This window comes from Cinclus cinclus, chromosome 3, assembly GCF_963662255.1.
Source record: "Cinclus cinclus chromosome 3, bCinCin1.1, whole genome shotgun sequence".
Classification (NCBI taxonomy): domain Eukaryota; kingdom Metazoa; phylum Chordata; class Aves; order Passeriformes; family Cinclidae; genus Cinclus; species Cinclus cinclus.
Window position 1 is genome coordinate 9,773,155 of NC_085048.1, and position 142,943 is coordinate 9,916,097.

At 41.1% G+C, this 142,943-nt stretch overlaps 4 protein-coding genes and 2 long non-coding RNA genes across 10 annotated transcripts; 5 read left to right on the top strand and 1 right to left on the bottom strand.

Annotated features, from left to right (window-relative positions):
• The first annotated feature begins 23,663 nt into the window (after positions 1 to 23,663).
• LOC134041601 (uncharacterized) lies at positions 23,664 to 28,044 on the top strand. The gene is made up of 3 exons (XR_009933030.1): positions 23,664 to 23,775; positions 25,254 to 25,383; positions 25,846 to 28,044. It is a non-coding gene; the product is annotated as an uncharacterized LOC134041601 (long non-coding RNA).
• Positions 28,045 to 33,508: 5,464 nt separating this feature from the next.
• Positions 33,509 to 36,038, bottom strand: LOC134041602 (uncharacterized). Its single transcript, XR_009933031.1, has 2 exons — positions 34,754 to 36,038; positions 33,509 to 33,791 (listed from the first exon to the last, which is right to left on the bottom strand). It is a non-coding gene; the product is annotated as an uncharacterized LOC134041602 (long non-coding RNA).
• A 246-nt stretch (positions 36,039 to 36,284) lies between these two features.
• On the top strand, positions 36,285 to 49,688 carry LAPTM4A (lysosomal protein transmembrane 4 alpha). Of its 4 annotated transcripts, none has more exons than XM_062489682.1 (7): positions 36,285 to 36,474; positions 43,145 to 43,265; positions 45,372 to 45,448; positions 45,545 to 45,667; positions 46,840 to 46,935; positions 48,281 to 48,379; positions 48,899 to 49,688. In XM_062489682.1, the coding sequence occupies exons 1-7, from the start codon at positions 36,376 to 36,378 to the stop codon at positions 48,971 to 48,973; spliced, it is 690 nt and encodes a 229-aa protein (XP_062345666.1). In that variant the 5' UTR covers positions 36,285 to 36,375; the 3' UTR covers positions 48,974 to 49,688. The 4 variants fall into 4 exon arrangements, with proteins under 4 accessions (XP_062345666.1, XP_062345667.1, XP_062345669.1 ...); XM_062489683.1 differs by lacking the exon at positions 36,285 to 36,474 and adding an exon at positions 38,244 to 38,308; XM_062489685.1 differs by lacking the exon at positions 36,285 to 36,474 and adding an exon at positions 38,311 to 38,332.
• Positions 49,689 to 51,969: 2,281 nt separating this feature from the next.
• On the top strand, positions 51,970 to 66,492 carry MATN3 (matrilin 3). The gene is made up of 8 exons (XM_062488452.1): positions 51,970 to 52,093; positions 54,192 to 54,761; positions 57,412 to 57,534; positions 57,970 to 58,092; positions 58,625 to 58,747; positions 60,599 to 60,721; positions 64,340 to 64,447; positions 66,232 to 66,492. The coding sequence occupies exons 1-8, from the start codon at positions 51,970 to 51,972 to the stop codon at positions 66,285 to 66,287; spliced, it is 1,350 nt and encodes a 449-aa protein (XP_062344436.1). The 3' UTR covers positions 66,288 to 66,492.
• Positions 66,493 to 71,299: 4,807 nt separating this feature from the next.
• WDR35 (WD repeat domain 35) lies at positions 71,300 to 112,250 on the top strand. Of its 2 annotated transcripts, XM_062488454.1 has the most exons (28): positions 71,300 to 71,339; positions 71,872 to 71,989; positions 72,801 to 72,872; positions 74,213 to 74,305; positions 75,376 to 75,504; positions 75,728 to 75,861; positions 77,403 to 77,568; positions 77,665 to 77,810; positions 79,791 to 79,916; positions 82,403 to 82,588; positions 83,138 to 83,170; positions 85,260 to 85,320; positions 93,844 to 93,988; positions 95,271 to 95,340; positions 96,082 to 96,135; positions 97,916 to 98,025; positions 99,497 to 99,707; positions 100,264 to 100,344; positions 100,470 to 100,606; positions 102,419 to 102,622; positions 104,433 to 104,579; positions 105,639 to 105,771; positions 106,419 to 106,529; positions 107,638 to 107,802; positions 108,781 to 108,921; positions 109,696 to 109,852; positions 110,464 to 110,704; positions 111,636 to 112,250. In XM_062488454.1, the coding sequence occupies exons 1-28, from the start codon at positions 71,316 to 71,318 to the stop codon at positions 111,784 to 111,786; spliced, it is 3,546 nt and encodes a 1,181-aa protein (XP_062344438.1). In that variant the 5' UTR covers positions 71,300 to 71,315; the 3' UTR covers positions 111,787 to 112,250. The 2 variants fall into 2 exon arrangements, with proteins under 2 accessions (XP_062344438.1, XP_062344437.1); XM_062488453.1 differs by lacking the exon at positions 83,138 to 83,170.
• A 1,113-nt stretch (positions 112,251 to 113,363) lies between these two features.
• TTC32 (tetratricopeptide repeat domain 32) lies at positions 113,364 to 114,846 on the top strand. The gene is made up of 3 exons (XM_062488455.1): positions 113,364 to 113,476; positions 113,551 to 113,711; positions 114,455 to 114,846. Exons 1-3 carry the CDS (start codon positions 113,364 to 113,366, stop codon positions 114,580 to 114,582), a joined length of 402 nt encoding a protein of 133 aa, XP_062344439.1. The 3' UTR covers positions 114,583 to 114,846.
• Positions 114,847 to 142,943: the final 28,097 nt, after the last annotated feature.

Below are 142,943 nucleotides of genomic sequence, written 5' to 3' on the forward strand. Positions count from 1 at the left end.
CATCTTGCATACTGAAATGAAAAATGAAGGGTTGTCCTCCCATGACAAGTGCCTCTCATGCCTTTTCCTTTCTTTATTTGTTTTTTTTTTTTTTTCTTTTCCCCACCCTGCCTTCTCCACTGCTCCTTGTCATTTCCCATCAGGTTCTCTCTGTCTTTGGAACATCATATCCTGGAGGCAAAAACTTTATCTCCTTACTTAAGTGTAAAAGCTGCACTGCTTTGGCACTTAGCTGCTGTGAGGATGCCAGAACAGCCAAATACCTTTGATATGCTGAAATTTGCATATGAAAATTTCCACCAAAGCAGCAGCAGAGGTGTCATTAGTAACAAAGTCTCCCATTCATAGACGTGGCCAATGTGATAAGATGGGGCGTGCAGGTATTACAGAATAGAGAGCCCCTCTCTGCTGCCTGCTGAGCTATGAAAAAACCAAGACACAAATTGCCTCCAGTGCTCAGGTGTGTTGATACTTCCCAGCAGCCAAACATCTGCATATCCTGGAGTGGTGGATAAGTCAAGATCTTAATTAAAAGAACCTAGGTGGTTAATTATTTTTTCAGTTTGGGAATGTATGTTTGCCAGTGATTCCCAGTTGCTGCCCCATGGGTGGGCTGTCAGGTTGCCTTCCCATGAAATCTGCTCTTACTTGGTGGCAGGATGATGTAGGACTGATCTTCCCTTTGTGTGACCTAACTCCCCATAGCAATAGGTAGCCAGAAACTGTCCAGGAGCCACAGTGCCCTGTTAGACACAGACTGAGTGGCTTCAACAGCCCATGTGATGCAAGTCTGTTGAAACAAACCTTCACAGAATCATAGAATGGTTTGGGTTGGAAGGGGACCTTGAAGATACAACTCCCCTGCCATGGGCAGGGACACCTTCCACTAGACCAGGTTGCTCAGAGCTCCATCCAGCCTGACCTTGAATACCTCCAGGGATGGGACATCCACCACTTCCCTGGGCAACCTGTTCCAGTGTCTTACCACCCTCATGGTAAAGAACTTCTTCCTAATATCTAATCCAAACCTCCTCTCTTTTATTTCGAACTTATTCCCACTTGTCTTCTTACTAAATGCTCTTGTCAATAGTTTTGCTCTATCTTTCCTTGAAGTTCCCTTCAGGTACTGGAAGGCCTCAGTTGATCACTGTCATGGTGCCCCCACCAAGACTCTCCAAAACCACATGCTTCTCCCTCCTTCTCCCCGGCTTTCCCCCTCCCACCTGCAGTGGGATGGAGTTGAGACTTGGAGGCACAAAGGGTCAAGATCACAAACTGAGATAAGATCAATTTACTGGAAACAGCAGAGATAAGAAAACAAACAGGAACAGGAATAATAGTAATGACAGAGGGTGCACAAAAAGAAATGATTCACACAGAAACCCCTTGACAATAGACAATACCAGACTGGAAGGAACCCCTTCTCCCCAAGAGAGAGTCCCTTCCCCTGGCACCCCTGGCAGTGACTAAGGTGGGATAGAATAAGCTCCAGGTCCTGGCTCCCTCACAGTTTCTTCAAAAAAATTAACCCTGTCCTGTCCAGAACCAGGACAGTCACCCTGAAGTCTTCTCTTTGGCAGGCTGAACAACCCCAGTTCTCCCAGCCTTTCCTCATGGAAGAGGTGCTCCATCCCTCTGATCATCTTGGTGGGTGATCACTCCTCTGGACTAGCTCCAGCAGGTCCATGTCCTTCCTGTGCTGGGACCCCAGGACTGGCTCCACCTCTGCAGGTAGGGTCTCACCAGGGCAGAGCAGAGCAGAGGGGCAGAATCCTTTTTCACCCAGTGCTTTGGGTGCAGCCCGGGACACATTTGGCTTTCTGGGCTGTGAGAGCACATGGCTGGGTCATGTCCAGGGAAGGCTGGCCAGCAGGAGGACATGTAATGTAGGCAGCATCATCTTAAGAATGTTTCCCTAAATTTTCTTGTTCAATTGCTTTTGGATATGAATGGCTACATATACAGTCCTGGCTCCCACTCCTTGTCATCAACTAGTGTTTGTGCTCAAGGGGTCCCTATGGACAATTTCATCCCAGGGAATATGTTCTGACAAAGGGCTTTTGCATGCAGATCCTTTTCCACAAGGTTTCTTGGAGCATCCATTCAATGGGAGAACTGCCCCTTTCTTTTCTGTGTTAGGTGCCTTGAGGGAAAGCGGAAAATTTACATATTCCTGGTGTGCAGTTCTCATATAATTCTGTCTGTTCATTGCATGTGCTTCCCATGTAATTTTCCTTTCTCTCTTCTTTCCTACTGGGAACACATTTGTCCGAAGTGATTTTGCCAGGGAAAATTTTGCATTACCACATATCAATAACAGCTATTAAATAAGAATATTAGTATTTACAGTATTGATCAAAAACCAGTATTCTGCTGTCTTGTCCCTCCCCTTTGCAGATATGTCTCTGTAGTGTTGTGAGCAACCATGTCCCAAAGAAGTTCCTTTATGTCTTTCTGCCATGCATGGAGAGCCACTCAGGTATTCCTTTGCTAATGAACTCAATATTTTTTTGGCTTTCCATTGTCACCTGAGCAGAAATTGCCATTGTGTTATCCTTTCTCTAGCTGTTAGAACTGAGTAATTTTCTATGGAGCTGGTACTTTCCTGTTCCTTGGATGGCCTCTGCCTAAAGCCCAGCCTTCCTCCTCTGACAAATGCAGGCTTGTCTTTTCCCATTCACCTGGTTCCCATTGGTTTTGGGAATAGGTCTCCCACAGCAAAGTCCATCATCAGGACAAGCCCATGTGGTAAAGGCAGACTGGCCAGGATGTCTGCTTCCATTTATGGAACTCTGAATCAGAATTAATGAAACCCAGCAGTGCTTTATTCCCCATCACGTTTGTCTCGCCTATTGCCCTCTGTCTGTGGATGGAGAAGTGCCAGCCCTGTCTGGCCACAGCAGCAGCACTTGGGTTTGCTCACCCTGTGGCCCAGACCCTAACTCTGTGCACAGCAGACAAGAACCCACCTACAGAGAGCCAACAGTGAACTGCAAGTGGTGCTGCAAATAATCTGACTCAGAGCATGGAGTGCAGGGAGCGAGGACTGGATCTTCCAGAGGAAGATGAAGGATGAGGGCTTCCTGCTCACTTTTCAGCTTGTTGAAAATCTACTGAGAAAGCTGAAAAGTGCAGTCATACCTTGGTCAGTTGTGACAGAGCATGTTTAAGGGAAGTTATTTATTGCACTATTTAGAAAATCCTTTTCTTTTTGTTCTTTTCTCCCACACCTTCCCTTATTATCTTATTTAGTGCCTGTTGGTGTTACTTTTGTCATACCAGTATTGCCTTTTGGCCTAAATCCACCACATTTTTCTAGTGTTGTAACATACAGTGAAAAAAAAACCTGGAGTTAGTTTTTATTTGGCTTTTTTTGTTTGTTTGTTTGGGTTTTGTTTGTTTTGTTTTGTTTTTTTTTCTGGAAATGAGCACTAAGAAACAATTTAATTGAAGTACTTCTTAAATCTGGAAATGGTTTTGTGTTCATAGACCCCCTGCCAGAACGGGGTAGTTTTGCTTCCTTTCATTTCCAGTGTCCAATCCACTTAATTTGAGTTTTCTGAAAGTGGTACCTGAGAACAATTTTCTGCATCTTTATTAATGTTCTTAAATGAATTCCTTGACTTCCAATGTGTGAAGCATATAATAGCTCCCTTTGGGTTTCATAGACTGAGTTTATTTTGTCCTAGTATCCCTCTACTGGGCAAACCCTTCCATGCCTTCCTAAGGAAGGCAATTTTAAGCACCTTTCCCAAGAGGGACAAAGGGCAGTTAGTGAACCTGAAGCTGATATTCACGTAATTTTTAATTAATCCTCTAACCAGTTGGTGGCAGTGAGATGTGACAGCAGGCTGCCCGGATCTGATAGACCCTTACAAAGATGTTGGGTTTTATAAAAATGACTAGTTAACAAAACTATTGAAATACATAAAGGTAAGTCTCTAGTTATACAGCTTTATGGCTTTGAATGCAAGGTTTGTATACTAAACCCAGTATTTTTCAACACTTGGAAATGTATCACTTTGCCTCCTTTCTTTGTGACTTTATGTAGAACTATATTAACAGCATAAAATAAATTAAACACTAGCTGAAGAGAATCAGAAATAACTAGTTTCTGAACAATCATCAGAAATATAACCTCAGGTTACATAAAAAAGGAAAAAAAAGGCAGGGGGCGGGTGGGAAATCCTGTTCCATTGGGTCACGAACCAAATGGCCATGAACTAAAAATAATCTTTCTATTGTTCCACAGAATGAGAGTAGAAATTAATATGCTAAGTCTGATTCAACTGAAAGTCCTGATTCTGTTTCTCTGCATATATTTGATGTATTTGGAATTGTACTTAAGACTTAATATAGTCATTTAATGTGGTGGATTTAGATGTGTTTTTCCTGTACAAAACTACATTTTTCATTAAGGAAAAAACACCCCCGACAATATTAACTTCTCTTTAATGATTCCATTAGGTTAAATGAAATAAAATGATGAAAATTCCTTTTTCCTTTCCATAGCGGCCAAATGGCATGATAAAGAGGCATGACTAATCCCTTACCCTAAGGGCTCCAAAAGGGAAGAATAGGGTAGGGTGGGGTTCCTCAGCCACACAGCCAGCTAACTGCCTGAAAAAGGGTTGGATAAGGGCAGAATTTAATACAAAAGGTCAGGCTAACATAATACATTTCCACTGAAAGGAAGTAGAACTCAGTAAAAATTCTTGGTGATGAAAGGAAGGGAGCTGCTGGTATTACTGAAGGATGGCAGACAAGCAAGAGACATTTCAGGTTCCAAAGAAGAGCATCACCACAGTGGTGGGATGTTTGCTGAGCATCAGTCAGTGGTCAGGTTTGGTTTGTTTTTTTTTTTTTTTTTTTTTTTTTTACTCAGCTGCTCATTAGGAACGATGCTACAAGGTTCAGGAGTCCCAGGTGGGCACTTAGGGCTGAATAGCCACTCTGTCATCATGAAGACCCCTGGGACATAGTAAATGACTGTCAGCAGTATATATTTAACCTCCGAGTCAGTGATGCAGAGAGAGGGAGATGTTTGTCTAGCAGGTGAGATATCATTTAAGTAGCAAATGCTGCGCTTGCCTGGTAAAAGTATGGAGCAGTCAGGTTAGCAAAGCACTAAAACAAAGCGCTGCAATTTTCCAGCTCCTTGCTTAGTGTCATTTATACAGAGAGAAGGTCCAGGAACGTGATCCTGCACCAGATGAGACAGGTCTGTCGGAGCCAATATAGTTTGCATCTTCCTTAATCCTCTGTTGCACTCAACATTTTCCTTCTGGAGTTCTTCTTGCCTGTGTGAGGGCTCTGTACAGCCTCGGGCTGTGCTTGCTTACGCCAGCCTAGGGAAGGAAGGCAGTTTCATGTCCTTAATCCTGACACTTCCATGTCTCTGCCTGTAGTCCCTCATGCTTGCAGAAGCATCTCGATATAAAGAGAGGCTAACAGGAGGTGGGATGTCTCTTATCCTCTTATCTGTGTGTGTCTGAAAGAAGGCAAAAAAAGCATCCTCCTCTTTGCATCTTAAGCTGGTGTTGCAATTTCTGTGCCCATGGTGGCAGTCGTGCTCAAAGTGCCTTCACTTGGGAGGTCCATTTACAAAGTCTTTAGAAAACAGTGAAGATTTCATTACAAAAACTGTGAAATCACCAGGGTTTGATGACATCAGGAAGGAATATTCCACTTATATGTTGTTTGTCTTCCCCCAGTCATCCCTTCTTGCATTCATCTGATAAAAGTCAGTTTTTCTGAAGTTCTCTCTCATATAATGTCACTCCCCAAAGATTCTATATTGCATAGGAATTGTTGTCCACTGAGAAAAGATCTATTTGTATTTTCACACATTTAAATGGGCATGGACATATGCTGAGAAAGAAAGAATAAAAAAATAAAATAAAATTGAAAATAAAAATATTTGCCATATCCACATGGTTCAAATTTTCACCAAAATGCCCCTGGTTTTGTATTTTATATCCCACATTTTATGTGAGAGACTGCTTCCCTGCCTGCTGCAGGTAGAGGAGGATTTTTCCCTTGAGCAGAGCAGGAGATGGAAGATGGTTTGCTTCGTGGTGGGGTTTATGGAGTGCCTCTAGTAAATGAATCCGAGAGTCTTAGAAGAGAGCACCCATGGGAAAAAGCAAGACAACCTTGATAGCTACTAACAAATGTTGCTGTGCTTTAACAGGGAAGTAATTATTTTACTAATGTTCAGAATAACATAATTGTAAACAATTATATTGTTTGCACATGACAGCGGAGGGAGATGGAGGAGATTTTAGCTTAAGCTTATAATGTGAAGCTGGAGGAATTAATGGTATAACAGGCAGGGGTTTTGCTTCCTGCTACTGTGATGTTTTGCTGTAAGACACAGAATCAATATTGCCTGTGTGCAAAGTCCAAAATTTGGGGCTTCCTCTCCTAATAATTGTGGAACTTTGGACGAACACCAGCCTGCTGGGCCCATGTCCACCATGGGCTTGTAACTGGTCTGGAATTCCAACCAAACACCTCCAGGGACAAAGCATTTGCCAGCATACAAGTGCCTGTCCTACACTTCAAACCAGACCTTCCTAAGGCTTGTGAAAAATAGCTCTAAAATCCCCAAAATATCAAAGAGATGACCATTAAGATTCTGAATGACTGCAGCCCCACTGGGGCTGCTGGGGAGAGACATGGGCAGTCACCCACAGGATTTGATCTGCTGTTAATCACTGCCACAGGGACACTCTGTCTCAGGGACAGAGATGACCTGTGAGAGTGGGGATTGTGAGGAGGCAGGAGGAAGCATCAGCTGGCTTCCCTTCCCCTAGAGGACTGGGCACCTGAATTCAACAGGGATCAGATCCAGGCAGGGCTGCCTTCACCTGATAGGGACCCCCTTGCCCCAGGCAGAGGAGCAGAGGATGGATCAGGAATTAGGGTGACAGCTTGAGTCAAGCTCCCTTCTGAGAGGTGTGGGTTCAGCCAGGCAGCCCAACCGGTCTGATGGGCTGAAGGAAGCCTGGATAGTGCTGGATAGCAGCTGCACTGCACAAGGAGAGCAACCTGGATAAGCCAGAGAAGTGCCAAACATCCAGCAACGAGCTGCTGTGTGCATCAGGTGAAAACAGAGGCATCTATGGAGGGAGCTTCAGCTTTGCCTTAGATGCTGCTGGCTCTGCAGAGTGTGCAGTGGCCCTTGCTGACACAGCCCTTGCTGTCTCAGCTGCAGATTTACACCCTCCCATTCCTGTGGATGGCAATTGCCAGGGAATTCTGAGACAGCTGAGACATTAATCAAACTATAATTTGAAAAGTTCTCAAACATTTATTGTTTCCTTTACAGGATCTAGGTAGCATAAAATCTATTCTTTTAGTTGGTCAGATAGACTTGAGAGGGAACATTAGGTCCACCCCAACTGGTAAACAAGAATTAAAATAAGCCTTCTCATGTCTTTGCTCTTTCTTTAAGCCTGGTTCACCCTATTTGAAAAACAACTTTGATCCTAGACAAATCTTATGATAAACTACAAATATGTCTGCTTTGGAATAAATCTTTGTGGAGTTTCTGGATTTACATTCATAAAGGCTTAGCATACACTAATTAATTTGGAATAAATTACTCCAGTTGGAACAAGGCCACTAATTCTGGCCACTAGCCCAGATTTGTACAGTGGCTAGCTTAGCTGTATCTTTCAGACTATTCCATGCATTATGGGAAGGTATTGAAATAAATATATTTATATATATCTATTTACACATACACACACATGTGTGTATATGTATTATAATGCATTTTTTATTGTCCATCTCCTAGGTTCCAGTGAATGGCCATCTTATCACATCAGTCAACATCAGAGAAAAAAAGCTCCTCAAGGTACCAGCAAGAGTTTCAGAGTTTACATATTATCTTAAAAGAGACAGTTGTTTTAAGAATGTTCCTTTTTTTAAGGTGGTTTGTTCTTCCTTGGTCTGCTGCACTTAAGAGATGATGCAGGAATATAAGACCGTGTAATTTTCTGGCACAGCCATGCTGTAGTGTCTGTCACTGCCACCACAAGGGGGATGCTCTCATCATCCAAGCCCAGAAGCGGGTGCTGGAATATCCTGTATTTCCATTCCAGCTCTGACAGGGACATTTCCTTGGGTCTGTTTAAGGGTTTTACCTGGGGCACTGAGCACTTGCACTGGTGTGGAGGAAGAGGCTAATGCTTTAAAGAGCTTCCAAGTCTTTACAGCAAGTTCCAAGTTGCCCAGACAAGCTGTGTCTTCCTCATCCCTGAAAGTGCTCAAGGCCAGGCTGGATGGGGCTTTGAGCAGCCTGGTCTAGTGGAAAGTGTCCCTGCCCATGGCAGGAGGGTTGGAACTGGGTGATCTTTAAGGTCCCTTCCAAACAATTCTGTGATTCTGTGATTCTAATTGAGGAGCAGCCCCTGAGCCTGGGCAGGGAACTATGCTTCTGGCAGGGGTTTCCCACCTTGGAAAAGTCAAGAACCACTGTTTAAACATTCAAAAATTATGGTTTAAGGTTAGTGCTATTGTTTCATCAAGCTGTATGAAAATGGCCTCAGCTACTCCTGTGTCCTTTCAGATTAGTGCAAACTACAGATACCCTCACTAAAATTAGGCTGTTCCATGGTTTGAAGGGGGGGAGGGGCTGGGGTGTTTTTTTGTAAAGCATTGGCAGGGTCCTAACTCCTGATTATAGCATTCCTGATTTTAAAGGGGCTACATACTTTGCACTTTCCTCTTTCAGAGGAGAAACATTAGAACTTAGGAACAATGAATGCAAACCTTACTATAGAGCCGGTACCTGAATTAAAATGTAATAACAGATAAGTTAAGACTTGTAAGTCCAAAGCAATAGCTTTTATAGATTTGGAATTTGCAATAAAATCTGCTCAGGAAGACTTTTGCACACACGTAAAAGATTCCAGCAACCCCCTATTCTCTGAGTATCATGAGTTGTCTCCATTTCACAACTACTGCCCTGACTCTTTTTTTTTTTCCAGATGAAACGTAACAAATATTTGTTTTATCTTTCTGCTATCTCCTCTATACTGTAGCCTAAGAAGAAGAGGAAAACACAGTGTTCAGACAAAGAAGGGCCAAAAGATCTGCTTTCTGTGGAAAAAGACAAACTGCAAGAGGAAGAAGGTAACAGAAGATCTGATTCTTCTGTTATCTGATGCATATTACCAAAAAATAACATGGGATGAGATATGTCGAAAGGGAGGCCTTCTCTACTATTCTAGAGTTATGTGTTAGTGGGGAAAGGTGCCAGTTTGAGAGTTATTTCTATCATCTGCTCCTTCCTATGTGTAACTACGTGGACAGATGCTGTTGTGATCTAGTTTGATTACAGAGGAGTAAAGAGAACTAACTCTCTGGGAATAAAATGGATCGAACTCTGAAAGACTTGAATATACCCAAAAAATGTAATTCAAAGGAGCTTAGATGTTGATATAAAAAATCAATATATTTTATTTAATAGTAAAAGAGGCAAAGAGAAAGAAAGAGAAAAGAAAAAAAAAAAGAAAAATAGAAAAAGTGTAGGGGGACAGCGAGAGTGACAAAGATTAGAAATGTGTCACCTCTCCACGGGTCCCAATGACACCTTGTTGCTTCCCTCCATCTGGTCTTCTTGGTGGTGAGGGTCCCCTGCCCTAAAGTATAGAATCCCATGGTTTTATATACATTTGGGCAGGTAGGAATGCCCATGTGCCTTCCCTGAGAGGGGCAGGTTTGACTCTGTCCCTTGCAACACTGTGGATCTCTTGCATCTCCTGCACTGCTCTGGTGCAGGATCTGAGGAGTCCTTTGGGAGGGACCTTTCCTGGGCCATGACACTTACTCTGCTGTCCCTCACATGGATGTCCCTTGGATGTGGCTTTCCCAGGGCGAAGGGGCCCCACAGCTGAGCTGGTCTGCACAGCAGAGGATGGGCACTCACTGCCTCACACCCCAAACCTTTCCTCCTCCCCATTTGGAGCAGGGTCTGTGCCAGCCTGGCAGCAGATAAACCTCGAACGAGGTGCTGGGCTGGGCTGTGGGTGCTCTTCCAGATGTTTTTCCTTCATGCTCTTCCAGAACAACAGTGTCATTTTCCTTAACTCAAGTTGCCTTAGGCAGTTTTAACTCACAGTTCAGGTTTCCAGTCAGGAGGCCCATCCAGGGTGGGCTTTGGTGGTACAGCTTCATTGTGAACTTTTTCTATAATGGGCAAAAGTCCTTCATGAAGATGTTTAAGCCATAAACCATAACATTTCAGTCTCTGACAGGGGCCATGTGCTTTCCTGCCACACTTCCCAGGTCCCGACTGCGTACGCAGGGAGGGCAAATCTGCAGGTGAGGAAGGATCCCCAAAGTGATCAGAGCCCAGTGGTCAGTGGGGTACTTCTTCATGCTCTTCTTCAGGCTAATCCTGTGTGCTCTTCCCTGCTGATACACACATGGAGCAGCACATTGTTGTGCCCATGACTGAGGCTGGTAAAGGTGCTGGCGCAAGTCACATCCAACTTGTAGCACGTGGGTGAGCAAAGCCAAGACCTTCGTTTGCAAGCAGATCTGCAGAGAAATCTGGCAGAGGCCAGCAAGGCTCAGGCATCTAGAATTTCACTGGAAAATACATTGCATCCCACGAGCCCCTCTCTGCCTCCCCCCACCAAGGGTTACATTGAAAACAACAAATTCTAAGCTTTTCTGGGCTTAAGAGATTACAATGTGATTAGTGTGGGGGTCAGAGCAAGAGAAGCCCTTGCTGCTGCTGGACCAGAATCCTTCCTGGGGTCTGTGAGGCTGCTGAGAGAGATGGGGACGCAGCAGAGGCTTTCTTCAAATGGATCTGTAATTTTTTGAATGGATGAGCCAGCTGAACTGTTTCATATGTTCTTCGGGGATGCTTCAGAGAAAGGAAGTGCCTTGATCAGCTCCAGAGGCTGTGTTTTTCCTTCATTAACCATTTTTGTCAGCACCTCCTCTAACCTTTTGTGTCATGGAGAGCATGGACAGAGACAGGATGTGGCCCCATGGATGTGAATGAATGTGTGTGTAAACCAGCTGAGTGGGAGAGAGTGTCCACACTGCAGAACCAATCTTAGGGCATGTTCAGGGCTAAAGGAACCCAGTAAATAGAAGCCTTATTTAATGGTTAAGATTTTCATTCACTTCTCCCTATTGTCAGATATATAAGGTGGTTGATGCTCTGCTGTGACCTCTCCACCAAGGGAATGGGTGTCACATCAGGCTGACACACAGGACAGAAGAATATGTGCAGTTATGTGAGTCAGGACACAACAGACAGGTCTGTGATGGGGATTCCTTATGTAACACATCTCTGCAGAGGAAGCAAAGGCTTCACACAGGGGACATTCTGCACACGGGACATGCTGCATGAGATCTGATGCCTCTTTTACAGCCAGCATCAGACACTTTCAGATGGCTATTTACCTTGGTCCTAAGCAGTAAAGGCAATGAAGAAAGTTCTTTGATAGCTTAAAAATGAACTTTGCTCTGTGTTGTAGGAGTCTGGCAGACCAAGATCAGCAGCCGTGAAAAGAGACACTTAAGGAAGGAAAGGCTGAAACAAAAAGGTAAATGTACAGGCTCAATTCACACACCTGATCTAGTTAAGTTTGCTACCCCTCCCCACACCCCAGCATCTTTCTGTTTGTTCTATTCATCATTTGGCAGCAAAATCCATGCACTTACTGAAGGTATTTACTTAAGAAAAAACAGCTTGGGAGCTTTTACTTGGGAACTTGCCTTTTACTCCATGCTCTCATTAAAACACAGCAGAGCACACAGCATTACCCACAGGACTTTGAAAGAAGATGTCTGTTAGACCATCGATCTGCTAAAGACTTGGTGTCATGTGGGCTTGTTCCTTTTGTGTGGCTTGTCAGAAGTTTTCTGATAATGGATGTATAAAAATATGCACAATTTGCTCAGTTCCAAACAGGTTTTTTAGTCCAGGATTGCCCACACTAAAGAATTATAACAGGAATATACTCTAATCCTAATGAGATAAAATAAAACAACACTTTGTGCTCACTCCACATTTTTCCTCTGGGGATTTCAAGGTGTCTTCTGTGCCTATATACGTATATACTTACACCTATATGCCTTTCTGCTAATTGTGTTATAGGTATTAACCACTATGCAAAAACAGGTCATGGAATTAAGACATTTGGAAGTATTTTCATTATCTATGATAAAATTATCAAAAAAACCTTTGGGTTTATAATATGAGAGTAATTTAGAAGCTAAGATACCAGTTTGGATACTGGAGAGATGTAGCTGGATTGGGAGATGTAGCTGGATATATGTGTTACTGCACTGTCTGCAATAATGCTCTTAAAGTGCTCTCAGATGCTGTATTGAAGGGTAATAAAATTGAAGGGTAAGGGAACAGGAAATGTTGATAGAAAAATATACAGACACGTTGGGATCACTTTATCTATCATTTGGATTATATAGAGTTAAATATCAAGAGTTTAGATTTTTAACCAAGGGTCCTTAAAGGCTAGAGGTGCTGAAGTCTCCACTTTCTTTCCACCAAAGTGAATGGGTCCACATTTCTTTCTTCATGTAGGTTGACCTGTTGTCATCAGTGGTGCCAGCTCCACAGGGTTTAACCCTAAGGTCATGCAGGTGTTAAGGGCTTTGCTGACCTAGGAAAGGGAGCTCAGTTCACCAAGTCTCCTTTGAAGCACCAGAAGTCTTTGGTGCAATCCTGCAGCCTGGGCTGCGCAGAATGCTGAACCCCAAGATCATGGGACATGTACAGAGTAGTGAGATCTGATCTTCTAGGAAAAAACCCTAACCTTGCTGAGTGCTGGCTTCTGTTCCCTGTCAAGAGGGAAAGAGCAGCATCAGCATTAAGGAATGTGAAGGTGGAGTTTATGTCAGCAGTGGTGTCCTCCTCACCAGAGCTCCAGAAAATGCTTTGCTATTCTGAAGGCTGGAGTCATAAAATACTTAAGAAGTCCTTTGGAACAAAAATGTTGGAGTTAACTGTCATTTTAAAAAAATATTCATATGCCTGCACTGATTTCTCTAGCAGCCTTGAACTACCAACATCTAAGAGGTTTGCTTTCTTTTTTCTTGGAGGGCCAGCTATTCTGTTTCTCTCCCTTCACTGCTCTGGGCCCCCAGCAGGACTCTGGAGGCCCTGAGCCTCCCCTTCAGGGAGAGATGCCCCAGGCTACTGTGGTGCCATCCTTCTCTCACTGGCCTTCCTGTTTGCTACTTCAGTGTCCCATCCCAGGAGCTCTGCTTCGCTGTCATCATAGCTGTAAATAATTTCAGTTGGAAATAGTCTGATGGCTTTAGATCAGGCTTTGCTCTGTTGACTCTCCTGAACAAACTCTTCCTTGCAATTAAAAATAATTATGATCCTGTGGTAATGTTTATTCCCGAGAAGATCCCAGCGGAGCACCCCTGGGCAGCTCGGCGGTGATGCCAGCCTTTGACGGGGATGAGAAGGGAGCGGTGTGGCCACTCACAGAGGACACCAGTGGTGGTGGAAAAGGTTCTTTCTTTGCCAAGGCTGAGTGTGGGACTGTGCTGAAGGGCTCAGGAGCCCTACGGGAAGAATCAGTACCCTCCAGGTCAGAAGACGATGTTTTCTCCAATGTAGGTGAGTGTTGACATTCAAATATTGCCAAGGGGAGGCTTCACAAATGGCTGTGTCCTCAGGAGAGTGTAGCCCCACTGACATTCATTCTGCACACACGGTGTTGTCCACCCTGCTTAGACCCTCCTAGGTGTCATTTACTTCCCAGCAATGTGAAAAGAGGGGTCCTTATGGCAGGAATTCCTTGTGGACTACCTGTGTAGTGTTGTGGACTACCTGCTGGGTGCAAGTTGTTTTCTACCCACAGGTATAATTTGTGTCCTTTACAACCAAAGCCTTGCCTTGTGAGGATGCTCACACATGGTCAGAGTTAGGCTGCAGAGTATATCTGTGTATTTCAAAACAGGAAAAGGCAGGGTATTCCTAAATTAAAAGCATTTGATTTTGACTACATTTGTAGTGATAAGTTGAGTATGGTGGCTGAATTGAATGGTATATAAGGCCACATGATTGCTCACCTTCAGTAGCAGTAATCCAGTACTCTGATGATTCAGAAAATGCTCTTAGGTTGCCCTCATGTGAGTTGCCTTCTCTGCTGGAGTCCTTTTCTTGCAAAGTAGAGGATTGATGGGGGAGGACATTAGTACCAGTTTTACTCTAATGTTTTCAAACGGCCAAATTCCAATACATGATGGCAACTTCTACCAGTAGTCCATAAAGAGAGCATCAGTTCAGAAGTCCAGAGAAGTGCCATGCTGGTGTGACATGCATGTTGGAAGTCTGAGAAAGTGTACATGGTGGTGGGGCTGGACTCTCTCTGACCATAAAGGTGATTTCTCCTTGCTTGTTGCTTGGCCAGTAACAGCAGTGGATGCAGGCTTGGAATGACGAGAACTTGGAAGGGCGGTAATGAGCTTGGGAGCATGAGGTAGAAACTGTGAACATGACATCAGATTTTGGGTTACAAACCTGAAAGTTTGTTTGCATTTTAAATGCAGGAACATGGGATATTGCAGATGTAAAATCCTGTCCTGTGACCTTTGGGACATTGTCAGATCTCTCCAGGGATTTAGGTGAGTGGCCTCTTGTTGTACTTCTATCTGAATTCTTCATCACTTTCTTAGCTGCTTGGCTGAAAAGGGCTCTCATTGATAACACATGGGTCTTCTCCCCCAGAGCCATATCTCATTAGTCACTCTCCCTTGCAGAGCTTGCTTGCATCTGCAATCCAACACAGCAGTGTTTTAGGGAGCAACATCAGAACCTTTTATTGAGTGCTTTCCAAACTCATGTACTCATCTTGGAATAAATAAAAAAAAAAAATTGCCTCCCTTGCAGATTCTTTCTGTTAGGTTGACTCACAGAGAAGGTTTCTGTTGTGCTCTGATAACCAACAAATTCAGGGAATTTCAGACCAAGGGAGGGAGTGAATGTGCAGCTTGGAAAGGCTGAGTTAGAGGCTGCCTAGCCAGCAGCTTCTCATCCAGCACAGTGAGGGATTTTCTGCTTGAGCCTCTCCATGCATGGCCTTGAGAAGGATGGAGGATCTCCTCATTTTGCATTGAGTTAAACCTGGCTTCTGGCTTTCACTTTGCATCTTTGCAACTGTCACTTTTCACTGATTGATTGCAAGTGTCCCTGGTTCATACATTCCCTGCCCACCAGAAACTCATATTTGACTGAAAGTTTAGCTGGATGATGAATGCAATGTTTGGTCCTGAATCTGTTAGAGATGCTAAAGACAAGCATAGGTACATATAGATATCTGCGCACAAAACAGTGTGTGTGATGTTAGCCAGAATGTTGAAATCAGCTTCTGAGGCCAGATAAGGCAATTAATATAGCACCTGCCATATTTAACCATCTATTTTCTAACACTTTTTCAGTGGATTCAAGCAGTTTCTAATGTATAAATACTCAACAAGGAGAAATATTTTTTAGTATCTGAATTTATGCAGCAAAAAGTCGAACTGGTGCACAATGGCATAAACCTCAGAGTTCATCACATGAAAGGAAGAAAGGAAAAGTCAGAGATGTGAAAAAAGCCCCCTGATTTATGAAAGATATGAAGAATAACCTAGTCTGTTATATATAGACCTTATAAAGGGGCTAAGGGGAATTATTCAGGGAGGCATGTGAGTCCTACTGGTTGCTTTAGTTACTGAAAGTAATCATCAAAACAACTTTTTCCTCTAGCAGCTCTCTTACCTGTGCTCTTTCATGGACCAATTAATTTGGTAATTATGGATTTCTGTTAGCTTGAGCAGAAGCCTTCTCACTGAAGGTGGTGGGAGTTGGAGCTGGATTCTCTGGATGTGGCCTTTGTTCTGAAGGAACTGCCTCTCCCTCCTTAGGTCCCCAACAGGGATGTGGCAGAAGATTATATTTCTGAATGTTATTAATGTAGCCATTCCTGAGTGAGTTGTTTTCTAACTTGTGCATGCAGTGTCCTCGTCCAGCCTATGTTAATAAATCCACTGTGATGAGAAGCATAGATTAGTGTGTGGCTTCAATTATATAACATCCAGGCATTGTGACAGAGCAAGCAGACAGAGGCATGATTAATTGGTTTTAATAATGTGAATATACCTATGCGATTATCTTTTAGGTTTGGGATTTGGGCTTTTTTTGGTTTAATTTTTTAAAGAAGATGCTTTCCTATGTGCAGATAACGTGAAGAGTAAATCATCTGAGGACAGTCCTTCCAGATGCTGTTGGCATGGCAGCTCAACTTTCCTCCCAGCAGATGATTGGTGGCAGGGGCAGGGTACATCTCTTCACCCTTTTATTGTAGACAAACAAGTGCACCAATGTAGGAACTCTCTTCAGTCCGTTCCCTCAGTCTCAGACATCAGGGTCCCCTTCCCATCTGGCTCATTTGCTGGTAAGGGAGAAATCCTGTGTGGGTTTGGTTTTGAGCAGGTGTGAGCTCAGTCAGGGTAGCAGTTGTCCAGGTGGAACCCTTGAGAAGGGCAAGAAAGTGCATTTTATTTATGTTTTCCCTCAGAAGAAAAACAACCAGTGCAGTAGGTACGGTCTGTTTTGGTGCCTACATACTGGTGCAAAGTGAAATCGGAGCTCCTGGGCAGCAGCACCAGCTGTAGGGGCTGTCTGCAGGCTCCTGTCCTCTCTCCAGCAGTTGCACTGCTATCAGCTGCAGGCAGATAAACAAGGAGCAGGGCAAGCACAGGGTGATCCCTCCCCACAGCCTGCAGAGGGTGGGTCAGGGACTTCCTGAGCCAGAGGCAGCGGGATGGGCTCTGGGTTTCAAAAAAACCCCACGTGTTGGCAGCCAGCTCAGATTGCTGAATTTGTGAGAGGAGTTCAAAGCTGTGTTTGGTTTTCATAAGTGAAGCATTGTGTTTCCCTCCCTCCCATGGTGGTGTGGGAAAGTGGAGCTGAGTGGGTCTTTTCCAGGCAGCTGCAGCCCGGGCTCGGTGCTGTGGCTGGGGGAGAGTCATGGGAGAGGAGGGTGCTTTTAAAGCTACGTGTACCTTTGCCAGAACTTTAAATTTCCTTGGAAATACCCTGAACCCAGATGCAGAATACAACTCCAGTGCGCTGTGGCAATCAGAATTTCAGTCTTTTTGTGACTGGTAATGGGTGTTTTTTTAGTTTTCAAAGAAAGACAAGCATGGGTCCTGAATGGCTGGAATAATTTGGCATGAACAGTGTGGGTATTAGATGACCTTTTCTCTTGACCTTTTGGCCAGGATCGAATGAAGTATTTATATATGCCCCGTTGTTGGGAGGCCTTTCCCTGCTCTTGCAGGAATGATGGCTGATGACTGAGCAAAGCTCTTTGTGCTCTAGCTGCTCTGATTGCTTAACTGCAGGAGAACCCAGAGGAGTGGAATGCATTAAGAAGAAAAGATTGTGGTTGTCTTGCTTCTCTGCCTAGTGGTAACTGAAGCTCTGCAGCAGATGCATCATTTTGGCCATGATTTTATAAATAGCACAGTTTGCTTTAAAAATAATAAAAACAAAACCCCCAACCCTGAGCCTTCCAGTCCTTTGGTACTGTGTTTCTTTTTTTGTGTTTCTTTACCCCTGCGTTGCTGCAAAGGGTGCCTGGCCCTTTCCAACTTTGGACCCGTTGTGTCCACGGGGGATGGAGGGAGGCAGTGTGGGCAGCTCTTCAGCAGCATTCCCTTGCACTACATTCAGCACATGTCAGACTTGGCACACTCTGAGCTTGATCTGCCCTTGCAAAGCCAAGCAGAGCTCTGCTTTTGGAGTTCCATATTTGTCTGAGAGTAGAATGATAGGAGCAAATCCAGCAGCTTGCTTCTGCAAGCATCAGAGCAGAAGTGTTTAGAGGATTCTGTGTGTCTTACAGCTTGCTTTTTTGTCCTGGTATTTTTTTTTTTCCCTTTGAATCATCAGCCTTGATATTGATGCAGGGGAGGGGTGCATCAGGAACATGTATTCCCTGAATTTAGATGAGGTAATGGTTGGCATTAAGGTCGGTGCTGCAGGCAAAATGAGCTCTTAGACAGTTAAACATGGCCTGTTAGCTCTTGCAGGCTTGGGAACTTAAAAAAAAAAAAAAGGCCATTCATAGCCTAAATATGAGCTGGGGTCATTTTATCAAATGCAGAGCAGTACATGTAATGAGTCTCTTTGTTCTGTGCTGGGCTGGTACAGCTGAAGAAGCTGGATGTTGGACTCCTGCCTCTGTCCTGGCTGGTGGAGCTGCCTTGGCCTGCTCCCTGCTCCACATCAGGTTATCTTTTTGTGAAGTACCAGCAATAATAACACCCTCACTTACAAAAGGTTTGAGGTTTAAGTGTTGGCACAACTGAAAGCATGTATACATAGAGGGAGAAAGAGAATAAGTGGTAAAGGGAACTGAGCAATGACTTTTGGAATGTTTAAAAGACTCTCAATCAGGCTGATTTCCAAACAACACACTCCTGTGTTGGCATTCATTAATGAAACACGCTGCTGGTGGTTAATTCTTAATTATTGTCATATCTGGAGTCCTGTGTCCGTTTCTGGGCTCCCCAGTACAAGACAGTGAGGGATATACTGGAGAAGATCCAGCCATGGCTGTGTATGAGCACTTGATGGGGTCACTGCCTATGTCTGGCCCGGAGAGTGGGAAACAGGCAAATGGGAAGGAAGTGAATTTCCACTTATCCGTAAGTGAAAGCTTTTTTTTACAGTGAGAGTGGTCAGGTAACAGAACAGTTTGCCCAGAGTGGTTGCAGACCCTCCACCCTTTCAAAATATTCAAAACTCTGCTGCATTCCTCAGAAACCTGCTGTAGCTGAGCCCTATGTGAACCACAACATGGGATTAGAATCTCCAGAGGCCTCGATTCTGAAATTCTCATTCTGATTGATCTCCTCTAACTTCATTGATTCTGAAATTCTCATTCTGTCATCGGTCATTGTCTCTGCATATTCAAACAATTATTTCTTAGCAATCTAAGCCTTTGTGAGCTGGAGGCATTCAGTGTCTTGGAGTTGAAGCCACATGGTCAGCACTGATGGCTGCAGTCCCAGCAGTCCCACCAGCAGGCTGAGGTGGCCAGGACTCTGCCATGAGGGAAGGGAGCCCCAAAGCGGGAAGCGTTGTTCATCATCTTTTCTCCCTATTCTTCCTTAGTGTTTGCATACTTTTCATTCCTGTTACAAAGAGAAAGAAAGGGGCTGAATCTCTCTGGGTCCTGACATAATTCACTTCATTTTTGTGCCCAGCAAGTGCTCTGCTTTCACCAGGTGCCTTTTTTTGCTTCTTCTGCAGGGTTGTTCTTGACTCTTCCTGACTCTGCCTTGGAAAATTTACTGGCATGTGTTTCCTAACACTCCCTTTGTGTACCTGTGCCACACATCTGCCACTGTCCCTTTGGTGGCATTTATGTACTTCAGGTTTGCTGTCCCACAGAATGCATCACAAGCTGTGGCTGGTTTTGCTGTTATAAAACATGTAACCCACACAGTGCGGCCAGCTGGGCTGTTTTGGAGCACTTGTGTCTGGTTCCAAGGCAAGGGAATACTAATTTTATCCCATGCATTCTGCCTCCAAGTGCAGCGGACCTGTGCTTTGGCAACAGTGCAATCTCAGAAAACCCACATTTTGCTTTGCAAATGCAACATCTCATGACCATGAGAGTCACTTTTTATCTGTCTTGGCATCCCCCCAATGAATCCTTCTTGATTGCCAAAGCAAATTTTCCCCATAACCTTAAAAAAACTCCCGTGTCTCCTGACACTATGTCTCCTGATTCCCAACCTTCCTTCTGTTCCAGAGTTAAAATCAATTTCAATTCCATTGTTTTATGGGAATCAGTAGCTTTTTTCCACTAAAAGAAGTCTTCAGTCTGGGGTTTATTTGCTATTTTGCCTCTATTGAATTATGCTGAAGGAAGGTGCCAGATAAGGGACTATTCCACCCAGCTATTGACCTGTAAAACAGAAATTCAGGCTTTAGACTGGACATTATCTACCCATTTCTACTTAATGTATTACACTTAGTCTACAAGTGATGTCTTGGCAAGGATTTGTGTTAGGGCTGTGTTCACAACACAGTATACTGCCCTTTGCAAAGGGATGGGTTTTCTACAGCAGCCGCAGAACAGCTCGGTGCCAAGGACAATATGCAGCTTACTGAGGGGTTTGCCCTGACAGATGAACCTCTCTTAGGTTTCTGGTGCCCATATTTTGGGACAGCATGCCAAGAGAGATGCTGATAGATTAGAATCCCAGTGTACAACTCCAGATTAGAAAATTTTAAATCCCCTTTTTGGTGACACAAACTTGAGTTTTGTTGCAGTACTTACCGGTTTCATTTTCCAGGTCAGATAATTAGGTTCAGCCTGTACAGCACTGTACTCCACCCTATCTATCAGCAGGCACAGAGGACTTGCTGTCTCCTTTGACCAGATCCTGCTGCTGTGGGGCCCTGTTTGCCTGCTCCCCAACACCCCCCAGGGCACAGCTGTCTGCTCCCCATCTGCTTGCTCCTCTTTACACAGCAGAGACACTGGAGGCCAAGGCTGTTCAGGTAGTTGGTGCTGGGATGGACTTTCTGCCTGCAGAGATGCTGGCAGCCTCCCTGATTTCTGAAGACACCTTCAACTTCGTGCCTTTCAGGATCTGAAAGTGTTTTCATTGCATGGGGTACATGGAAACCACCTTGGCCTTGAAATGCACTCTGCAAATGTTTACTGCCAACAGAAAAGTACAGCTTTGTCTGGGTGGAGTTTGCTGGAGGACTGGGGTGGGTTGCAAGCAAGAACTTAGCTGGAAAATGACATTTAACAGCATTGCTTTTGTAAAAATGAACAGCAGGAATTGCCAAGATGTTGGTCTGTGTTGGTGCTAAAAGAGGTATCACCTCTGTCAGGGCTAAACCCACATGGGGAGCAGGGGGACACACTTTTAGTGTTTATGTTCACAGGAATTACTGATCAGTTTTAGCCTATGAGAGAACTGATAACTCAAGGAGAATCAGATTTTAAAATACTAGAGCATATTCAAAGTTTAAAGACAATGTGGGAGATGTCACTGTAGAAGGGAAATATACTACACAACAGGAGAGATTTTAAGTCAGAGCTTTGAGATAAGTACATTTAATCAGAGCTTTGGGATAAGTACCTTTAATCCGATTTCCCCATCAAATCCAGCAAATTGTAAAGAAACTTATATTGCCCTTAATTTTAGTCTGAGTTGATTGTAAACACTCCTGGGACACAACACTTTGGGAAGGGTAATTCTGAGATGAGACAGAGTCTCCGCTGTCTGGACAAGTTTCATGCCCACATGTGACATGGGTGAGGCATTAACATAAGCCCATTGCAGGCAGTTTGCCATCAAAAGTATTTTTATGTTTAGAAATATATACACAAATGCACTTTTTGAGATATCAGAAGTTAAAAAAATGAAAACAACAGTTGTGGCTTTCCATGTGTTTAAGTTACAGTCTGTTTTGCTTTCACACCCATGAGATCATCCATCAGCAGAAATGCTACCTTGAAGTTCAGGAGACTGAATTCTATTTTGTACTGGAATTTTACTGGGGAATGCATTCAGAATTAGTAGGTCTTTTCCCTTTTGAAGAAGGAAAGACATATTGTCTATAGAGAGAGCATGGATTTTAAACTGAGAAACTTGAACAATATTAATAATCATGTTTATAACATTTGGCAGCAAACTGGTCAGAGCAACTTTTTTGGAAACAGTTTTCTTTTATCATTCCCAGCATGCTTTTGGTTTTGGCCCAGCTTCAAGTAGAAGTTTTTCCATCCAGCTTGGGATTTTTTTTTTAAAGAGAAGTAATCAGCTAAGAGTTGTTATTATTATATGTTGTGTTTTTAAAGTCGTTCTTGCTTAAGTCGTTAAGATTGTTATGTTCAAATTGTTTAAAAATAATCAAGTAGTCCTTTCAACATCTTATGCTGATTTATCTGCTTTTTTACACCTCATTCACTTTGTGTGAAGGAATTAAACTGGTCTGTTTTGCCATCTTGACTGAGGATAGTTTGCCAATGCTTTGTGGAGAGGCAGCTGAGGGCTTGCAGCCAGATTTTCAAAGGTACCAGATGCTGAAAGATAGAGAAACCTAAAAGATTTTGAACACTTTTTTGCCCAGTTCCCATGAAATGATCTGAATTAATGCAGGGTAGGTGTTACCTATTTCATGCCTATTTGAGTTGTATCTTAAGGAGGTTTGGAAATCAGTGCTGGGATGGTGCTTTTCTGGCTTACATTCAAGAAAAGAAAATAGAAAAGAAAGATTAAGTTGAGAATGTAATTGGTTCTATTTTCTGTAAGAAAGAAAACACCAATAAGAGCAATAATGAATACACAAATCCTTTGTTAATATCAATCTTCCATATGAATAATTGCCCAGAGGATGGTGTGTTGCAGTGAATGGAAGAGCCTGCTGTGTCTGCCAGTGTTTCTGGATATGCCTCAATCTTTCTTCATAAAATTAAAATGAAATATTTGACAAGCTATGCTATTAGTTTTGTAAAGCTTGTTTTCTTGAAGTGCAGGCTGGAAGTGCTTTTGTTTTTGTATGTGCTTTCCTGCCCTTTATTTTTTTCTTCTGTCCTGAAGAGTGCTGTCACTAATTGTGAATTGGCAGTCAATGTATACGTCTTAATACATTTTAAAAATAAATTTGTACATATTTTAACACATTTAAGACATGCACACACGCACATCCAAATACCACATGGGCAAGCAAGAAGACATCAGGTACTTTTGCAGCATTTGTGCTACTCGTGAGGCTGGGAAGTAGTATGGGTTTGAACATAACTCATCCCTATGCTTGCTCTAATAGGTGACCCTTCAGTGATTGACCTGGACTCTGACTGGAAGGCTCCCACAGAGGAGTGGGGAAACTGGACTGGAGATGAGGAGCATCAGGCGAGGGATGAGAAGAAGGTGAGGCAGTGCTGTTGATGGCCTGGGAGAACTGGGGTCAGTCTCATCCATGCTGGGGTCTCCAGCCCAGCCCTGAAGCCAGGTTCCTTTGGTTGTAGGGGCTTTCTCATGCCGGGAGGAAGTGCTTGGCATGGTCCCTGCCTGACCTGTCTGAGATAGCTGGAGCTGGGAACACACAGGAAGCGTGAGATGGGCTGGGGAAAGCTGTCTGGTTCTGGGAGTTCATCATCCCCTCGGTATTGCTGTCCTAAGCAGAAAACCCTGGGTGTTTGCACCCTACTGCTGCTGATCTTCTCAAATACCCAGGCCTTAAAAGAGGTGTGAAGTCCAGAGCTGACACAGCTTTCATAGCATCTCCGGCAGCCAGGACATATTTATTTAAGTTTGCTGATAAGAGGGTTTGGTGACAGTGATACAGTCGTACCTTGGGTGGAGATGTAGAAGCAGAAGCAGAAGTCTTGCTGTTTAAATGCTTTCTAGAAGTCCAGGGAAGTGTTCGCTTCGGGCAGCAGTGGGAAGAGCATGCTGAGCTTTTTGCAAGGAGATATGTTAAACTGAGGTGTGCACCCTATCCAGATAGACAGCCCTGCTTGTTCACTGTCAGCACACACTCCTGGAGGTAATGAATTTCCCTGAAAAAAACAAAATTAGCTGCTCCCAGGACCCCTCTTACAAAATCTCTGATGCTTTCAGGATTTGCCAAAAGGCAAAGCAGGCATTCGTTTCTGCCTTTCTGGACCCGAAAGTAAAACACAACAGAAGAAGAAGAAAATGGAAGTGATGGAAGCAAGGGGTGGAGCTGGACTGGGGCATGTGAGTATTTTGTATTCCAAGAGTAGTGTTTGGTTTTCCATGAGCAGAGAGAGATTAAGGGATTCTTCTCTGTTAGGATGACCTAAGGGAGACTTTTCTTCCTCTCTGTCTTCTGGTTTTCTCTTCTCTTTTCTCCCTGTCTTCCCATAAAAAGAAGGTACAAGCACAGTGAACAGCGGAGTTTTGCAACATGGTATTCCATAACATTTTCAAAACACTTTGATTTTGCAGTACAGAATGTTGGAATGCATCCACCTAAACATTTTTTCATCCATGATTAAAACCAGATGCACTCCAAATTTAGTGTACAATTGGCCTGTGTTTCATCTGTAGCTGAATGTCACACAGAGATATCAACAGTATTGAAAAGGTGGTTCCCAAAAGTCAGTGAAGATAAAACAAGGCCACTGTTATACTACTAAAAAGCTTATTGAGAGAAGAATGTCTCAGAGTGCAACAGAGAAAGGATGTGGAGACGTCAGTTCATTTGGGATGGGAAGTGCAAAGGAAGAGAGTGTTGACTGGCTTTTGGACCAGTCCTTGCCTGTGACTGGTTCTCAGTGAAATGAGAAATTGTGGGAGGCAATGCCCAAAATGTCCAAATTGTATTTCATTCACTTGTCATAGAATATGTTTGTCTGGACATGTACAGCTGCTTTTTTTCTTTTCTTTTTTTTTTAAATAATTTGTCTTCCCTCACACCCACTGTGGTCTCTCATGATCCTTGAGACGATTTTGCTCCCAAATCTCCTGCTGCTCCCATTTTAAGGGAAAGGTTTTAACTACCTCACTGACCACAATCCACAAATCATTAGGATATCCTATCAGTTCCCAGGGTGCTGCCATATCACTCTCTCTCTTGCACATGCAATTAGTTGGTTTTGCTTTGTGTGTAACCTCATGAATAATCTCAACAGTGCTGTTCAGACTGCTCAGGACAGCACTGCTTCTTCTGACACGTTTATGATGGGCCAGAAGAAGCTCGTGTTACATGTCAGCCCCAAATTCTAGTGTCTGGTGCCCCAAATGCTGCTGTGCAAGCTCAGCCTTCAGATGGATATAAAAAATGAAATTACTTATGAAGCCAGATCCACAAAGTTTCTGATTACACTCCTTGTGCTACCTCTAGTGTTTTTGTGGACTGTAATCATCTAGTAGTCATTGGGCACATCTTACTCTTCAGTGTCACTACACAATGACAGTACTTTCATCTCAGCATTTCTTGCTGCTCTTCTGTTCACTGGGGAAAGCAAGGTGAAAAATAACACTGAAAGACAATTTCAACACTTTAATCCCCTCTAAAACAAATAAATAAGAGGTAAGTAGATGACATGGCAAACTATTCTAACAATGTAAAAATTAATTTGTCCTGCAGTTTCTTTAAATGCCCCACAACGATGACATTTTCTCTCATATTTTGTACTAGCATATGCTTTGTTTAACTCATATGCTTAGTGAAGCATATTGTTTCAATTAAGCCCCAGCAAGGTTTGCAAACAAGAATGGAAGAAGGCCTCAGGGACTTAAGAGCTACAAAACATAGCAGCAATGCAGTCGGTGCTTCCTTCGAAAAATCCTTGGACATTGTTAATAGTTCAGCCAATAATGGTAAGTGATTGTTTTTGCACATCTGATGAAGTTTCAGAATCATGTGTAATCTAAAGAGTATTCACAAATGCATTTTTAAGTGAATATGTGAAATGCTTCTCCTTTAGCTGTACATTTTAATTCTTTGAGAGGCTTTGTATTACTCGGAGGCTTTTCTGTGACAAATACCTGTTCCTCTTCCTCTCAGAGTTACTGAGCAGAAAAAATAGCTACTATTGCATTTAGTGACAGTAATTTTTGCACAGCTCTTTTCAACATGAAAGAGAAGCAAATATGAGTGAGTCAGAGCCCACTAAAAACAGTGAGTTCTCCCTATGACTTTGAATTACCCTTGAAAGTAGGTAGCCCTTGTAAAACACATCTAAGAACCCTTAAATCCTCTTCATCAGGCAAAAAGCCAACAGTTCTCAGGGATGCAATTACACGTGGAAGGTTTGTGCAGTGTCCCTGTTTGTATGGCAGGTGTACCTGGCAAAAAGGAGAGGAGGAAGAGGAAGAAACTGAAGAAAGAGACTTGAGGGAGCTGTGCAGCTGCCAGAGTGCCAACACGATGGGGCAGACATGCCAATGAGCTGCAAGGATTCTGCTTTCTGCCATGCCACTGAGCCCCAGGCAAGGATAGGCTCCAGGAGACCTCCCAGCAAGAGGAAGAGAAGAGGAACAGTGAGCCAGAGAGTGTGAGTGTGTGAGAGACCAGAGAGAGGGAGCAGGCTGTGCACAGGAGGTGGTTTTGAAACAGAGTGGCTGTTCATTGCAAGCTGCTGCCCTTGATCAAAAGCTGTTGAATGGGGTTTGACTGTTTGCATTAAGTCCTTTCAGTTTTTTGCTGTAGCGTCGTTCGTCAACTTGTAGTGTTCTATGCCATTGTAGAAATAGTCGGGCTGTACCTGACTGATTGTACCTTGGTCCCATGGAGGATCCACCAGCCAGTCTGGTCTCCTCTGGCATTTTTGCAGAGGTGCTCATCGACAGGCTAGCAATGTACAGAAGAAAGCACTGTTCAGGAACAAAGGGAGAATAACACGGATCGTTCTCCAGCCTCCTAACTCTTTTAAATCCTTGGTAGCTGCTATTGTCAGACTTTTGCCTCTTACCTTGCCATATATATACTTTTTACCCCACATCAGACTAGTTTGCTCCTCAAGGAACATTTTTAAAGCAGGTTTTTAACTCGTTTGGAAATATGGTCTAAACCCATTTTTCTCCCTGGATTTCATGGTGGGCTAAAGTTTAAAGTCTGTATGTCCAAAGCATGTTGCATTTGTACTTATATTAGACTGAGGTAACTTTTAAAAATAATTTTTCTTAATCTGATGTTTGGAAGTTTTTTATCATTTTGTCATGTGAATATTCTAATACAAACTAAATTTGTGAATGAAGTTTTTAAGTCAGTTTAGTATTTATTGAAGGGTGTGCATTTCTCCTTGGCAGAAGGTTCATAGTAAGGAGGAGAGTATGTGTTACAATAGAATACTGTGGTTTATGAACAGTGCTGAAGTGACACCGCTAAAAGCAGAAGCCCTTTATCCCCAGAGGAGCTGCAGCTTTGGTGGTAGCTGGGGAAGGGGGAGGTTTCAGACAGTCCTGAGACTGTGCCTGACCCATCCCAGAAGCACTGCCTCAAAGGATGAGAAAGTGTTTCTCAAATCTCCATCTGCATTTGATTCTGTGCCTTTGGAGATGGTGGGGGATGGCTACTGATGCATGTTAATGTGTGCACATTTGTAGGTTTTGGGCTGATGTGAAACTCTTTTCTCTAGGACAGTGAATAACCAGGGATGTCTGTGGCTTTACACTCCCAGAGCTGCACTCCTCTTTGCATTATGGAGCCAGAGGAGAGCTCTGTGCTTCTGCCGTTGCATCCCTGACCCTGATCTCAGCTTGTCTAAGCTTTACCTGCAGCTCAGCACTTTTCCCTGATGGCCTTCATCTGTTACATAGTTGTCAAATTAGCTGTACCCTTCAGAGAAGCAATTAACTGCAGCAATGTATTTGTGTTTAGAGTTTAGCTACTGTATGTTGAAGGGCAGTTTTCTTGTGCAGTGATTTTTGGGGTAGTTAGCTGTACTGTGTGTTCTGAAATTTAGAACAGTAGGGTTGTCTCAGACAGTCAGGGGAGGGGTAATCTTAACTGATGCCACTTAGCAGCCCACTGTCTAAGATCTGCACATCTTGGTGTTTGTGTCTCAGTGTGGGCAAAATATTGGCAGTTTATGAATGAACTGAACATACCAAAGAGCTTTTATCAGGAAAGTAACTGCTTTGGAATAGATGAATAACAAGAAAATACATGGCCTTGCTGGGGGAAACAGGTACAGCAAGTTCAAGGACTTAGAAGATGTGCTAATGAGCATGTGGGTAATGAACAAAGTTCTGCTATCTCTGAAGCCAGTGGAAAACATTAATTGTCCTCATTGGGGTCAGGATGTTGTCCATGGCCTTTGCTTAGCATTGAAGGTAACCTCTGTCATCCAAAAGAAAAAAAAAAAAAAGACATAAAGAGAAGCTCACAAGATCACAAGATTGGTAGGCTACAGATTTCTTCTGCTTTTATTTCTCTGTATCTGCTTGTAAACTTTTTTGATGTCTTTGTAATTATGCTTTATTTAAACATTTTTCAGTATTTTAAATGTCACTGCTTTTATAATAAAAAATTAAAACTTTTGCCCAAAGCCCAACACTCATGAGCTGTTTTATTTAATTTGTATGTGTGTGAGTAAGAGCATGTGTTTTTGATAGAACCATTCAATTTCCAAGCCTTTTCAAGGTACTATAATTTTTTTAAAGAAATTCCCTTCATCTGAACTCTTCTATGTTCAGGAAATCCTTGTGACATTCTTTTGTTGTTGGGATGAAAGAACAATCCAGACTTATAACACTGACAAGCTGACTGAGGTGCTCATGACAAGGAGCAGCAAATTATATTACTGTTTTTCTGTCAATTCTTCAGTACCCCTCTGCCTGACTTCTGTGGTGTCTGAGGCCTGCATTTTCCTTGTGGCTTCACTGTTTCACCTCTGGGAAGTCATCACAGTAATACAAATGGGCTCAACAGTTTACAGCAGCACATTATTTAATACCATACTCTAATGTAGGCCAAAAAAAAATACACTTCTAAAACTAAATATTCTTGATCATAGGCTTATCTAAATAATTGAAAAGCACCTTTCAGGGCAAATTGGGGTGGCACTGTACAACATGCTTGTGTGATTCATCTGTTTTGTCAGCAGTTAGGAAAGGGTATGTTGGCTGCTGCTTGTTTGATAATGCTGTGGCAGTGCCTGGAGCCTTCCTGTACCACGTCCCCCAGCAGTGCTGCTGCACAGGCTCCCAGGGATGTAGAAGTGTTACTCAGGGAGAGAACTGAATCTACAAAAACAACCAAACCAAAACACAAAGCCCAAAGCAACTCTGTCAACTTCCATTCTTTCACTTCCCAATTGTCAGAGGCTGAAAAATCATCACACAGCTTAATAGATGATCTCTGCAGATGCTTTGAAAATCAGACCTTTGAGTGCCTTAAGAAACTCCCCTTTATCACCACATGTTCAGGTTATTGCCTGGTTTCTGTGCTTCTAGGACAGAGGTTATGCAGATCATCAGCCTGCTCTGCTGCTCCTGACTCCAGGAGGGTTAAATGGGTGTGCTGGATCCATGCATTCCCCCAGACTCTGATCTTTGCCAGCTGGAGACTATTGTAAATCCTCAGACAGAAGATTCAGCATCCCCCTGTCAGGAAAATTAGGCCACAAACACCAGAGGTTTATGTCCAAAAAGGAGACAAGAGGAGTCCTTTTACTGTATTTGAATAAAGGGAGAGGCCATGGGGCATTCCCCTGGGATCTCTCAAATTTTTTGGAGGAGGCAGCCTCCCTTTTTATCCTAATTTCCCGGCTGCATTTCCCTCTCTCTTTCCCCATTGGCTGAAGTACTTGAGAGGTACAGACTTCCTAGAACACCTGATACCTAAGATTCCCCTCTAATGTATAACCCTCCCTTTTACTTTTTAATTCTTATGGAATTTATGTTTTTTTCCTGTTGCTTCTTTCATCTTTCAATATCCAATTTCATTTATTAGCAAACCTACAGTTTGTTTGTAAAGGCAAGTATCTTTTTCCATTCATCAATAAGTGGAATCCTTCCCATTATTTTTTTTATCTCTCAGTGCTAGTTTTCTCTACCAGCAGACCCACAGCTTGTTTGTAAAGACAAAACCGTCACTCCTCTTTCCTCCAACATGCTGAAGCTTTGCTTGAGCTATAACTGTCCCTTAGAAGAGTAAATCGAGAGTAGTTGTCTCTGATCATTCAATAACCCAGTGTAGTCTAATTACCAGTTCATGGGCCAGGTCCAGCTGGCACTGCTAGCCTTTTCCCTAAGCAATTTATTAGCTGCTTGAGAGGCACTTGCCTTAGGAACAGCCAAAAGCTCTCAACATGCCTGCAAATGGCCTAGCGGCTGGAAATCAAGCCTCTGGTGCAGCCACAGTGTGGGAGGCGGGATGAAGTGTGGCTGGCAAACATCTATGATCTGGTTAGGGGCAAGCAGCAGCTGTAAATGATGAAATGCACGGCTTTAAGTTTCTACTTTCTCTTAAACTCAGTCTGCTCTATTTTTTAATGATACTTTTTCTTGTGGACAGCCTCTTGAAGGTGGAAGAATGGCTCTATCACTGATAAAAGGGCCATATCCATACATGATGAATCCATAGCATCACAGGCATTAAGATGTGGCCGATTATGTTAGTGACAAACTCCTGACCTATAAAGTTGTGTTTACTTGCAGGCAGACAGCAGGATGCAGATGCAGAGGCTGAAACTTTGCTGCACACTCAAACTATGGTGTAACACCTCCAGGGTTAAGACGGGCAGCCATAGAGAGGAATTTGGACTGCTGTTCCATAATTATCAATAACTGATCACTGTAATTGTCTATAATTATCAAGGTCCCAATGTGCAGAGGCACAGCCAACATGTGCACAAGCTGACTAGCAGGTAGACATGCAAATTGCCTTGCAGGAAATAATTTCTTTACTGTACTTACAACATGGGCATATTCTGTAACATTAAGTATTTTCTAAGGGTAGATGAATGCTGTGAGAGAGGGTTTTCAAGTCATGGGCCACAAAAATCAGATATAGGAAACCCTGCCCTTCTTTGATGGTACTGAACCAGACCCAAAGATCTTTTCAAGGTAAAATGAACTTTCCAGTATGTGCCATCCCTGACAATCAGCCCTGCAGGTGTTCCTGCAAATGGAAGGTCCTCTGGTACTGACTGAACAGACAATGCATAGATCTCGGAAATAACTCCCTGGGGGAGTCTTCTGGGGAAAAGGCCACTGTAAGAGTAATTGACCCCTGTGTCATCCCACCAAGGAAATATCAGAAATTTGGCAAATATTATTTTTCTATCAAACTCTGATTTCTCTTTGTACACAGTTTTCTTTTGGTGGTGGTTCTGTGCAGTGCACGTTACAGGGACTCATGATTATTGAGCTCTTCTGGCAGCAGCAGCAGCCACCTGCGACAGTGCTCCTCCTGGAAAGTTGCTGGCATCCCGATCTGCAAACCCAGTCAAGGAGCCAGCGTGTAAAGAAATAACAACTACTAGAAGGTGACTCCCTGCTTCCCTGAGAAGGTCTTCAGGCTAGTCCTGTTCACCCTGCCAAGATTCATGGAGGGGCAAGTCTGGGCTGAGGGCTGGAAGGGGGAGGCTGCCAGTGAGTACAGGAGATTTTCCATTTCCAGTGCTCCCTGTTGTTCAAGCAAAAGCACTGAGATATCTGAAACTGCAAGGACCATTTTAGATCATGGTATTTTTAGACATTTTCATAGCTCCTCAGCTGTGTGGAGGCTGCTATAAATGAACCACAGCTCTTTTAATTTAGCAGACTTTGATTGTCTAAATGAATACAATAATTTTTATTCAGTGTTTAAGATTTAGAAAATCTGAGCATACAGTGAGTAACCCAGAAACAATCCTGGGCTTAGAGAAATTTTACATCATGCTGTCATATTTTAGCTTATTTTCTAACCCTGACTTTCTGACCCATCTGTTACGAGTTTAAAAGGTTTGGAACTGAGTTAAACTGACTCATACTGGTAAAAGATAATTCATATTGTTGACAGCAATCAACTAGAACAAATAGTACAGAAGTTTGGAACATTACATTAGGAATCCCAAAATGAAGTTGATTAATTCAGCAAACAAGAATAAAATTCAGTAAACACAAAACTCATTGTGATACATTCTTATTACCTTCTAAACCTTTTTACAAGAAGCCACTGATCCTCCAAATTAGATTGTTTTCCTGCAAGATTCATCTTGGAGAAAAGGGATGGTAAAATTTGTTAATGCTGACTTCAGTGCTGGATACCTATGACTTTGCTGTATGAGTCACCGACAGGAAAGTTTCCCCCTGAGTAATTTATATGAGCGTTTTTTTCCCCCCTCATTGATATGTTAATGATTTGCTTTTACTCCAGTACATCCTTATCTTTTTTAAGGAAGCAAAAAAGACAATCCATGCTTTCAACCTGGGTATTTTTCATACATTCTGCACCAGTTCTGTGGATTTTTCTAAATTCTGTTAAGGAGATACAGTCTTATATAGTGCAGTTTCTATGTAACAATATTACTTTCTCTGTGATGTTAAAAAATTTTGGTTTTTTAATCTAAAAATGTTTGCTCAGCATGGAAAATAACTGAGTCTGAGGAGCTAACTAGCCTATTTTTTTTAAGCTTTAGAATGCAGAGTAGCAGGAACATACATAAAGTCACCAGAAAAAGAAAATTAAAACAGGAGTAGCTTGTTCCTGCCCTCATACTCAAGTGCCTTCCACTAAGGATGGAGGAGCTCCAACATGTCCTGCACTGTAACTTTTATTTCCTGGCAAAGAAGCCAATGGACAAGATGTTCCTAGAACTTTGATTGACCTGTAGTAGTGTTGGTCAGATCAATTCATCTTCATTTTTCAACCGCCATCAAGACAATGTTTTCACTATGAAGTGATGTGAACTCTGCCCGAGGTTACATGTGATTATCAGTTCAGGGTCTGTAGGTTTCCCTTCATACAACACAGCAGATGCTGAAACAGAACAGAACCTTATTCTTCAAAATATTGCCGTCCTGGCAATAGTTCAGTGTGTGGTTACAGCATTAAAGCACCATCTTCTAACCAAGGACAGACTGAAGAACAGCACTAAAGGGAAAAACTATGATATTACAAAAAATAGCAGAAAACAGGGCTGCATTGTTTTGACATCTTGAAAGTGTAAGACTTGAAGAAGTTGAAGCCTGGTCTCTCATTTACCTGATCCTAGCTGTTTTGCTGTCACCTTATTAAAATATGATTACCAAAACTAATTTGTGTTTGGTAAAATGTTGCCAGGCTCTCTCAAGACAGAAGTGCAAATCTCCTGTCTAGACACGGGTTTTGAAAACCCTGACTAGTTTGGCTAATGGGGAACACCTCGATATCAAACCCTCCCTACCTGCTGAGAGGGAAGGAGTTAAAATGTCATGCTGGTAAAGGAATCCAAATCATTCTTTTGCAGCTGCTTCTGACTTGCAGATCTTGCTTCCTACTCTTACTGTTGTAGATGCTTGGGTCCTGCATGCCATGGTCTTTTAGCTATTTGTGAGGAAGTTTTATCACTAGTACTCGCTGATTCTCTGAGACTTTGCTCCACCTGTCATGACTGTAAGCTGAGCCCAGAGTTTTTAATATATTTAGCCTCACAAATCCTCTCTGAACTAACAAAAAGGAGAGAATTAAGGCTCAGCGAGAAGGAAGTGTCTTGCGTGAGGTCATCTGAGCTTCATGAGCACGGAAGAACTGCAATCCTTCACAGAGGGCAGGACTAAAATCATTAACCTATTACCTCTTCCCTTAAGTACAAGAAACAATGCAACCAAAATCTTCCTTTTCCTTGTTTTTTGGTGTGTTTTTTTTTTTTTTTTTTTTTGAAGGGAGGAAAAAGTAGAGAGGTTTTTTAATGCAAATTCAATAGTTCCACATCAGCCTATCCTGCTGTGGAAAGATTCTTTGTGATGTTAAATGAGATTCACATAATTTTTCCCAGTATCTTTGTTGTTTGCAGAGTATAACAAGCAGCGAAGCTCAAGGGAATCACATCAATTTTTATTCTGAGTCTGGCTGACAAAGATATGAACACTTAATTAAGATTTCTTTCATCTCATTAAAATAGCTCTGAAAATCTGAGCCTGATGAGAGCTTGATCTTGGCGAAACCAAAGTGTCCAACTGCAAGATCTTAGCTGGAACACTTGCCCCCACAGATCATTTGAACTGGGAGTGGGACTGAGAGGTTTCCAAGTGGACGTCCGAACTTAGAGGGAGGGGCTCCTGCTTTCATTTCTGATTCATTCTAATCCTGTGAATTCCTGTTTCACACAGGGAAAGACCAACAGGAAAGAGAATCTCTCAGCTCCGCCGAACAATGTAATCAATTCAGGCATGCATGCAGCAGGAATAGCTGGCTTAGGCTTCTCAAAGAGCCATCTGTGAGAAAACCGATCTTTTAAACGACTGATTACAACAAAATGCACTTTCTTTTTATTTTTTTTTTACATGGACACGAGTATATTGATTAAAATTAGTCTCTTCTTGCTACATTAAATCAGAGTGTTGATAAATAGGCATCTGTGCACGGGGTTGAGACCATTAGGAGCACTAAAGAAACAAACAATAGTTTATAATAGGACCATTACAGCCGTCTTAGCAGCACTTACAACATGTTTATTCAAAAATGAAATATGCACTAAGGAAGAAAAATACCAACTATGGAACCCTGGGGATTTAAAATAAAAAGGTCATTATTAAAGCTCTTAAGTAAATAATTTCAAACAACTCCAATAACAGCTCACATTAAAAAGAGACTAAGCAGTTAAAACAATCAAATGTGTTAATTGTACAATCTGGAATGTATCAAAAGGACAAGCACTGTCACCCTCATTACCTTCTCATTGTTCAAAGTGAAAAAACTCAATATTAATACTGACATACATCTTGGTGTATATATGCACAGCAAATATTTATGGTTGTGTCTCAGAATGTGCACTGCCAAGTAGGAAATACTTGCAGCTGCAAGCAGAAGGTCAAAATAAACTGTGCATTTCTGCATCAAGAGCTCAGGTCTCCAGAAACCATTGGGTCAGGGGAAGTTTACAGGTCCTGCTTCATGCGGGAACAGGAGACTGTGTGTCTAAGTGGTGGTGAAATTTATCACATACACAAATGAAGACGGCACTTGGATTTACATGTATTATTTCTAAGGAACATATTAAAAAGTGCAGCACCCACAGGTCTCAGTGGAACTAATGAAGCATTTCCATTATCCACTCACCAACAGGGGCTTGAGTAGGGCTTGGAGTCACCAACAAAGTAAAGCACTTCTGTGGACTAAATTTCACCTCTTCTGTTTTCCCTCTGATGGCATATCCTCTTAGCATGTAACACAATCTTAATATTATTCTTTAATCCAAGGAATTAACTCAAAAGAACAGCAAAACAGTTCATGTGAACTAAACCTTCTGCAGCACTGGGTGAATTTCAGCAAAAGCCAGGCGATGTTGGCAGTACCTTAAAGCAGACCTCTTCAGGTTCTGCCCAGGTATCATGGTTTAGGAATGGTACCCCCCAGTTCAGGACCCTCACTGAGACTTTCCAAAACCACACACTGCTCTCTCTCACTCTCTCTTCCCCTTAGGTTTCCTGTTGTGTTGAGATGGAGAATTGGAGGCACAAAAATATAATGGAAGCATCAACGAGATAAGAAACCTGTCCCCACTCCCAATACACAGTACCAATCGACTCCCTCCTCCATGTCTTCTCCATGGGAAGAAATCCCTTTTTTCCCCAGTTCCTGGCAATGACCAGTGATGTGAGGTGGGATAGAATAACCTCCACCTCTGAGCCGTGCTCCTTTCTGACACCTGCAAAAATTAACACTGCCCCAGCTGGAATCGGGACATCAGAGTTACATTACTTACTCATTACTATTCTGGAATTAAGGGCTGTCCATAATCACAAAATCAATTAGGTTGCAAAAGACCTGTGAGATTACCGAGTCCAAACCATGACCTAACACCATGTCAATCAGACTACAGCACTAAGTACCACGTCCGGTCTTTCTTTAAAGACCTCCAGGGATAGTGACTTCTGTTCCATTGTCTAATCACCCTTTCAATGAAGAAATTCCTCTTGCCGTACAGACTAAACCTCCCTGACCACCTCCATGAGGCCAAGTCCTTTCATGCTGTTGTTACCAGTTTCCTGGGAGAAGAGGCCAACTCCCCCCTGGTGACAACCTCCCTTCAAGAATTGTAGAGAGCGATAAGGTTCTCCCTGAGCTTCCTGTTCTCCAGGCAAAACACCCTCAGCCGCTCCTCATCAGACTTCTGCTCCCGACGCTTCACCAGCTCTGTTGTCCTTCACTGGACATTCTCTAGAACTTCCATGTCCCTCCTGAACTGAGGGGCCCAGAACTGGCCGCAGAGCTCGAGCCACCTCTGACCCGCGCTAAGCACACGGGAACGCCTCTAGACAACACAGCTTTCCCCATGTTTTCGGCTACCAAGTTCCGGCGCTTCAAATCCCCGGCGAGCTGCTCCCCGGCCGCCAGGCGGGCAGGGCAGGACCTTTCCTCGCCAGACCCGCCTGAGGGCCAGCGGCAGAGGCGGGCAAAGCCCAACATGGCGGAAAGAGCACCGCCCCCACCTCAGGTGCGGCCCCCGCCGCCGCAGGTGAACGCGGGCGCGTCAGACCCAGAGCTGCTGTGATTGGTTCGTGACGCTGTCAATCACCTGTCCCCGCGGCAACAGGGGCCCGCCCCGTGACGTTCTCCTGGTGGTTGATTGGTCAGTGTGGCGGTGACGCGCACGCCGGGGGTTTTACGGCCCTCGGTGTCGGGGACCGCCTGGAGAGGGCGGGCGGTGGGTCTGGCGGTTGGAGCTGTTCGCTGCCGCCATGACGCTCAAGAGGAGTCGCGACCGCTTCTACAGCACCCGCTGCTGCGGCTGCTGCCATGTCCGCACCGGCACCATCATTCTGGGCACCTGGTACATGGTGAGAGGCGGGGGTGGCCAGCGGCGGTGAGGGCCGAGCTTCGCGCGCGTGCGCGGGGCGTTCGGTTGGGGTGGGGGAGCGGCGGCCGCTCTGAGGGAGCACGGGGTCCCGCTCCCCTCGCCCGGGCAGTTGTTCCCTTTCCCGAGGGAGCACGGGGTCCCGCTCCCCTCGCCCGGGCAGTTGTTCCCTTTCCCGAGGCGGTCGGGAGAAGCTGCACCAGGGCATTTCCTGGGATCACCCGGCGGGCCTCGGGTCCCTGTGCTTTCCTGGGGTCTCCTTCGGGCTAGCCAAGCCCTGCTGTCCCTTAGCAGCTTCCCTTGTGGTTGGAAAAAGAAAGTGAAGAGAAAATTCAGAGCGTTTTAATCCGCGTCTTAGAGAGATTGTGATACTCTTTTCTGGTTTGGCGGGATTGAAACTTTAATACAATGAGCGTGTGCTTGGTAAGGGAAGAGAGTTGGTGAGACTGGAATTTAGGGTATATAATAGGGGAATAGGGTGAGGTACCCTTGTGGTGTGTAACCTCTGAGAGGAAGATGGGTGTCTCCAGAATGAGCAAGAGCTTTGTGGCAAGGGAAGTTCCTGGTTATTCCATGCTCTGTTCTCGACGCAGTGATTGAAGAGCAGTGGAAACAAATTTGGCTCCCAAAACACCTCCTTTTTTTCTGACTGATGAGTGCTTTCTCCCTGAAGAAGAGCTGTGGCATTAAAGATGCAATATTAAAGTTCTGAAGTAGGGCAAAAGAGAAGTGTGAAAACAGTACCAGCAAGTTAAAGGCCTGGTGCCTTAACTTCCCTTGGTTTCCTTAAAGGGGGTCTGCGCTCCCCTTTATTGAAGTAGCTTCCTTATCTTTCCTTCCCCTTACCCTCGTGGGCAGTAAAAGTGAGAGGATCTTTTCCGAAAATTGCATCATAGCTTTTCTGTTTTCCTGAAGCTGTAATCAAAACCTGTATTCTCCTTCCTGTATTTGTCCTTCTCCAGATTGTAAGAAATAAAGGATGCTGAATTTTTGTGTTTATGTGAAACAGCCATGCACAGAAACTGTCTTTAGAAGCATCGGGTTTGATTTTGGAGAGTTTATGGTTTAATTCCAACAAGTACGGGGAGCTCCTTTATTTTTATGCCCTTGGTCCCTCAGTTGGCAAAATAATTTACAGGCAAACAAAGTCGGTGAAGAGAGAGAGGACCCGAGGAAAAGGCAGGGTAGGGGGGTTGAAAGTCTAACAAAACTTTAGGGAAAAGGTATCTCTCTTTCAAAAAGAAATTGGCCAAAAGTCTTAGTGCTGATTAAGTTCTATTATTCGTTAATTTCAAAGGAAAAGGGCCATCGTAGTGTTGAGAATCAAACTTGTTTTGGAAACCTGCATACCACCCTGTGCTGATGGATGGAGTTCAAGAATATGCTTCTGGTCCCTCAAGTAAAAGCCCGAATCGTCAGCAGTAAGGGGGGCAGTAATCCTTGTTACAGAACAAAAGCACCGCGATTCCTGTTCGCGGAGTGCCTGTAACCCCGGGAACTTGCTGGGGCGGGGGCCTGGGAGATGGTTCCCTGGCCACAGACCTGGTAGCACTTCCAGCTTCTACCTCTCCTGCTGTGCTTATGTTTCCTCTTGTTGCGTGGATGCGGCACCTCTTTCTTCTTTCTGAATGGGTGCTGGGGACGGTGAAAGCTGCGCCGGGCACCCGTGAGGCTCCGGCTCCAGGGGCGGAGTGCGGCTTTGATGTCGTGTGACCGCAGCCACTCCCTCTGCTAGAGGGAAAAGTAGAGCCGAGTTCAAGGTAGCAGGGGCCATGCAAAGTGCTTCGGAAGTGCGGACTTTTATTAGAAAAACCCCTGTATGTCGAACACTTTGTTAAACCGTGCGTTGAGTATTTTTTATAATTTGAATATTTTTTGAATCGTTGAATATTTTTTACCAGTTCTCATCTGTCATCTGGGAAAAGATGAGAACTTTTAAGTCTGGCAACAGTTGGCTGTTTGAGCTGAAATAATGTTGTAACATGAAGCTTTAGGTGGTCTTGCCCAGTGCTTTAAATCAGAATTCAACTATAAATTATACTTTTTTGAGGATAAAGTATTGTTTGGACAGTGAAAGTTAAATTTAATTGCTGGCTGCCAAACTTTAAAAAAAATGGTACGGAATGTCAGGTTTTTTAGACATGTTAATTAATACACCATTTAAGTATAGCTCTTACTTAGTCTTTCAGGTTCTTATAAGAAGTATTTCTAAATCAATTAAAGCAAAGATTGCTCTGCTTTTAAGTTATGGTGGGATGAGTAGTAATAACTTTCTCTGTAGGATGGTGTTTTTTGGTTTGTGGGTTTGGTGGGGTTTTTTGTTTGTATTTTGTGTGTTTTGGTTTTTTTTGTTTGTTTGTTTATTTTTAGGATGTAGCTTTATGAAAGGGGAGGATGTTCATTTCAAGAATAGTTTTATGTTACTGAAATTCTTGCTATTTAGTATATAAACTGTTCTCTCATGCAGTGCAGTCCTGAAGGAATTGCTATGAAACTTAAAATGGAGTCTCACAGCAATCTACTCCAGATGTTTTAGTAAGATAAGACTTCTGTCTACTTAATACATATCTTATTCTTATGTAACCGTTTCTTTAGGCATTTTCCTATTCCTTTCTTATTTGTATACTCTTAAATCATGCATATAATTAGCTTTGCTCCTCACTAGAACAGTTTTATCACTGTCTTTGTGTGCTTCTGCGAGTCCAGAGAGAACAAGGACTACCTTCTAAAATGTCTGCTGCTGATGCTGTATGAACAGCGTGTGTCTCAAGCATGGTTCTGCCTGTGTCCTGCTGCTGTTTGTGATAAACAAATAAAAGTGTATTTACCAAAAGTTAAGGACATTTCTGGCAAAATCGTACTCGAGTTCCAGGACTGATAAAGCTTGCTTAGCTCTGCAACACCCACTGCTGTTTGTGTAGGAAGGAGAAAGAAACCTCCTGTTCCTCTCACCATAGTTGCAGTCGTGTTGCTTTGAAGTTTGTTTCTTCCTCTAAACTTTCATACTGGGCACTGTGCTTTCCAGAAACCGGAAGCATGAACACTGAACTGGCAAGAATGGGATCAGAGTTCAGTAAACAGCATAAAAGCCAATCGCATTGTTTTGGAGGGAGGGGCTGGTGCGTTCTGGCAGGGAGCTTCAGGGCTGGAGTCACTGATGCAATTGCCGCTGGCTAGCAGGAGCATGAGGGGGATCTCTGGAACTGTTTATTCACTGAACCAGATTGACAGAAATGAGCCCATATAACTGGTCTCAGTCTAATACTGCTAGTGCTAGAGGCTCTGAAGTACCCTATTTAAAATTACTCTTCTTCAGGTTTTATTTCAGTATATTAATAAACCAGACAAAATCAGAATCACCATCTTGTTGTTTTGTGATTTTTTTATTTTTTTTCCCTTCCTTTGGGAACGTGTCTAGGGAAAAAAATACTGGAAAAGTGAAAGGAAAATTAGTGTAGTAGTGCAAGGCAATTTCCCTGTTTCCCCTCATAAAAGGTTATAAGCAAATTGTAGGTAGGAATTTTTGGCTTTGCTCAAGTCACTCAGAGTGCTTGGGGAAAACGAGACTTCATGTTCAGGCCTCTAGAGAGATGAAGAACTTACATGATGAGGCATAAAGTGTATACTGTGGAGATAAAACTCACTAATTAAAAAGCTAATGCTTGTTAATAGTTCCACAGTTTTTCGAGTTCTAATCATATGGGGAGCTAATATTTCTGTTACCAGTGTGGAATAAATGCTGACTTTCTACTTCAGTGTTTGAAATTTCAGCTATTTGAATTTTGATGCAAACTACACCAAACTGTTAAACTTAGCTATCCCAGATATGAAAATGTAAAATACACTCCTTAAACTACTGCAAAACTAAATTAAGGTTATTTTCATCTTAATGGAATTATTTTTTGAATAAGGACTTGAACATGCATTTTGCCGGTTTTTTTGTTACTATTTTTGATTTCCTAGTAAAAAAAGACCAGAATGGGGCCACTGAGATTTCTGAGGTGTTACTTTAGGGTGCTGCAGTATCCACTGAGTGCTGTCTTGTCAGGTTTGGGGGTTTTTTTTAAGATTTTGTGTGGGTTTTTTTTTTTCTTTAAGGGGGAGATGGTGATGAGTTTAATCCTTGTATTATGCCGCGGCATCCATAGGTTTTGTTTTTTCTGACTTCTCTGTGCAGACATTTGTGAACATATATTTGATTTGCAATGAGTATATATTTAAAAGCTCTAATGATGTTCTGTGGACCAAACCATATTCTTGCTGCCTGTTACATTGATTATTTTGAAATAAGCCTTGTGGTCTTGCTGTTATCAAGCTTCTGGGATAGAAAGGAAGTAGTTAAAATAGAGGCTCTGGCTCTGTAGCTCTTAATTGAAATCCATATGTTAAATGTGATTAATTGCTCAGTGTTGTGATGGATTTGTAAACATCACTAATTGAATGCTGGAAACCCTGAGGTGTTAATTGGCAGAGGTTTGGGTTTGCTGGGTTTTTTTAGATTTGTTTTGGTTTGTTATTATTTTTATTTGGTCTCATTGATTCTAATAGATTGGATTTTGAATGGCTCTTTATTTTCTGTTTTACTTGCATACCATTTCAGGTTGAGAAAATAAACTTTAATGTTTGGAATTGCACTCAGTAACTAGTGAAATTACTAAGGACTTTGGTATGCTGAATTAGGACCACAGATAGAATGAAAATAAAGAGACAGATGGGGAATTACAATCTCAAAATTCTGAGGCATTAATGCTCTTCAGTACTTCTATAGTAATTCAAGTGCTGCTTGCTCTTTATTCTGAGGGAGGTAGCCTGTCGTGGCTGTCAAACTCATGACTGTGTATAAACAATAAATTATTTAGTTGTAATTGAACATGTACTTTTGTGCTTTATAAAGTAGGGATCAATGTTTCAACTGCCAGGGACCTGAACTTTGATATGGGCTTTTGGAAACAAGTGCAGTGCAGAAAGGGATTTTCCAATATCCCCAGTTCACTCAGAGAGGAGGAAATAGAAGGGTTAAAAATGCTTTGAGAGCAAAGGCCAGAGTGTAGAAGGATGAACCAGGTGGGAAATGAGTGTTCAATATGTGTGTGACCAGTGGTGAAGCAAAATAGGCTTTAAAGACAAGAGGCAGGTGAGCAACTTGACAGTTTGCCCTTTAAGAAGTGTCCTGTGAGAGTGAAGGTGCATTTTGAGGCTGAAGATATTGGTAGTTAAGCAGAATTCTTCACTGCCAGCTGTTTTGGTTACAATGTTTTTATATTCCAAGGCATAAAATGCCTTATGAAAATACAAGTGGCTCAAAATAGCTAGAAATTCTAGTGAGTTTATATAAATACATGATGAGATTATTGCATTTCTACAAAGTGACCAACTTTGATTCCACTAAAGGGTTCTTTTTAGCAAGAAGTGCAAATAAGCTTATCACCATGTATCTCTAAGCCCCTGGGAAAGAAAGAAAAAGAAGAAAAAAACCAAAAACAGTGAGGGAGGGAAAAGTTACAGGAACTGTGAGTCTCAATTTTTAAAAGGTTCAAAATGTCTTTTTCTTACTGAAATCTTCAGTGATTGTACACAGACTTGCCACCATCATTGACTTCTGGGACCATGGCAGTAGAAGAAATACCTGGCAAATATTCTTTAAATGTGAGAAACTGCAAACCAGGTTGTTGTGTGTGGTTTGTGGTGGTGTTGTTTTTTTTTTTTTTTTTTTTTTTTGAGGCTAATTAGAAGGGATCCTGCTGCTGGTGGTGACAGTACTGAATACTGATTGGAAAATGCGTGCAGCTTGAAAATGCCATCATGAGGTTTTTTTGTGTTACGCAACCTTTGGCATTTGTCTCCAGATATTATGAACAGAAACTATGTCCCTGTAAACCTTGAATACATTCTAGATGCTGTCAAGGCAATTTTACGGAGGCTTAAGCTACTTTTGATTCTTTGAGTTCTTACTGAAGACATTTCTAGTGTGTACCAAAATGAAGCAACAGAAGGAGTCTCAAGAGCCAGTATGAGGGAGGAGAAGGACTGCTGAGCACACAGCCCATGCTGAACCTGCACACCCTGGGGGTTGATCTTTGTGTGAGACTTTTTAACTTCCCCTGTGGTTGTGTAGACCTTCCTGATAAGGACTGGTTAGGTTTTAATAAGTGATCTGGAAAGAAGAGGGAAATGGTCTCTCTAGCTTATTGAAGCTGAAACATGGTAAAAACCCAGTGATTTATTTTTGTGTTAAATCGATTTGTTGTAGAAAGCAGAGTCTTTCCAAATATTTCTCATTCTGTACCTTTACCTTCCTGGCCTTTTTTAACTGTTTCCAGTTTTCCAGCTCACATATCTGTATGTTCCTCAAGTAGGATCAGCTTAATTACGTTATTTGGATCCCTAGGAACCTTACAATCCCCTCAGTTTCCAGAGTTACTTAGTTGTGATTCACTGAACCTAGCAGGTGCTCCACGCTCTTTGGGTTTAGTAGTGGTTTAACTAAATCAGCTGGAAATTTAACTGTAAGTTGGGTTCTTCTTTTTTTTCCTTCTACATACAGCCAAAGGGAAGAGTTTATTTTTAACTGAAATAAAGGATTATTAGTGGTGTTAAAAAGACCTTAGGTGTTGCAATGTAATTAACCTTGAGGTAACTGTGATCTCTCTCAGGTGGTGAACTTGCTGATGGGCATCTTGTTGACAGTAGAAGTGACTCATCCAAACATGGTCCCAACTGTTGATATCCAGTATGAAGTCATTGGAAATTACTATGCTTCCGAGAGAATGGCTGGTAGGTCTAGAACTCTGCTGGCTGATTGGAATATAAAGCATGCAGTATCATGGATTTGTCTCACACTAGGTTGTCATATATGCATACACCTTTTAATAAATATGGTTATCTTCTTTTCTGAATTTCTCTTCACTTATTCTGGGATTGAATTCTTCTACAAGAATAAAAAGAAAACTTTAACTATTATTTTAACTTCCATTTTATGTCCAAGCATCTTAAGCAATGAGATTTCTTGGCCTTCTGATGCTTCAAGTTTTGAAGTATGTATGGAGACATCTCTGATTCACTTTCTCCATAAACATTACCTGTCTTTGCTCTCTAAGTAAAGCAAGCAGCAGAATACAAGTTTAAAGACTGTTCTTCAGAATTTTTGGTCATCTTCATACATCAAGAAATACCTTAGAGCACCTGCATATAAATTTACTAAGAAGACACTGTATCTTTCAAAGAAGAGTGGAGGAGCTGGGATGCCAAGTATTCGAGTGAAATGGGAGGGTTTCTCTAAGATTCACCTGCAGAATAAATGAAAAAGAAGGCACCGTGAGAAGAATTAAGCCCACTTTTCACTCTCTGAGTGTATGATGTATAGAACTGTAATTGGTGTCAAGCTTTTAAATATAGTATCTGTAAACTTGTGCATATTCTTTGCTTCTCTTCCTCAGTCTGTTGTGTTACATGAAAACTTGGGAAAGGTCAGATTCAGCAAAATTAAATAGTACAGTACAAAACTGGGTTTTGAGCATTTTGGATTAATTGTTCATGACTTCGGGATCTCTCAGTTCTGACCTGTGACTGTAACTCACATTTACTACTGATGAAATAAGAGTAGTAGCAAAGGACCAAGTTCTTCATGAGGCTAAGATACTAAGTAAAATCACAGCAGCTGTCTGTAAAATGTCATATGATCTGTAAAGGCTGTTTGTATTCTTGGTAGCCTTAAGCTTATATGAGTGAAAGATGCTCCTGAAGGTGCTTTCTTCACTCTTTAGTGTGAAATCTATCACATGCTTTTGACTTAAACTCTTATTGCTTATGTTGGGATCTGGGTTAGAGGGTTTTGTGTGCATGAAAGAACATTACAGGTATTATTGTACATCTGTATATTGTGAATAATAACTCCTTGGAAGGCAACCATGTTTACTGGTGATTGCTGAGACTTGGGTCTGATGGTCACAGTGCATTTCAGACATGGGGGGAGGGGTTTCTTTCTTCATGCCATCTGTGTATGGTAGATACTACCTTGCACTGAACTGGACATGTATGTGCTTCCACAGTTTCTTTGCAAATTAATTGCAGAGTAGAAAGGGTTCTCAGTTAATCTTTTTCAAACAGGAGTACCACAACATTTTGGCTACAATATTGCTAAAAAAACATAAATTTACCACATCTATAGACTTTCAAGCTGGTTTCTTTGTGTTTAAAAAAGAACAAGTATAATCTAACTCATGGAAAGCACCTGTGCTTCTGTCATCAGTAACTGTGATGCACAAGGAGAATCTTTATCATGAAGCTTCCCTGAGTGTCCTGGATTTTGTTACAAATTGGTTTCTGTTCCACTGCCTTTTCTTGCAAGTAGAGGGATACCTTCCACACAGTGATTTCCTGTTTTCCTTAGTGTTACTGAAGGAGCAGCGCTGCTCCCACTGCCAATGACCAAATTACGTAACCACACCATTTTCAATTGTAAAGGTTGATACTGTGCTAGTTTCACTTAAGATTCTGTCCAGTTGTAAAGTTAATAACTCACATACTTTCAGCACTGACACGTATTGTAGATCAGCATCATTATGGTGCATTACTGTCAAACTATGTCAGTCTTCTAATTTGTGTTCCTGGGCTTTAGGCAGGCTTTTGATTAAGGCAGAGGGGCAGAGGGATTTTTCCAAGTAGTTGTAGGTTTTCTTGAACCAGATTTTTTTTTTTTTTTTTTTTTTTTTTTTTTTTTTTGTTAGAAAGGTTCTGAACTACTCTATTCTGCTGCTGGTAGTTGGCACAGATGAGTAAATTGAGGTCAGCTCATAGTAAGGGACAAAGCTTGGGTACTGTCAGCTGCAGTGTGACAACTTCTGGAAATGATTGATTCTTATTGTTTTTCTTTTAATGCAGAAAATGCCTGTGTTCTGTTTGCTATCTCACTCCTCATGTTCACAATCAGTGCAATGATGGTGTATGGTGCCATTGCTGTAAGTATATTTATAATCCATTATTTTAAAATTTCCACTTGATTTTTTTTTTTTAACTAAATAGCTTACAGGCTACTCCTTTCTTCTATTTCTTAGCATCGTGTAGGCTGGCTGATCCCATTTTTCTGTTACCAACTCTTTGACTTTGTGCTCAGTTGTCTGGTTGCTATCAGCTCTCTAACCTACTTGCCCAGAATCAAGGATTACCTGGATCAGTTGGTAAGTATTCAGCTCAAGCTGATATTTTACCTTTGAAATTAAAGTTTGTTTTAATTAGATCAGTGACTGAGTTACACTTCCCTTCCTGTGCGTAAGAGAGGAATTCAGCCTGCAGCAGCTGCAGGTGGTTATGGTGGGAATGATAGCTTATCAGAGGTGGAAGAGTTAAAGGTGTCATTGCTCCCTAAAAGGAAAGCCAGGGAGAATAAGGAAAGAATTGTGATGGGAACTACTGGTTTAAACTGTGTTGGCTACAACTGGACTTGGAAGTGTGTTTATAAACCATTGAGCAATGGGGCTCAGTGGTAAACTTGCTAATGCAGATTAAAAATGTGTTGACCCTTATTTGGTAAGGAACGAGGAGGGAAGTGTAAGGATTCCCACAGCATTATACATGGAATCTGAGATTCCAAGCTTTCCTTTTTATGATTTGTGTCTCTTCTCAAGTTACAACACTTTCTAAGGAATCTTCAGTGGAGTTCTCACTAACAGTGCCTGTGTTTTAACTGCAGGAAGAGTTAATGCACAGAGTGTACTGTCAGCAGGAACCACAAGCTCTGGCTGGCTGGTGTTGCAATCTGTTCAAGCAGATGTTTAAAAACAAGTCTTTTTTAAAGCAGATCAAATGTTAGATTGGTTTGAGATTGTTTGAGAGAGGCTTTGTTACTGTGGTCAGGGAAGGAAAAGAGGCAGGTTTGCAGAAGCTCTGTTTTAGCTCCCCCAAGTTTGGGGGTGGCTTCTTTTGCTGCACACCTGTGTACTGCAGGTTGGCCTAACAAGAGGTGATTAACAGTAAATCATTAAAGAGTTGTGGAGGACCGTAAGTACAAATACTGTCCTGTAGCTGTGAATAAGAATTCTGTGAAGAAGAATCTCTGTTAGCATGAGACTGATGAAGTGACTGGGGACACAGATTGTACTATAGTGATATGTTCTTTTGGGACAGAGGCAGGATAAATACTGTGCTTTGTGGGAGGATAAAGAGGAAACTTGTTAGAAATGGATTTTTTTGTTTCAGGGGAGTAGTTTGCACAAGGGTTTGTTTCATTTGGTGTGAAGTTTGGATGTTTTTCTATCATATTTGATTGTGTAGTGTTCATTCTTATCTCTTCCCTTTCTCTCCCTTCCCCCCCCCCTTTTTTTTTTTTTTGTTCCCCCCCCCCCCCAACTAGCCGGATTTCCCTTACAAAGATGACCTCCTTTCTTTGGACTCCAGCTGTCTCTTGTTTATTGTTCTGGTGTTCTTTGTTTTATTTATCATTTTAAAGGTAAGTTAAAACTTAATCATGTGTCTGTTGCAAGAGTTTAATAAATATTTAGATACTGTCAATCTGAGTTAATTCTCAATGCTGAATTCAGAACCCAGCTGTCTTTTGAATCCTGAGGTAAGAACTTTGAGCACAGTTGTTAGGATGTTCAGTTCTGGTATGACTTGGGTCTAATATGTTGTACTGGTGCCTTGAGCTATCTTGTGCCTGTGCAGTGGGGTGTGCTTATGCAGCTCTGCCCTTCCTGAGTAGGAAGGAGGAATGCAAAAGACTTTGTCTATGTGGAGATAATTTTAATATTTGTAATTAAGCTTGTAGTGAAATAATATTAATGCATACAAGTTTCTAAATAAAAAGTTTAAAATCTCTCACTGTGCCTAAAAAAAAAAAAACAGGATGCAAGTTTTGGAAGGAAGATGATGGAATGAGGAAATGTATGAGTTTATTTTAGATCTGCATCTTCCTCCCTGCTGAAGGGTGATATTGCCAGTTACTTTATTTCTGAAGTTGTAAATAATGAGGCATTAATTTGAATTATAAAAACACCTGTGTAGATAAAGCACATTAGAGAAATGAATTGATAATATACCTTGGCCATGATACTATTCCTTTATTGCATTTCATTTAAGAAAAAATGAAATTGAGAGAGTAGAGAAATCAGTAAAATTCTTTCTGGGGGGAGTGGAAGCCCAGGACAGTAGATAACCCTTGTGTATTGATTGGGAAATGAGGTACCTTCTGTACAACAATGCTAACTTGCAATTGAGTGATTTGGAGAGGTTAATGCTACACAAATTAGTAATTAAAAAATCCCCTAATCCTCATCATATCATGATAGTGTTTCTTTCTGCAGCAGTCAGTGTTGACTTGAAGTTCAAGATTCATTGCTCTACTTTCTCCCTGCTGCCTCAGTTGAGAGTTTGAGCCCTCTCCTTCACACTGGCAGTTAGTTGGAGAAATAGTGCTAACTGGGGGAGGAGTGGGACTGTACTGCTGGCCTCTCCTTCTCCTGGCTGGTTTGGGCTGAGATCCACAGAAGTATAAGCCAGTGGGAGATTAATTTGATTAGCACTGCTGAGGCAGACAGGGAGATCACTTGAATGGATCTGTGAGTTCTTTTGCTAAAACCTGTGTGGTGCATTCTCTCTGAGTCGCTGTGACAGCAAAGCTAAATGGAGAGCAACATAGGTTGTGGCCAGGTCTGTGAAATAGCAACCATTCCTCAGATATGTATTGCCTAAATTCATTTATTATCCTCTTTATCATAGGAATGTAATCCAACATCTAATTTCTGAATCAGCCAATGATTGAGGTGTTTAAAAAGAGAAATCTCTCTTTTTTTCAGGCATATCTAATTAACTGTGTATGGAACTGCTATAAATACATCATCAGCAGAAATTTGCCAGAGATTGCTGTGTACCCTGCTTTTGAAGCTCCTCCACAGGTAAAACCTCTTTTTGAGATAAAAAGAAGCAGTGTCATTAATTTTGAAGTAGCAAATCACCCCATCCATGTATGTTTCCTAGCCTTATCCAGCTTTCTAATGAAAGACTGGAAAGATGAAAAAAAGTTAAAGCAGCTAGTTTTGTGGTGGGTTATTTCTTAGCGTAATTCTGATTGTCCTTAAAAGGAGGGTCTTCAGAGAGAAGTATTTCAATGTTTTCCTTGTGGTAGAGGAAAGCTTTGATTGCACTAGTCCAAACATTCCTTGCTGCTTTGCAAAGTCAAGATGCTGTGGGGTGTGGAATGGATGACCCAAGTTAGGCACAGCAGAGCAGTAAACTGCTCCTGCACCTTCTTTCACTTTCTCCTTTGCTTACTAGTAACAGCAGTAAATTCTTAAAATCACTTTGCCTGCAACAGAGGATTTAAGTTGCCAATGGGCTGTGTGTACTTTTGTTCTTTATTTTTTTTTCCATTTGAAGTCTTTTGTATTAATCACTTCAAAATGTCTTCTCCTTAGTATGTTCTGCCAACCTATGAAATGGCAGTGAAGATGCCTGAGAAGGAACCTCCACCTCCCTACATACCTGCCTGAAGCAATTTTTATGTTTATTAACATCTGTACCACCTTCCTGGGGTTTTTTCTTTTAATCTTGCAAAACTGCTTATGTAATAGAAATATTCAGGGCTTTAGGAGCAAACTGTTCTGTTTAAAATAAGTTTGATATAAACTTACTAAGCAAAACGCATCTGAGAGTGATTTAATTTGCTTTAATTTTTGTTCTCCCTAATGCTCTTAAACATTTTATTGCCTTAGGGCCTTACACCTGCAGGAACTTATGCATGTGACTAACTTGTGGCTTTTAATAATACCAACTGAGCCACTCTGATTGAAGTTAGCTGTGATTGTAAGTGTCTGCAGGATTATGCCCTTAATTTATATTAATTTTTTGTAAAGTAGTTCATAAAGACAATCTGATCGTGAGTAAAATGACAGTTTGCCTTTATCCATTTTTTGGAAGGGGAAGGGTTTGAATGTGGTATATATGTGACTTTTTTACTTTGCACTTTTCTCATATGTTATCTTACCTTTTATTGTGTTGGTTTTTTTTTTTTTTTTTGGTTATCCTATGTCTTGAAACAGTATTTTTGAGGAACAAGTGAGGGTGGCACAAGAGTTCTATTACAACGAGCTGGGAATGCAAGAAAAATAAATAGAAATGTGGAAGATGGTTGCATGCTTCTAATCTTCTATGTATTTTCTTCTTTGTGATAAATGATACTTAAATAAATCTTTTGTAAAATGTTTACCAGTAGTGTTGGTTGATCTTTTTGATGGCTTTTTTAAGTGATTCAGTGTGCTGCAGGCAGTCCAAAATACTTAAGAGGTTTAGTGGTTGATCCATTCTTCAGTAGAAGTCCTTAGGTGGCTGGAGAACATGGATTCTCTCTAACACACAGTCCTATGTTAGAGCCTTTGCAGTTCAAGTACTTGGTTGACTTCCACTTGTTTGATTGGTACTTACCCATGAGCTGGGAAAAGGAAATTGTACTGGAAGCTTTGAGCCCTCGGGCAAGTCTGATGTCTGGTCAGCTCAGGCATTAAAAGCAGGACAGACAGCCAGTAGGACTGCAACATTTCCATTGGAAAATGTCCAGAGCTGTTGGAGATAAGCCATAACTTAGTGATGTTCTTCTACAATTAACAAAATACTCCAAACAAAAAAAAAATAACAAACTACAAACAACTTTATATTCTTTTGTAGTGAGAGCTGTACGGGTAAAAGATGTAGTGATTTAGTATGTCTGAAGAAATAAAACACTTCTGCTTTGGAAGAGAAAAGGTTCCATATTATTCTGATTGAGAGGGGGACTACTGACTCATGATCAGAATCCAAATTTACTGTGAGCTGCATACACTTACATATAATTTTTAGGAAGGCTAGTGGTTTTTTACTACATCCATTGGGTTAAACATCACACAGACAAACTACATTTTTGCTTAGTTCTGTCTTTTTTCCTGGTGCCAGTCTTGAGCCAATCTTCATGTAATCTGTAAGCTCTGTTTGCTCTTGCCAAGGCATTTTGGTTACCAAACTGCATGTGCTAATTAAATCCACAGTACCTGGTGTTAAATTCTGGAAAAAGGGGTTCAAATTGTTACCATATAATCTGTGGGGTTATTCCTGTATTTTCACTGGGTACCCTGTACACATTTAAAAATACCTTGTTAGGGCTGTGCTGTCAGCAGTAGTTTCCCTATTAACTTGGGTAGCACCTGTGGGAGCTCTTGAACTGCAGTGGTCTGAGCCCCCGCATGCCGTTGTTGTGACAGTGCTGTCCCTCCTGGTTACCCTGAGGGGTACCGAGCGTGGGCACAGTGCTGCTGGCAGCTGCACTGGATCTGGACTCCCACCGAGACTCCAAACCTGGGGCAACTTTAGGTGCTGGCACAGACTGCTTCAGTGTGACTCGGGAGAGGGGAGGTGAGAGATCGTTGTGGTTTTGTGTGGTGTAAGAAACATAGCTGAAACTGTTGGGTAGTTGGGTGCTGCTCAAACACGGATTCCAGTACACACTTTGCTCTGGGTCCCTCTCCATTAAGAGAGTGTGTGTGTCTGACCATGAGTGGGCAAAGTGCTCCTGCCAAGGGCTGCCTATTGAGAGTGTCCAAGTGGGTGGCTGACCGTGTTGTGAGCAGTATTTGGCCAGCAGCAGGCACTGCCTGAAATTTTTCTGGGGTGTGTGCATGTGCTCATGCTCAAGAAGCTGCAGTGTCTTTTGAGAGAAAAGTCCTTGTACTCCCCTGGAGCCCTGTCCTGTGGCTTGAAGGGTGGTGGTCCTTCTTCCCTAATACCGTTTGCAGCCTTTGGGAATCTGATGGTGGCCTCTTCTACTGTGCCTTTCCAGTAGAACTTGCTGAAGTGAGTCAGTGCCTGCCTGATCCTGTACGGCTGCGGGGGGTTGATGGTTCTTCTAAATCGAGGCTTCCTGTGCCCCTGATGGAGGTGACGGGAGAGAAGATGATCCTGCAGTACAACATGATACAGATTTGGCAAAGGTGTCTTCTAAAGCGCTGTGCTGGAGATCAGGGTGCCTTTGTGCCCATGCCGCGCTTTCCGTTAAAGCTCACTGCAGCTGCCTGCGGGAACTGGCAGGAGTTCCAGCGTCAGGAACCAGCCGCAACGCCCTTAAGCCAAATTTGGCCACGGAGCGGGCAGTTCCCTCGGTGATCACACTGGGAGCTTTTTCTCCCGTTCTTTGCAACTACTGTCCTGGAGACTGAAATGCAAAATTAGCCTGGACCAAACGCTTGTGGTGAAGGAAGAACGGTGTCTCAATTCCTCCTGCGCCCAGGTTTGAATCCTGCTCTGGCCCTGCCTCACATTCCCAACGAGCCCCTCCAATCGTCGCCCCCGTCCCTCTCCCCGAGGGTGAGCGCCCGTCGGGGCGGGGGAGCGAGAGCCGCCGGCCCGCCCTGGGGAGGAGGCGGCGGGGGTGGCCGATGCCCCCTCGGTGTCCCGTCCCCCTTCCCCGTCCCGGCGGCTTTAAAGGCGGCGCGGCGGGCGCGGGGCCGGCGGCGGCACCACCATGATGCGGGCACTCGGCATCCTGGGCTGCTGCCTGGCGCTGGCGCTGCTGCCGCTGCCCGCGGCCCCGCGGGGCCCCGCGCTCCGCCCGCGACGGCAGCCGCGTCCGGGCGGCCCCGCCGCAGGTACCGCACCCGGGGCCCCGCTCCGCCCGTTCCGCTGCTGCTGCCCCGCTGCTGCTGCCCTGCTGCTGCTGCTGCTACCCCGCTGCTGCTGCCCTGCTGCTGCTGCTGCTACCCCGCTGCTGCTGCCCCGCTGCTGCTGCTGCTGCCCCGCTGCTGCTGCCCCGCTGCTGCTGCCCCACTGCTGCTGCTGCTGCTGCTGCTGCTGCTGCCCCACTGCTGCTGCTGCTGCCCCGCTGCTGCTGCCCCGCTGCTGCTGCTGCTGCCCCACTGCTGCTGCTGCTGCCCCGCTGCTGCTGCCCCGCTGCTGCTGCCCCGCTGCTGCTGCTGCTGCTGCTGCTGCTGCCCCACTGCTGCTGCTGCTGCCCCGCTGCTGCTGCCCCGCTGCTGCTGCCCCGCTGCTGCTGCCCCACTGCTGCTGCTGCTGCTGCTGCTGCTGCCCCACTGCTGCTGCTGCTGCCCCGCTGCTGCTGCCCCGCTGCTGCTGCCCCGCTGCTGCTGCCCCGCTGCTGCTGCTGCTGCCCCACTGCTGCTGCCCCGCTGCTGCTCCACGCCGCTAAACCCCGCTAGCTCTTCCCTACCGCTGCTCATTGCTCGAAACATCTTTATTTCAGACTCGTGGAACGACCAGGTTGCTGGAAATACTTTTTTTTTTTTCTACACAATCTAAAAAAGAGAATTATTCTACCTACAAGCACTGCGTCGGGTCTTTCTTCCTCCCCCTCCTCCCCCCCCCCCCCCATCCATGTCTTAAGCTACGCATGCATGCACCAACATTTCTTCATGTTTTCTCAGCTTCCCAAAGGCAAAACTGAGTTACAAGATGAATATAGAATGATATGAATATACTTGGGTGGGATCCTAGATTTGTCTGGTCTATTACTTCATCCAAAGGCAAAATCCACTATGCTGCTGTGCTTCCTGAGGGAGTTTGTGCAACTTAATATTTTCTCTCTGTTTTCAATTGTATCAGAAAAAAAAGGTCTCTAATGCCTTGGGGGGGAAAAAGTGCTGTTTTCACTTCTACTTTTAAGATACTTGTGAAGATTTTTTAAAATTTAAGCTGGAATGAAATAATCAAAGTCCACTTGATAGTAGCCAGGAGAGGTGTGTCAGGTTCCAAAACAGCCCTCAAAGTATGAATTCAAACTGGACACCTCATATTTTGCTATTTAATGCACTGGTGAGCCAGAATATCTCTTTTAAGGAAATACTCTTGTTTTGAGTTGTCCATTTTTCAGCTGCAAATCCAACCTTGATGTTATAAACTTAGTACCTGGTACCATCAGTGTCAGGACGTGGTGTCAGGACAGGGAGTGGGCATTTCAGTTGCCCGCTGTCACTGTCTTGATTGGTTTTTTCCTTCCTAGAAATGATACTTGTCTCTGATCTGAGCTATGGCTTTTCTGCTTCTGTCTAGATTTATATGACAGTGAGGAATTTTGGAAGTGTGTGTGCAAATGTTCATTTTTACATATAAAATTACTTCATGAGTAATTTCACTTTTCCTTTTGCTCTACGAGCCTTAAAACAGTAACAATTTCCAAAGAAGCCATTTTACATCATCATTTGTGTCTTTTCCTTGTTGGCCTTTATTTCTTCTTGTGTGTTTTGGATTGTGATTTACAAACAATAAATAATTCCCGATTAGCAGTTTATATTGTTACTATCCTAAAAAATATTAGGATCCGTTCTCTGTGTGATCTACTCAGAAGTTTTGCCATTTTATTTCTTAATCTTATAAAAACTGGAATTCAACCTTTATGAAAATAAACAGTAAATATATTTTTATATAACTGCTCCATCTCTGTGTTGGTTGTTACATGAAAACCACAACCCTTTGTTTCAAGGTTAGACATTTTGAAGGCTCAAATGTGCACCTATCTATTAATGCTTAGAAAAAGTCAGTTATTTATTGCTTTTCGAAATTAATATTTAAGACCGTCTAGTATGTTGCTCACTATAATTTGAAGCCTCTTCATAATGGATCAACCAACATCATGTGGCTGGAGTAGTTTGCCATGACAGCACTCACTGCCCTTGGGTGAGAGCTCCTGTCTGTGTAGGAGATGACTGAAGCATTTTCCTTCCTTCTTGGCAGACACTGCCTGTAAGAACCGGCCTCTAGACCTCGTCTTCATCGTAGACAGCTCCCGCAGCGTCCGACCTGAAGAGTTTGAGAAAGTGAAGATCTTCTTGTCAGAAATGATCGATACCCTGGATGTTGGTGAGAGAACAACGCGTGTGGCAGTCATGAACTACGCGAGCACTGTCAAGGTGGAGTTTCCCCTCCGGACCTACTTTGACAGAGCCTCTATGAAGGAGGCTGTGTCTCGCATTGAGCCCTTGTCTGCTGGCACAATGACCGGCCTTGCCATCCAAACTGCCATGGATGAAGTCTTCACCGAGGAGATGGGCACCCGGCCAGCAAGCTTCAACATCCCCAAGGTGGTCATTGTTGTGACAGATGGACGGCCACAAGACCAGGTTCAAGATGTGGCAGCAAGTGCCCGGACAGCTGGCATCGAGATCTACGCGGTCGGGGTAGACCGAGCAGACATGCAGTCCCTGAGGATAATGGCCAGTGAGCCTCTGGATGAACACGTCTTCTATGTGGAGACCTATGGTGTGATTGAAAAGCTGACATCCAGATTCAGGGAGACTTTCTGTGGTAAGGGGATCAGTCCAAGAGAGTAGTGTAACTTGGCTCCTTTTGACTTCTGCTGCAGTTCTGCTCCTTAAGAAAGAAGTTTCTCAGAAGTGTTATGTATCACATCTAAATATTTCCTTTACCATCCACTGGACAAACAAGCCAACCTTCTTTTTCAGTGAAGGCCAAGTACTGACCTTCCATTTTGAATAGTGACCTTAGTGTAGGTAACAGATGTGACTCGAATGGACCTCCTTGTCCAGTTGGTCAAATTTAGAGAGAAAGAGAAATCACAGCAATCCGGACAAGGTTTGACTGAATATATTTACTGAATTACTGAAGGTACACATCAGAGCTCTGCAGGCTGCATTTTTCCTTTCCCATCTTGCTGGGAAGCAAGGAGGAAGGGATTCCCTATAGGTCCAGAGTAGGAAAATCAGCGTGGCAGGTAAACCACTGCACTGGCTTGAGGAATTTGGTGCAGGATAAAGTGCCCAATGGCGGCAGTAGGTCGTCTCAGGACAGGCTTTCACTCCTTAGAAATTGCTGGGCTTTTCCAGTGTGCCAGGCTCACATCTCCCTCTGTTTCTCTGCAACTTGATTTAGACAAGGAACTGTGGGATGGGATGAATTAGCTTCGCTTTTCCAGGGCTGATCTTATAAAAATGCTGTATGTATTTGGTTTAGGCTAGAACTCCACTAAAAATGCTAGGCCAGAGTGGGCTATTACTGTCATTTACAGGGAAAAAAGGTCATCTGGAGTATTAAGAACTGCCTATTGATAGCTGTGACACAGCCCTACTCACAAAAATCAAATGGCAACTTTCTGACAATTAAAAAATTTGTGCAGAGTAGATTTTTCTAGTGAATTTATAGGAAAATGACTTTAAAATAAATTTCCAGCAAATAATAGGCAAAACCAGGTATAAATAACATTGTAAGAAAATTAAAATTACAGCCAATTCTTTAGGAACTTCTGTTGGCAGTGTGTTACTTTGTTATTTCAGAACCTTACTAAAAATTACCACCACATCTTTTGAATATGTTTCAAGTGAATAGACCTCCTTCTCTAGGTAGGAAATAAATGTGTAAGACCATCTGCAGACAGGACACTTTGCCCACTAATTAGCATAGGAAAAGCCTTGAGGTTTGGCTTGACACCATGTTGTGCTGCTGATGTGACCAGATCCTCACAAGTGCCCACCTGGCTGGACAGGTATGTGTGCTGTGAACACAGCACTTATGTCCACCTATGTTCTTGCCAAAGCAAGTCCTTTCATAGCATCAAAGAAAAATCTCTGTTCTTAAGAATAAACTTACTGCTAATTGTGCTAAAGTATAGAAACTATTCCCCTGAAAGGCTGGAGGGTAAATCAGACAGCTCACACATGTACACTTCCAGTGTAACTGTCGCCTGTGTGCAGTTTGCCAGAATCTGTGGATTCATGAAAAAAACAGGGTGAAGAAAAGAGTCTTTCAAAGGACTTCTACAAACCAAATGAATCTAATAGGGTCTTGTAAGACAGTGTGGTAAACAGGATCCCTTTCCAGCTCCTGAGTGCTTTTTGGTCAGAAATCTGGACTCACCAGTGGCAATTAGGATTTTCTTTTGCTTTGACCAAGGTAATTAATTTGTTTGTAGGGTAAACTGAAAACAGGAAAACTAATGTACAGGAGAAAAATACTTGGCTAAGATCAAGTTCTTGACACATTGAGAACATTACTCAGTATGAGACCATCCCAGAGATGGAAGAGTCTTAGCCTTTACTCAAGGCTTAGCTGTCCAAGTCAGTGGACGTTTGACTTTCCTACCACAAAAATCTGACCATTTGAGTCTGAGCTTCTCACTTATGCTTGAAAATATCACCCAGAGATTTTGTTCATAAGTCATGGAGATTGGTTCTCTTATTCCCAAGAGTGTAGCACAATGAAAAGGTGATGTCTGTGTTTCAAAAGGTAAAGACAAGACAACTCTATCAGCCTTTTTAGTAGACTTCTAAATCTTCCTTGTTTTAGAAAATGGGAAATGTTACCATTTTGTTGCCACAAAATTGCCTTATTTTCAGAAATACATGATAAAGTTCAGGCACTCTTGCTTCTGATCTTTTATCTCACCAGTATTGCTTTGGAGATTGATTTTACTAGTAGTCCATACCCACAATAAGACTAATTAGTAACTTCTAATCTAAGTAAAAATCTTAGGTAAAAACAGATCTGTTTTCCATTTTTCTCTCTCTAATTCCTTCCTTCCTTCCTTCCTTCCTTCCTTCCTTCCTTCCTTCCTTCCTTCCTTCCTTCCTTCCTTCCTTCCTTCCTTCCTTCCTCCCTCCCTCCCTCCCTCCCCCCCTTCCTCCCTCCCCATTCTTTTCTTTGCTGAGTTCTCATTTCTAGTGTAATGTAACTAAATGCTTAAAATCTCTCCTTGTGGAACCCTTTTCAATACATCTTTTCTCCTGCCACCTCAGGTACTGAGTTATTACAGTGCTGTTTATTACCTCTTTCTCCTGGCTACAGAGTGGTGCAAAGGACATCTGTAACTTGTGACAGCAACACAGCACTGACATTTACTACCACTAATCCAGCAAATAGTGCAAGATGTATTTCTGTAGGCATGAATGATTAATGCCTGCTCCTTTCCTCTGGGATGACTCTCTGTCAATGCCCTTTGTAGCTGTGAACGTGTGTGCCCTGGGGACCCACGGCTGCCAGCAGGTCTGTGTGAGTAACGGGGCATCCTACCTCTGTGACTGCTATGAAGGATACACCCTGAATCCAGATAAGAGAACCTGTTCAGGTACTACTCCTTTGGAAAATGAGTTCAACTAGAAAAAGAAAGAAAAATTAACACTATACTTGGATTTGAGATGCTACTTGTGTGCTTTTGCTGAAACAAACTTATTTTTTAAAAAAGTCTTTTCCAATAATAAAAATTCTAGAAATGAATAATAAATAAAAATCAGCTGCAAGTAATGATGAGATGTAGTTTGATTCTATCACCATCCTTTTTCTTGTGCCTACAGATACATTCATTAGGGCCAGATACCAAAACAAAGTCTTCAGATGTAGTTACTGTAGATATTTTCTCCTACCACTTGTTTTAATTCCTTCAATTACTATTGCCATTTCTGAGCTGATTCCAAACCAAAATATATTAAAAAATGGGAAGGTGCACTCCATCCCAAACTGCTTGTTATTAACAATGAGTTATTTCTCTTACATGCCTAACAAGCTGTGGACATGTGTGCACCTGGGATGCACAAGTGTGACCAGATCTGTGTGAGTAACAATGGATCCTATGTCTGTGACTGCTATGAAGGTTACACCTTGAATCCAGACAAGAAGACTTGCTCAGGTGAGAATTAAAAGCTACTTGAATATATGAAACTCATGGAGATATGGACATGTTTTCTGTGAATCACCCTAAAATGAGAACTCAGCTGTAGTCTTTTCCTTTGTTCCAATAACAATATTGTATTTTTCCTTAAATGCATTGATTAAAAAATGCAGTTTGGCACTTATCTACCATTTTATGGTCTTCACAGAATTCCATAAACATTTTTAGCTGCTTCGTCTGACATGGGTTAGGTTATTGCTCATCTCACGTGGGTTTTTAGCTTTGTCCCTACTGGGGACGTACAAGACTGTTGGAATTGCTGATGAAAGACAGAACTGCATGAGATGTGGTGTAGTCATGTCTTGCAGCATCTGCCTCCTCCATTAAATAATTAATAACTGAATTCAGTAGTCTGCAGCATAATATAATAATATAGTAAGACACCGGTTAAATCATAATTAAACAGTAATTACAAATGTTAGGCATTTAAAGCAATGAAGCATTTGGGAGGGATTAATAGATTTATTTCATAAACCATGGCTCACCACAGCCATGGACATGTGTGCTCCTGGAAGGCATGACTGTGCCCAAGTCTGTCTGAGTAATGATGGATCCTACAGCTGTGGCTGCTATGAAGGATACACTCTGAATCCAGACAGGAAGACTTGCTCAGGTAAGGAAAAACTGTGTTCCACTAAAAGGAAGCAGCTTTGAAAAATCCAGCTAATTTATGTTATTTTTCTGATAAATTATCCCAGAGTTTCTTTACAACTCCTGAAAACTCAGGGTGATTTTTTTTTCCATATGTACAGCAGTAATTTGAGATCCTTGTCTCTTCTGCAGTTGTGTGAAGCTTGTAATTGGTTAAGATTAAAATGCCATTTGGTATTTCCTTGAGGACTTCACAGTATTTTCACACCCATGGAGCATGAATTGCCACATCTAATATGTGATGTGGACCACTTCTGTCAGAAAACTCTTCAGTAAAGCAGCAAAAGGGAACAAGATAAGGGAGAGCATCTCATGAGCTGGAAGAGAGATCATAGTCTGTATGAGTGTGATTGCTCTTTCTGATGGATGTGTTTGGACCTTAAAAAACATTCCAGCCTTAGAGCTCTAGAGGATGGAGGGAAATGCTCCTTCTCAGTGCTGGTCTCTTGTGGAGAACAAGAGCATAGATGTAGCTGGTACTTAGGAATGTACACATAAGTATATATTAGCTACAAATTAACATCTATTCTATATTATCTTCACTTGATTAGGGTTTAATCTTCACTCTGAATTTCTTTGGATGTCTCATTTGTGATTTATTCAGGGAAAATACTTTCTTTTCCCCACTTCCATTAGAATCCCTTTCCTTATTATATTTTGTATGACAAACTGTTGAATTTAGGCTTCCAGTTCCAGGAAGTTCCTAGGCAAATCTCTCAAGTTAAGTCACAGGTCTCACATTTCAAAGAGGTGAAGCCAGAGAGCCTCAGTATTTCTTCCTGCCTAGGTTAGGAGCTGATTTTGTAAATATGGTGCCTAGAATTAGCTCTTAGCTGGCATTACAGAGAGGTTATAAACATGTGAGGGAATGAAAATTCAATTAGGCCTCCCCTTTGGGGGGGGGGGGGGGGGGGTCCAATCCCAAATCTCATTTCATAGCAGCGATTCTCCTTCTGCATACTCTAAATTATTTTCTTCACATGCTTGCTTTTTTTTCCTTTTGAATCTCATTTAGCAGTATCCTGCTAATGAATTCCTAACCATCCGGGTCTCCGTGGAAATTATATCACAAAGATGTGCAAAAAATGATGCAAAAATAGTCTAGGTCTTTCTTTCTTTCTTTCTTTCTTTCTTTCTTTCTTTCTTTCTTTCTTTCTTTCTTTCTTTCTTTCTTTCTTTCTTTCTTTCTTTCTTTCTTTTCTCTTCCTCTCTTCCTTTCCTTCTCCATCCTTTATTTTTTCTTGTGCCTTACTGGGCCTTCTTACTGCAAAGATATCTAAATATAGGAACTCCTTCTCAGCTTGCCCTTTCAGAATTGACGTGTTAAATTTGGCAGAAAACGGCAACCTCACACCTAAAGTGCCCACTTTGTAACTGGCAGTGGGTGTCACATCTTTTTTAGCAGCCACATATACTTTTCTGTTTATGGTCTATTCACTCCATAAAACACTGTCTTCTCCAACTCAATTAGAGCTGAAGTAATGCCAAATAGTCTCTTAAAATCAAGATATTTGTTCTCTGAAATTTTCTTGGATAATTGTTTTGTAACTTCATCACTTCTGGTTTCATTCCTTTTGCCATCTGTTACAGCTGCAAAAAAGTGTTGCCATTATTCCAAAATTTTGTACTAATTTTGTGACATTAATAGCCAGATAAAAACACACTCTGTGCACCCTGTTCTGGTTAACAGCACACTGACACGCAGTAAAAACATCCTGGTTTGGATCCAAATGAAGATCCATTTGAGAATGGGAATCACTAAAGGCTGAAGTTTGGCTACGGATTCACATTTTTCTCTGAAATGCCCCCTCAGCTGCCGACGTGTGTGCACCTGGCAGGCACGACTGCGAGCAGGTGTGTGTGAGGGGTGACCTGCTCTACTCCTGTGACTGCCACCAAGGCTACACCCTCAACCCAGACGGAAAGACGTGCTCAAGTAAGAGAGCAGATTGCTGATCCTTTTCTAGCCATGTCCTCCCCAGCTACCTGCATGCATTGCAATAGCTCTCGTTAGCATGTGAATATGTTTGTATCTGTCTGGGGAACTTTCAGGTGCACAGGGTGTTAAAAGACAGTAGTTCTAAGTCACTCTGCCTTACCCACTTGGAGCAAAATTCAGAGATACAAAGAACTTTATATGTAACAATGTTAGTAAATACTCACCATGCAGTCTTTGTCAACTTATAAATAAGGCCTTCGCTAATTTATGCAATATTCAGCAAACCCAGAACTGAGAAATTGTTGAAGGGAGAAGAGCTGGGGTTAGTCACACACTTTGCAGTACTGTGGAATGATGGTGTGCCATCGTGCAAGAGAGGTTGAGGTGACGTGCTCCCCTCCAGGCTGAATTTCATCTTGCTGCTCCTTTCTTTAGCTTCTCAGTGACTTTCTGTTACAGTAAAAATGTAACTATTTCAGAAGCATTTCTTTCCTTCCCAGTCTCCTTACTGTAAAGTTATTGTGTATTGGAAACCTTTCCTAGTGTGCCTTTGGAGCTGATGTGGCATTTCACATCTGGTGGGGTTACACAGCTGGGTCGGAGGGAGCAAGGTCTGAGGTATCCCTTGCGTTAATTAATGTATTAATCCCCAGTAAGACAGTTGCTGCTCCATGGTGAGATCAGTTACACATCTCAGTAATTCCTGATAAGATTCATAGAGGATAGGCTCCCAGCATGGAAAAGCACTGGTATTGGGAATTAAACATTAAAAAATGTTATCATGTTTTTTGGATGACTGCTTCTCCAAAGCACATCCTGTGTGAACTGGTGTGTGTGCACCAGGAACCCATGACTGGCTGCAGGTCTGTATGAGTGGATTAAAGACCTGTCATTGCTCTGAAGGCTTTATTTTAAATTCAGATGACAAAACATGCTCAAGTATTAACTTAATGTTGGGGTTTTTTTTCTGAATATGTTTATTTATTGAAGCAACTCTTTTTAATGTGTTAAACATTTTTAATCTGTTTGACAAATGGTGTATCAACTCACAAGCTCCCAGGAAATATAATCCTTTTCATTCTTTTATGTCTCTTTCCATGAATATTTTGAGCTAGTTTGGTCCTTCTTGTTTAATTATAGTAATATATATACTGTACTTAAAACTAGTTTAAGTTTAACATTTCCTCTTATCATCACACATTTAAGGACTCACTGTATTTAAAAATTCAATCTTTCATGATCTGCACTTCTGAAATGGGACTAACTGGGGGTGTTGGCAAGGCAGGGTTCTGGGACACCTGTGTCTGGGATGTGAGCCTCCACTGCATACCAGCATTTGGAGATGGCTGGAGGGTCCCAAGGGGAACAGTACTCAGGCTAGAACTACTACAGTGCTAAACCTTGTATTCTTGGCCTCTCCTCCAGGCTCAGTGGGGCAAGAATGAACTCACCAACAGTTTTCTCTTCAGATGGGCAATACTGGGATCAAATGTTGGCAGAACCTCTCCACAGTTTGATGTAGAATCTGAAGTTAAGTTGGGTAGGAAGGGATCTCAAGAGGTACCTAGCCCAGCCCTGGTTCAGAACAAGAATAACTTGCCATCACATTAAGTGGATGAAGACCCTATGTAACAGTACAGTTTAAAAATAGGTGGATACAGACAAACACCATCTGCAAAAATAGTTTCTTGTTGGTCTGGACTTGATCACAAAGGCAGTGTAAAAACACAGCTTTAAGATATATACTTTATATATAAATAAAGTATTTATAATTAATAATAGTTATAATATTGTATATTTATAAATAAAGTATTTGTATATATATAGCATTATACTTTTTCCGAATCCCAGTGGCAAAAGGAATGCCTCAGATTTTGAATATCAAATACTGTAAGACTCTCAATTTCACAGAAGGACTGTAGAATTCAGAGTACCCTTGGACAATTGCCAGAGTTGGTTGGAAAAATAATTTTGTTAAAGTAGACAAAATCCAAGGAGGATCTGTATCTGTCACTGGAGAATTTAAATGCAGACATAAAAAGTTAACTGGCAGCTGGTTGGAAACCAACCATGTTGGTGTGATGTTTTGAACTGGCCTTCCTCCAGCTGACTCTTGAACAGCTCTTCTTTGTACATTCACCATAAAGCCAGTGGAATGTTCCAAAGAGGGGAGCCGAACAAATACAGGCTCAGTGGAATCAAGGAGACACCAATTTCAACATTGGCTTTAAGACAGATGAGTTTCTGCACTGCCAGATGTGCAACCTCATAGATTTTGCAGTTTCCTTGCAAAATGGGAGTATTAATGGCATGACTGACAAACAAAAACAAAATCAAAACAAACAAACAAAGAACCTGAAACAGTTCAGGAAAAAAGGGAAATGTACTTGTATATAGTATTTGTGTTGTTTTACTGTTACAATGCTCACACACTATGTTTGACATTGATCAGGTATGAATTTATATATCTAGAGGAAACAAAGTTTATTAATGTTATTGTTGCCTTTGCAAGTAATGTAAAAAAAAAATTATTAAGAGATGGGTATTGCTTATGGGTAATACCTCTTGATAACTTACCGAAAATGTATTTGTAGGCTCTCTTTTAAGAAGGCTTTGCCTTTGGAAGCTTATTGTTCCAGTCTCAGATGTGGATGGTGATCTCACTATAGTACCTGTGCTGCAGTAGTGACATACATTTGTTCTCAGTCTCCAGCAAAGTGGTGCAGCCTTAACTGAATTACTTTATGGAGTAGGTGAGGTTAAATTGCCTTTCCTGCAGCTAGGAACTCATAGGCATCTACTAATGCTTGACTTTATCATACTAAGTGAAATTGTTGTCTCTCTGAACCCTTTGGCATCATTGCTGGTTTTTTGTGAATTATGGAGAAAAAGGAATTCTTGAGGACAGCTGAGGCTAGTCCCCTGTAAGTCTGGAAGACTGAGGTCAAGACCTAGGAACAGTCAGAATGGAAGCACTGCTTTGTTGGTATAGCAGTGCTTGTACTCTTTCTGAAGAGACTGGTAACTCCTCTGAAATAGTAGCTGGCTCCTCCAGCTAGAGGAGGAGAGGAGATGTGACTTTCTGCTAGATTTTAAATTCAGTTGGGCCTATTTGAATGTCATTCCCTCCATTCTATATTCACGTGACATTTGTATGGATTTGTGCCTACCCTCTTGAATCAAGAAAGATACTCCCTATGCATGCATATCGTAAATACTAGAAACCAAGTACTTGTGGAGTGACACAATTAAAGTTGATGGGGAGGCTAGATGGTCTCTGCAGCCAGGTCCTTTCATTTATTCATTTTTTCTCAGTAATGGTCTAATTTAAAGAGTGTAGAGGATCCAGGTAGGCAGGTGAGGAACACCCTGCTCTGCTTCCTTCTTGGTTAGAGTTGAGCTCTCTCTTGCCTGTCCTGGACTATGGCACTCAGGTCCCTGGCTACACACCAGTCCCTGTTCACTGCTGCCCCTCCTTCCCAACTGCCCTGGGTTGCAGTGCTTGCTGTAGTCTCACAGCATGGATTTGACTCCTTCCACAGGATCAAGCATTTTCTTGGGATTTAAAAGTTCAATGATTATAATAAATATACTAAATGCTGTTTTCTCTCTTAGGAGCCATATCAAGCAGTCTTGTAACAACTGAAGAGTCCTGTAAGTGTGAAGCCATAGTTGCCCTCCAGGATTCAGTGACCTCACACCTTGAAGCTCTGTCCACGAAATATATCCTTTTTCTTACATGATCACCAGCGTTCAGCACTTTACTGGTATTTTAGAGGCAGCTGTTTTGATATAAACCAGGGAAGAAATATCCCTCAAAGGAGAAAGTATATTCAGGGTGATTTTAGAAATATTATGGGAAAAAAGAGGTTGTTGCAAACACCACAGTGTTTTCACATTTCACTGAAGAGCAACATGCTACAGATAAACTGAATGCATTTGCCCACATCCCCTAGATTATATGCGCCATGTTGAACTTCAAGCACTGCTCTACTCATAATTCCTGTGTCTGGCTTTTACTGTTACAACAAACACTCCTATTATGTCCAAAACTTTAGAGACAACTTCACCGTGTGACAACAGTCCCATTAGCTGTGGTATTCCTCTGCATCCCACCTACATAGGCAGGCACTGTCCCAGGTGATTTCCAAGCACCTTCTTTTCTCTGAAAATGTGTGAACCTATGAGTATCCTAGGATATAGGAGCATGAGAGAGCTGCAAGGCAGGGTTCTGAGGCTCGAGGCTCTGGCAAGCCTTGTGCCTCTGGAAGATCTGAGGTGCTTGCTGGTGGTGGAATTTGCTGGCTTTTTTGGCTGCAGTGCCCTGTCTGCAGCTGGGAAGAGAAATGTGGTCAGCCCCCAGGTTAGTCATTCCACAAACATGTGGGAGAGAAAAAAACCCCAACCAATAAACAAAAAGAAAGTGGTGAACTCTGTCATACCACAGCAAGCCTGAATGCTGGAATAAATGCCCTCAGATGACATAGCAGGAACTAATAAGTGGAGGTTGAAGTTGGAAAAGCTGTGGTACATCAGGAGGCATAATTTTTAGAAGTGAGAGTGATTGATCACTGCTACAATTTACCAAGGACTGCCACAGATTTTCTTTGCTGAAAATTTCTGAATGCTTTTTTCTGTCAAATGCGCTCTTATTCAAATAGGACTTGATTTAAAGGAACATTATGTCTGTGGTTATCATCCCAATCCCTGAGGTTTCAAAATCAAGGAAGAGTGGACTATTCAAGATGATAAAAAAAGGAGAGCAAAGTAGTGAGTTTTATACGTGAACCCATCATTTAGATAGATACAAGAATTTTTCAGTTTGCCAAAGTTTCTGAAAGGCAAATAAACACTTCTGTCAAGGACACAAGACTTTCCCAGTTTTTGAATAAATTCAAAGTTACTTTTATGAGATCTAATTGCACATACCTCTTCTTGCAGTGTGCTTGGAGTTCAGTTTATCTGTCTGGGAAAAGTGAGTGGAAGAACTCTGATTTTCCTGGATTATAATGTATCATTCTAGAGAATCTAATTAGTTAAAACTGAGCACCAAGGTATTTAAACCTGTAATGTCATCTCAGTTTCAGAGATCAACCTTTCTGCCCCAAGAGGTCATGGTAAGCAAGAAAATATTGTGGGTTTAAGTTAGGAATACAATTTATTACAAAGAACTGAGGCTTTCTTTCAAAGTTATTCTTTGTTCCGCCATTTCTATCCCTAGCATCCTTTCAAGACAACCTGGAAAACATAGCAGAGACCATCACCTTATGCTTCTCATCCCTGGTTATCACCTAATCCAACTCTTTCTAAGAAATTAGGGGTGTTGAGATTATTTGGTAAAATGCCAGATCTTGACAGAGCTCTAATATGTTCAGAAATCTCTGTTTCAAGCATGTTTTGACCTCATCTAGAAAACAGACTGTTTTTTGAAAATGCAGCAATGAGAAAGACTGCAAATAAAACAAACCTTATAGCCATCTATTTTATTGCCCTTAACAACTGACCACTAGAGGAAGTGTCTGAGAAGCTGCAGGCATATCAAGACAGACAGCAGATTGTCTGAGCTATCATTTTGCTTGATTTTAAAATAATTTTTCAGAATCAAGCCTTTTTATTGTTTTCAGGAAGCTTTATTTCACTGCACAGCTTACGAAACAGCAGTTGGTTTATTATTATAGATGAACATCAAGAAGACTTCAGGAAGACAAGAGTCTTGAAAATACAGTGACCCTGAGGATCTTCATGTACAGTCACTTTATAGCCGTGGAACTACTCATACATGCTGTGCTTCAGTTTGTACTGCAGATACTGCTTTTCTGTAGCAATTGCATTTTTTATTCTACTTCAAAGTAAATAAAGGAAAAAAAGAATGAATACAGTATATCACATATAAAACTCTGAAATGGCAAGGCAGAATGAACAAATGTGCCTATGTCTTCTTTCAATTAAATGGGAAAGTAAGTTGGGATCTTGTAACTTATTTTAATAAAATACAATATGATATGCATATTGATGTTGGAAGTTATTTTGTATTCAACCTAAAGGACATGTGTTATGAAATAAAGGATGTGTGTTAAAAAACCCAAGGATACAAAACTTCAAAGACAAAGGAGGCATACATGAAAGAAATAAACAGAATACTGCCCCAAGTCACATGTGTGAAAAAAGAAGTATTTGATTTTAAAACATAGACGCCACTGGAAATATAGATAAAAGATTGAACAATAATTTCAAGTATTAATAATGTTTAAAATGTAGATGAATGAAAGACATCCCAAAATTTAATACTTTTAGCCTGCAAGATTTACTTATCTTATTAGTAAATCATTCCTGTTGCCATTACGCAGACTTTACTGACACTTCACTTGTGTCAATCAGGCTTTTAGGATAAAACACACAAGCTAACAGTTAAAAAAAATTAGTCACTAAAGGAATCCATTCATTTTATAGACTTGGTATTTATAATCATCCAAATACTTTAGAAATTATATTTCAATTAGGAGTCAAAACGACGGTGATTTTTAATGGAAAAATCCCACATATTTTGTAGACCCTTGCAATATAATGACACAAAATATTGTATCTGGTAACTGGTTTGCCAAGGACATATTAAACAACATCTGTACTTGTTTCACACCCTGCACATACCACATTCAAGCACGTTCAGCTATGTTCACTTCACTGCACATGGGAGTGCATGACTTCAGGTATGCCTACACAGTAATGTTAAGCTGGAATATAACACTAAATAGCACAAGTGAACGTGGGACACAGCTTCAGCTGCAAGGGCTAAAAATGAGACTATAAACCCTCCAAGAATGAATGCTGGATTTGGCTGTGTTTGGTATTTTGTGATGTGTCCCTGTACTGATATTAATTTGCTGTAGTTAGCAATTAAAGTTAGTGTGGGATGTCCTGGCTATGCTACACTTGCTTCCTCAAAGTGCTGTGCATGCATTTCTTTTATTATTATTTTATTTCTCCAAGTCATGGAGTTTTATATCCAGCACTTTACTTTGCTTACTTTCATGTCCTCTACTTAGGCAGGGTATTATACAGGCATTTATGGGGCCAGAAGTATGCCTTGGCCTCTGTAATTGGTAAGAATAAACAAGTTGTAAATCTAATGCAAGACTTTTCAACTTCTTGGCAATTGGGAAGGGATGACATCAGACCTATTTACACTAAGGCCAGTTGTGAGATGAGATGTAAAATTTTATAGGATAGTGGAAAATTATCCTGGAGGCCAGATGCATCTTGCAAGCTGTCAGCTGGGCAGGCTTTGATTCATGCACTAGTATTCATAGCTTCATTTTGTATTACATATGATTGTATTTACATTCAATTCCTCTGAGCAATTACCTGCTTCACTTTGTGAGTACCATGCAAAATTCCAAGATGATATAAATGATTTGTTTAAAATAGGACATATTGTTGTTCAGAAAAACTGGATTTATTATCCAGTATGCTACAAGCCAATAATTACGCACTCAAAAGACACTTGATTATTTATATTAGAGTTCTGTACCCAGGTCTGGGTGCTCAGTGGTGTTCCAAAAATCAAGTGCATTGCCTTTAAAAATTTTAAACTTAGTAAAACACAAAAATATAATAAAATATCTCCCTGAATACCATAAAATTGCAGTACAGATTCTATTTTTTTCCATGTGCAGTTCATGAGTCCCGAGTCAGTTTCAGCTTTGGGTGGGCCTTCTGTTAATACCACCACAAAGTTGGAGGAATACCTTTGGTCTGCGTGTAATGAATTCATGAGCCCAGTCCTTTCAATTCCATGGCTCTGTGTGTGGTTAGCAGTATCTGACAAGATCCTTTCCACTTCTCACCTAGCAGAGCATCTTTCCAGGTTTTCAGGTAGACTTGATCTCCACGCTTCAAAGAATATATTGATGACTTGATTGGGATTGCTGATCTAAACAGCAAGTACCTGTGTAATAATCTCAGGGTTTTATTTAAAAACAAGAGATAATCTGATAAAGCTTCCTCCCCTACCACATCATCTGGTCAGTTTTTCCTGTCAGATTCACGTGTTGTGGTGAACCATACAGAATATCAAATTTTTCTGGATTTCCCAGTACAACCTGGCAAACTCCTTCCAATGTCTCAAATCAGTGGTTGAAAAAAGAACTGTTACATAAACAGGGTTTTGGTGTGCCCAAATTCTCTCTGCAATTGGATGAAATGCATCACTTCCTCCAATGTTACCATCAGTACTTTCCTGGTCCCAATTATCACTATACTGATTCTTAGAGAACCCAACAAATGTACACCCTCTTCCTCACTATCCACTTTCAGACACCTTTTCCTTATACAGCAATCAGAACAGCAGCAAGATAATCTCTTTTTCTCTTCCATTGTCATTAACACATTTGAATCAGTCACCAATAACCTGCATTTCTTTCTTGTTTTATGACCATTTCTCAATGAGAAAAATAAATCCACACGATTTCATCCCACTTATCCAATCTTCTGCAAAACAACAGCTGTAGCATGTTATTATAATGTTCCAATTTCTGGCCATTTTTCATCACCATCCAATTTATTATTTATTTTATATATTTATATTTTTTATATCATTGGGTACAGTATTTCTTTAACTTCCACTTTGTAAGAAAAAGTTCCACCAAATTTGTCCCAATGGTTCAAAATACATCCTAATGGAGAACAAGGAGAAGGTTTAACAGATCGTCCCATTCCACATTACTACCCAAAAAATAGTGTGGTTTTTTTTCCCATGGATTCATATACTCCACTTGTCACTGTCAAGCATGTATGAGTTTTCCAAAATTCTACTAGACAATACCAATTCCACAAAATTATATCAACCCCTCTTCTTACAGTATACAGTCTCTTTTCATATGCTGCATCTTTGAGTCTCTTACATGCTCCTGGATGGGGAGATACTTGCAAAGTCCCTGATCAAAAGGCCAATGGGCATGGGAGTTACATAGTGCTACAAGTTACACAGTTCTCTTTTTAATTAGTGTTATAAATGAGAAACAAAAGGTCTAAATATTTAGCAAAATTTAGATTGCTTTATTTGATACAGACGGAGCAAGGAGCACTGGGGAACGTGAGGGGTCACTGCCCACTCCACGCTCCCTCGAACCTTGGTTTGCAGCTCCTTTTTATAGCATGGTTTTCCTTATAGTAATCAATAATTGTTATTTTTTTGTTGTCATAATTCTGCCAGGTAAGCAGTGGTGGTCAAAAAACATCCATGGGACTGCTGTGTGAAATCTTCAATTTGTCAAGTAACCATTTGGTTTTGGTAGATAAAGAACAGCAGAAGTGGGAAGTCTGGTCTTAGCAGATAGGTTGCAATTGATTACACAAAGGCAGGAAATCTGATTTTGCAAAATCTTTCAGGCTGTGGGAAAACCTCATTTCACAAACTAGTATCAAACACAATTTGCTTAGAAAACACAATATTCATATCAGGGGGATTTAAACAGAATGGTTTTAATCATATATTTCCCTTTATCTAGTTCCATGTCTTATCTAAGTATTCCGGTTTAGACGAACTCCAAAACTTTATGATTAACACATATCTTTTATCAATTGTCACATTAGCATTCTACCTTCTGCTGGTTAATGATTCTTTTGCTTCTCATGCTAATTAGTCCGGGTGCTCAGTCTTTTTTTTTGGGTGGGTGGTTTTCTTGGGTCCAGTGGTTGAATTCTGCCCCTACCAGAATTACCCTTTTACCCAGTCAGAGTTGTTTTCCACACAGTTGCTAAATTGACTTTATTAGTTTCTTTCTTATCTTGGGAGTTCTGCCAAATGTGGGCCTTGTGGCTCATAAATTCTGTATTCTTTGTGTCCATTATCAGTGTGACATCCTTCTTCCCAAGCTTTATTAACCTCCCCGTAGGTCTGAGATCATCAAAACTTGTCCAGCCATAAATTTTAATATGGCAATATTAGTGACAAATAATTTATCTTTCTAATATCTCAATTCCACTGAGAGCTTGTTAGCTGCTGTTTCATGCATTAAGCCTCCTTCCTCTCTGATTAGGAATGCCTTTATACTGAAAGAAGGCGGGTTTAGGTTATTTATTAGTAAGAAGTTCCTTACTGAGGGGTGGAGAGGCTCTGGCACAGAGAAGCTGTGGATGCCCATCCATGGAAGCGCTCAAGGCCAGGCTGGACGGGGCTTTGAGCAGCCTGGGGGAGCGGAACGTGTCCCTGCCCGTGCAGAGGGGCGGGATCTAGACCGTCCTTAAACCCACACCATTCTAAGATTCGAAGTTGATGTCCGTTACACTACAAACACCGTGCCCAGACAACTTGGGGTTCACAAACTTTGGGATTTTTTCTACGTGCAACAGCAGAGTAACCTCCATAACAACGCTTTCTAAACGAGCGGAGCGCGGTCACCGCCGGCGGGAGCCCCGAGCCCGCCCGGGCCCGGACCTCCCCTCACGGCGGCGCTCACTGCCGCCCGCGCCGCGCGGCCCCGCCCCCGGAAGCGGCGCCGTTTCGGCCATTTTCGGTTGCCAGGGGGACGCGGGCAGGGCGGGCCGCGCTGCCCTGAGGGCCGGCCCGGGCGGCTCCCCGCGCTCCGCCGGCATGTTCGTCTACCTGTGCAAGAAGGTGCCGCTGGGGACGCGCGGGGCGGCGGAGGGCAGGCTGCTCTGGGGCAGGGGCGCTGCCCTGGGGAGTCCCAGGGATCGGGAGCCCGGAGGCGGGACGTGGTGCGGCAGTCCCGGCTCTGTCCCGCCGGTTCCCTCGGCCTGGCTTGGGGCTTCTCTGGTCTCCGCTGCTGCGGCAGCTCCGCAGTTTTTCCCCCTGTAGGCTTTGGACGCGGCTTTTCCGCTGGAGAGCGAAGCCCTGTGCCCTGTGTGACCCCTGTCACCTGTTTGTGATGCTCAGCACACCTTTGAAGGTGTCCTGTTATTGCTATTTACTGCGTGAATTCAGTTGCTTGAGGGTGGCACGGTTTCGCTAGTGCTTACGATTCTGCCTTCTCTTTTTTTTTTTTTTTTTTTTTGCACGTACAGATCTATTAATAAAAATGCATTCCTCTCTTGTGCTGTTGTAGGTGTCTCTGAGGTGTTCAAACAGAATGGTAAAATAAAACGTGGTTATTTCAGCTGTGTAGACATCTAACATACTTCTTTTTCAGATTGCAGTTCCGGGTAATATTCGATTAAAATGTATTTCCTGGAATAAGACCCAAGGTTTCATAGCCTGTGGTGGAGAGGATGGATTACTGAAAGTTCTAAAATTAGAAACACAAACAGGTAAATGGGGGTGTCAGTATGTGTTTGTTTTTCTTTGTTTGTTTTTTTTAGTTCTTATTTTAAGAACAAAACCCACCACACTTAAGAAACCATAACTTCTTCCCCGAGTTACTTGACAATATTGAATATGTTTTACATCTGTACGTAGGTAATTATATATTTCTCCTAACATCAATTTTTTTTCATTCCTGTCTGATGAATACAGTTTTTCTCCAGCTGGTCTTACTTGGCACACAAGTAATTTGTCTACCCATTATATCTGCTGATATTTTCTTCGGTGCTGCTTCCTTATTTTTTCAGGGCATATAGTTAATTCTTTTTGTGTAGGCTTCCTCTTTATTTTGGAACTTACTTTGTTATTTCTTGATTTTGTTTGACTGTATTCTGCGATCTTAATTATTTTAGGGAGAAAGCTCTGTATTTTATGTTAATAAATATGCTCCAAGAAAAGTAAAATCCATTTTCAAAAATTTTTAAACTTTTTTTTTTTTCTGAATGTAACAACGTGTTGTTGTGTAACAACTCCACAGTTGTTGTGGAGTTTGGGATTTTTTTTTTTGTTTGTTTGTTTTGTTGGCTTTTTTTCTCAAAAACTGCTAGACTATAAGGCGTGTATCAATTTGGATGATAGATGTGAATAGCAAACACGTGGAACACCGGTGGAAATTTCATCCTGCAGTTACTGTGTACTTCCTTTTAAGTGGCTCAGTTGATCTGAGTAAATGGTAATTAGATCTTCAGTATCCATAGAAACATGGTAACATGTATGCTTTGTTGCATTTGTTTTCATAGTGAATTTGGTATTTTTTAGATGAAGCAAAGATAAAAGGACTAGCAGCTCCTAACAACATTTCTGTGACTCAGACTCTTGAAGGTCATAGTGGTAAGTGTGTTTGGGCATTTGGTTTACTTTTAGTTAGAGCAGAAATACAACATTTTGAGAAGCTGATAGAGTAATTTTAGTATAACTTTTTATTATAAATCCAAAATAAAGGTTGTGATTATTCAGCATAGTATGTAACAGCTTGGCTGTGTACTTTTACCCCGTTGTCTTGGATAAGGGTGTTTGGGTTTTCTTTCTAATAATGTCTGTGAGATTTGCTTACATGTTACAGTAGCTTTCCATTTTCTTCTGAAGAAATAAAAAGTGGTTCAGTAAACCTGATTTCTGCGTTAAATATATTGTAATTTTCCCCTTTATTGATAAAATACAGAATGTGTATATGCATGGACTGCAGTGTTCAGACAAAGTTTAGAGAGGTTAGAAAGAAAGCTGGAGAAGAATAATGTGTGAAAGTAAAAACTGGATGCAGCAAAATTAGGAGGACTTATATTTCTCACATGGGAAATGTTGAATGGTCATCACCCATGGACAATGGAATATGAGTAGGATGCTGAAATCCATGCTTTATTTGAAGAAGTGGACCTTCTTATGAGGACTTGCAGTTGAACTCTGCCAAGAGTCAGGTTATTTTAAGGGCTTAATTAAATAGAATTGGAACAAATTAATTGTGAGGAATTGATGTAGTGGATACTTTGAATGGATAGCTGCAATTCTGAAATAGTTTACTATTACTTTAAAAATCCTTGACATTCAGAATAACTTTGATTGCATCTGTTGATAAAGTTCATGAATGAAACACTAAAAATGGAAAGGATACAGAGAAAATGAGTATCCAGCAGTGAGGGCAGGAAAAAGGGTAATACAAGTTGATCTAGGGTATGGAACTGATAAAAGTTCAGAGATGTTTCAAATATTTGAGTGGGGTCCCATATGAATCTTGAGGGTCTGAAGGATTTGTGTGTAGAGTGCTCTTTTGGGTAATTGTCAGGGATATTATGTTTTATAAGTGCAGCAGTAGTGAGGATCAAACTATGAAGAGGAAGAAAAACCTCGAACTTCCTACAACAGTAAAGTTTTGTCAGTGTCCTAGAGTGTCAGAGGTGGTCAGAAACTGCAAAACCAAGATTTCGGTTTTGAGTGTGGAGTCAACACTGAGCAAGATTTGGAAAGGATGTTACTCCAGTGGGTGAATACAGAAGCAAAAGGAGCTCCTAAGCAGAATTTTCAAAGAGGAAATAAGTGACACAGAATGAAGCCTACAACTAAATCAAAGTCAGCAAAGCAAATTTCTGAAAAGCTCCAGGTTGATTAAGTTGAATGTTGTATTTTTTATTAATTACTTAAATAATGCCAATAAATAGCTTTTTACCACTTTCTAGGTTTTGTGCAGGTTGTGACATGGAATGAACAGTATCAAAAATTGACTACCAGTGATCAAAATGGCCTCATCATTGTGTGGATGCTGTACAGAGGTATTCTGCAGGATAAACTTGAGATAATATTCTGTGCCATTTTCCCCCCTCACCTACAGTTTTTACAGTTCTTTTTTTTTGTAGGTTTATTTTGCGGATTGTATAGCTAAAAATAATTTGAAAATTATTTTCAAGTTTTATTGTAATGCTTGTCTTTACTTTTTATAGTGTAGTCACACATGACAAGGCATTTGTCCTGCCGAGCTACCATAGAAGATATCAGCACTTAGCCATGTGCTTGATAAACTGCTCTAAATCTTTTATCTCTGTTGCTTTGAATACAATATGTAAAATATACTGTGCAGTGAGCACAAACATAATAGTAGACTACAAGAACTTACCAGCACTGCATAGAGCATCAATTAAATACTCTCATAAAAACAATCTTTAGAAATGTTTAAGGTAGTGAACCAATATGACAAACTGGTGTATGACTTTAATTATCTTTTATTGCTCTTGACCTTTTCACACACACATATACTGTGGTTCACTGGAATTCATTTGTAAGACAGGAAACCTCATAGTCAAGGTAAACACTTTCCAACATGTGGGAAGCAAAAAGAAAATAAAGGGTCTTCCTATTCTCTTGGAAATTTTAGTTTAATGAAAAATGGAAACAAAATCTTAGCTCTTCTTATTTCAGGAGTAAAGAATAAAAGTCTTTCTGGCTGATACGTGGTGTCTGTACTGTCACATGAATAATCTCTTAGTTTTGGAAAATGATCAGTAAATTACTTATTACCTATTCCTAGCAAAGCCAGTTTTCCCCTCAATTTATGTTTCCTATTGTGTTGTCAGTTCTGAAATTACTTAAGCACAGAGCTTTTTCTGTAGGGCCCCTCTTGGACTCTGGCTCCCCTTTCTGACTCCTCATTCATCACCATTCACTTTGGAAATGAGCAGCTCCCATGGGTTTCACAGGAACTGTGGCTGTGTCTTCTGGGGACACTGTCCTGTAGTCTTGTTAGGCTTTTACTGAAAGGGCAGTTCAGTAATTAGCATGTACCTTGAGTCCCCTAGAGATTTATCAAATCAAAAGTGTAACTCGGTTTTTCTTTCACTTCTGATAGGTTCTTGGTATGAAGAGATGATTAACAACAGAAATAAATCAGTGGTTAGAAGTATGAGCTGGAATGCTGATGGACAGAAGATTTGTATTGTATATGAAGATGGAGCTGTGATTGTTGGATCAGTGGATGGTAAAGTTTTAAATCCTACTAACCGTTGTGCTGATACACAGATTTGTAGTATTATATACTGGTTCTGTTAGTGTTCTGTTTAGTGGTTCTGTTTCTCCAGGTAAATACAATTAATAGTTACTTACTATGTATTGCTTTGACTTTAGCTATTTTAGTTTTTACATTGGTAACTCGTATCCTGATTTAATTTTGTGGTGTAAGTGCAGTCAGTGTTTTGTTCCAGGCAATCGCATTTGGGGAAAAGACTTGAAAGGTAGCCACCTGTGCCACGTGGCCTGGTCCTCTGATAGCAGAATTTTACTCTTTGGAATGGCAAATGGAGAGATTCACATTTATGACAATCAGGGAAATTTTATGGTAAGTTCTTTGTGGTATAATTAAGAATTATAATATGAGGATATAATAATAATTGTAAGGATTAGAACTGACTTCAACAGGCATAAAAGCTTACTTCCTCTTAATTTATTTAATGTTTGTTTAATTGGTGGACATCAGTACTGAGAACTGGATAACCTCCTGCACAGTGCTTTTATGGAAGAATTCTGCAGCTTTTTATTATAATTACTTATTTTCTGGCAGCTAAATAATTATCACATCAACTAATGCCTTTCGGCCTTGCAATGGTTACTGAAAATGTAGAAGTAGGAATGGTGAAATGAAGTGAAACTCTTTAGGACATCTGAAAATCTTTACTTTTAAAGATGTTTGCCATGATAGGTGAGATATAATATTTTTTAGCTGTTGTTTTTTTTCTTCTTTTCATTGTTTGAAGAAACTAATGCTGGCTTAAAGGATAATGACTTCTTACAGCTTCTGCTTTTTAAAGTATTAGCATGTTTTTAGAAAAAACAATAGTTTATTTTCCTATTGCTTCTATTATTCTTTAGAGAAAACCTGGTAGTGAATGGAAAAATAAAAGGAAATAGCTATAGTATATTGTTGAATTCTTGCAACCTAGATTTATTTATTTATTTTTAACTACTTACTTAATGTATTGGAATATGACTATAACAAAATGCTAAGTAAAACACTGACTTTAAAACCAGTGTATTTGAGACCATGTTCTTAACTTTTCAATCCTTGATAAGGTGAATTTTCTTATCCTTTCCATTACCTTCCTGAGATAGTATCTGCTACCTTTCCCATTTTCTTTCCTTTATGCTCCTATCTATCTTTGTTCCCACTGTGTGAATCAGGGTATTTCCAACTGCTACAAATTATTGAAATTCTTTAAATAATTTGCTGTCATTTCCCTCACCATATCAGCAATATGTATGGTTATGCTCTCTCTCCCTCTCCTCCTCTTTCCCATAACTTACCTGGCATTCCTCTTTGAATTGATCCAGGATATTGTTATCTTTCAGACAAACCCTTACTTATGTTACCAGGTATTCTGGACTAGCTATTGCAAAAGTTATTTGGTGTTCTAATTTGGACAGTTGTTTTTTCCAATTACTTTTATATGTTATTCAGCAAACTTTAGTCAAGCAAGCTATTGTTTTGTTGTTGTTGTTGGATTTTTTTGGTTGGTTTTTAAAATACTGTGCCCAGGAATGGTTTGAAATAGAAATTATTTTTTGCACCATGTCAGGGGGTTTCTTACACCTATGCACATGTGTGAGTGGTGACCTTTTTATGCTGTTGGTTTTATTTGTTTTTAAGTTACATTTCAAAGAATGAAAATGCCAACATTAGGGTACTTCTTTGTAGTTAAAAAATTATATTTTCATATGTCTGATATGGCTTTGATTATATAAGGAAGTTTTTCAAACCCATAAAGTTCTGAGATCTTGAAAGTTTTTCTCAGGACAGGAAAACAATTTTGCTTAAGTGTCAGTAGAGATATAAATCTTTAAATAACATGCTGTATATGGCCTTAATTAACTATTCTTGTACAGGTGAAAATGAAGCTGAGCTGTTTGGTGAACTTAACTGGAGTCTTCAGCATTGCTGGGATACACTGGTACCACGGTACCCAAGGCTACATTGAACCCAACTGCCCTTGCCTTGCTGTCTGTTATGACAATGGGAGATGCCAGATAATGAGAGATGAGAATGACTACAGTAGGTACAAAATGTGGGGTGCAAGTTACTGAGCTTCTCTTGACCCAAAATGTCTACTTGTGTTGATATTCATAATGTTTATTCCTTAAAACCTAGATCCTGTTTTGATTGACACTGGTATCAATGTAGTGTGTATTCAGTGGAACTCCAATGGAAGTGTCCTGGCAGTGGCAGGCTTCCTCAAAGCAGCTTCTCAAGATAAAGATGTCAATGTTGTGCAGTTCTACACTCCCTTTGGTGAGGTAAAATTATTTGATATATAGTGTAAATATTTGCATTTTTTTCTTTCTAAATTCTTTTATGTTTTCCTACAGGGTCATTACTGGTGTAATTTGCATGCCAAAATGTAGGTGTTTAGTGCTCTGAGGTATCCATCTGGAATATCCACATGGATCTGGAAACATCTGGAGACAGGACTATGTACCCTTTTAGAATAACAGCATAGTGACCAGCACGAAAATCCAAGTGCTTCTCAAAACACTAAGGATAAGTGTGGTGTCTAACTTTGAACACCAGATCCCTCAGATGAGACTATAGAAGAGGATAAGCAGTTTGGAGCTTAGGCAGCAGTCAAGATGTCAACAGCTGTGTATCAAATCCAGAAGTACTTGTCTTTCTACGCTGGCTGTGTTAGAGCCCTGAACATCTGTAGATTAGAAGCTGAAAATACAGCAGTGAATGGGTAGTGGTATTAAATAATTGGTATTTGTTCTTTTTTATGGAATCAGTAAAACTGGCAAGAAGGCATCCTGTATCAGTAAAAGCAATGGCTCAGAATTTTTTTCTAGACTTCTTCATTTGGCTGTTACTGTTTTGTAAATGGCTTTTGTCCATCCTGGCTTTTTATGGTAGATTAAACGTTTGCAGGTTGAGAGACAATGTATTTTTGTTGTGCTGTTTTTGCCTTGCCATGTAATATCCCTTTCCCTGTTAGTAATATACCTGAAAATCAGTAAGTTAGTGTTATGTATCAGAGTGTGATGAAGTTTGTCCCTTGTACAGAGGAAATACTGGTCAGCTCTGAGCTGTGCTGTGAAAGGGGTTAAGATCCAGCATCATTTGTAGGGGTTGCCTTAGTTGAAAAGATTTAATGGAACCAAAGGTTTTGGAAATAATGTTGCATCTCTGGTTGCTGATGTCTTTTGGATGAACTGAAACCGGTGTTCCAGATTTTGTATTTAGTGTTTAGAAGTAAATTATTTGGTTTGAGAGTTTTGTACTAGTTCTGATACTCAGATGTGGACTTAACTTTCTGGAAGATGGTATTTTCTATGAATAATGTGTGAGCAGTATTTTGACTTGGTAATTGCATCTGGTCAAAGGCATGATATAGGCACTCAGAAGGAAAGTTAGACCTGAGCATCAATGTTCTACTCAGTAAAATGTATTTTTAAAGCCTAAGATGATTCAAAAACATACAGTGGATAAGTCTATCTTTTATTACATACATCTATATGTTATTTGCAACTGAAAAGCTACTCACCAACAAGTGCTCTGTGGGACTAAAGTTATAGTTTTTTGAAAACTTACTTTTTTCTATTTGTTTCCTTCATTCAATTTAAAATTCTTCAGTAAAATAAAGATATTTGAAAAAAGATGGAAAGTGTACCAACTGCCTTTCTTAGATTCTTTTGGAAAGGGGATAGAGAAGAGGAAAACATCCACTGCCTCACTGATAATTGTGTACCTCTGCAGCTAATTAATTGAGTGCTATTGACATAGAGGAGGGATATTTGTTTATTTGTTTAAGCTATCAGCTGTAGTAAAGGGTGTTGTGCATGAACTGACTAATATACTTCCAGTGTCAGTGCAACTTCTCAGGCATGTCAGGATCAGTGCTACTGGTGTTTTAATTGTGACTGAAATCATAAAGGTGATTCAGATTGCCAGCCAAAGGGATTAATGTTTATACTGTTATTCTCTAGCTAGTGTTTATTTCTTCAAGCTTGAACTGTCACTGAGTCCTGCTGTTAATCTTTCTCTCTGAGGAAATAAAACGCAAACAAACAAACAAACTAAACCTGAGGGGAAAGAACACATTATGGTGTATGCCTTATATATCTCTTTCTTTGCATATGTATTGTAATTAGAGAATTGTTATGGGGTACTGTGAAGAATATCTATAGGGATTTTTCATCAACTATTGAAACTGTAGTTTATGTATGTTAGAGTGGCTTTCCTGTGATAAATTTGTATCTTTTTCTTTCCTTGTTCTAACCAAGCACTTACGTACACTGAAAGTTCCTGGCAAACAGCTATCTTCCTTGGCCTGGGAGGGAAGTGGACTGAAAATTGCACTGGCTGTTGATCATTACATATATTTTGCAAACATTCGTCCCCATTACAAGGTATGTAGTAATTTGAGCTGAATTGTATTAATAAGTTTCCTTTTACTTATTCTCTTCTTGAATACATTGAAAAAATAGCTCGCTCAAATATACATATATACGTATGTATGTGAAACTAGTGCTTAATTTAGGATTGCAGCTTGATCAACACTACTGACTTGAAGTTTTAGTGGAATGTGAGGGTCTTTCTTGGTGATGGAGTGACTTAGCCATTGCCTTTACTATACCTTTGGAGTTTCATTTTCACAAGGAGAAAACAGAACTGGGCATGATTCTAAATTTGGCAGGAATTGAGGATGTCATTAGGTAAGGCTCCAGTGTTTTCACTGCTGTTTAGTTAACTAGTTTGGGCTGACTCATATGATGGGAATTGTTTGAGCCTTACTTTACTGTCATTTTGTTTTTTTTTAGTGGTGAATTATTCATTTGAGCCAGGAAAGTTGAGTAGACACCTGAACCATAGGAATGAATGCAACCTGATAGATGTACTTCCTGCTTACATTTCAGTTCACAATATACTTGTTACAAGTGTATTCATCTAATTTGAAATAATGTTTTATCTTGTCTACCACCTGAGTTTTTTTCATTTGGTTAGGTTCTTTTAGGAGTTAGAACTATTTCACTTAAATTTACAGTTTTAACAAATAATAGCAATTATGTAAAGTCCAACGTAAAGTGTTGTATACTTTTTCACAGCACAGGATATGTTCTTTAATCATCAGTGTGTAGCCACTGTAATTAGAGAGAGTACAATGTGAGGAACATCCTGCAGCTATATTGAAATGTGTTCTTTCAGCTGGTTGTGAAAAACCATTGGTCAGGGAGTTGTAAACACAAATTTGCTAGGAAGCAATTTCAAATAGTTTGTTGTAAATCTTCTGGAAAAGACTTTGGAAATCTGAGCTGGAAATTAGTCTTGCAGGAAATGCTACTTAATGTTTATTTTGGGAAATGTGCAACAGCTGGAACAAAGGCCCATTGCATTTTCTTAAACTCATCAGTATCTAGGAGACCATATGTTTTTGAAGATCTGGCACAGTTTGCAAATTAATAATACTTTGAAACTTCAGTTTTACAAACTGCATGTGTAAGCTCATTTTTTTCCATTTTGCATAGTTGAAAAGGAAAGAAGTATGTCCAAATTAACTTACTTCTGCAGCAAATAAATTCAATAGGTTGGTAGTGTGCTCTATTTCAATGTTAAATATTTTTATGGTGAATGATATTGAATTTCCTTCAATAAACACTTCTGCTGTGTTTTGATAATATAAGTAACTCCCCTTTAGGAGCTACATGTTCTAAAAGGTGACAGTCATGAAATGGGAGTGTTTCAAAGCTGTAATTATCTTAGGCTGGATTGGAATTAATGACCTGGAGATGAAGAGTTAATATCACAATGCTAATCTACTGAATAAGCTGTTTTCCTCTATTTTTCAATAAGTCATAGTAAGAGAAAGGGGGTTTTATATTAACAGGACAGTAAAAACTATGAATTCAGCTGATCTTTTTTAAAACTACTCATAGTTTGCATGGAGTTGCAATACTGATTTAGAGTGTACAGGTCTGTTCTAGAAGTTCTTCTGTTGATGCTGTAGTGTATCATCTTGATTTCATTTCCTGAGGAGTGTGGGAGCCTCTCTTGCCAACACTAATAAGCTTTCTCTTCTCTCTCTGTAGTAGATGCTGATGCAGAGAATTCTGTTAGTTTTTCTACAATTTCATCATCATCTTTGAGTGTTTTGCTTTACGTCTCATTTATTTGACAGCTTCACCTCCTTCCTGATTCTGTTGTATTAGAAAGGATTTTCATTATTAAATTTTGTGCTTTAAATCAGTCGAATTGAGGATGCAATAAAGTGCATCCTCATGTATATTCTGTTTCTTTTGCCCTTTTGTCCTTTCTCCTACTTGTTACAGGAATAATTATGTTCTTCTGGGAGGCAGGGGGTGTTTTCTCATGGTACTGGTATGCAGGAGGTGATGTGAGTTATTACAGTGCTCCTGTATAATGGCTTATTTTTGTCTCCTTCTGGAATTGTACTGTTTGAGGTATTTTTTGTATTTCCTTTGGGAAGTGAACTTTGGGTTTCCAAATCAGTAGTCAAAAAGCAAGTATTTTATGGCAAAACCCATCATCACAGTGAGTATTTCTGAATAGCTGCTGAACTAAATAAATGTATCTTTATACCTGCTGAACAAGGAAGAAACAAGGCAAAGTGAGATCTTTCTTGTCACATTTTAAGGTTGATCCTTCGGTTCTGAAGTTACACTGCGATAGAAAAGCTTCTTTTGCCAGTTTAATATACCAGTATATTACTATGTGTGCTGTGTTCTCATAATACATCAGTTTGTCACTTGACAGGTAACAAACATTGAATGCTAATTGTGTATATGAAAATAAACTCTTTCTTTCATGGCTGTGAACAATTCATTATTGAATTCTTATAATTTCTGATTGTTTTAATCAACCTTGTGTTTCTTGGCAGTGGGGTTACTGTTCCAATACTGTTGTTTATGCCTATACCCGAGCGGATCGCCCAGAGTGCTGCGTAGTCTTTTGGGACACAAAAAACAATGAGAAATATGTGAAATATGTCAGGAGCCTAATTTCCATAACAACGTATGGGGACTTCTGTGTTTTAGCAACTAAAGCAGATGAAAATCAGCCTCAGGTAAAATCTGTCTTAATTTTCACTTGCAATGCTCTGTTCCACATATCAGTTCTTTACAGTTGGAGTAAGATGAAATGTAAAAGTCTGAATCTGCCTCAGAGTTGTGTCAGTTGTCATTTGACAGAATGGCATGAATGGGCTCAATGTTTAAAAACAGAGAATTCCAACAAAAAACAATGTATCTGATCAACTGCATCTACAGATCAACTCCTTGTAGCCCTTAGTAACCTAATAAAAACTGCAGCCTTCCAGATTAATTTTCTTTAGAGATATATGGAACAGTTCTCCAGAGACAAGGTAAAAGCATCAAAATGGTAATGAGTATTTCATCAGTCAGAAATGGGGAAAAAAGGGACAGGTTTTTTTGGTGATATAAATTACATTTTACTGCAAACTGATTTGTTTATTAATTTATTTTATATGAAATTATAATTGATAAATGTATCCTTTAGTTAATGAATGTTCAGTTAGTGTGATACTGTTATATGATTTTTCTTGTGTAATCACTTCAGAATTATTTTCTGTATCACTTATATGTTGCTTACAAAGGAGGAGCATGAGACAGAGTCATTTGGTGCCATGGTAAAAGTCCCCAAACATGCTTTAGTGCTGCTTTGCTTCATTGTGCAATAGATGGTATACTGTCATATGGACTGAAAACACAGGATATATGGCTATAAACATTTGGTGAAGTTGAATGCAATAAAATAATTTTTTTCAGAATTGTAATTTTAAAGGAGAAAACAAACAGTAGAGAGACTTAGTGCACTCTGTTGAGCATAAATAAGAGATGTAATTTTAGCACCTGAAAATTACAGATAGTAAGGACTTTTTATTTGTTTTGAAATGGCTCCAGTGTAATTATTAACACTGTGAGTTGCCAGATTTTAGGAAATGAATTGCGTAGGCTTATGGGTAGCAGTTCATTAGAGTTGTTGTCTGAAAAGCTAATTTGATTTACAAGAGGTATTGGTCATTAGAATTGTGATTTCAAAATGGCAGAATTTACAGCAATCTCTAATGGAAAAAGGCTTAATTTCAGCAGGATCTGTTTAAAGATATTGCAGGTAGATGTGTCAATAAGTTGAGAAGAACTTCATGTTGATATCCATAACAAGGCTGGATAAATCAGACAATGGAAACTCCCTGCCCTGGCACTACCCTGTGTGGGTCATACAGCCTGTCTTGGATACTGTTACTCCATTACTCCTTGACAGGCCCTCATCTGCTGACTTGGGGTCTCAGAAATTACTAGAAAGGGCATAAAAGAGAAGTTTATTGTAGACTCAATGTGGGGATAACTTACCAGAGAAGAATTAATGTAAACATGATGGAAATAAAAACCAGAGAGTTAGAAAAGGCATGTGTGTTTTCCTGCAAAGGCAGAGGCACAATGTATTTTTATTGAAAATAGACATTTGAGAATGCTGTTGGAAAGTTTAACTCATGGACAAAGAAATAAAAATACTATTTTTGTGAGGTACTTATTGGTGGCCAAACCAGAAAAAAAAATTAATGAAAAGAAATCCATGTTCAGCTCTTTTTCTTTGGAATAATGAAATTCATACAGTAGACGAAAAGCTAAACTGTACTGCTCTCATGTGATAAATAAGGTATCAATCTATCTTAATCTTAAATCTTAAAAGGGTAGCTGTACAGTTACTGTAGTGTGCTACCACAAGTACATGGATTGTTCAAGAGGTGAAAGAGCCATGAAAAACTCATTATCTTTCATTTCCTGGAGAGTCAGGGTAACAGCTCTTGGGTAATTCACATTTTGGTAGCCCTATATAATTTATTTTATTTAATAAATTTAAAGATTTGACAGTAAAAGTTGCTCCTTAATTTCCACACTGCTCATTCAAGGCATTTCCCTATGCAATAATCATTAAGATATTTAATCCTTGATTTGGATCTGGAGAAATAAATATGTAAAATACAACAGTGAAGCATCGGTGCCTAGTGAATTGTTATGCATTTGCATCTTCCTAAATTTAACAGCCCAATCTCTGAGGTAACTGTGCTATTAAAGCCTTCCTGAGTGAGATTACAAGAAGGGCAAAACTTAAAAAAACCCCTCATCACTTCTGTAGTACCTGTGATACTGCAGGGCAGAGGAAGAGCCTTATTGACAGTTCTCCCCACTCTGTTACCCTCTTGGAGGTTCAAGGAGATGGAGATCTGCAAAGGATAGAACAAAGATCCTAACTGCTGGGAGTTGGTTAGATTACCTTTTGCATGAGCAGCTGGTGAGAGTTAAGTCCCAGAGTCAGTGGTGTAGGATGCCTGTAAATACCTGCAGTGCAGCGTGTGCCTCACGCAGCAGGGGACAGCTGTCTGCCTTGCCCATGTGTTGTGTGTGGATGTGCTGCTGGTATCTCCTGCTTGTTGGATTTTGTCTGGTACATTTGCTCCCATGCATAAAAGCTGGTTACTTGCCTGTTTTGAACTTTTTCTTAATTTATAGTACTAATTGGCAAACAGCTCATTACTTTCTCATGCTTATGCTGCTCTGTATTTTCTGCAGTCATGGTCTGTGTGTTTGCTGTTGCTGATGAGCATTAGAATGTGTGGTGTGGGTTATGAGATGCACCTTCTCATTAAACTGTGTGCAGTTTACTGATCTACAAGAAGTGTGGTAGTAATGGCACTTGCTTTTATTTCCATACAGTATGTGCTGGTTCTCTGCAATTCTATTGGCACACCCTTGGACCCAAAATATATTGATATTGGTAAGCAACTTGAAATAGTCTTATTCTATAATTTGTGTTGGAATTTACCTGTTAGTTATCTGTTAATAAAGATAATGGCTTATCAAACCAGTAACATTCCTTGTCAAATTGGTTAAACTTAAGCTGATTCTTCCAGTTAATGCAAACTATGGAAAACAGAATTTTCAAAAACTGCTACATTTTTTAAAAAATTGATTTCTTTTGGCAATTCAGATTTTCCTTCACAACAGTGATAATTCAACTTCTTGTTGAGAAAATGTACTTTGCAAAGGGCCCAATTGTATCGGAGGAAGCGAAATAATACGTTTTGGACTTGGATTTAAAAATGACTTGTTGCTGCTGCCCAAATAGCTTAAAAAAAGAATTTCTTGTGTTTCAGTGTTGATAATACTTTATCTTCCTCACAACTGTTTTATCTAAGTAGTTTCAGATTATAAATTAAAATTAAATTTTAAAAAATCAGTGCATTATAACACAAGTATGAAAACACCCCCAAATCCTAACTAGTGCTGAATTCCAGGCTCTTCCTACTGCCTGTTTGCTGCAGGTGTGGTACAGAATTGCAAGTAACTGCAAGCCACTGTTTTTTGTGATTTTTGCTTGAGAATAACAATAATTGATTATTTTCCCTCTAAAGAGATGAGGGAATTGTAGATTAACTGACAAATTAATCAGTTTTTTGACTAATGAATCTACTTCTATTCATTCTGGTTTTTGATTTATTCTTGGTTTGCTAGCCAAATAGGTCTGAATTTGGAGTCAGAATAGACACTGTGAACCCTGTTTGCAGTTTTCTTTTTGAACCTTAATTCTTTGATTAACTCTCCTGTTTTGTTGAAAGGCTAAATAACTTACTTAAATTTATAAAAATACTTATTTGCTCTTGAATGAGAGGGAAGACTCTATTATGACAATAAACCTCCTTAATTTTTTTGATGTAAATTGCTTTCTAGAGTCATTGTTTTATCCTCTCTGCAAAAAGAAACTTTTTTGGCTAAATTAGTCTCAGTAGAAAAGTTAGTTTTAAGTCATAGTGCTAATACTTGTTGTTAATATTAAACAACAAACAGCCATTCTCTCTGATAAAATTACTCTGATGGGTAAAGTTTTGGTAAGATAGACATGATGAGGGGAGTAAGGTGAAGAACTATTGAACAAGGAAGTAACAATTCACAGAAGAATACAGATAGGATAAAAACCAACCAAAGATTAGAAATAATTGAGATCATAAATTATTATTTTCCTCAAACAGTGCTTCTAAATGGTTTTATTCTTTATTATACATTAACTAAGTTGTGTCATTTTCAAATGTTCAGTGTTTCATTGATAGCAGGACAAAATCGGCTGTGAGTCATATATATATATTTTTTTTTTAAATTCATGCCCTGTATTGCAGATCACAATTAAGATGAAGAGTATGCTATCATGAATGACTGTGACTACTTTGTCCTATGGAAAGTTTATGAAATATTGTGGTAGTTTTAGCCTTGTGATTTGTTTCTGTCCCTTTGATGTCCTCTTGCCACCTTTTGCAGTAGGGTGGCCCTGTCAGAATCTTAAGGAATAACATGTCCAGGAGGATCAATACCAAAAATTTTACCAAGACTGGAGGAAAAAACATCAACAAAACAACCAAACAATTCCCTCCCCTGCTAAAGAAAAAAAAACAAAACCAAGCCAAAACAAAAAATCTAAACCCAAAACAGAATCCCATGAAGTAAGATGATGTGATGGGTAACAGTGGTGTGAGTTGGGTGCCTGTTGTGTCCCTGTCCTGTCTCTGCTCCTGATCAGATGTGTGCACTGTATGTGCCCACTGGTTTCCTTTACTTGGCAGGTAGGATTGGTGGGAGAAGGGTTCAGGGACTCAGAGGAGGTAGTTCTCATTCTGTAGCTGATATCTAAAATAAGTTGAGTGAATCATTCATGAAGGGGATCTTTTTGCTCTTCACTGGGTATGAAGAAGCCCGGGGCAGCCAGCTCATCTCTGTCAGAGATGTCTAAAATTAGGTGAGATGAATCCCACTCACTGTTAAAATTAGCTCTGCATGTGCATGTCTAACTCTGCATTTTAAATCTTTGCTTTGCATTTTTCTAGTGTTCCGTTTATGTGAACTTTCTGAATCTATCTATGAAAGTTTTATTTACGTTATAAACAAAGGTTTCTTTATAATTCTGCCAGTATGACCCATCTCCTACAGCTGCCTGTACACAAGAAAAGAATATTTTTCAGCAACTGGGAACACTTAAAAAGAAAGGCTATTTAATTGAAAAATGCTGTTGTTATTCCAACTGTACTTGAATTGTGCTGAAGAGTTTAAATAATTTCTTCCTTTAGCATAACAAAGTTTTCTGGAGTCTGCTGCTGTTCCCTCCAGTAGGAGGACCAGTTTGGTGCACAGATTTGCAATGCTCTTTCCTAGAGTGAGTTCACTTGTGAAAATGCTGGGCATTATAGCTTTCAGCCTCATAGATGGACAAATAGCTGAGGTTAGGAATATGTACATTTTTGAGTCCTGAAAAATTTCTGTAGCCTCAGTAGTTAAAACATTACAAGCGAGTCTTTCATTACTGTGTGGTAAACACAGCCAGAGATTCAACCTTTTTTTTTTTTTTTTTTTTTTTAAATATGCATCCTGTAAGACTCTAAAAGTTTGCTCTTCAAACTTACAGAAGGTATTGAAGGTAAAAATGAGAAGCAAATACCTATAAATGCAACTCTTTTGGAACATATTGTGCTGGTTTCATCATAGTTACTTTTTTTGTAACGTTTGAAAATTCAACTTTATAGAACAACTAGAAATATTTACAACAAAAGGTCACTGTGTGAGAGGCTGACATCTGTACATAGTCAAGGTCCTATTGTACAGTATATCATGCTGTTTATCACAGCTGGAGCTTCTTGGCAGTAGGAAGTGTAATTGTTCCACTTTGACAGCATGCTGAACTTAAGCAGCTGTCTGGCCTTGCAGAAGTCAATATAGAGAGGACCTTGTAAAACCTTAAAGGCAGAAGACCTTTCTGAAAGTTTTCCTAAGATTCCAGTTGATACATTATTTCTAACAAAATCATTGTCCTTTTGTTCTGTTTATAAATGAGGAAAATTTGCATTAAATCAATTCTCTGGTGAGAGCCATTACTAATAGTATAAGAAATAAGTGGTTAAAAAGTAAAATTAACTTACCTCTTACTCAAGATAATTGGACAGGTGTTACTGACATGAAAAATGCTATTATCTGTTTGTAAAATTCTTTTTTCTCCCTCTTCTTTCTACTAATACAAATTTTCAGGTTATTTTCTTTCAGTAAATTAGTAAATTGTTGCATAAAGTTCTGTCAATAAAAAGGTAATTTTTGTTTTGAATTCTTGTACTTGTTTCAGACTACTAAGTGCCATCTTTCAGAGTGGCTTAAATACACTTAAGTTGTTACTTTATTTAATTTTCATAAATGCTGGTGAAAAATGATTTCTTATGTTGTAGAATGTCCTCAACAGACCACTCAGCATCCGTGTGCTCCTGCCTTTTCTTGAGTGTGTTCTCTTCACAACCAGAAGTCTAAGCTATATTTTTTGACTGGCTGTAATTACTGCAGATTGAACAGGCACTATGTGTGGTTTCTAGCAGACTGCCCTTGTTGGAACAGGAATCACCTGGAGGTCTACTGGGCATAAAAGGGTTTACTTCTCCTTGAGACTTAGGTGCCTTGCAGGCCTCTTGGACAAAGACTCTTGGACTTTGTCCTGGTAAGAGATGGATAGTGGAGAAAAAGACTGCTCATGTAGGGACACTAAGTAACTGACAGAGCATTTAAATGATGCATCTGAGAATGTGTTTTAAGACATAATTTGTCTGAATTGTCAATTTATAATATTTTATAATACTGTTTCAACAAAGCACTATACTCCTAATGACAAAATAATTGACATGCTATGTTTGAGTCACCCTCAGGAGATGTAAATCCTATGCTGTTGGGCTCTAAGCCGGTAGCTCAAGTAAGGCTTAAAAAAAGAAGTGATTATTTTCTTTATTCTGCTGAATTTTTAATTATGTCATTAGCTTTCTAATGCTTGTCTCTGCTAATGATGACAATAAAGGATTAATCAGTCATTATCTGATGAAGGGCCATCACTTCAGCTTTCTTTATACATTGATGGGTGGCTACACTTTCAGCTGTTCCTCATGCTGCTTTTTATTTTGTCCAAAGGCATTTTGCTTCCCCTGCTTCCTGTGCCTTGTGTTTAGGGTCTTCACAATATCTTGTGTTTGCTAGCCCATAAATTACTCTTTTCTCCATTGTCTAACATTACTGCATTCCATCCTACTCTGGTACAAAAATTAAACAACACAGTGTCTTCTGTGCTTGTTTTACAGCTCATAGGCTTTCTGTTAAAGTCCTTTGATGAATAACTAAATATAAGCTCCAGAAGGTTAAATATCTTGTTATATAATATCTTTTTAATGGAAACACAGCAGATGGTATCTGCTAAGAAAAGGTCACTCAGGCTGGATTATATCATCTTTTTACATGTGCTTAGGGGCACTGACATAGTGAAATGTTGAGTTATCTTTCAAGTGTGTGTTAGCACCCAGTGAAATGAAGACAACAGCCTGACCAACATACAAGTGGATTAAAGGCAGAGCAGGAGTCATGACCAGGTGTCTTCTCTCCCTCCTGGATGCCTTAACAGGGATGACTGAACTACATGTGAAAAGCACTTGAATTACTGTTGCTTAGTTGATCCTTTTAATGTATATTTTAACAGATTTTGAATATTTGTGTTCTGTAAGCTGTGGTTGTTCATGAGTTGTCCCACATGTCCCAACATGTTCAGTCATGTCCCTGCTGTTGCCTAACATTTTCTTCCATTTGTGAGCCAACACTTGTAGAGATATATGAATCAAGCTCTACAAGTAGGTAGATTTATTGATTAGACTAAGTTAATTCTGGTTTCTCAGGAACAGCCTGTAACAGACTTGTATGAAAACAACAGTTTAGTATTGTGTCTGTCTGTCAGATTGCTTCCTTTCCATGAGATTTAGGTGGGATTACTTGTCTTTCTTGTTTGTGTATCCTATCTCATAGACTAGAATGCATCTCAGCTTTTTCTTGTGCTGAACTAACGTAGTCATACATTACATTTGATTTCTGTCTATATTTTTACAAGAAGATTAGACTCTGAAGCAGGTGTTTTCTAACAGCTTTGAAGTGAGATGGAGTGTGTGTGGATGAAATGCAGACATTGTAGAAGGTTATTTGAGATTCCTGGGTATATAGGAAAGAAAGTTTCTTTCCTTCAGGGAGGAGGCTTTATGAAGCAACAGTGAAGAGAAATGAGGTGAGAAGAGAAAGGAGGGTCAGAAAGAATTTAAAGGGCAGTTGTTTCACATGCTGGAGTTGTTTTGATGGGGATGGCTTGTTTAGTCCTTTTCACTATTTGGTCAGCACCTGAAAAGTAAAGCAACTGTTTAAATGTTCTCCCCACATATTTTCAATGTCTGAAAATTAAGTATTAAGACATTAATACAGAAGTTGGGTATCTGAAAATCAGCCAGAAGAACTCAGCAGTCTTAAGAAGTTTATATGTTGAGCATGAAATGCTGCTATGCAGTGGAAATGCTGAGCAGAGGAGTGTCCAAATCTCTTGCCTCCTCCAGACTTTTATCTGTTTGCTTAAAAGACAGAGAACAGGTTTTCAGTGAAGAGCACTGATAATCAGGTGATCAGCACCTGCTGGTAAATCAGTGCTGCTGTATCAGATAGTATTTCCCTACACTAGAAGGAAACTTAAGTAGTTAAACCAGCTGCCTGGAAAGGGATTCTAGATCTTCCTCAGCCTGAAGGGATTGAAATGAGCCTATTGTCTTTCCTAGGGAATGACAAATGTCATTCTTTCCTTCTCTGCCCAGCAACAGCCCAGACTTGGAGTGGCTGGGGCAACCTTCCCTCATGTTGAATTTATGCTGTTATGCAAGAAGGAAAATATTTTAGGAGCAGAGCGTAGTGCAGTGTGGAAGGCTCTGAGGTGAGAAGGTGGAATAGAATATTTCCAGTTGGAAGGGACTGACAAGGATCAGTCTTGTCCAGGATCACTCCAGGGCTGACCAAAAGCATATTGCTAAGGGCATTGTCCAAATGTCTGTTAAACACTGACAGGCTTGGGGCACTGACCACCTCTCCAGGAAGTTGTTCCAGTGTGTGACTACCTGCTTTGTAAAGAAATGTTTCATGGTGTCCAGTCCAGACTTGGATTTGAGTTTCTTTTTTCAGATTTTTCTGTTTGTGATTTTTTTGTTCAGTGACTGATCAATATAAAATGCTAAAGCAGTTCTAGAAAAAAAATGCCATGTGTCCTAATTTTATGCAATTGAAGTTATACAGACAGTTCTGTAAAAGCATCAGTTCCCACATGGAGATGCTGCTCTTCCAGACGTGGCTTTCCATGGATCTGATCCTGATGATTGTGTCTGTGTGCTGTGCCCTGCGATTTCACATTTGCTTTAAATCCAAGTCATTGCTGAGCCTGCTGTTGCAAAGAAGGGAAGGCCCTCCCCTCCGTGCTGGCTGCTCATTCCTGCCTGCTCCAGCATTTACGATTTTCTCTTTAATCCAACTTAATGTAATCTTTTATTTATTTAATTGTGAGGTCAGTTAGATGAATGAACTGATCCAACTTATTCTGTTGTCCAGCTGCTGCTAGAGCTGATATGAAAGAAGTGGCAGGAAAAATGTTGGTGTCAGGGGTTGGTGTCTATGTGCTTTTTGGCAGTACCAGTCACTTTAAGCTTAGCATGTCCATAAAATGCCTAATTTATTGTAGTCCCCTGGATAATGCATGATGGTTTTGCCATCTTGTTTCTGGATCACAACAGACCTTATGTTAACAGCTTCTTTTCCCAGACTCAGGTATTTCAAGGTGTTCACAATTGAGTAAGTTTAGGCTCTATGGAAGCTGTAAGTGAAAGGGGGAGTCACCTCGTGAGTGTGAGGAATACCCATGGCTTCAGATGTTGGCAGCGCAATGTGGTTTAACATTGTCTTGGACCACAAGTACTCAAATGGTGACTAAGTTGAGTCCAAATATGAGGCTTAGTACAAAAATGTTGTGATTTGAGCAAACCTTATTCCCTTACAGGTCAGGAGATTCTCATGTTTCATTTTTTAAAGCATAAAAGCATTGGTTGTTATGGCACATAGAGCTGGAAGATAATAAAAACCAGAGCAAATACATAGAATTTATTGATGTTTTTGATGAAACAGAAGACTGTATAATTCAGTTTGGATGTGACTAATTACTGAAATGAATGTGTTAAAAGTACATGAAATACACTGAGTTTCATATAATGTGAAGAACTGTGCTGCTCATGTTAAGCATCATCACTAAGCCTTCTTGCCCAGTATTGACATTTTTACTAAAAAGTATTCTGCAGCCATTGGGTAGCTTATGTAATCCTCTTGGTTTCAAAGAAATGAAATCTGTTCAACCAATCTTCCTCCATCTGTCCCTTATAGCACTGCTCTTCTGTGTGGCAGGCTTATAGCTCCCTCCAGAGTACTGTTCTATGCTAAAATACAAAAGGGAGAAAATAAAAAAAAAAAAAGAGATGCACTGTAGAAGAATTTTATTTTCTGCTCACATTGTGTTATCTGCATGACTCAGTGTTCCACTACCAGGCTGGTATGCATAATTCTTTTGAATTTATCTCAGTTTTTTTGGTATCATAATGATACACTTGTAGAACTTAGACATTAGCTGATTTGCATACCAAGTTTCTTCATTTTTCTATGTCTTCACTGTTTTTCTTTTTTTTTTTTTTTCTTTCACTGAGCATGAACAGCAGGAATGAGATACTTAATTTATGCACATATTCTAAGCGGGCTTAGGGCTGAAGTAAAAAAAATATCCTGCATTCTTATATTGTGATTTTTTGCCATAATAAAGTAAGACTAATTGTACAGTCTGCAAAATATTTATTTTGTTGTTATTCAGATAAAGAATTTATATTTGGCCTAGCTATTAACTAAGCTACAAACAGCATTTCTAGGTCTTGTCTAACTTAAAATTCATGAATTGTTTTTAAGAAAAAGAATCTCATGTAGATTGTCAGCTTTTGAATAACCTTAAATATATCAGATAAGGAGGTATTTAATAGATATTGTTAAGGAGATTCGAGATGCTCCTGAACTGGTCATTAACCTGAAAGTTTGTCTCTATGTATTTGATGTTTTCTGCATCAGCGCATGAAAATTTACTGAAATAGCAGGGAAGAAAGTGTCAGTGGTAAATTCAGAACTTGTAAATAATTTCTCTATTCTTTTGGACAAGGCCACAATGCCCCTGTGAAATCAGTTACCAGCTAATGAAAACTGCTCTTAGGTTGTGTGTGGGCAGATTTTTTGGTTGTTGTTTTTGGCTTTTAATGTATGGGTGTATGTTGTCATCCATCTTGGAAAAAACGTACCAATCAGCATCTGCTCCAATGCTTGCTGCTCTAATTTTGCAACTCTTTGGATTTTGTACCAGAGCCATTGTTTGTCACAATGACCAAAACACAAGTGATTGCAGCTTCCAAAGAAACGTTTTATGTCTGGCAGTATCGGGTGGCCAAGAAGCTCACAGCCATGGAAATCAATCAGCTGGCACGGACCAGGAAAGAAGGCAGGGAAAGGTTTGTCTTCAGGCTTTGTCATTTTTCTTCCTCTGCTCTGGTGTCATTGATAAGGTGGATTCTGCTATGTCTAAAATGCAAACCCTTGTCTTCTAATTTTTCTAATCAGGTTTGTTGACTTGCAGGCCTGTAAGATGAAATACTAGGTTTGTATACCAAAACTAGTGCTTGTTACCCGGATGGCTCAGACATTTTTGGATCAGTTTCTGTTCAGTGTCTCCATTTGCTTGCTGCATGTTTTCCTTACGGAGCTGTGTGTCTTGATGCCTTTTTACCCCTCTCCTGTTTCTCCTCCATGCTCTTAGTTTCCAGGCAGCTCTATTCCCTCTGATAACTTTAACTGCTTCTTGTCTGTTGTTGCCTGTAAGATCAGTCTGTCCAGCTGGCACTTCTCTAATACACTTGTGTCTGGTTGTGGCTTTGACAACTAATCCTGTATGGACTTTTATCCTCTCTAACTAAACAAGCCAAAGTCAACATCGTTTTGCTTCCAAAATATTTCCTTCCCAGGTGCTCATTTATGGCATTAACTGTTCTGTCACCACCACAAAGCTTGCAACTTCATTATGGTTTTCTTTTTAGTTATTTTGTGTGTTCTTCCATATTATCTCTACACTATAACATCTTTCTATAAACCTGCCATCTCCTGTCACCATATATCCCGAATAATGAGTAATTATTTGTACATGGTGCAATAACTTACGTTGTTGTTAGGACCTGGATGTCCTAGCCTTGGACAAGATTATAAATTGATAAAAATATTGAAAAATGTAAATAGTTGTAATTCAGCATTAATGATGATTTTAGCATTCTAAAATCTTTCTTAATCCTACTTTTTAAGGCAGAAGAGAGAGCTTGTAAGTGTTGAATAATACAGTAATACATAAGTTTTTGTGGATGTGAAGGTGAAGCTCTTCGTAATTGTGGAGAAGATCCTGGGGAAGTATGGAAGTGCATGTTTGAAAAGGATAACTTAGTGATTGATAGTTTTCAGCAGGACACTTAACTGTAACAGCAGGAACTTACTGTTATAGGATGAAAGTTTACAGATCATAGGGAAATAAACCATCAGGGGCTGTAAAAGTGAAAGCAACTGCCATATCTTTATATCAATACAAAGCAGGTTTATCAAAGGGGATGCTTTTGAACATAAGAACAGGCATAGATTTTATTCTCTTCTCCAGTTCCAGTGGTTTCTTCTCCAAGGATCAAACATACCAATGCTATCAAAGATGATCCATTCTTTGGACTCACTTTTTCTTCTAACCTTCCTTCTCTACAGGATCTATCATATTGATGATACCTCTCCAGGGTCTGGAGATGGACACCTTGATTACAGCAGAGCTTTTGAAGTGAGTGTTGTTTTGAACTAGTTTATTGGGGTGTCTCTGGTACTTTGAAAGAGCAGTAATTAGTGGGGTTTTTTTTTATTATTATTTTCATAGATTTTCATTAGTAGAAGTGGTTGTACTTAAAATTTCTTTTACTTCTACCTTTTGTACATAAGTGTTATATTTCTTCCCTCTGATTGGTGCTGTTACTGTCATTGGGTATTACTAGAAATATACAGCAAACTATAGGGAACATGGAAAAAGTATATTCTGGGTGTGTATTGCATATATAGACACCTGCTGTCTTCCTGGTCAGAAGCAGCTCCCCTTATTTCAACAAAACATAACTTTGTTGAAACCTGGTGATCTTTTCTAATATTTTTGGCCATTTTCACTTCTTGTGTGTGCGCAAGTGCTGGCTGTCCTTTCTAATATACTTGAAATTAATTAACAGACCTCACCACAAGTCAGGGATTGGTGCTTTCATGTGTTTTCTGTTAAACACCTGTTACATTTTGGATTTCTTATTTTTCTGGAGGGAGGGGCCAGACAATAAAGGAAGCTGTTAATATTATTGTCATGATTCCCATAGCAAAGGCTACTGATACCATAAACTATCCACAGACTGTATGCTGTCAACGTTTGATACCCCCTTTTCATGTGGACACTTATATCTTGTTTATTTAAGTAATGTTCTTTCTTTAGCAGGGCATTCTTACCTTTGCAGTAAAACTGATACTGATATCACTTGCTTACTTTCAGGGAACAAGAGATCCAATTTGTGCAATAACAGCATCTGATAAGATACTACTTGTGGTAAGACACATGATTAACACAAATCCTAATTGCCTCTTGTGCTTACAGGCATAAGATTCTTCTCTATATATTCATAAGCAGTCATAATTTCAAAGCATTTCTGAATTTAGAATTTATACAGACAAAATCTCTTTCTAAACTTCGTCAAAGGTAACTTTAACAGTTTCATCTGTTAACCTGGGTTCTTTCTTTGGGAGGGCTAATTCCCTAAATACTTACAATTTAATTAGGGACAAGTTGCCAGAGTTAATACTTACCCATAGGATTTTATAAAGACTAGGTTACTTAACTCTGTAATTCTCAGATTACTTAATTCTGTAATCTGAGTCCTGAGAAGTCTTTTTGAGACAGCACATTCTGGACACAAATATTTGCAAAGTTTGTGTGTTTACATATTAATGGTATAATGCATGGTACTGTACACAGATGAATACACTTGTGGATTATACAGATGTGTAAGGTATTCAATCATGTCATAGAGCTGGTGCCTTTTTTTTTTTTTTTTCCGAGCTGGAAAGTGATCTCATTAGATGAACAAACTTATATGTGGGCTTTAAAGCAAACTAATGGAACAGAACAAAGAGAGAGAAAGCACAGTGTTTCTTCCTGTTATCCACCTTCCAGGAAAGACCTTGATGTTTTCTCATGTTCTAATTCCAGTGTGAATTTTTTTTTTTTGTTTTTTTTTTTAATATTCTTTGACTGGATTTTACAAAACCAGAGGGTCATGGGAGAAAGCATGAACAAAAGAAGTGTGATGGTTCATAGGTGACTGTGGGATTGTCACTGCTTGACGAATAAGAAAATGAACTTCTGACAGTAATTAATCTGTGACTTTTTTAAAAAGGAAAGGAATGAGAGGAAGTGCCTTTGAGACCAGATCTGGATAAATGTGCAGAAGCTGAATGCACATGATAGTGGTTCCATTTTCTAACACTTTTGAACTAGTCTGCTTTTTAGTCTGTAGGGTATGCATATGTTAAGAAATCAAAAATGGTGATTTATGGTGAGTACTTTAGGGACAGCTTTGGGGGAAGAAAAAAGAAAAAGAAGGAATACAGTTTCCGTGCCTTTGAAATTTAATGTTGACTCATTTCCAACATAAGACTTGAACAGTAGGCAAACCAAGGACATGTTGTTCACTTAACAGAAACCCCACAAGAAAATAATGGTAGTGATCATTTCAGTTCAGGGATGTCTTGACACAAGGAATGGGTGTTTCATTCAGCAAAATAAAGATAAACCACACTGGTACTCAGATTTGCTTTCTGTTACTCAAGCCTGTGAATAACCAGTGCATTTTATAGCATTTTGTTTTAAATCTAGCTCTGGTCTTGCACTAACCTGTGGGACTTGTTGGTATGCAGACAACCCCACATGAGCAGAACTGTTCTGCTTTCAGACCTGGGCTGGTGCTGCCATACGGAACTTCTTGAGGGGATTTACCAGTGTGGGACAAGGATCTTTTCACACCTCTCCTTTTTTATTATGTAGACCCTGTCTGGAAGTTCATGGCTCCTGAAATTCTTTGGGATAGATGTGGACTGTAACTGTTTGTTTTAACATCCCTGATTTAAGTAGATCTGTCAATTATAGCATCTTAGTCATCTTGTTTAAATACCATAATTGAGAACTTTTAGGGTGATGATTCCCTCTTTCCACTCATTCTTTGTCACTTATCCCAAAGCTCTTTTGTCTAAAACAGCATATATCTAAGACCATTTTAAAGGGTTTACTGATAGACAAATTCTCTCACTAAGTCAGTGTTGCTTTCCTCTAGGGAAGAGAATCTGGCATTATCCAGAGGTACAGCCTCCCTAGTGTGGCTGTGGTGCAGAGCTATACCCTGGACTGTCGTGCCTATCAGCTGTCTTTGAACTGCAATGCCAGGTAAGTTACAAATCTGCTTTTAACATAGATACCCAATTTCAAAATGAAGCACTAAAATTTGTGAAAATACCAATTCTGTGAAATCTATAATTCTATAATAATTATGTACTAATTTCAACTTTATATAAACGGCTTATTAATTTTAGTTGTTATTAATGGTTGCTTAAACATTTATTTATTACTAATTATTTCCATCTGGACAGTCATTGCTCTGAGAGACTGTTAGTAAAGGTCTCCTATGTTTTATACTCTGTGTATATGAAAATGCCTTTGTTTTATTAGATGAACCAAACATAACCTTCCTTTGATCTTTACATGAATTGACAAAATTCTGTCATAACCAGAAATTTTATATGTAAGACTTCTTTTTGTTTCTCGGTCCTTCTAAAGCCTGGAAACTTTGTTCATCCCATTTAATTTTCCATTGTTACAGACTGTAACTAGTGGTGATGTTTCTTGTAAGTCTGGTTCTCCTGAGCTTCATCTGTGCCAATACTGAAGTTGCTTTTTACTTAACAGCTATTTTTTCTCAAGAGAGCGTTGGCAGAAAAGGGAGAATACACAAGAATTTGCAAGGCAATTTTAATCACTTCACAAAAAGTTCATAATTTCAAACAAAATTCATAATGCATGTGTAGATCTCTTGCTTTTGCTTAAAAGGAAGTGTGATCTAGTCAGAGTCATATTAATTTTGTTTTGAACCCAAGGTGTTTTCTTCAAAATGACTTTGTTCTAGGGAATTAAGCTCAGATCCATAAGCATTTTGAGGTTAATTCTCTAAATTGCACTTGAAATTTTAACAGAGATTAAGGCTGTCAATATTTAGAAATTCTTTTAAAATGACCTTACAGTAAATACAGGTTGCTATGATTCACTGAAGACCTATGCAACTGTAACTTTTCAAATGTAGCCTTTTAGACATTGTATTTTTTCCTATATTTTATAGGACTTTAAAGATTAACTGGATTACATTTAATATTGCCTTGGAAAAAAGTGAAGAATACCCTTTGCAGAAATTCAAGAAATCCTATTTTAAGAATTAACAATCTGCATCACCACATTGACTTTTTAATTTAATCATCTGCTTCATTGCATCCTAGTAAATAAAGAAAACCCATTTTTGTTTAGTTGTTAATTTGAGTCTTTGTCAAGAAAAGGTTGGTGACGGACAGACCTGTAATATATTCAACTTGGTATCTGATGTATCTTCAAAGTGCTGAATATAAAAATGGGCACATTTCAGGACCTTTGGAGGGCCAGATCCTATGCAAGCAGATAAAGAACATCTTTCCACGTTATCTGCTGCGCAGATCAATGAAAATCATATGGATCTGTGCTGGTTCTGGCACACGAGGGCATCTCATGGAATCTACAGAATTATACTGTGCCAGGTTAGAGAACTACTTCAGATTTCCAGCCTTGAGTAGTGTCATTTAGCTGCCTTATTTTCCCTCTGTTTGTTTTTCTGTAGCCGTCTTGCTATCATAGACCTTTCAGGGGTTCTGACCTTCCTGGACCTGGACTCGCGGGCTGCAGACAGGGCGGGACAGCAGGAGGCAGGAGAGCAGCTGAAGCTGGAGCGCAGAGACGTCTGGGATATGAAATGGGCCAAGGACAACCCGGACTTGTTTGCAATGATGGAGAAAACAAGGATGTATGTTTTCAGAAACTTGGATCCAGAGGTAAGTATCAACGTATGTTCACTCGAGTTAATGACTCTTTCTTGGATAGTATTATTCTTATGTTTACTGTTCAGTTCTGCAAGTGTTTGTTTATATAAACTTGCTTCAGGAAACCTCAAAATCATATCAACTCACGTGGGACTGTTGTTTGGGACCAAATAGCTAGAATGAATGGTCAGTCCTAGAAACATAAAAATGGTGTCATATTTTTATTCAATGTACAAGATTTTCAGGAGCATACTTTTTTTGTAGGCTTTGGAATACATAAATGCAATTTTAGTAGAGATACTTGTAAAATTGTTCAGTTGAATCTAAATATTAGCAGGTGTTATTCTGTATCTCATAATTTAGTTGCAGAAAACATGAGGATTTTTAATGATGTCTATGTTTACAGAATTGGCAATAATATTAATGACTGTATATTTGTTTCTTGTTGGAAGTGCAAATATATCCTAGTTTGGAGAAGAATGTATCTGTATGTATACTTAACAGATTTGATTAGGATTTAGTCAGACAGAAAACAAGTTCATTTCATTATAACTTATTTAACTTTAAGGAACCTATACAAACATCTGGATATATTTGCAACTTTGAAGATTTAGAAATCAAGTCTGTACTTCTGGATGAAATATTAAAGGTCAGTACAATTAATTTCATTTTGTAGGAGAAGTCGGTGTCTGTCTTAATGATAGATACCTGTTTTGTTGGGTGAAAATAAAAGTCACCAAGAATAAAAATATGTTTCTTTATCCATTGTGTTAGAATCCAGAGCATCCTAACAAAGATTACATCATCAATTTTGAGATTCGGTCACTACGAGACAGTCGAGCATTGATTGAAAAAGTTGGCATTGAGGAATCTTCCCAATTCATAGAAGACAATCCACATCCCAGGCTTTGGTAAAATCTTCTATAAGCCAAATTTGTTTCAACTTTTCTTCTTTTCTATTCTTCTCCTGTTCAGACAGATCTAGTATGAAAATAAAAAGCCTCAAACTAAAACCAGTCAAAGCATTATACATTTTACTCACAATCATTTAAGATTTAATGAATGTTGGAGTACCTAGAATGTCAGGTATGTGCTGTATCATGATAGTGGGTATAGAGTGTAGGCTCAGGACACCTTTCTGTTCTGTGCTATATGGGCCCCAAAATACAGTGTTCTTTGTGTTTTGGAGGGAATTTAAAGGAAATGAAATGCTGACGGAAAGATAACCAAGTTGGTTAAATTAAAATTAAATCTTATCTATTTGGTATTGACCATTAAAGGTTAAGGGAACACATCAGACTGACAGTAGGATAAGAGGTTTGAGTAGGGCTGGGTGTTCCCGTGCAGCATCTCAGAAGTGATATGAGAAATGGAGATAGTGGTATGCTTAAACTAAACACAGCTCTAAATTTAGAGTTGCTGAACGACGGGACAAGACACCTTGATTTAAAAGTTTGTCCCAAAAAACATTCCTTTTTGTCTAGTTGTGTCTTTGTTTGCAGAATGTTCATTTTGAAGAACAGGATTTGCTAGTTACATATTGAAAGGTTCTGTAATACTATAATTTGATTAGCTTGAGTGTGTAGGGTAAAATATTAGTCTTCCTTTTTACAAATGTCTTGACGTAGCTGAAGATTTTGGAGCTTTGAAATTGTTCATGCTTTTTTTTGCTGGTACCATCTGTTCACTTAATCTAAAATGACTGTTTTGCAAGTTTGTGTCTCAGTGACATAAAATCACAAAATAAATATCAAATTCTGTTCACCTTGCTCTGGAATTGCCATGATGTTGTTGTTTTTTTTTTATTACGAGAGAAAACACGTCATGTATTTATGAAGAAGAGATGGATTAGAAGTGCTGGATATAAAGCCAATATATTCCAGATCAGATCAAAACAGTGACCTTGCTTCTAGATTGCAACAAATGGTGATGTGTAGAAGATCAGTTGGTTTCTTTGATATCAGTGATGAACACCTGAGTTTAAGTGATACTAACCTTCTCAAATTGGCTCAAAAATGCAGAGCTGATACTGCCTAAGCATGGTCAGTGAATCCAGCAATATTAGTGGTTTTGTCAGTGCCTTACTGCACTGAGTTTGTTTCACAATGTCAATCAGCAAGTCCAAATTTTAAAAACCTTTATTTTTGCAGAAAATTCTAGACTTCATTCAAGCACCTGATGCACACAAGTTGGCCTGAATTCCCTATTTGCAGAACTAACCAGTGGGGCAGTACCAGCTGTAAGGTTCCACAAAGGTTTAACCCTGCTCACCCAGACTGCTGTCCTAACAGGACCAGGAACATCCAGATGGATCAGAAGGATAATTTATTTGTCATGGCCAATGTAGCTGGAGGCATTTAGACTGAGACTGCCCTCAAGGTTTAAAATTGTGATAAATGTATAGGGAGAAATAAATAAATAAATGGAACTGCACTGAGACCAGCAACACATTTCACGTAAATGTAACAGTCAAATCTTGCCATTTCTCCCAAGCCAGTGTCCACCTGAACAGCTGAACAGAAGAATATGAGCAATTATTTTAACATCTCTCCTTGACCAAGTACCGGACAGATCACAGAATGTATTTGGAATAAATACGTGACTGTATTAACAATAAATTGCAACAACTCGTATGTCTTTTTAAATAATTACTAGTTAAATGTCTCCTCATTTAATTTAATCTATAGCTGCTTTTGCATCTGCTGTGTTTGTTTTTCACACAGGCGACTGTTGGCTGAAGCTGCTCTTCAGAAGCTGGATCTGCAGATGGCTGAACAAGCTTTTGTGCGTTGCAAAGATTATCAAGGCATTAAGTTTGTGAAGCGCCTGGGCAATCTGCAGAGTGAGTCCATGAAGCAAGCAGAAGTGGCAGCCTATTTTAGCAGATTTGAAGAAGCTGAAAGAATGTATCTGGATATGGACAGAAGGTAATTGCATGTAAACATCTTAGCAGCAAGTAAAAAAAAAAAAAAAAAAAGGCGGGGTAAAAAAAAGCATTCCTTAATCAGGAATGACTGTTTTCTCTGGAGAGTCTTTACCAATTTCTGCAAAAAAAATAAAAGGATCAGATAGAAAGAATTTTGGTTTATCCATAGATAACCAGTTCTGTATGTAAACCAGTGCATTCCAAACTGTTTACAAAACCTTGGCTGCTCTAGGTAGTGCTGTGTTTTGTAATGTTTTTTTCACGAGTATTTTGTCGGTATTTCAACTGGGATTCCAAAAATACAAACTATCTTAAATAATGTTTAATTTATGTGGTGTTGCTGTGCGCTAGTAGCCAAGTACACATTCTTCTCAATTACATATACAAACAACAGCCTTTTTAATGAACTGTAATTTTTGGAGAGACAGAAGGACTCTGGATGAAACTGTGGAATATTGAAACCAATCAGTGTAATTTTTGCTCAGGAATGAAAACAAACAAAGCAAAATTTTAGTATTGCTAGGAATATAAATTAACACGAAGTAATTAGCTAGAGCACTGTCTCTACTGAAAAAAGGATAATGAGAAATCATCAGCAGCAGTTGTGTGGTATAGCCTGTAGATGGTGGTCAAATATAGAGAAACATGAAGCACTTATGCATATGTGAAATTTTTAAGCTTTGATTAATGGAGCCATGAAAAACAGCAGGGAATGGTGGAGAGAAAAAAAATTACTCATTATTTCATGCTGTAAGAATGAAAGTAAGGGGAACAGGGTGGCAGGGCAGAGGGAGAAGGCAGGAGCTGGGGAGAGATGCACAATAGTGCCTGGTAATGAAAACTTCCTTGCATGTTGTTAATTAGTTGATGGCAGTTTGGTGGTTTGGGGGTGTGGGCTTGCCTCATAAGCACTTCAGTCACGCTGCAACACCCAGTTTTAGATATGGCATGTTCCTTTTCACATGGCTGAAGAGAAATTTGGACATAGAATTGCAGAAGTCAAAAACTTACTTTATTGTTTACTGGTTTCAACTTTCACAACCAGAAAAATCCTGATAAGGATCTACCATAAATCACAATGAAATAAATTTGTTTTTCAAATAAAGTTTTAATGTTTTAGATAGATGCTCTTACTTAGCTGACTGAATTGGCTTTCTAGTGCCTTCCTTAATTTACTTGTAAATTGAGGGCATTTTTAAAAGAAGAGCATAAGTCTATCCCATTTATTTTCTATGCACCTGCAGAATTACTTTTATATGAGGTAATATAGAATTATTCTGTTTGGTGGAAAAAACACTCCAGACAGACACACAGTGAGTCATATGTATGCATGAATAATAGAAAAGAAAAACTACTGCTGAGTCCTTTCTCCTTTATCCAAAATCACCCTGAATCTGGAAGAAAACTCTCTGAAATCCATTTTATTCCATCTCAGCTTTAGCCTTCATTATTCATATTTGTTGCTTCTTGGTCTTTCACCTTCCTTCTGCTTATAGCCTTTTGCAGCTGCTGCCATCTCTTGTAATGGTCAGCACTGAAAGGTATAGAACAGAGTAAGAGGGAACCTGAAGTAACATTGGCCCAACTGTCTCTCTCATTTAACTCCTCACACAGGAGCGTGGCTGAGAAGGAAGTGCATACATATGTGAGCTCTCTTGAGTATCTGCTTTAATGGAATAGTGTTTAAATCTAGGATCACTCTGATACCTGCACTGCAGGTTAATAACACAAAAATACTTTTGGATGCTTTTCTCGAGTTTTTTGTTGCCTATTTCATGGTGTCTGACTTTTCCCTGCTGTTTCCTGTTTAGAGATCTTGCCATTGGGCTGCGGATCAAACTGGGCGATTGGTTCCGGGTGCTGCAGCTGCTGAGAACGGGCTCGGGGGACTCGGACGATGCCCTCCTGGAACAGGCACACAACGCCATCGGGGACTACTTTGCAGACCGGCAGAAATGGTACGGTCTGTAGAGGAACCAGCTGTAAGGAACTTGCAAAGGAAATTATTGACCTGATGACAAGACTTCATTTATGAAAAGGGACAGATATCAGGAAAGTCAGGATGCAATGTACTGGATAATTTTGGGAAAATGAGATTTAGCTCATGCCTTTGTGGTTCCGTGATATGATCAACAGAGAGCTGTTTTCAGCTACTTAAAGGGTGAAGGTGATACAAATCTCTGCTTTGCCAGAAGTCTGTCGGCTTCAAAGGAAGGGAAGAGAAATACCAATACAGCTACATTAGGCTGGATATAGAAAATGTTAAAAAAAACCCAAAAGGGATTAATAGTACAGAATTACTAACCATCAGTGAATTTTCTAAAATGCTTAAAACCACAAATATTTAAGAAGGTCTGGAGTTCTCTGCCCGGGATCTGTCTCCAGCTGTTGCCCAGACTGGACACCCAGGGAAGATTTTAAGGGCAGTGCACACCTGCAATGGTATTTCTTCAGAACACATTTTGCAGTCAGGTGCTTACTGAGCCAGAGGTAATGTCTTCATAGTTAATAACTTGCAGAGATTTCTTTTCATGACCATTTCTTGTTGCCTTCTAAGCCCATGTCTTAGAGTTCCACAGCTCTACTATATATTGCCATTATTAAAACTGTATTGTCACAGTGCAGCTGAAAACCTGTGATTAGATTTTGAAAGTGGAGTTTTAGATGCTTTAGGTAACTTTAGAGAATGGTCTTGGAGGTCTCGGTGTTTGCATTTTAAAATACGGAAGGACAACAGTAAAGCCCTTTTCTGGAAGTTTAGCAGTAAGTTGTCCATTGTCTGCCCTCATCTCTGCAGATGTGGGAATATAGCTTTATGAATTCCTTGACTTCCTAATCTTATGCGAGTCAGAGAATCACTATTTCTTCACTTTTAGTATAATGATCTGTGAAAATTAAAACTTCTTGTGAGTTTTGGAAAAACAGTGAAATTCAAGCCATGAAAGTTTTCCAAGCAAAGTTACCTATTTAAAATAATGTGATTTTAAATTTACAAATGCATTTTTTTGTCTTATTAGGTTAAATGCTGTACAGTACTATGTTCAAGGACAAAACCAGGAACGTTTAGCTGAATGTTACTACATGCTAGAAGACTACCAAGGACTGGAAAACTTGGCTAACTCACTTCCAGAGAATCATAAGTTGCTCCCTGTAAGCAAAAAGCACCTTTATTGTTCATTGTCTTATACCCAACTATTTATTAAAAGTTTCCCATATTGGAAGGGTTAAGAATGAGAGAAAGAATGCAGTGTATGACCTACTCACTTAAGTGCAGTGGTGTTACTGTGTTACTAGGATGTTATTTTCATACTCCATCACTCTTCCTTTCCCTTATTGTCCCAGTTCCCCAGAAAGACCTGACTGATAATACTCTAAAAGGAGGGGAAGTAGATGGGATAGGGTGTGTAGGATATATAGGTGTACAAGGTATAGAATGTATATGTAGCAGGAAATTACTAAATAATAGCTAATTTTAAACTATGCTGTGGTTGATTTAATCCAAAATGCTTGAAAAATGCAGAACCTGCTCCTTCAATGCATATTCTAATAAACCAAGACATAGCATTTTCTTTTAACCTCATTGTAATAGCTTCCTTAAATTTAGAAGCAGGGTGTGAGACTAGCACACTGTTCTAAAGACTTACAACAATGCCTGGTGCGCTCACAGGTTCCATGAAGCAAACAACCCATTCTCCACCCTCTTGGACTTAAATTAACCAAACAGGAGTACTGCTCTTGCTGCACAATGTACTAAAATTGTGGAAGTGCATTTAATACAATGCTGATGCTTTTTGCAGGATATAGCTTATATGTTTGTGAGAGTGGGGATGTGTGAACAAGCTGTGTCAGCCTTTCTGAAATGTAGTCGGCCAAAAGATGCCGTGGATACCTGTGTGCATCTCAACCAGGTAAAAAAAGCAGGTGATAATCTGTAATAATACCGGTTTAACAGAGAGATTTCTATCCTAATGCCCAGTAGAATGCAAATCCTTGTTAAGTGTCAGATGATTTGTCACAGTTTCTGGAAAATTCATACTTCAGTGCGTAAGACAGTTCTCTGAGATTAAGATTAGACCACTGGAGGGGCAGTGCAAAGATACCTGCAGGGTATGTGGGCAGTATGTTCAGCATACAGACATTTTTAGCTCTGTGGAGCTAGGCTGTGCTGCCTCATGATGGAATGGGAGAAGACTGGAGAAGATATAAATGTTCATTCTGGATATTTTCCACATCTCCCTCCATCTTTGTATAGATGCAAATAGATTTGTGACTGCATGAGGATGTAGATGGTAAAAGCTGAGCTGGAAACTGATCTGCATATTTATAACTAGAGCTGTTTCCTGGTATGACTTACCCTGTGCAAATGTCTGTGTCAAAATAAATAAGGGAAAACCTGAGGATGGCTGTGAGGAACTCGATGGATGGGAATGGCAGGACTGACTAGGGTTGGCTTTATGTGAACAATTTTAATTTATGGATCTGAAGAGCTATAAGGTGTGAGATTCAGTTAAGATCTCAGTCCTGCCAGAATTTTCATCTGGGGCACACAGTAGCCAAACCACTGAAGAACAAGAAAATTCACAGACAAAATGAGGTGTATAGAGGCATAAGTTTAGTGTTACTGTGTGCTTTAAGCTACTGGGCTGAGTCTGAGTCTTTCAGACATGCTTTTGAGAGTCTGGTTTAAGTAATATCAGAAGTGTTGAAATTTGCATGTCCAGCTATGAGCTGCAGTTGAAATGATTTTGCATCGCTTTTATGGAAGTAGCAGCAACTGTTTAAAATGTGGTTTTGAACAGAGGTCCAGCATTTTTTTTAGCACTGCTGCATCACATGCTTGGCAATGATGTAAGCACTTGTATTCTCTTGCTTTTTATATTAATTTTATAGTAGTCTGGTTCAAAATGGTGATGCAATATTGCAGACAAATGTTGCAGTCTGTTCATGGATAACTGTTTTTGTTCTGAGAGTGTGTTTGAAAAAATGAGCTTAATAATTGTCTCCTTTAATTTGCAGTGGAATAAAGCTGTGGAGCTGGCTAAAAATCACAATATGAAAGAGATTGGATCCTTGTTAGCCAGATATGCAAGTCATTTACTGGAAAAGAATAAAATCCTTGATGCTATAGAACTCTATCGTAATGCCAGTTATTTCTTTGAAGCTGCTAAACTCATGTTCAAGGTATCACAGGTTTTATTTTTGTCAGATGACTGGGATTTTTGGATTAGCTCTTACTGTTTCCGTGCTACTTTTATTCTCTTGGGGTTATTTTAGTTTTAACAATGTCTAGAAAATAAACAGATATCATCATACAGGATACTGCAAAGATGAACCCAACTCCCAGGGTTTAGGTATCTCTATGTGTAATAAATACCCTTGGTGTCTTCTGTAGCTAGTGAAGAGGAGACTTTGGGGACACAAGCCATATATTTATTTATTTTGAGACTGTCACTTCAATAGGAGCTGAACTGCACCTCAGAAAAGGTCCTGATGCCCTGCATTGCCTAGTAAAAAAGTATGGTAGACTGGCCTGGGGTGCAATATCCCCATTATTTTAGATACCATAGGAGTTATTGTTAATCTCCTTAAAATTTTAAAAAAAGCAATGTCAATAACTAGAAGTTAAATTTGGGTATTTCTTCAGTTAGTTCCTTCAATTAGAAATGGCTGTGATGTGCTTTTAAGATAAAGATGTTGGCTAGATTTCATTTGGCTTCAGAGATTTCTCTACATAGCTTAAAGTCTTGTAGGAGTGATAATGTAATTTTTACAAAAAATATTTATAGCAGCATATATGTAAATATAATATATGTGACTTTTAAAAGCCATTTTTCTTTTCTGGGAAAACCACCAGACCTTATTGAAAACTATGTATGTGTTTAAAAATTGCTATTTTTTAGTTTGTTTTTATACTAGATCACTAGACTTCTACTTGGTCACACTGATTTATCCTTCCTGAGAATCTGGCTTTACATATATATGTTAGCTAAATAAATACAAAATAACATGCATACTTCATTTTGACATTTTCATTTATAGTTCTGTTTGCAGTCTAAATTATTACATTTAAAGGCAGAATCATTTTGGCATGATTTCCTAGGTTTGTGCAAGCATGCAATTGTCCAAGACAGTTAAATCCCTTTGTTTTTTTTTTTTAAGATTGCAGATGAAGAGTCAAAGAAAAGGATGAAACCTTTGCGAGTTAAAAAGCTTTATGTGCTATCAGCCTTACTTATGGAACAGTATCATGAACAAATGCAGAATGCACAAAGGGGAAAAGTTAAAGACAAAAGTTCAGAGGTAGTGTCTTCCCCCCCACCCCTTTCTGAATTCTGGTATCTGCTAGCTAGGTTAGAATACAGCAACCCCATCTTGATGGGAGCTTATAATGTTTTTAATAACCCTTTTCCCTGTTAAGAGCAAAGCTTTCCTTCAAGCAAGTCCCCCATGAAAACATATTAAGTGCTATTTTTAAACATTTAAATTGTGTGTATTAATAGATACTTTTCTTGCTAAGTTTAATGTGGTTTTTTTTAATGTTTTCACTATAACAATGAAAACCATACTAAGAAACTACAGACTTTTTTCTTCCCGCAAGACTGTTGTCATTTACTAGTAAGTATTGATCCCAAAGGGTGATCTGTGATTAGATTAAGCTGTGTGGCCTGTAATTCAGCAAGGAGATGGCTCCAGATACAGGGGAAACAAATGCAAGAGTCTTTTTCTCTGCTCATACATTCATCTTTATATGCACAAATGAAATAACTTAAATTTTAAGAGCTCTGGTGTTGAAATGCATTATTAATCCAAACTATGAACCAGCGTGCAGACATGCACAAGATATATTTGTATACACACGTATATGATATTTATCTTTGAAAATCTGCACCATATGTTGTGCCTGTGCTCTGGACAGAGCGCCTGACAATGCTCACTGTAGGTCATTTGTATTTTTCCTACTTAACATGGACCGTGGTGTAATCATCAAGTACAGAAAAGCTCTTTTCATATATCCCCATTTCCTGCTGTATCTGTTTCATATAACAATTACTTGTGATACTGGTTTGTTTTCAGAGTGCTTCAGCTTTGGCTGGTTTGCTGGAAGAAGATGTTCTTTCTTCAACAAATCGCTTTGTAGACAATGCTTGGCGAGGAGCTGAGGCTTACCACTTCTTCATACTTGCACAAAAACAGCTCTATAAAGGCTCTGTAGATGCAGCACTTAAAACAGGTAAGAATTCACTTTCAACCCTGTAAAGACAGCACATAACTTCATTTATAGCTGCCACATTTTTCAGTTCTTAATAAGTCCATGGAATTTAAACCAAAATCACATAATGAATTGAATATGGCTGCAGTCACAATACCTGGAAAGGACTTTGCTGAAGACAATGCAAATCTTTCCAAATATTATCTGGTAAATTGGTCAATCTCTGTGGATGTTCTGCTGACTGTTTTGTTTCTCTCCCTAATTTATAAGGCATACATGAATTTACATCAGACCTCCTTGTAGAGCTTCACAAAAAATGTATGGGAATTATAGAAACAAACAGCGCCTTGTACTTTGTCCAAGTAATGAAGATTTCAATTCCTTCTAATATTTTTAAAACCAACCAAGCACCCAAAATCAAGTCTTTCAAGAAGACATCAATTTGCAAGTGAAATCTCCTAATTTTTTTTCAAGCAATGCTTCTTATTCATGAATAAAAAGACTGTGGTTCATTTTGTCCAGTCTTTATAATTAATACTGTCATCTAGTAGCAACTGTCTCATACAGATGCTTGCACTTCTGAGAAGATGTGTAATAATTTCATTGGATTTCTTTTTTTTCCATTTTTTTAGCTCTTCATTTGAGAGATTATGAAGACATTATCCCTGCAGTTGAAATCTATTCCCTTTTGGCACTCTGTGCATGTGCAAACAGAGCATTTGATACTTGTTCAAAAGCCTTTGTTAAATTAGAATCCTTGGAAACTCTTAAGCCAGAGCAGAGGCAACAGTATGAAGACCTTGCTCTAGAGATATTCACAAGATATAGACCAAAGTATAACAAAAAACCTGATGTGGATGATGTTCTTGAGAGGTGGGTTTATTTTAATAATACTATCACTTTTTTCTGCTGTATGTTCACTGTATTTTGGGTTTTGTGTGTGACCAAATTAAGTGCTTTGCTGCTTAAACCAAATATTAGGCAAGAATGAGACAGGAGTTAGCCAGTTTAGAGGAAGGTAATACAACACTATATTGCTTGGGAAAATAGACACTCTATGCATTTGAGGAACTGGGCATAAAGATGTAACTTCATCTTAATTTGAAATGCAGGTGGACAAAGCACAGGAGTTTTAGGACCATTGAGACTTTGTCATATGACATTAAAGTAAGAATGCTACAGCTTGCATCACCACGGTGGGGTGATAAAGTATCAACAAGGGACTGTTCAACCATTATTAACTAACGGGTCTCCAGTGTTTTGTGAATTACCTAAATCTACTTGGTGTGAAAAGAGCAATATGTGAAGTCAAAATTAGTATGAAGAGCACATTTAAGGGGTAGGTCCTTGGAGTGGCTGTACCCACAACAGTGTGTTTGACATGTTTCCTAAGAGCATGGAACTTATAAATATGGAAATCGATTGTGAATTGATTTTGTTTTAGCAAACAGGATTTAAACCTGTCTTGATAGATCCTATTGTGCAGCTGTACAGAATCTCAGTAGCAGCTGTCAAGCTGACCCTTCAGATTTCAGAGGAAGGAGTATAATAGCAGTACAGGTGTCTAATCAGGCCTTGCCTTTATATGGCTTTCACTGCTTCTTTTCACCCCATCTTTTGGATCTGCTGGATTTGTTGACTGAATGGTTTTTGGGGAGGGCATTCTCTGGTGTGAAGATTTTTATACTTGGTTACATGAACAGTGAAATGTTACATGGGCTAATAACTTATAATCAACAATTGGCACACCAGATTTTTATTCTTTCAGCTTTACTCTTTTTTTCTTTTTTTTTTTTTTTTATAGTGGAGATGGTAAACTTCCTGTGTGTGTTGCAACAGGAGCCCCTATCCTGGAGTATCAATTCTGGATGTGCAGTGTGTGTAAGCACTGTATGACAGCCAAAGAAGCAGGCCATTATAATGCCTGTCCTCTGTGCCACAGCACAGTAAGCTGAGGATAAAGCCTCTGTATCTGCATTTATGACTGCTAAAAGCAGCCTTTAAAATGTTACTGTCTTTTGAAATACGACTCAGGTACTGTATTGTAGCAGTTAGTGCTGCTATTAGAGAAACATGGAACAAAAAAACAAACCAAAGTCAAAATGGAAAACCCACAAGAGCAACCTTTACTGCTTCTGTTTATCTGAAGAAATTGCCATGTAAATAGATCCTAATTTTTGCTACACTTTTAAAAAAAGATTTAAGGTAAAAGCATTCTTTTTGAATTGTATATTGAGCCTAGTTTCAAAACCATGTGAGTTGAATATGGGCTGATATCAGTATGTTCTGCTCTGAGCAGGCTCAATTTTTTTTGTGTCTCTAACGCCATAGGAAGTTATTGGGTTTTCTCAGAATTCACAGTTTTTTGAAGGAAGTGATTCTTGAGTTCAAATAATGCCACAATAATTTTGATAATACTACCATATATGTTTTTGTACTACTGTTTAGAGATACTGGAATGAAGATACCAGTATAAGCATGTTAGTGCTGTAAGTGTATTTAAATCCACCACAGCAATAAAGGGCTTGAAAACATGCAGCAGTTAAGTTGTGTTCCTGAGCTCAGGTGCTGTCACCTTCAACAGGTTCAGGAAACCTCCATGAACTTGCAACCTGGAGCCTGGCATTTTTCATGTAGCTTGAGAGAGCAGCCTGCATCTGTTGAACAGATCTCAGGAGCTGAAGTGTCACCCTTGTTGCACACAAAGCTCCAAGAAATGATGTTTTGCTGTCCTGCCTTACTGCTGGTTTAGGCCTGTGCTCTGGCAGTGCTGCAGGGATGGGCTGTCCCCAGGACCAGCCAGCACTCGGCTGCCTGACAACACACTGTGCTGTGAGAGGAGAGTGTAGGACCTCTTCTGTGCTCTCTCACCTAAGCTTAGGCCAAGTACGGATAAACACCATCTCCACAGAATCATGGACTAGTCTGGGTTGGAAGGGACCTTAAAGACCACCTTGTTTTAAGCTCTCTGACAAGGCCTGCAACACCTTCCACTAGATCAGGTATCACAAACCTATCCAACCTGTTCTCGAGTATTTCCAGGGAGGGGGCATCCACAGCTTCTCTGGGCAACCTATGCCAGTGTCCCACCATGCTCACAGGAAAGAATTTCTTCCTTGTTTAACCTAATTGTCCCTTGTCCTATCCCTTTATGCCCTCGTACACAGTCCCTCTCCAGCTCTCAGAGCCCCTTTCGGTACTGGAAGGCGTTCTAAGGTCTCCTCAAAGCCCTCTCCAGGCTGAACAAGCCCAGGACCAGCCATCCCGTCTCCCGAGGAGAGACGCTCCCGCTCTCCGATCATCTCGGCTTCGCTGCACCAGGTCCAGGCCGTGCCCCCAGAGCCGGACGCCGTACCGCAGGGGGAGAGCGGAGCAGAGGAGCAGCCCCGTGCCTGGCCCTGCTGCTTGTTCCAGGGACCGCATCCGCGTTTCCCTACTTCTGCATTCTGCGTCCCGCCGTGCGAGCGCCTCTCCCTCCCCAGCGCCGTCTCTCGCGTGGCCGCGCGTGCCGGCGTGCCCGTGACGTCACGAGATGGCGGGGGAGGCGGCGGCGCTGCTGGCGGCGGCGCGGGAGGAGCTGCGGGCGCGGCGGCTCTCGGCGGCCGAGGAGCTCTTCAGCCGCGTCATCGCCCTCAGCCCCGCGGGGTAAGGCCGGGGCCGGGGAGCGGGGCGGGCGCGCCGGGCCGGCCCCGCTAACGCCGCTCCCTCTGTCCCCGCAGTGCCCGCGGCGACCTCGCCACGGCGCTCAACGACCGGGGGCAGGTGCGGTACCTGCGCGTGGAGTTCGCCGCCGCCGTGCAGGACTTCACGGCCGCCATCGAGTGCCAGCCCGGCTTCGAGGTGCCCTACTACAACCGCGGGCTGGTGCGCTACCGGCTGGGTACGAGCCGGCACGGGGCAGCGCGGCCCGGGCCCGGGCCCGGGCGGGACGAGGGCGGGCGCCGCGCGTTCGCGGCCCTGACAGCGCCTTGAGCTGCGGCCTGCCCCGCCTGTGCTGTTAGGCCCCCGTGCTGCTGTGGCGTTCGAAACCGTGCTGTGCGTGGAAAACGGGAGGAAAGGGGTAGTTGACTCGTGGAAGAATTCGCGCTGGGGTGCAACAAGCCAGTTCCAAACCCTACCATTAAATCTGGGATAAAGTGTCTCCCAGGTAGCTGTAGCTGCTCTGAGCACAGCCTTGTCAACTTCCTAGAGAGCTGCCGGCCACCTCTGGGGAATTTCCTGCCCCGTTTTTAATGATGTCATGGCAAAATGACAGCCCTGTGCCTTTTGTTAGAGCTTGGCTGTTGCAGAGGTCGAGGGACTGGAGAAGGGAGCCGTGGGCAACCAGCTGGAAGCTCTGCCTGTGTGCCAGCTTTCAGTGTGGGCCTTTTGTCTCATCTTCTTTGGAATAAACTGGCTGAACTGAGCCTTGAGTCCATTTGAGGTTCAAAAATACTCTGGTTCTAGATGTGAAACCCTTTGACTCGCAGTTGGGCCTGTGGAGAATCCAAATGTAGAGGATCCAGGAAGTACCTGCTACTTCGTGGGTGAAAATACTAGGAGATGTTCTTGAGTTGTGAAAGGTTTGCGAGTGTAAGCACTTACTGATAATTTTGCTTTTCCTCGTTCTCTTTTTTGGGACAGGAGACTTCGATGAGGCCATGAAAGATTTCAGGAAAGTGTTAGAGTTAAACCCCAGGTTTGAAGATGCTGCCCTGAGTCTAAAACAGGCTATTCTTGATAAAGAAGAAACACAGAAGCGGGGTTATTGAAAATTCAGGTAGTGATGTGATGGGAAAATACTCCCCTAAATGTGTGATTTTTGTCATTAATGGATGAAACAGAAGATCATTTACATCTGTTATGACCTGCTGAAGAACTTCATTCTTGGGTAGATAAGTTAAAAATTGATTATAATTGCAAAATAAACTAGATTTGGTATTTGTAGTCTTGAGGGAAAGTATCATGTGGGTCTCTGTGAGACACATGTACAGATTTTGTACAGAAATACTTGATAATTGTATAATAAATGTATTGTCCAGATTAATTGAAAATAAAAATGAACATGTGCTTTTTATCTCATGATTGTCTGCAGAATTTACTGTAGAAAATATTCACAGGAGGAACTGTGGCTTTATCTTACTGAAGAGATCAATTCCCTGAAGCATACAGTGTGAAATCTGTCTGACGGAACTAACTGTGAATACCCTGACAACTTCATTTCTCACATGGTAGGAGGGACCGTTACTGAAATCTGAAAATCATCAGTGAGAAACACCCTTGCATGTTCATAGCAAGGCCAGTTTTGTTTAAATACTCTTGGGATACATGAGCATTAGGATTTTGTTTTTTAAATAAAATTAGGCCAGTGACATTTCTGCTTCTTATGGTGAGTTCCTCTGTGGATAATCCTGGAGCCAGCACAAGCACTGGGCTCACTGAAGATGGTGAGAGCAGACTGGAGCCTCTGGGTGTCCTTCCCAGCAACCTAACCGAGATAATTTCAGTGTGCGGATAAACTGCAACAGCCACAGTGAGCAAATGTGAAACAGGGCTGAGAAAATGCTGCATTTACCTCTCATGCTCTTGACACTTGACTGCAGCCATTTGAAGTTACAGAAATATGATATGTAATACCAGGATGTGACCATTCACAGTTTGAGAAATAGGCAATGACCACTTTCGTTCTCCTCAGAAGTCTTAATTTTGGACTTTTCTTGATACATTAAAGACATCTTTTGCTACAATTTATCTTGGTGTTTTGTCTCCAAAACAACACAGATAACTGTTCAATGACCTGATGCACTTCATGTCACCTCAGTCTTAAAAACTGAGATATTCTACCAACTCTTGACTGATGGTGAGAAGGTGAGCTAGAACTAAATTTGTTCCTGACTGACCATGCCAAGACAATTAAAAAAGCAGTAATGAACAGTGGAATGTGACTCAAAACATCTTGCTGTGAGAAGAGAGATCACAGGTGTGGTTCTGTACAGAACACTTAAAATGACAGGCTATAGATGAAAATATTAACAGTGGATAAGTATTTTAGAAAACAAAGATACTAGAGATAATATTCCAGCTTGTGTTGTTTTGTGGACGTTGCTTAATTACTTCTCATGCAATTGTTGGCACAGAAATACTGCACTGGGCTGGGGAGCAATTGCCAATTCTCCACAGTATTTCCTTGTCTCTCCTGTGAAAGGATCAGCTGTCATCAAGCATTTCAGCATAATCTGGAGTTCTTTCAAGGTAATTTTGGCCAGTAGGGTTTTCACATTTTCCCCTTTCACATGCACACTTAGTTCTCTGGCTTTCAGGTTTTCAGCCTGAAAATTGCTAAATGGCCCTGCTGGTTTCAGCTGTGGTAGAGTTAGTTTTCTTCACAATGGCTGATATGAGGCTGTGTTTTGGATTTGTGCTGAACACAGGGTTGATAATATTGAAATGTTTTTGTTATTGCTGAGCAGGGCTTGCACCGAGCCAGGACCTTTTCTGATATTTATACTGCCGTGCTGTGGAGGAAGTTGGGGATACCTGGGAGGCTGGGAGGAGACATGTCTGGGACAGGTGACCCAAAGGGATATTCCACACCATAGGGCATAATGCTCAGTATGTAAAGTATAAAAAACCCCCAAAACTTGAAGAGGAGGATCTACTTCGTAACTCCCCTTGACCTGCAATGTTTCCTCTAATAAAAGTTAAAGACTTAAAAGCCTAATGGAGAATAATACAATTCTTTTATGTAATGTTTTGTGAAATTTGGGCAACCTCTCAGCCTGTAAAAGGAGCAGGGTTGTATGCTTTGGATGCAGGGCAAGTTGCTGTAGCTTTATACCTTCACTGGGCTTTAGGGGTTGTCTCTGCATGAGAATTCCACACCTCTGTGGAGCTCCTGGGTCATTCCTGGCCATTCCACTGCCCTTGTTGTAGTCATGGGGTTGCACCAGTAAGTCAAACATGGTTGCTGCAAATGCACTGTGGCTCTCTTTATTCTGGACAGAAATATTTCAGACATGAATAATTCTCAGCTGCTTTCCCAAGGTTTCCTACCTATAAACCTACTTTACCAAACCCTTGACTTTCCTTCCACAGCTGTCACTGGCAGCTTCTCTGTTTGGCTTGTTCCCTGTAGCCAGGGTTAATTTGGCAATGAGTAACTGCTCTCACCTGATGATTTACCTCTAAACTTAAAAAAAACCCTGTGAATTCCATAATGCGTTACAGAATGTCAAAGAATAACATCACTGCCTTACAGTGACAGAACAAGGCAAAGTGTAACATCATCACCCTGTGCTTTTCCCTAGGACTCTTTGTCCTGTTGAAACATGAGGAGTTGTCACACAGATATCAATGTTGCAAGGCCTTTCCCTTGCTTTTGCAGAAAGGTGGGAAAAGCTGACAGAATGCCAAGGTTAGCAGGGCACCAAGCAGTGTGAGAAGAGTTTCATACATGTTTAGTGTGAGTGCAGCATGGGGAACAAGGAGGGCCTTTCCAAATGGAAAGTTGTGGCATATTGAGGCCAAAGGGTTTGGTTCTGGTCAAGTAGCCAAAATATGTCCCTCTTCCACATGCCTGCCTTCTGAGTGAGCAATGGAGGCTTAGGCAGCACAAAAAACCTGAAACTCTTGGGCTGTTACAAGTGAGGGCTGCAGTGTGCACTTCTCCTCTAGTGCACACCTCTCCACCTTGTTAAAAACTGACTGAGGAGAGAAACCTACCCTATTCTAAGTTTGTGGGGATTGAACACCTCTGTCTAAGTCAAGCTCAGATATACAGGTCATGCTCTCTGTTGCCTGTCAGGAGGGGAAGGATTCAGAAAAGCAAAAACAGTGTTCAAAACTGAAGATTGCTAGTGGGACAAAAATATCCAATATTCTTTTATGTCAGCAGATTACTGTTCCTCTGCCTCATCCTTTTAACAGAGGCAGGGGCTGGATCAGTGAAACAGATTCAACCCCAGCCAGTGGCTTTCATGAAGAATGAAAGGTCTGGTTGCTTCTTATGAAAACAGTTTGCTGAGAGATCTGGTCAAGTTGGAGGCCCCACTTCCAGCATGTTGTGATCATTTGAGCTCAACACTGGTCCGTTTCCTAAGGTTATTTCCTAGATTCTCCTTGTAGGGTCCCTTTAGTGCATCAGCAGAGAATTGGATTGGATGCAGTCCAGAGCATTGCTTCCTACAGCTCGTGGTGATCAGTTCTTTTATCATTCGTGTTTTTGTTGTACAAGGAGCATGTGAAATGGACCTGAAGGATATCCTTGTCTCCCAGCAAGGAACAGCTGGTCCAGCTGTGTCCCAGGCATCACAACAGTAGGTTTCAACCTAACTCCTGTTGCTATGGAAAAGGCTGATTAGTGCTTTCCAGGCTGGGGACTCCCCAGCATGGGGACTCTGGTGTGCCTCCGCCTGTGCATTAAAAGTAACTTCCCAATTCCTTTTCTCCACATTGGCTGAATAATGGCTTGTTCGACTGCAGTGGTATAACCAGAGTAGTTCCTGAAAGCTAATCCAAGGAACCATTTAAGGCTATAGGTCTGAAAACTGCAATCTAGGACAGGAGTTAGGTGCTGAAATTCCATGTGCAACACCTGAGAGGTGGGAATAACCCCAGGATAATGTAGGTTCAGAGCAGTACACCCGTGCAATCGCATGGCTGAATCATACCTTGGGAAGACACCCTCAAAGGTAAACAGGGAATGCCTAACCCTAGCACACTGTGAGATTCAGTGTGAAAATCATCATCTACTCCATGAACAGCAACCAAGGCAGGAGAAATAGACCAAGGATGTGGAATTGCTCTGGCTTGTCTATGGGAAGGGGGAAACATGAAATCCCTGTTGAAATGGGAATGTAAGTCTGTCTCTCCTTTTCTATCTCCCTTCCAGTGTATGTGGAAGAGAAAAGTCTCATCTGTCAGGTAATGGGTGAAGGAAATGAAATGCTGGTTTTCCAGGTTTTCCTGGTTTTCCAGGGCAAAAGGGGAGGATCTGGGGTATCTCACTTATTGCAGACAAGTTCGTCTAAATATACTCTGCAAGACTGCAAAACAAGTGAACCATAGTGACCCCAGACCAGAGCTGATGTTCACCGGTATGGCCCAAGAGTGCTGAGAAGACCTAGCATTTGGTCATTATTATTTTCCCTTCATTCCAGTTGACAAATTTCTAGAGGACTGCATTTTAGATTAACAGAAAGTGAACCTAAACTTATGAATTTGCTGCTATTGTTATAAACAGGGAGTGTGCTCTCATGGTGAACGCGTGGGAAGAGTGACTTGCTGGGCTCTGCAGTGTGGGCTGTGGACAGCAGAGTGCACTGCTCATGCAGCAGGGGAAGGCAGCACACAGGCAGATGCTGGGGGGTCCTGGTGTCCCAGCACCGTCCAATTCCTTTTTACAGATTTTACTCCTTCAGCAGGTACAGCTTTAAGAGGGCATTTATTCTGCAATCATCTCAGGCAGGCAGGACTGCAGCTTTTGGGAAGCATGCCATGTGTGTGCACTGACCATCCAACCTGGGAAGGCAGGGGCTGCTGAAGCTGGGAAACTCTCTGGAGGCTGCACACGAGTGTGCTGTCAGCACGAGTGTGCCATCTGTCCCCTCTGCACTGCTGTTGAACATCTACATGTGCTTCAGCCACAACTGCAGTTACACTCTGGGCCCATCCTGAGAGTGATTACAGGTGGTGGCATGTCAGGTTTGTACTTGATCTCTAAAAATTAGTAAGAATTTAAAAAAAAAAAAAAGCTTTCTGTGTGCACAGAAACAAAAGTTACCAGGTGTCATTTTTGCTTGTACTAGAGTATTCATCTATTCTATTTTGTAGTTTTTTATACAGAGGCAGGTGAGATGAAAATGAGGAACTAACAAGTTTCCAAGAATGTCAGGTTAATGTAATGATACAGACAAAACTGCATTAGGGGGAAGAAGCGTGTGCCCTAGTGATGCATGCAGGGGGGTGCTGGCAGCGATTGTTTGGCTCTTTGAGGCCAGTGTTGGTACAGCAGATGGCTGCTGTTGCACATTACCAAGGACGTGTTCTGTGCTTACATTGCTCTGGTGTATTTTTATTTGACTTTTCAGATTTGCACTTTACATTCAGATGGGAGGATTGGCAGTCACTTTATGAAGTATTACAAGAAGCACCCATAATCAGGGCTGGAACAATTTTAGTGATCTGCAAGTCCATATTTGAGCAGCTGGAAGAAACACAAAATGTTATTTTGCAGCCTTGGGTGGTTTTCTGGTAAGTTTTCTTCTGTAGCCACTTCAGAGAGGCAACAGTTTGCAAAATTTACTGATCCTGTTAGCAGACAAGAACTTTCCAATGCTGTCCCACTATCTGGTCTTTAAACTTCATGCAAATTGTTCTGGTGGTTCGTGGAAGAAGTAGCTCCTGTGTCCAATGGCACCATTTGGAAAGCAGCCAGCACAGTAGAGTCTTCAGGTGCTGTTGAAGACACACATAGATGCTGAAGTGAGGAGTGATCTGGAGCAGACAGCTCAGCAGCTCTGGTTGTCCAAGGGTGGATGAAGCTATAGGAGAAGCCCTACTCTTTGGAGGATTTGAACTGTTCAAAAGCATTTGGAATATGGCAGTGTGCCTTAGTGCCTTAGTGTTTGTTTCTAAAATTTTGGACCTGTTTTCTCTCAGGCTGGGGGCAGTCCTGTTGAAAACCTGTTGAAATAATACCTGGCTCCAAAACTGTCGGCTATGGCCCAGCTCCAGCATGCCCTGCTCTCCTGCTGGCATCTGCTCCAGAGCCACGCCACCTGTGTTTGGCTTGGCAGGGAGTTCTCTTTCTTCCCTCTCTCATGGGCTTGAGCTGAGGCCATGGCACTGTGTACCATGTCCATTCACTGTTCTTGTCCCAGAACTTTTATTTTTGAGGTCCTCATGGATAGGCTCTGCATCCCTTGTGCCTCAAAGCATAACGACCTTTCAGGGTGAGTACACAGGGCCTGGTGTTCTTACCAAATTCAGTTTACATGTGTCATCTTAGATCTGGAGAAACAATCCATACTGGTCCAGCAAGTACATAACCCTGGGGATTGTCAGAAAGGTGACCTGGAAAGCCTGAGAAGGATACACAGTGTGTGTAGTTTTTAAAGAATACATACATGCTGCACATTAAAGGTGACATCAACATTCACAGTCCATGCTCAAGGCATTTGATATGCCAAAGTCAGAGCTCCTAAATCTCAGAGAAACATCAGGTCAGGGGTGCATTGCAATGGTTCTTTTTCTCCTCCACAACCTACCCTTCCTCTCCCTGCTTGAGCTGCACTGTCCTCTGCAGGTGCTGCCAGGTTGTGTGTTGGTAGGAGAGCACACTGCCACAAAACAGTGTACATACACCTGAGAAGAAGAAAAAGTGCCACTTGATCCATATCAAATCCCACTTTGCAGAACATTATTTTGTCTTTTCCTTTTGCTGAAACTACATCTGATTAGGCTTAGGCTTCTCTGAACACTTCCATTTGGCACCTTCTAGCTGAACCTGCCTTGAATTTAAAGTTGCTCTCAAGGAAGCCCTCAGGCAGTTCGGTAACTGGGAAGCTGAGACAGAGGTTAAAACCTCAGGTGCTGCAGTGTATCAAAGCTAGACAGAAACTCAATCTGGTGCCTGCTGCAGCTGCACACTTAGGAAGCAGCACAAGCCAGAATTGCATTATGTTAATTTCTAGCAAGTTCAAAAGTTGAGGTGCCTATGAAAGGCTGAGTAAATAATGATGCAGTTATTTGAGCTGCCCAGGCATGGTGAACACACCACAGCTGGTATCAGTACATGTCAGGACAGGCAATTCACTCAGCTGGGTGCACAAGGAGCAAAGTACCCTCAGGTGACTGTTCTGGGTTTTTTTGCTCTCCTTAGTCCTTAGAGGAGAGCAGGACCTCAAACTTTAAGACCAAATGCATGTGCTCTTCTTGTCTGCCAATTAGGCTGACACCCGAGGAGATGGCTGGCTGGCTAGGAGAGATGGGAGACACAGAGCTGAACTTCATGTAGATATTGGGACGTATAAGTTGATTTTTCTGCTCTAGACATTTTGAGCTGAAGTGGTCCTATGCAAAGCCAGAACCACCATATAAAAATCATATTCTTTTGTTTACTCCAGCCAGTCCAATCTCAAGTCAGCTAGGTGGCAGAGGAGATTTAAGAAGAGAACTGAATTAAAGCTGCACACCAGCCAGGGTAGTTGAGTTGAATGCTGGTTAGGGTTTAAGTCTGTGAGGTGCCTAAATCTATTTCTCAAAGCATTGAGTCATACAATATCTCAGGTTAGAAGAGATCATCAAGTCCAACTTCCTGCTCCTTGCAGGACTAACTCCATATCAACCACATGACTAAGAGCATCATCCAGATTCCAGGATAGGGTCCATGAGTGGGAGGTGAGCCTTTCTCTCAATCCTACCTGTTCCAGATGCTGGGCCAGGGTCCTTACTGCCAGCCTTTTAAAGTGAGAAGGGTGTTTCACCCTGGGGCTAGCAGGTACTGGGCAGAACTCTGCAGCAAACTCACTGCCCTTAATCTCACACCTATTTGAGAGGAAAGAGCAACAGATCTAAGTAGAAATTAGAGCTTTCCTGATGAGTTCATTGGAGATTTACTGCTACTTGCCCATCCACAGTGATGTTCCATCTTGGGGTGTTGTTGAAGTCTGGAGATCTGGCTACCCAGCAGTTTTCCAGGTATAACTCAACACTGGGGCTCTCGTCTTTCAGCTCCACCTCAATAAACACAGGCTCCAAGGGTTGTTTGACTACTGCCATTCTGGGCCCATAGAACTCCATGAAGGATTCATCTTGAGAAAATTTCAGGGGATTTTGTTGTTATTTAATATTTTTTTAAACTAAAACATACTTGGAAATTCTCTCATTTCCATAGGAGGAAATTTACCTTTGGACATTCTTGAAACTACATTCAGAGCTTGTCTTACCCTTCTGTAAGCTGCAGAGAAGGAAATGTTAGTGAGGTTCTTTAGTTGAAAGCTAGGCATGTCCTTACCAGGGAACTTAGGGCTGAAAGAGTCAGAGAGGTTTAAAAATGGAGGAAGAGGATTGCACACCTGCAGTATTTGAACGTGGAAACATCGTCCCGGAGCCGAAGGGAGGGGATGTGGCTGGGTCACTGGAGAAGGCACCAAGCACTAGGGTCTCTTTTGCTTGGTAGTAGCACAAGACTGTTAGTCTAGAATAGAAGAAACAGCACTTTTTGTGTTCACATCTATTTCCCAGCAGCTGTACAAAAGAGAGCAGTGTCAGTGAGCAGCAGCTCCTACCTGTAGTCTGGATCTCTTGTGATTGTTGGTATGCTCTGTCTTGGAAGAGTCTCTTTCTCATAAGAGATTTCATTCTCATAAATAATGTGGTCACCTTCAAACTGTGCATATGGGAAGCTCATTATAAATTGACTGTTCTCAGGAGCTAAGGCAGGGGACCAAAAGAGAAAATGCAGGAGAGGCAGAGGCTTCCAGCATGTGTATCTGCTCTGACCATGCACTTACCCTTACAGAAGTGCCACAGGTAGTGACATGGAACTTGAAGAAGGCGTGGGCTTCATTATACTGTCTAGGCTTGCAGGAGCTGTCTCTTAGCTTGGTTTTACTCATGTCAATGGCAGGAACTGTCTTCATTTGGGCAGATACCATTATGGTTCCATCTGGGTAGCATACTAAGAAAGTCAGAGTTGGTTATGAGCTCAAGAAAGAATCACACATCTTTTTATTGATTGACCAGTTGCACAACTTACTTATAAATGCTGAAGAATTAAAACTGCAGCTAATGGAGAACATCTGTAAGGTCTCCATAGTTCTCATTTTCCTTAGGGCAACATCGAATCTTGCTTTAATTTTCTGAAAGGATACTTCCTGTGAAGGAGGAGATGGAATAGATTTCCTGTTATAGTACATCATCCACATATACAAAGTTCTGCTCCTTAGCTTGTGCCACTTGAATACTAACAAGTCACAAGAGTTAAGTCAGTGTGGAGACTTGAGCCTGAAGCAACATGGGGGCAAAAGTACAAGTTTTCTAGTATGAATTTATTAGTCACTGTCACAGAGATAAATTTAGGCTGATTACTGTGGAGTAGTTCAAATTGTTAAAGCATCAGTTTTCCCATACCATATCTTAACATTTCTACAAAAAGTTCCTTTAAAAGAGCTTCTTTCATAAAAGCTATATTAAAATATTGTTTCTGGCTCAGTGCAGATGGGACATTTTGCCTCATCTTACGAAAAACACTGAGAAGTTTGTTTTTGAAGACTTGGTCCATATCTTTTAGTGACAAGTGGGGAGTGCAAATTGCATAATACATGGCATTACCAAAAGGGTCCATGTCCGATGCCTCTTATCCTTCTTGCTCTGGCTCAGAGTCCTTTCCCTCTGGAGGTTTTCCGATATGGGAATACCACAGCACTACAGACTGTGACTGTAGGACTCTGTGATAGCAAAAAGTCCTATGTGCTTTAAAAAAGGCATTGCTGAACAGCTCCTGTACCTCATAGATGAGTCCTCCAGCAAACAGAGGTATTTGCAAGATGAGGTGTGTGGAGTTGGTAGCTGCAAGATACCCATTGGTGAGGGCAGTGTGCCGGTTCAGGATCTTGTTACCAAGGTACAGGTCCCAGTACTGGTGCAAGCCAAAAGTGGGCAGGGTTAGGTACAGGTTTTCTTCATCACAGGAACCAACTGCTTCTGGTATTTCTGTGGGAAGAAGGTGGGATGGATGAAGAGTTAGGAATGAAGGATGTTTTGAGTGGTGAGGTTTGACCCAGACAGGGATTTTGTCACAGGTAAGAAACCCCAGCAGCCAGTTATGTGCACTGTCTGCAGGGCTTGGCTGTGTTGTAGCAGATGTACCAGCTCACATCTGGTGGGATGGGGAGTCCTGCTTCAGCAGTGGCCTGCCAGCTGGCTTCCAGGACTGGTCCCTGTTTCAGTAAGGCAAGCTGAGCTATGCATGTAAACATATTTTAGGATCAGCCTTCTTTGAGCTGAATCAAGAGCTATTTCAAAGATAAAGTAGGACAGTGAGGAGACTGTTGTCTTTGAGGCATGCAAAAATCTAATAAATTTGAGGAAATACCGAGCAGACCTCCCAACTGTTTCAGTAACCTACCTTCAGTAAGTGCAACTCTTAGTGATTTCTCTTTACAGAAATGCTGTCTTTGGAGATTACAGCAATTTGTTTTGTTTTAGTCAGTTAAGTTGTGCCCTGGAAGGATGCGGAGGCAGAATTGTGTTTGAGGACAAACTGAAACTTGTAGCAATGTCTGAAAGTTTTGCCAGTAGGTGTATGTTCATGTTCTGAGGCATCTTGTTAACTGAGTTTGCAAGCCAACTTCTTCTACACACTTGTTTTATTGCTCTCAGTGTCTCGAGGGCAGACTGTCTTGCCAGTATGCAGAAGAGCTGCCATCAGTGGAGCAGCAACTTGGCTGTTACCAACAATGAGCTATCGAGGGGTGGGGTTTTCCCCAAAGCTCTCACCCTCACTCTGATGCTCTCACTGAATTCAATGACAGCCATGCTGTTGATGCAGACCTGTTGATGTCAGGGGAAATCTTACCAATGTCAGCAATCACACACTCCACCTCTGCTGAATGATAGTAGAGTTTCATCTCCGGACTCACGCTAAGGGTGTAGTTGACCAGGAGGGTGTATTTTGTTTCATTTCTATTCACATACTGTAAGAGAGAAAAATGCAAAGCTGCAGCAGCTTTCAGAATAAGCAGGCATGTATATTCTGAACAATACTAAATAATTATTCCAACACCCTCCTCTCCCCTGCAAATAGCTCAGGCTCCAAAAGAATCACTTCAGCTGGCCTAAAGCTATTCAGAAATCTGGCCTGGATTCAACAGCTCTTTCAGCCAAACATAAATGTGGAGAATGTTGTGCCTTTTCAGATAATGAAGACAGAAGTGAACGTAGTGGTGGTTCCTCTGTAGCTCAATGGTGAAAGAGCTCATAGAGGGAGATCCTGGTCCAAATCCTTATTATTCTTTACTGAAAGTGTGGGCTGAACCCAGGAGAGTTATTAATTGGTTGATTAGAAGTTGTGAGGAGATGCTGTGAGAGATCCCTCTCAATATCCTCTTTTCCTTCACTGAAAAGTGCTCCCAAAATAAGACCTGGTGTTCAACCTGAAATAAATACTTCTGGATTTTTTTTTCTTGCTTTGATCCTTAATGCAATTTGACTGTGGTTTGCATGCAGCCTGAAAACTATTTGCACAAATCCCGTGCATTCACAATGTTGTTCCTTGTAACAGCATCACAGCTCTGCCTGGTTTGGTTGAAAGAGTGGTAGAAATGAAAGGTTGAAATCCCTCTATGAGTATATACCTTTTACAAATATTTAGATTACAAATGGTCTGAAGCTTAGCAAAATCACATTTAGTGATTTTAGAGCCTGTCTGTATCATGCTTGCATGGGGCATGGTCTGTGCCAGCAGTCAAACAGTGGGTTCAGGAATTACTGGATTTTTGAAACTGGTGTTTGCCAGCATTGCAATAATTGATTTATTTTTCCAAGACACTCCTGTTTCAAAGGGCAGCATCTAATACAGACTTGACAAACCTCTTCCTGTTGGGTGTGCACTCAGACATTAGCCACGCTGACAAGCACTAAAGGAAGTAACATTTCATCCCATCTAATTACACTTGATACTGATCTTCTGGAGATCTATGGAAAGCAAGGTGGGGACATAAAAGCCTCTAATCTTAACTCAGATGATCTCAGACTCACTGACACCTTTATGATCAAGGAACTGTTGTTGGTCAATAAAAGCTGGACCATGTTCTGCAAAGGGACTGGCCCACCTCCTCTACTCTGCTGCTGAAGTGACCCACTGTATCCTACCTCTTTCAGAACATATGGATCATCAAAAGAGATTTCCAGGATAAATGCTTTTGTTCCATTAGAAAAAGGAGTTTCATAAATCTTGAAGCTGTGGTGCTGTGCTTCCCTCAGGGAAAATGGCACATTTCCTACTGTGATTGCCACCAGAGAGACATCGGGAAGAAAGTGTCCAAATGCAACATTAAATAGCCGTTCGTCTGGCACGGTGTCTGCAGGGAGAGAACATCAAATTACTGCTGATGTGGATCAAGTAATGAAGACGGTTGGGGTGGCCTCCCATCCAAATTCCAGGAAACTTAGCCAGCAGCCATCTCTTTAATGGCTCTGATTAATGAGTGTTTGTGTTCTAGTCAGATTTGAAATACTCTGAAGTACATGAGAATTGTTTCAAGCTGCAGGGGATTAACAACAGATACATAGAACTTTATAGAAAGTGGGTTCAGTGACTTTCTAGAGGTGCACTATGATATGCAATACCTTTAAAGAAATCTAGAATCGAGTTCAGCCACATAAAATTTGAAAAATTTATTATAAGTTACAGTAAGAGGCTCTTTTTTCTTTCTACATCACTTATCCAGACAACTCCAAGTATGTTTAGTTACTTAATGCATTGGAAAATAAAATTTAAAAATTGTAACTGTAGCACTGGGTGGCACAATGATTTCAGTATGCTCCCAAGGTATCAAATGCAGGCAGTTTTGGGGAGAAAATACCATCAATTAATGCTGTCCTCAGACAGTTCTCCTTTCCAGTATGGTAACTGCACATCACAACATCTTTAGTCCAGTGCTCGCTGGAAAAATCCAGGTATTAACATGAAAGGAATGTTTACATTTTTATCAGCAACTTATAAGTTAAGGCTAAAGGGTTTTTGGTTTTTTGGATTAGGTTTTTTGTTTGTTTGTTTGTTTGTTTGTTTGAATATAATACTTGAATCTTGACTTTGCCTAGAAAATTGTAAGTGGGAATTGAGAACATTCTGGTGAAGGAAGATGTGTGGCACAGGTCAGGTGGAGCAATGGATAGCACAGCAAAAGATTGGCAAGGGTCAATGAGAGGAATGACTTACTGTTGATAACAGTTGGTATTTGTGGCATGAAGGGTGTGGTGATGGATTTCATGACTGTATACTTTGTGGTTTGCCAACCTGCATCTGTCCACATGTGCTCCAGAAACAGGTCAATACAGTAAATGACTCCATATACACCACCAGATATGGAGCTCTAGGAGGTAAAATGTGTGATTAAGTCTTAATTCTCAGTAGCTTGATGACGGAATATTCTTACACTAGGAAGTGCAAATGGTGTTCTAGTACAGCTTGGGACAGATTTTGCTAGGGGATTTGCTTGTTTGTTTGGTAGCTTGGCCCATTTGTCTAACCCATGTGTGACTCAGATACTGCTGAGGTCCTTAATAAGGAAGTATCAGGTTTTCACGTGTGTCCTTGTTAAATTTAGCTTGTCAGCACCTTTTTTTTTTTTTTTTACCATCGTGGGATTACCAATCAGGTCTCTTGTTCTGTCTGTTGCATAAATAGGGAACTCCTGAAGGAGATAAGTCAAAATCACACCAATGTCATCTTGTAGGAATATTGCCAACTCCTTTCTAGGTGTTCAAGATGAACGGAGTTTTGAGCAACCAGATCTAGTGAAAGATGGTTCTGCCCATGGCAGAGGAGTCTGGAGCACATTGTCTTTAAAGGTGCCTTCCAGCTCAAACTACTACTTCTGTTCTACTGAACATTCCTTTTGACATTGCCTCTGTATCTGTAAATTATATATCGATGAGGAATAAACTGTGTTCAAAGCAGGTGACTGCACCCCAATGATGTACAGAGAACCTATCCCTTGCTAAATCACACTGTCTTGGAAACTGGCAGGAAATTATTCCTTGAGCCAGGCCGGAAGTTTACCAGGACTAGTTTCATTATTGAACAATATAGACAATTAAATTACAGTGTCCAGAAATCCCTTCACTCTTAATGTATTAGTATGTTTTATAGATTATTAACAAAAGACAGCCTCTTGCTTCTACCATGCTTTATCATTATAAATTCCTAATTTCTGAGTAAGTGTTTTCAAAACACAGAGAATAAGCATCTAGTTCTCCAAGTATTTATTTTATCTACAAATTTTAAGCAGCAATCAATGAGTATTTGGAATTACCATGATTTGGAAACATCCATAGAATAGGCCCTCAAGTGTATTTGTGTGTGACAGGTTCGTACTAACCTCTAGCTTGCCTCCTTCTGCTCCAATAGGGATGGTTATTCTGATGTGTGTCTCGTTGTGCTCTAGTAAGTAGTTAATCTCTTTTGGATTCACTATGACTTGATCATCCACTCCCATTACAATGCTTTTAGACAGAAAGGTGGATTCCTGGACCACTAGTGTGGGGATAACTCTTGGCACAGTCCATGTTAGCGTAGTATCGGTGAAGCTGATGCCATCTGTGGGTTAGATAGTTCCAGAGAAGGGGCAATTGGAGTTACCACTCAGTCCTGTCTCTGCCTTTCCCTGATTCCATTTCACCAGGATATCTCCACAGCTTTCACTGATGAAACAGCTTGTGTGATATTAGCCAAATGATGGCAATTTTGTCACAGAGACCCTGGCACTGGAAGCAGACCTGAATCACCAGTTTCAGGTGAATCATTAATTTATTCAGAAGAACTGAGAGTTGTGCTCCCAGGTACCTGCTCTGTTGTCTCAGGGCTTGCTGGCAGAAGGAAGAGGGCACAGAGCAATCTGTTTGGACCTTCTTGAAATATTGGCTTCAAGGTCTCGACAAATTAAAACCTTGTGCTTCCTCTTCACTTGTTCACATTAATACTTTTCTGTGAGAGCCAGGTGCAGCTACCACTTCTCTGCGAAAAACTGGGCTAGTCCTGACTCTCCAGAGAAAAGGATTATGTGAGTTTCAAGGATGCAGAGCTGCATGTCTTGCATGGAATAGTATGAAAGAGAGCCAAGGCTGTGGGATTAGTCCAGGGGAGGCTCCTTGGCTCTTCTATAGCAATTTTGCTTGTTTCCAGTTCCCTGCATCTAATGTGGGGACTTGAGAAACCAAATACAAAGCATGACACTGCACTGGGAACACAAGTAATGTAGTGTCACAGCAGGGACTGTGTTTTTCCGGGACTAAAGCCACAGACTCTTAGCTCATGTTGCTCTGAGGAAAGCATGTAAGCTTCTTCTCGTAGTGAGAATGGGAAGACTGTGTTTTCTACTACCTCCTTCAGCGGTTATTTTTAGTGAAGAAGAAAGAGATCCTTACCAACAGGGCAGGAGACAGTCGTGTCAATCAGCAAAAGCAGCCACCGCTGCCTGTACATGGAAGTGGAAGTAATCATATTCATATTTACACCACTGACCTGTTCGAGCCCAGGCAGAAAAAGAGAGCTGATGTTCTGGACAGGCAGTGAGAACAGCAGGGCTCTGTGTGTGTCTGGGATCAACAACTCACCATGCTGACATCGGACTCGTTGCTGTGGTAGGGCGCTCGCAGGTACACTCGAGACAGGGTGTTATTGAAGCTGTAGCCCAGTTTTACTGCATCACTTACTGTTATTCTCTTTCTCCCTGATGGAGAAACAAACATCAGTTGCCATTGCTGGTATGCAACATTGTGAATCTGCAAGAGAGAGATGAGCTAAGTCAGTTCTACATCTGCCAAATTCTCTTAAAAAGCTATGTTATTGTAGTGTCTATTTTCCTATTACAAGTGGTAGTAACTGGAATGATGCTACTAGCTCATCTCAGTAAGAAATACCTTTAAGATATATATATATATATATGTCTCTGTGTGTGTGTAAAGATGAGGCATTCTAGAGCTCTTTAAGGCATCTTTAGAGATAGACTGATAGACTTCTAGCAGCCCTGGAAGAAATGTAGACAGATAGCCTTGAACAAATCCACTATGGACAAAATACCTGTGCTGTTAAGAAACTAATTGTCTCTATATCTGTTGATTGCTGGAGCAGTCCATAGGCCAAATGATAGACTACCTTTTATAATGTGCAGCCATACTGTGCCAAAGATAAGAAGAGAGCAATGCCTGTACTAGCCTAGAACAGAGCCCCCTGCAGTGCTGGCCATATGGGAGCACAGCTGAAAGGAAAATGGGCATCAGGAGCAAGTAAGACATGAGAAACATGGGGCAAGCACATATATTTGACAGAATCACAGAATGGTTAAGGTTGGAAGGAGCCACTGGAGGCCATCTAGTCCAACCTCCCTGCTTGAGCAAGGTGCCCATGAGTGTGGTACTCAGGATTCTGTCCAGGCAGCTTTTGAATTTCTCTGGATGAAATTCTACACCTTCTCTGGGCAATCTGTTCCATTCTTCCTCATGCTCAGGTGGAACTTCCAGTCAATCAGTTTCTGTCTGCTCTCTTGTCCTGCTGCTGGGCACCGCTGAGGAGAGCCTGGTTCCATCCTCTTGACACCCTTCCTTCAGATACTTGTGTACATTGGTAAGATCCTCTCCTAGCCTTCCCCAGACTAAACAGGCTCAACTCCCTCAGCTTTTCCTCATAAGAGAGATGTTCCTGTCATCATTTCCCATTCATTCTTTCCAGCCTCAAATATTTTTCATCTCAGTGACTCCTGAGCTATCTGTACCTTCTTTGTATTTTGTATGTCTTATTGGATTTCTCTTCAGTCAGCTTTTCCAGACTCTCCTTGGGATCAAGAAAGTTTTTAGCAGCCACAACATTTTTGGTGATGAATTTGACAGTTTCACTACCCATTGTGTGAAGAACCACCTACCTTTGTTTGTCTTGAACTAATTTTCCATTAATGGAACAAGTATATGACTCTGTTCTCCCACCTAAATGTCTTTTTGCAGTCTAGAGGTCTAAAAATACTTGAGAGGTTTTCAGTACTTGATGGCAAATCTGTCATCTCCCTTTTTTGTCAGAGATGGAGCTATGCCCCAAGAATGACTCATAAGAGTAGAGAGAAGAGGCAGGCTAGGAACTGTTAGGAAAAACTCCCTTTCATACCTCTGGCAGTGCTGACATCCATGCTACGGTGTAGTCATTTGAAACTGCTGGGACATCAGTCTTCACTGACACCTGGGGACACAGGAGATTCTTTGGGAGCAATGGGAGCAAACAGATCTGCAGTGTTATTACATGCATGGGGAGAAGTGTCTATCAGGATTGAGCAGTTTGCATTCACTGGAGGTAATTAAGGTGTTTCAGTGGAGGTTCTTGATGGCAGTAATTTTTGTGGCCTTAAAATGAAAGCTAAAACCATGACATTTATAGTGGTGGGAATACTTTGTGTATAACCAGGTAAACCTAAAGTCTGGCTTTATATCTGGTAATCTGTAAACTAGATTCAGCTCTGGAGACCTTCAAAGAGATCTAGTTCTCTCCACTGGAGGTGTAAAGCAGGTTATTTGCATTAACAGGTTGTTGACATTAACATCTCTTCCCATGCAGGCTGAGCACCTAAAAATGCAGGTTCCCCAGTACCTGAGGTAGGTACTGTGGTGAAAATCTTGCCCATATTTGCTGCAGAGTGAGGCAAGGAAAGAGGACAGTCAGAAGACATCCGTACCATGGTTTAATTGTGTTGCAACGCCCAGATGTGACTGCACAGACTTGATTTCTGAAAGAAGTGTGCTTTTTTTTTTTCCTGCCTGCTGTGGGCATAGATAGAAAGCAACGAAATTTGGTTTGTTTTCTGCCTCATTTCTGCACTGGTGTGTAGGTGATGGCAGCAGGCTGAGCAGCCCAATTGCACCACCTGGCAGGAGACAGCTCCTGTCTCACACTCGTGTCCTGTGAGTTGTGTGATTCAGCAAAGATTTGCAGCTCTCCAAACTCTAGGTTTTATTATTTCAGATATGAGGATGACATTCTCACAGGTACTGCAGCACTTTACGACCAAAGGGGACTCCCATGAGCTTAAGAGCTTGGCCTTAAGCCTCTCTTGGTTTGTTTGCAGAGGCTTGCCTTTCTTCATCTGAACAGTTGAGTGAATTTCACTGCATACAAAGTATCTATGGCATGTAAATGTGTTACTAATCAGATCTTCAATTACACACTCTGCTAAATATCTGCAGGTTGCTATTTCGACTGATACATGGGGTACAATCAGCTTCTGACAGGAATTTGTGAAGGTTGCTGTGCCTGGCAGGGAGCTTGGATGTAGCCTCGCCTTCAGTGGGAAGGGTTTTACCTCCATGTAGTTTTCTTCACACACAATTTCTCTTGAAGCCCAGGATGCATAGGAGCAGTACATGGGGTAGGTGTAGGTGACAGCTGCCCTCATGCTTGAAAATGAGGAGACCTTGATGTTCACAGTCAGTGAAAACAGCTCATCTGCCTGGGGGAAGGAAAACTGGTGATTCAGCAGGTGGTGTGGAAGGTTCCAGGAGTGGAACCATGGCCCTATGCAGCCCAGTGTTCTGAGAATGTTTTATAATGATGAGAGCAGGCTGAGAGCTGCTGTGCCAGCTCCTACAACACACCACCCTGTTGGAAATGGTTTGTGTGCAGGGTCTTACTGAGCCAGGGACATTGCCTCAGCACCCACAGCCTTTGCCTCAGACCCCATCTCAGCACTGTTCTTTCCACACTATATAGGAGCAGCTGGTCAAGGGCAGGTCTGACCTACCTTACCATTCATGTTTCTCCTCTTTGTGACTCTGTGTGTCTCCACATGGAGAGAAAGTACTGGAACTTTTGTTTTGATGTAAGTAGTTCAGGTCTAATCTACAAATGCTGTTTAGTGTTTAAGACTAGACTAAGTCAAGTAAAAAAATCCTTTTGGTTCTTCAGCTCCCCAGGAGCCACACACAAAGCCATAGACTGTCCTTCTGTCTGACATAGATGAGTATTTTTCTACAGAAGAAAGCAAAACCTTTACAGAGAAATTTCCAGCCTGGAAATCCAGACCATTGCACAGCATACTGTACACCCCCGTTCTTGTTAGCTAACCTCTGCCTATAAAGTTTTACCATATTTTTTCTGTGGGGATTCCAGGACCAACCAGACTAAACATGGACAAGCAATGAAGTTTCTACTCTGATTTGTTCTGGTTTTGGGTACATTTCATCTCAACTAATATTTAGAAATTGAAAATCCAGGCTACGATTTTGCACATATTTTTGGAAGGGGTGAATCACCTTCTGGAGATGCCTGCTTCTCTCCATTGGCTATTGTGGAAGAGTAAACAACTAGTTTAGACTAGACATTATCTTTTAGGTGGCTAAAGTTACTTGAGGCAAATCTGGGTCTAATAGATGTGTGTGATCTATGTTCCTAGGCATGTGTTAACAGGCACATTACCACACAAATTAAGCCAGGAAATTATCTGCCAGAATCACACTGCAAACATTGCTTTTTCAAGCAGATGCCTACTTCTTTCCAGAGAGGCTTTCAAGAAACTCTCTGGCAAATCAGCAGCTACAAGGATATGCTTGAGAACTGGCAGCTACTCAGCAGCATTAGGATAAGTGTGGTTCCATGGAGAGAGGAAATCCCATGTCAGTCACACTGTACAAACCTCACAGCAGAGAGCCATTGCCTATTCTTTTCTGTACTACACTCCCAACACTAGTTCCCTGAGTTCAGTGCTCTCAAAACATGTCATTAGAATGCCATATACTATCTCAATCTTGCATTTTTGGAGAAGATGTGCTGCCTGAGCTTCTTCTAAGCCCGTGTCTGGGCCTTACCTCATTGGCCACATGGCAGCCGAGCACTGATGCTCGGAAGATGGGATTGCCCCACACGTCTTCTGACAGGACGTAGCCACAGCGAGAGGCTAATTTCTCATCCAGCAGAACAGGGCCAGAATAAGGATCTACAGAAAAAGGGAAAGATGTGTGGGATGCAAAGTTCAAGGCAAGCCCTGGAGCAGAGTGGTGCTGGGGCCCTCTCATGCAGCCCTTCTCCATGGTTGGGAGCTCTCCAGTGACATATGCTGGTAAGGAGCTGGTGACACTGTGCTGGCATGTGTAGGAGTGCAAGAGACAGTTTGGCATGACTGAAGCTTACACACATAATGTGCACTTCAATACCTGTTCTCTTGCATCCAGAAGCTTGTGCTGTTTCCACTTTGAAGTGCTGTTATGGAGAGTTTCTCTGAAGCATCACCTATGTGTCTCCTTCCCTGATTTAATTCTCTAGAAAAGAGTTATGGGCTATTAAGCCCACCTGTTTCTAAAAATTATCAGACTGGGTTAATCTGCTGCTCACTCTGCTCGAAGGATGTGGTCACAAACCTGTTTTGGGTGGGCACTTCTACATATTGATCAGGTTTGCTGCTTCCCTGTGCGTGCTGTGAAACCTGTGAGGGAGCCAAGTAAGAGACATGACAGGAACTGGCTGTGCTCAGCTCTTGATGATAGAATTAATGACATCATATTTTGTTAATTATCTGCCCTATGATTAAGGAACTATTTTAGTCTTGGGGTAGACACAAGAATCTGTACTATAGATAGGGTTTAACTAGCTGCCACTGCAATTTCTAGGTTTGCCTGTCATGCCTATATGTTGGATAGTTCTAGAACTGCTGTTTCAGTAGATGTATGCCTGCAGCTGGGATAGGCTCAGGAGATAAATGGGAATAATTTTAGAAGAAGAAGGAATAGCTTTTATGAAACCAACTGATAGAGCTGGAAGAAACAAACAGCATTTTGTGCCTGAAGGCTGCTCTGTTTTTTCCAGCAGTATCAGTTACTCTCATAAATGCTATCCCTTCTGCCCACACCCTTTCTATACTTGATTTGCTTCAGTTCTGCCTCCAAATCAAGTAAAAACAAAACAAAACAAAACAAAACACCCATAACCCAGAAAAAGTACACTGATTTCAAAAGAAATTAATTAGGTTTGGGGTGAAATCACATACTTTTTACAATTTGATGTGAACATTTTATGGTTTTCATTTTGATTCCGAAGATTTTTGTTTTCCACAGAAAATGGAACCCCTTTGTCCAATCTGAATTATGGTATTTAAATACCATTGTGGTGTTAAATATAAAGGAAATAAAAGTACCCTCCAAAGTCCTTTAATTGATGCAGCACTCACTCAGTCAGTCCTCATTGAGAGTGTGTTTTTTGGGTATTACCCAGCCTACACTGCTGTTGTCATTGTGTTGTTTCAGGACATGTCCAATCTGCCATGTTGCCTGTCTTTTCCTTGCTAGACACATGTAAGGGCTCAGCAGAGGAAAGAATGAAAGCCAAATGTCAGTCTTTCCTCCTCAGACCATCTTTTCTCCTTTCCCAGCATCATAGTAACACAGGGCAGAGGGGGCTGTGGCTGTAGGTGCCAGCTTTACTCCTCTGTAGGGTTAGTGGCCAAATTGAGGTGGGAGAGGCTGGCTCAGGGTGACAAGGATGTGCTGCAGGTTCCTTGGCTTGAGTCAACAATTATCAATAGATGGCAGCAGCATCCAGATCACAGACTCTGATCACTTAGGTGATTCCCCAGCCTGCATGTTATTCGGGGCTGCCACTTGTAACTTACCATAGATTTCCAGCTGGAAGAACTTTCCTTGGAGCAAGAATTTATTCAGTTTCATCCAAAAAATTCTGGAGCGGCAACTGCTCTCTACCAAACCTAGTGGGAGCACATATAGAGCTGATGAGTCAGTGGGACTGGAGGGCAGAGAAGAGGCACATCGTGTTACGAGCAAAGTAACTGAGTTCTCATCCTTGCCTCTCTCCCCAGTCTGCTTTTATCATGTTTCACCAACCTGGGGGAGCCATCCTCCTCCCTTGTCCCAGCCAGAACAGTAAGAAAAACAGCCAGATCCTGCAGTGTAAGCACATGAACTAATAATAGGGAGAACAGAGAGAAAAAAATAAAAGATCAAAATGGAAAATTAAGGAGATGGAAACCAAAGTCTTGTTACCTCTGTAGCAAGTGACCCACAGCCTCCATCTGTCCCCAGAGACCTGTGCATGGGCAGCAAAGTCCTCCTCCCTGTGAAGGAAAGTGGACCCAGCTGTGCAGATGCAAGTTGGTCAGACCCAGGAGGAGGGGTACAGGTTACCTTCCACAGATTGTGCTGTCTTCTCCAAACCTTATGTGTGGATCAGTGGCTTCTGCTGTGGAAGGACACCTGGGTGGAATCCTGCAGTGCCCTCCAACGTTATCAGAGCTCGCTCCCAGCAGGGGGAGGCAGTTCCCTCTGTCTGGGAGGGCACAGCACCCTCCTGCCAGGTATTTTCAAGGTCAGAGGCTCCTGCTGAGCCTAATTGTAATGAGTACAGCAGAGGGTGCTTGGTGCTTTCCATCAGCCCCTGGGAAATATTCTAATTCCTTACAAGTCAGTTGGGTAGCTCTAGCTTCAGGTCTTTAGAACACATGAAACCTTTCCCCAGAGGTATTTTAATTTGGTCTACACAGGAAACACATTTTTGTTTCTGTGAAATGTCCCAGTGACCCAGCCATGCCAGAGATAACAGCAGTACTTTGGCAGCTGCACGTTTTGCTTTTGTGGATCCAGTTAGGTTGCCCTTTGATTTGTTTGATTATCAGAGAGTGTTTTGGTGAAAGCATCTTGTTTTCGGAAATGCTGCAATATCTCTTTATCAGTACAGAGCATGTGCAGGTCTGTAAATGGCCAAACATATTGCCTGGGAAAGTCTTTGCTCATAAAAATGGGAGTTGTTTCTCTGGGACTGCAAGAGATCCAGGAAAGAGAGACTGGGAGGCTTGGAAAGTTAAAAATACAGCTTGTGTGGCATGGATGAGCCATGGCAGGGTGAGGAGTAAAGGAGACTTAGGTTGACATTTTAGCCATTTCAACCCAGGACTCAATTTTCTTTCTGTACCCATTTTGGGCCATTGACCAAATGTTTTTACCTTACTTTTGTTCACAGGCATGAGCAGAGCTGCGCTGTAGAACAGGTTGTTTTTGCAGTGCACTTGACACCACTGTGGGATAAAGAAAAGCCAGGGGTCACTCCCCTCCCAGGACACGGTGCAATCAGTGTGATTTCTTCCTCTCTCGGAGGATCCGTGCAGTAACAGCAGAACCCCCCCTCACTGCCCTGCCAGACATACTCACTTTGCACAGCAGGAACAGTGGCACACGTCTTGTGTGAGTGCTCCAGAGCAGAGCCCTGGGGCTTTAGCAATCTCCTAATTAATGTCCTTTGGCCACAAGAGCCTTTCTCATTCTGTGAGAGCTGAAGTCCAGCTTCTTCCACTTCTCATGAGCCCACGCAGGACTCGCTGCATGGCCCTGGCCCCCGTTACCTCTGCGTCCGAGTGACTCTTCATTGAATCCAGCTGGGGCTGGAATTCTGCTGGAAATGGCCGTACTCAGATACCACAGTGATGAGTGTGGTGTAACAATGAGATTTTGAATTTTGAGTGAAAACTTCAGTATATTTGGATAGCAAACAGTTCCAATTTTGATAAGCCACTTCCAAGAGACGTGTAGCATCACCCCAAGATACTGTGAGTCAGGGTCTGAGGGAGCCATGTTTAAGAGAGCATGATCACAATTTATTAATTAACAGTCAACAGTTAGGGCAGGTACATGACTACAATTGGCTGCCACAAGCAGAGAGACAAATTTCTGCATCTTTGGACAACTCAGACCATCGTGATTACTGTGTTTCTGGCATTAATTGTGGTTCTAAGTGTGACAGAAGTGACTTTGGATGTGACATAGAAATTGTGGTCAGTGTGTGATAGCCAGCTCATGGCCTCACTGTCAACAAAGCAAAGCAAAGCATGTCCAGGTCAAATGCTTTTGGCTTCCAAAGATCACTTAAGTCCTGTGGAAAGCATTGTTAGCACTGAGCGTCTGGAAGCGTCAGCTGCTTGTGGTCCCTAAAGTTCCTCTGGTACTCATTATAAAGGTAGGGAGGATAAGCCTGTGTGTTCCATGTTTTTGAATTTGTCTACTTGATTTTCCTTGCTGTTTTGGCTGCAAAAGAGCAACCATCTTAATGTTCTTGCAGGGTAATAAACAGCTGCTGCATTTCAACTCCGAGGTGATGGCATTCTGCGGTGGATGAAATGATTCATGGCTTGGGCTCCTTTGAGCTGAAAGGTACCGTTTGAACACAATGTTTTGGTTTCTCTTTTTTTCCTGCATGGGTCTGGACATGGGCTATGTATTATATAATGTGTTTGAAGGTTTAAAACCAGCCACTTGGAGCAGCACCTCTCCCAGTGAGGCTTGCTTTCACTGGTGGAAAAAGGCTCCAGCCCTTTGAGTCATGCTGTTTGTGTCTGTTGTTCTGTGGCACTGAAGTCCCCAGGTTGCATGAATACTACAGAAAAAGATTTTTAAATTTTTCTGTCCCAGGCCTTTTAATTATAATTTTATTTCTACAATTGGTTAAAAAGCAAGAAAGTTGTTTGGGTTTTTTTTGCACTAAGTCCTGTGTGTTGATCTGAAGTAAGCCTCATAGTTTGATACTTTGTCTGAGTGCTGGATATAATAAAATGGCACCCATTATTGGACAAAAACCAAACCAATTAGTGAGCAATGGGAGAGGGAAAGGGGCAAGGTCTTGTTTTAATGTGTCAAAAGCAGATTTGTATAATCATAAAATCAGAGAAAGGTTTGTGTTGGAAGGAACCTTAAAGATCACCCAATTCCAACCCCTCTGCCATGGGCAGGGACACTTTCCCCTGGATCAAGTTGCTCAGGGCTCCAACCAATTTGGCCTTGAACAATTCCAGGGATGGAGCACCCACAACTTCTCTGAGCAACAGTCTTTGCTTTTTTAGAATCTTTGCTTTCACTTATGAGTTGAGAAAGCAAATATAAAGTATCTTTGCCCTCCTCGTCCCCTTGCAACTGCAGGACTGACAAACCTGAAATAGAGATATTGTTATTTCAGTGTTTCTAAACCCAGAAATAGCTGCCCAAGAAGGTAAGGCGTGGCCTTCAACTAGAGACAGCCTCTACAAAATCTTCGAGATGCTAGAAGAGGTGCTTCTCCATGGGAAAAAGATACACCTTGGAGTAAGATGAGAATTAACCAGGTTCTGTGTTCAGAAGGTGAGAAATGGGAATGGTGTAAAACTTCATCTCTGATAAGTGTTTTCTCAGGGTGTCTGTGAGGCAGAGAGGTGCAAGTGGCCTCCACCTGCAGGATAGCATTGTTGTTCTGGAATGAGCTTGGTCACCTTGGCAGGAATGTCAACAGCCTGACTTCTGCTCCCACCCATATGCACCAGTAGTTTGTAAATGCATTCAAAATTCTCTTGAATTCCCAGGGTAAAATAGCATAGTGAGATGGTCCTGGTTGAACTTCATACTATGGCACAAGATAACCTCACTGATGTCACTGCTCTGTCTGTCTTCACATGCACATGTCATGCTTCAGAGGCTTGAGACCTGACTGTTCTGTGGATATGGTACATGGGAAAATTTACCTATAAAGAACAACTGTAGAAAAATCAGCTCAAAGAGGCAATTTCTTCCTATCCTCATGAACAAGTAGTTGGCTTATGCTCTGGACTGTGAGAGTTTACATTCCTCATCTGTTATTATTATTGAAGAATTAAAATTATTATTATTATTATTGTCTGTATAATGTGTGTTTAGAAATTGTCCTTCTGTTTATGCCACTTTTATCTTTAAAACATACCATACTCAAATACATATGAATTCTAAAAAGCAGCAGTTGCTATCATTGCATGCCACTAAATCATTAAAGTGGTGGAAAAAGCACAAATAAGCAGACCTGTACCTTGATGGGATTTTAACATTTTTTTTTTAAACATGCAATTGGTGTTAATTTCTCTGTGTCTGTAATGTTTGTATTCACTATAGCTGAACAATAGAACTTTGTTTTTGTTCTTTGTGTAAATTAAAAACATCTGTTCTCTTTATAAGAAAAGTTGTTTTTTAAAAGAAGCTGGTCTGATCTAACTAAATACCAATGCTGTGTCCACAATGAGTTACTATTAATATTTGGGAAAGGCAACCATCCAAAGCAAGTGTAATGTCAAATCACTGGCGGGAGTGCATATTTATTGCTTGAAGTGACAGATAAAAATGCAGAGGTTACAAAAACAAAATTCTTGCAGATGACTAATGATGCATACATATGCCCCCAGTGCCCCATCACCACATTTGCAATTGGCAGGGTGTTCTCCACTGCCTCCTGCTCTCCAGGATTAATCATCAGGAGCTGGTAGCTTGGCACGCTCCTTGGAGGAGCGACGCTGCTCCCACCTTCCCTCCGGCAGACCCTGCATGGAGTAACCTTTGGGGCATGCTGGAATCTGATCCATCTATTTAATTGGTCTGACTTTTTCCCCACCTCACTCTGGTATTTGACTGCATGGGCTTATTTTCTGCTGAAGGCAGATGATTTTTTTTCTATGCAGGTGGAGGTGGTGGACCATGAATGTTTCTGTAGTGCCTGTGACACCAGCACAGCGGTGTCTTCAGAGCTGTCTGTTAAGCTCTGGTGTGAAGGAGTTGGAATCCCAAGACTGGACTGTCATCTTACTCCTGAGGAGTAGTCCTGCATTCAGTAGGACTGAAGTAGCTATTTAGGAGGTTATTTCAGAATAAAAACAAAACAAAAAAACCACCACTGTTTGTCATGATCTGCAGTAGCAGAACTGGGATCTGAGAGGTTCATCACTGTCACTGCCCAGGTGACTGTGGACCCTTGCTATTATTGTATCTGAGCATCTCAGAGATGATGAAATTGTCCTTGCACGCAGGTCTCTTCTGAAGGAAATACATCTAATTAACATTTCTTGATGAAGGGCCCAATTCAAGAAAACATCTCTGTTGAGTGCAGTAGCTAAGCCCTTGCTTAAATCTCATTTACTTCAGTAAGATTTAAAAGCAAGCAAACCCTTCCCAGACCCTGGGCATGCCAAGCTCAGATCTGTGTTTCACCTTTCTGCTACCTCTGGTGTGCTGTGCTAAGAGTGACATGCCTTTTACTGGCAGGAACCAAGAAAAAAGCTTGACTGTTAATGAATTAGATATTTTGTTGATATGCTTATTGCAGTCAGTTCCACAATAGGTATTGACCTTTTAACAGCACAATTTCCTGGCTCCCTGTTAGGGGGACATGTGTTAGTACGTTCTTCCCCTCTCCTGTTCTCCTGTAGAGGAGCCCTGTACTCCTTTCTTTCTCCTACCCTTTACTCTGACTACTCCTAATACTTGTATTATTCATCTCCATGTCTTTCTACAGGATCTCTGCTGTCTCTGCTATGCACTGGGGCATCCCCCATCCTGCTCCCCACAGGTACCTGCACCACTGGGCAGTTGTCTCCCCGGGAGCTGTCATCAGCCTGTTGGTGGTATTGCACCTCCATCTCAGACACCCACAGCTTCCTCCAGAATCCAGCTAAGCACAGAACTTGCTGAGTCACATTTTCACCACAAAAACACTCATGTGCTTCCCCAGAGTCACACAGTTGTAGGCACAGCTTGGCCAGAGAGGAGCAGACAGCTTTCACCCTGAAGTGCATCCAGGAATGCTGGCAAGAAGTCGTTTTTATTTCCTATCTCGGGTTACCGCAGTGCGGGTTAGGACTACAAAAGTTTGAAATCCCTGGCAAGCTAATGCTGTACATCTGTCTAAGATGATGGCCAGTGTGGACAACCATGGGCTTCGGCCCATGACCAGTGTGAAGCACTTTGTTCCTTGCTGAGCAGCTGTCATTAACAGTGATCTGTGAGGTTTCTTCCCGATTTCACTCAGTGGCTTGCATGGCTGCTCTCTTCTCTGTGAGTTCTCCATGCTTGTGTGTGAGGCTGTGGAGGTGATCTACTGCCCAGCCTCACTGGCTAATTCTTCTTGTCATGTTGCTGTCAGGGGGATGAATGCTGTTTCCATCAGCCTGATGATCTGCAGCCCCTCTCATCCCCTTGGGGATGTAAAACCTGTAAAATGGGAACAGTACTTGCTCCCAGGGTCTCTTGCAAGGGATTAGCAGGGAATGTTTACTGGGTAACCCGAGAATATCTATAAATCACCAGGCTCAGCCTCCTGTGAGTGGAGGTCTGTTTGGGAAGATGATCTAAGAGGTCACTGCCTCATATCACTGGTACCTTATGTGCTCTTTCTACCGTCAGAAATTGGTGAATTAAATTAGTGCTGTGCTACAAGAAATGAGCCTTTGTATTCCGTGGGACCTGTCAGACTTCCCCACCTCTCAGTAGGACCTGGTGCTCATGGCTCACAATGAAGGGGAGAGCAAGCTGCAGTGTCCTTTTGTTCTCTTGGGAGAAATTTTGATACCGATTGTCCCCCAGTTATCCAGGCTGACCTAGTGCACTGACAGAT

Excerpts from the sequence above, each read along its gene's own strand:
- LAPTM4A (XM_062489682.1), top strand. The coding sequence starts at position 36,376 with ATGACGCTCAAGAGGAGTCGCGACCGCTTCTACAGCACCCGCTGCTGC. Across the intron at positions 36,475-43,144 it reads TTCTGGGCACCTGGTACATG|GTGGTGAACTTGCTGATGGG; the intron begins GTGAGAGGCGGG and ends GATCTCTCTCAG. Across the intron at positions 45,449-45,544 it reads TGGTGTATGGTGCCATTGCT|CATCGTGTAGGCTGGCTGAT; the intron begins GTAAGTATATTT and ends TCTATTTCTTAG.
- MATN3 (XM_062488452.1), top strand. The coding sequence starts at position 51,970 with ATGATGCGGGCACTCGGCATCCTGGGCTGCTGCCTGGCGCTGGCGCTG. Across the intron at positions 57,535-57,969 it reads AGATAAGAGAACCTGTTCAG|CTGTGGACATGTGTGCACCT; the intron begins GTACTACTCCTT and ends ATGCCTAACAAG. Across the intron at positions 58,748-60,598 it reads AGACAGGAAGACTTGCTCAG|CTGCCGACGTGTGTGCACCT; the intron begins GTAAGGAAAAAC and ends ATGCCCCCTCAG.
- WDR35 (XM_062488454.1), top strand. The coding sequence starts at position 71,316 with ATGTTCGTCTACCTGTGCAAGAAG. Across the intron at positions 83,171-85,259 it reads CAGAGTCATTTGGTGCCATG|TATGTGCTGGTTCTCTGCAA; the intron begins GTAAAAGTCCCC and ends ATTTCCATACAG. Across the intron at positions 109,853-110,463 it reads AGATGCAGCACTTAAAACAG|CTCTTCATTTGAGAGATTAT; the intron begins GTAAGAATTCAC and ends CCATTTTTTTAG.
- TTC32 (XM_062488455.1), top strand. The coding sequence starts at position 113,364 with ATGGCGGGGGAGGCGGCGGCGCTGCTGGCGGCGGCGCGGGAGGAGCTG. Across the intron at positions 113,477-113,550 it reads ATCGCCCTCAGCCCCGCGGG|TGCCCGCGGCGACCTCGCCA; the intron begins GTAAGGCCGGGG and ends CTGTCCCCGCAG. Across the intron at positions 113,712-114,454 it reads GCTGGTGCGCTACCGGCTGG|GAGACTTCGATGAGGCCATG; the intron begins GTACGAGCCGGC and ends TTTTTGGGACAG.